General features: G+C 31.7%; 1 protein-coding gene and 1 long non-coding RNA gene across 5 annotated transcripts; both read left to right on the top strand.

The window, feature by feature from the left end:
• Positions 1–12,432: 12,432 nt before the first annotated feature.
• LOC139503254 (uncharacterized) lies at positions 12,433–57,530 on the top strand. Its single transcript, XR_011659073.1, has 3 exons — positions 12,433–12,553; positions 45,684–45,870; positions 57,347–57,530. It is a non-coding gene; the product is annotated as an uncharacterized lncRNA (long non-coding RNA).
• Positions 57,531–72,384: 14,854 nt separating this feature from the next.
• Positions 72,385–103,616, top strand: LOC139503253 (retinoic acid receptor alpha-like). Of its 4 annotated transcripts, none has more exons than XM_071293015.1 (10): positions 72,385–72,428; positions 73,891–74,012; positions 83,032–83,169; positions 83,549–83,721; positions 88,343–88,499; positions 94,990–95,198; positions 95,798–95,968; positions 97,659–97,863; positions 99,175–99,333; positions 100,739–103,616. In XM_071293015.1, exons 2-10 carry the CDS (start codon positions 73,922–73,924, stop codon positions 100,837–100,839), a joined length of 1,404 nt encoding a protein of 467 aa, XP_071149116.1. In that variant the 5' UTR covers positions 72,385–72,428; positions 73,891–73,921; the 3' UTR covers positions 100,840–103,616. The 4 variants fall into 4 exon arrangements, with proteins under 4 accessions (XP_071149116.1, XP_071149115.1, XP_071149118.1 ...); XM_071293014.1 differs by having other exon boundaries at positions 72,406–72,428; positions 88,343–88,484; XM_071293017.1 differs by lacking the exons at positions 72,385–72,428; positions 73,891–74,012 and adding an exon at positions 80,005–80,123 and having other exon boundaries at positions 88,343–88,484.
• The last annotated feature ends 3,943 nt before the right edge of the window (positions 103,617–107,559 follow it).

Genomic DNA, 107,559 nt, shown 5'->3' with positions numbered 1-107,559 from the left:
AAGTTTTATTTGACCATGCCTTCATTTTCACGGTTCAATGCTCAAGTTAAATTTCTGTGTTTTTGACTGTTTTTTCTAATATTGTTTGCAATAGGTCAACTTTGATATTTGGTGTATGAAAATATTTTACGAAGTATATGTATATGTCAGTCTGGCATGTTTTACTTAATCTTGACCTCATTTTGAAGGATCAATGTTACGTTTTAATGTTTTTGTATGTTTTTTCTTAGCCTTCAATCAGTAGGTCAACTATATTTAATGTATGGAATGATGAGGTGTAAACGTCTGTCTTGCAGGTATCATCTGATCTTCATCTAATTTTTTATGGTTCATTGGTCAATGTTCAATTTTCCTAGATAACTTGGTTTCATAGATACTATTAGCGAAAGGTCATCTATACCTGATGTGTGTATTGATTTTAAGCCCGGTGTCTCTCTGGCAGGGTTCATCTGATTTTGACTTCATTTTCATAGTTCAGTGGTCTATATAGAATTTGTATGGCTTGTTCTATATCTGTTACACTGTAAGCAATATGTCATATATATTCTGTGAATGCAATGATTGTATTAAAGGTTTACATGTATTTCCGGCTTGGTCTATCTGACCATGACGTCATTTTTGGGGGGATCATAAATGTTAGTGTAGTAAAACTTTATAAAATCGTTAGTTTATACTATTTCGACGGATTATCTTCTCTATGGAAGGACATTATGGTATTCGGTCACATAAGAGCAACTGGAATATGTTAAATTACAATCGGTGAAATTCTTGGAATATTGACAGTGTTAGGTTTTCTAAAGTCGACAACAAATATCAGAATGATTAACAAAGAATGCAAATCTTAATTGATAATTATTTTTTTAGCAGTGAAAAAAGAAGGAAGAGATGCCAATAAGAAACTAAAAGTCAACACAATTGCCAAAAAAGGAAACCGACAAAAAAACAAGCAAGTCCAAACCACAATACACAGAAAACTAAAGATTCACTCACACAAATGCGTTCATTTCTGGCAGTCACTGAGTCACAGCCGCATCCTCCTGTCTTTGTTGATCGTCTTGTCACACCATAAAAAAAATCGCTAAAGCAAGACAATATGGAGCAGGATCTAGTTATCTTTCAGGAGACACGAGATCACAGTTTTCATATGGGGTCGTGTTGCTCAGTTTTCTATGTCGTGTTTTGTAGATCGTTTTCCCAAGTTTGGATGGTTTTCATTTTTGTGTAAATAAAAATGAATGTGATTAGAAACAAAGATTACTTATTGCAAATTTCGATTTGAAGTTTTGTATCTCAATATTAATCACAACACATTTAAGATGTGTTTAAATTGAAGCGATATACACAAGAAGTTTAATGGGTACTACACGTCAGGAGCCCAGACCTTGAAAAACAATTAACATGTTTGATTTTGAATTACCCTCTGAATGCATGATTAAAATAAGTTCGCATGACCAGATAAACCATAGAACTTGGTTTGTCGGTACATCAGGTACATTCTAACGTGACCTCGTGGTTCATTCATTTGGTTACATTTTAAGTCTGTTCAAATAATGGGCAAGTTTATTTATCAAACACGTTGTTGCCTACACTCATGCATGTTATTTTGTGTGGGATTGGAAAGCCGCATCTTGAGGGGTCGAGTCATACAACATCCAACCTTATGATTATGTTGCTTTTGATTTTCATGGCAGGTTTTCTTGAACCTTGTCAAAGTTTATTTCATGGATACTATGTGACTTTCTACCGAGTGATATTTTCACAACAATACTGACCGATTGAGAAAAAAAAATATACGTAATATATGCGAAAAAAATTATAAAACGTGCACAGAAGACTAAGTTTATGATGTTTATATGCATCGGTTCAAGAATTGGAATAGCATTATTTTTCACCGGTCACTCGTTTATTATGACTTTAAATGGGCACTAGCTACGAGATATATATAAAAATAAAATGCATAATTAACCTCGACCAATTTTTAGTCTTTTAAAGGTTAAAATGATGACATGCATGACCTTCAAACACATTATAACTTTTTTTTTTATTCTGAATTACAAAAGGTCGTTTAATAAACAATTACGTTTGCATTTAAAGTCATGTGTTAAGTTCACATAGTAGACATTTGATATATAAGACAAGGAAATTGTACAAAGGTGAATAACTCTGACATTACAGAACTTGAATGCATTTAATCCGCAAAAGCCACGTTGTATAAAATTAGAAAAAAACAAAATTGCACAAGATTTTAGAATTCTTTTTTTTTCAAATGTATTTTATGTGTAGTGTTTAATGTGCAGTACAAGTCCCAAAATGTATAACAAAAACTTAATCGAAATTATGCCATACAGTAACTGTTCACAAATCTTAGGCATTCCAATAGAAATCGATCTAGCTTTTGTTAACAATCATGATGAACGTGGGTTTAGTATAATTTTTATAGTTTGCCTGTCTTATCATTCGGCATGAATGGTGTATAATGTTTTGACAGTCTTTCAAGTTTTGTAAGACATCAGTGTGGTTGTCAGGACGAAAATGAAAAATTGTGAGATTTTCAATCATTATATTCGCGTCGGACAAAGCGGCATAACTCAGATCTTTATTGCTAAGCATTTGTATATATAAAATAGAAGATGTGGTATGATTGTCAACGAGACAACTCTCCACAAGAGACCAAACGACACAAAAATTAACAACGATTGGTCACCGTACGGCCTTCAACAATAAGCAACATCAATACTGCCTAGTCAGCTATAAAAGGCCACAAAATATAGCAGTTTTACAAAATTGTTAAAATATAAACTTTTAGCTATTTATTGGAAAGTAGAATACTTCTTTTAAATAAATATGGGTTGCTTTGGACAATTCATTGCACATATATATCGGATACTAGCATCATAAAGTCATGCTAAATTACTGAAATCTTCACAATTTTGCCATTTGAGCTTAATTTTAGACGGTTTCGTGTTCATTCTGTTAGTTGTATTTGATTATAATACATAACATATATGAAGGTTGAGAGTGAATACATTGAGATGCGGCAACTTTCATTTTTGACAAAAACCATCTGAAAAGTGACATATTGTGGCATATATTTGATAGATTTGTCATGTTTAAGCTTGAATTTGAGCGTATTTAATGACTAACTTTGTTCAAATCGCTCACATAAAATAATTTAATCAACTAAAGTAGACATGTAAGTGTTTAAAAAGGATCAAAAATCTTTCATCAAATGAACCTGAAATTTGAGGCCAAAATCGGTCCTTACCGGCCCTACTCCTTTATACATGTACAAAAAATGACCGAAAAACAAATATGTAACACATCAACAAACGACAAACACTGCATTATAGGCTCCTGACTTAGAACAGGCTTATACATACATGTACCAGATGTATGTCTTTTACTGCTATAGGCTCCTGACTTAGAACAGGCTTATACATACATGTACCAGATGTATGTCTTTTGCTGCTATAGGCTCCTGACTTAGAACAGGCTTATACATACATGTACCAGATGTATGTCTTTTACTGCTATAGGCTCCTGACTTAGAACAGGCTTATACATACATGTACCAGATGTATGGCTTTTGCTGCTATAGGCTCCTGACTTAGAACAGGCTTATACATACATGTACCAGATGTATGTCTTTTACTGCTATAGGCTCCTGACTTAGAACAGACTTATACATACATGTACCAGATGTATGTCTTTTGCTGCTATAGGCTCCTGACTTAGAACAGGCTTATACATACATGTACCAGATGTATGTCTTTTGCTGCTATAGGCTCCTGACTTAGAACAGGCTTATCGAACATGTACCAGATGTATGGCTTTTGCTGCTATAGGCTCCTGACTTAGAACAGCCTTATACATACATGTACCAGATGTATGTCTTTTGCTGCTATAGGCTCCTGACTAAGAACAGGCTTATACATACATGTACCAAATGTATGTCATTTACTGCTATAGGCTCCTGACTTAGAACAGGCTTATACATACATGTACCAGATGTATGTCTTTTGCTGCTATAGGCTCCTGACTTAGAACAGGCTTATACATACATGTACCAGATGTATGTCTTTTACTGCTATAGGCTCCTGACTTAGAACAGGCTTATACATACATGTACCAAATGTATGTCTTTTACTGCTATAGGCTCCTGACTTAGAACAGGCTTATACATACATGTACCAGATGTATGTCTTTTACTGCTATTACTTATTTTCTCGTTGACGGAGTTTCGGTCCTCAATGCTCTTCAACTTCGATTTTCGTAGTTATATTGATGTTTTGAACTTTTGTGATCGAACGTTTCACTTGAGTCAGTCTTTTGTAGAGGAAACACACGATGGCGAACACAATTTTAAAAGGAACAAAATGAGAAAGGCTGAATAGACAATATGTTTTTTTATGCATAATGCAAGAGTAATTAGCAATATTTTTCTGTTTCCTTTCAGTTTGATCCTTTTAAAACTTGGAAAGAATTCCTACAAATCTAGCCTATGGCCACAGGCATTTGTCTCTGAAAAAAAATCCTATAAACCTTAATATAACACTTATATTAAGGTATATAGGAATATTTTTTTTCTGAGACAAGTGCCTGTGCTCATGGCATACGCATCCGTATCGTAATTGATCTTTTTACGTGATTCGAGTTTAAAACATCCTTATTTGTCGATGCCATGGACTTGTCAGTTTATGTTCGAGTTATGACTTTGAATTTCCCTTTCGCCTCTCTTTTACTGGTGGTCTAACTTTCACCACCTAGGTTCTATCAATCTAATTAGAATATTGATCTCTGATTACGTTATACTACTCATCTGTAATATAACGTAATCAGAGATCAATATTTAAATTAGATTGAGGTTCTATGTATATAATGCATATATCACCGATTATCTATCCTTAACTATGTTCATTAAAGCTATGGGTAATCTTACTGACTGTCTACCCATAACAATTAATCTTTATTACATTTTTGTTTATCTTACTAGCTGGTTGCTTACCTTTAACCGTCTTCATTCTACCTCTACAGCAGTCTTTCTGATTGTCTACCCTTCGCCATTTTCATTTCGTTTACGGTTATCTTATCGATGGTCTACTTTTTACTAACTTTATCATGTCTACGGCTATCTAACTTATTGTCTACTCTTAACCACATTTAATCCGTCTACGACTATCTATCTGATTGTCTACTCCTAACCAGCTTTATTCCGTCTATGGCTATCTAACTGATTGTCTACTGTTAATTAACCACATTTAATCCGTCTACGACTATCTAACTGATTGTCTACTCCTAACCAGTTAGCAGCTTTATTCCGTCTATGGCTATCTATAACTAATTGTCTACTCCTAACCAGCCTTATTCTGTCTATGGCTATCTAAATGATTGTCTACTCTTAACCACATTTAATTCGTCTACGACTATCTAACTGTTTGTCTACTGTTAACCACCTTCATTCTATATTTGGCAATCAAACTTATTGTTTACCAATTACAACCTTTAGTCCATCTACATGTATATGATTATCTGGCTTATTTTCTCGTCTTCAACCCCATTATTCTGTGTATGGCTATCTTACTTGGTTGTATACTCTTAACCAGCTTCATTGCATATATTTGTATTTTACTTAAATCAATCTGCTTTTTTTCTAATGAATTAATCATTAATTTTCATTCTCCTGTCCCAACGTTTCCAAATCCTCTATCCATTACTGCATTTTCAATCCTGAAGAGGTCAGTATCATTTGCGAACAAATACGCAGAATATAAATACGTATAGTTGATGAAAAATATAAGAACAAGAACAAGAGAAAGAGCATAAAATTAAGGGCCACATACAAACAGCAAACATTTGATACGGGTATAAGGAAAAAGAACATTCATTATCATAGATACATAGAATTTAAATACACAATCATAAAATTGTAATAAAGCTATTAGTTTATTGTAAATAATATAGCTATGATATTTCCCGGATAATGGCTAAAACTTATACTATTAATTAAGGTAACATCTGTATCAGCTAAATTGTAATTAAAAAGGATCATTGATTAACCTTGATTAAAATCTGCGTGTTTCCTTATCAACATCTCATTGTGAGCAATCATTTGAAATAGACGTTGTCCAGTAGCACATTGAACTCTCGGATTGATTTGTGTTTTGTTTAGTGTTAGAAAACTTCAGCAGATATTATAAAATAGCCAATACAATTTAGACAATCAGAGGAGCTTGAGTTGAATGACCAAGATGACCTACAAAATTTCATAAACGGGTGATTGGAATTACCAGGATATAGTATTCGTACGATCGTTCGACATAGAATTAACTCGTCATTCGGGTTAACGAGAACTGGTGCATTGACCTCGTTATTGAAATGGGAATGGCCGATGGATTGATTGCGTCTTTGCTAAATAGCCAGTGGAAAATATTTCATGAATATTGAGATAGACTTGTTGGGGAATGAGTCTGTTGGGAAATATACAATCAATATAATTGAAACATGAAATATATTACCTTGTTGCACTAGTGTGCACTTGTATATAAAATGTTTCATATGAACTTTGGTTATACAATTGCATGGTTAAGGAAAACTCAAAAGTAAAAGCGGGGAGTAGATGGTTTAGATAGAATACCGTATAGCGGGTTATTTTCGCGGATGCAAAATTTCGTGATTTTCGTTGAATAAGGTATACGAAATATTTTGGTTATTATCATTTTGGTTGGTTTAAAACTTTTATCACTACCTTTGCATGTGCACATTTAAATTGGCGATTTTGTTCTATCCACGAAAATAACCCGCTATATTGTATTTCTCATTCATTTTGTATTACTCTTCCCAAGATAGTGTAGTTTTAAGGATGGTAAAATATGTGTGGCAAAGATATATTTCAATAACATTTAACTAGAAGTACTTTTACATTGAATGGAAAACCACAAACGCTGCTTCCGTAGTTACCAAAAGCACTCCCTAATAATAATATGAACATATTTGTACTAAAATCTGTTAGCTTAAAATTGTACCATCAATCTAAGATAATGGTCCCTCCAAATCCTCCTTGATTTGATGTCGTTATATACGTAAACTCAACATATATATACTAGGATTGAAATTTTATATTTACTCCAGACGCGCGTTTCGTCTACGAAAGACTCATCAGTGACATTCAAATAAAAAAATGTTAAAAAGGGCAAATAAAGTACTAGGTTGAAGATCATTGAGGACCAAAAATCCCTAAAAGTTTTGCCCAGTGATCCTAATAAAACATTTGGACATCCAATTTAGCACACATCGATCAGTCTGAAGTAGAAGTACAGATAAAGCATATAATCTACTTATCAGAGATCAGTAGACTGTTTACTACGTCTATATAATGGTATGAAACCAAAGGGGTATTCAACACCGGTCAAACCAACAACGATATGGTGATAAATGAACACAAAGACAACAGTCTACAAAACACAACACAGAAACCCAAAGACTGAGCAACAGGAATCAAAGCAAAACACCTGCCGTGATTTCAAGTGCTCTCGATGGCTAAGCAGATCCTGTCCTCTATGTGTGCCACCCGTCGTGTAACTCGCATGAGTACAAATTAAGTGTGATGTCACATTCAAGGAAAAGAGGATGCTTGTGACAGAGTCGGTATCCATAACGCAGAGCATGCCGGTTTCGATAGATATGAATTTTTAATCAGATTGTCTCATTTGACTTCATAGACTGTCACTACATGTACCACATCTTCTTGTGTTTATCATAAAGCATAACCAAGTTGAAAATATATGCAGTATAAAAAATAACCCGAAACCTGCGAAGACTGAAATAAAAAAGAAACAAAGAATGTTTTATGATATTAACTCAGGGCAGCTACAAATAAAATATAACCTCAGAGTCATAACTTATTAATCATTATGTAAAAAAAGGGTCAATTGTCCAATCTCCAACTTTTTGGCTAACATATTTTTTTTTAAGAGCTTGGCCACTTTGGAGTGGTTTTTTTTTAAAGGTAGTATACTCAACAGACAACACCTATGGTACAGAGTTACTGGCATAAACTATTGCTCCCTTCTTCTCACTATTGTATAATAATTTAATTTTGGATGTAACACGTCTTCTGATTGGCTGACGTTATTTTGTTATCAGCCCATAGACATAATTTAGTCATGTGACCGTGACGTCATCAAAGTTTTTTTCATTGTTTTCTACGGTTTCAAATGGAATTTAGAATTAAATTATAAGAAATGACTGTAATATTTTTTCTGTCTATTCGAAATAAAATAAAAACTGTGGTGCACACTGTTAAATAACCCGCTACGCGCGTTATTCAGTGTGCACCAATTTTTTTTATGTTATTTCTTCATAGACAGAAAAAATATTACAATCATTCCTTAAATATAAAATTCGCCTTCTTAAAAAGGCAAAAGTAATACACAGAATCATGACACCATGAAAGTGAAATGTACGTGGGTTGGTTTTTTTTTTGGGGGGGGGAGGGATCAACACTTGCAGAGACAATTAATCGTCAATTAAAAAAAAATCAATGTATTATATTCTGAAATATATTTTATAACGAGACAAAATCCATTTTTTTATAACATTTCATTCACTAATGAAGTAGGAAATTCATTCTTTTGATACAATGATATTGTGATTGAATTGAAAAATTGAAAAAAAAACGGGGGTTCCTAACCCAGAGCAAAAAAGGGTTGAGGGTCCATCTTTATTCCCCATTCAAATGCATTGATCGTCCTAAAAAGGGGGTTCCGCCACGCACACACACCCTGGATATATATATTGAATATATGTATTTGGCAGCAAACGTGCGATTTTTACGATTTTTTTAAAGGGGGAATTGGGAGATGGAATGGCACATCCTGCATTTTTTCATCAAAATACCATAGCCCGTTTATTTTAAAAAAATAATTAAGCCCCCCCCCCTTTCCCCTTTTAAAATCAAACGTTAGCTTACTAAAATATTTCTTTATTATACTACTTTTTTACGAAGTTGCATTTTAAAAAGGTCTCAAATGTGTACGTTCAATATTAATCTGTTTCTTGAAACGGTTCTTTCATATCAAATTCATTTGATTCCTGTTTTTTTTTCCGTAGAATAAAAACTCTCGGTTGAAGGGAAATTAAACAAACAAGGTTTCTCAAATGTTCAGTATTGTAAAATGTACTACTACATAATCGAAACGTCGTACAAGTCAGATACAATGCACAGGTAACAAAATAAAAAAACCAGGCCGGAAACAACCTGCCGTATAGTTTGTCTGCACTTGTAGTCAGGTCAAGGTCATCGCCTAGCTCGGACCTTGACATGACTACTCTTGCAGAAAAAAACTATCCGGCAATGGTTATAACCGGCCTGTTTTTTTGTTACCTGGGTATTGTATCTAATACATCTTTGAAGATGGCAACGCACCATTGTTCAATGAACTATAACAATGCGGTCAAGGTCAGATACAAATGAGGTCAAGGTCAGTTGAAACATTTTATTCACGAGCATGCATACGTTACCGTCATCAGAGACATATTCTACAATATTATTGCATGTCTCCGTCCGTCATTCGGTACTCTAAAAATATAGTTGAATTGAGCAATGTTGAGGTACGGAACGTAAACTTTATACTCTAATTATTTTGAATGGTCGCTGGTCTATAAGATGAGGTCTAGGTCAGGTGAATCCACTATGACAGACGTGTTGACCTTGCAAGGAACCAAAATACTAAATAAAGTATGCCAAATAAATTAATATCCTAAATTATAATGTGATATTAAATTCATTTGATCATCATTTAAAAAACCATTATGGAGGGGGAGGACAGGGGGTACCCTTCTCCCACCCCTCTTCTCCTTTCTCCTACCCCCGTTCTCCTTTCTCCCATTAGAATAAAACATCTCCTTTTGAGATATTTTTTCTTGAAATATTAGATAATTTTTTAAAAGGAGATATATTTGATTTTTTCTCCTTTCTCCAACTTTTTCTCCTTTCTCCCAGCCTTCCTCTCCTTTCTCCTACCCCCTTTCTCCTTTCTCCTACCCCCTTTCTCCCTGTCTCCCTTACCCTTTCCTCCCCCTCATTATGAGTTATTTCCCCTTTTAATTATTTTCACTCAGTTTGTATACACATGCAAGAATCGTGCAAGTCGTATGACAAATCAGCATGGCCAATCTTGTGATTTTTATAAGCCAGTCTCATTTTTAAGAATGCAGCCGACTCATGATCTGACAGTGGTAAACTAAAAACAATAGTAAAGATATCATGGCAAATGCTTCATACTCATGCAAAATAGCGAATCCGGGTCCGTTCGCCCTGATTCACATTCGCCCTGATACATGTTCGCCCAGGGTCCATTCGCCCTGATTTTATTTTTTTTGTAATTGTTGTCCAGTCGCATAATTTTAAGTATTTGAACAAAAGGTGTTAAAGTTTGTTGAAAAATTGACAAAATAATTATATTGCCGCAATCAATTTATCATTTTCCCTTTGATTTACAGAGTAGAATTCTGGAATAAAATGTTTTTCTCTTTATTGATAATAATTGTATTCAGTAAATCATGAATGTATGCAGTATAATCATGATAACTGAGACTAGTCTCAGAGTATAATAATAAATTTACATTTCATACATCATTGTTTGTATTAATTTCAAGCTGAATATATATTTTATCAAAACAAAACGTTTGATTTTTATTAATAGTCCATCAAAAGACAAGTATCACAATAATCAGTTATCCGAATTATTTTGTCATTGAACAATTAATGACAAGCTATAAACTTTTAAAAATTTCCCTGTTTCTATAAATTTCAAGAATAGACATTAGACATTAGATATTATTTTATTAAACCTTGTCGGGCAAGATACAAAAAACATCATAATAAAATGATTATATAAACATTAGTGAAATACACAATAAGTAATACACAAATAATAAATTGATAATATGAGCAATGTAGGATATAATTAAGGTAAGAGGCACTGAGTGCAATGAGATCGATTTAATATTAAAAGAATATGATATAAAGTTTATTAATATGGGGAAAAAAAAAAGAAAAGTAAAAATAGAACCAGGAATATAGTATCAGAAATATCTGAATAAGTTTATTCAACTTCAATGCCCTGAATATTAATATGTTTTAGTCGAGGTTTTAGTAGGGTGAACGGACTCTATGGGCGATCGAACTCAGGGCGAACGTACCCAGGGCGAAAAGTCATAAGGGCGAACGGTCCCGATACCCAAAATAGCTATAAATAGACGTCGATCATAATATTATTTGGATTATATATAAATTCAGTTTATAGCTATGGTGTTTTTTTCTGGACAAATTTTTTTTTTCACCTGTGGCGAAAAACAATCTATTTTTTTCGCCACAAGTCGAAAACAATTTTTTTCTTTCAATTTTAGCATTACATATAGTGGCAGCTGAGGGTGAAACAAACATTTTTTTTTTCTCAGAATCAAAAACGAATTATTTTTTTTCTCCAAAAACTGGAAACAAACTTTTTTTTCCAAAAAAAAAACCATAGCCCCCCCCCCCCCCCCCCCCCCCAATCAAATGGTTGCTGCCTTACTATCGTATATAGACTCCCCCTATAAACTGATTTAAGAATAGATAAATGAAAACAGAGATGTCTTTTTATCACTGACTCTTAATGTATTAGAGACATATATACAAGACTGAAAAAGTTTATGAGAAATAAAAAAAAAAACCTGAAACTTGTAAAATCAAAATTGATCACCATCACCATCACCATTACCATCACCATCACCAGACCATTTTACAAGACATTTCCAATTCATTATAATAGTTATTGCCCTTTAAAGATTTTTTTTTTTATAAAAAAGAAGGCTTCTTTCTTGGTCCTTCAATTCTTTTAATAAAACAGGAAAAAATTGGAATATAAAGTGAGAAAAATAACAAAAAAATGGTTGGATTTGGAATATGTGTCATCCCTCTCAAAGATGAATTGACTAAGTTTTTTTTTGTTCTAAATTTTCTGTTAATAATCTGAGTTTGCTTTAGTCTAGAATTTGAGTTAATTGAAGAACCTTTTGTCTGATTTTAAAATATGCTTTAAATTGTAAAAATATTTGAATTAGCTCTCGCAGCGATATAGACTTTTTGTGCTAATGTGGCGTTAAGCAAACAACAATCAATCAATCAATATTTTCTTTGATACTTTTTTTAATACTTTAATTTTGAAAGCAGTACTTTGTATGACAAAACTTTAGACTGGTCTTTTTAACAATCCTCTATGATTATAATTTTTAATTACTAAGAATATACTGTGAAGTCCCAACCTATTTGGCATTCAATATTAATAAGAAACTGACCATTCCAGATAATGAACTTTTGTTACATTTTAGATAAAGAAATTATGATATTGTGCCATATATCCCTGTATTGAACCTCTTTCCTATTTATTGACATGTACTAGGTAACTGACCAATGCATTGACCACCAGACCAGTGATTGACCAGTCTGGCCAGAATCTCAAGTTGATCCAGATCAAGAAGTATTGGGGATTATCTCACCTATTAACAAGTGGTAAGTCTGTTTTATTAATTGTCAATATTTACTTTGAATGTATATATATACAGGTAGAAAAATACAACTATTTATGAAATTATCTATTGATTAGCTAGTGGTCAGTTGGGGTCAAGTTTAACACTATGCTTAGGTTATGATGACCTCTGAATTGAACAAAGAAATTGGTCAAATAGAGGTGGGGTACATGTGTTTGACCATATAAGATTTATCTAAGGTTTTATTTGCATTTTTTTTTTAAAAGGAACACATTTTTTAATATTATCTTTTTTTAAAGTTTTTTTTTAAACAAATTTAAAAAAAAAAAAAAAAAAAAAAGTGCTGGAAACATATACATATATATATCCGGTTTTAAAATTGATTTTGTTTCTAAATTCAAAATTTTTGAACAGCATGATCACAAAAGATTTTTTTCAGGCAACCAGCATATTAAAATTGATATACCGCAGAGTCAGTGCAAAATTTGCAAATAGACAGCAACATACCAACACAAAAAAGAAAAGATTTCTGATAAATACAATCTTTGATGAGGGTGGTAAAGGGTTATATTGTTGCAACATGTTTTGCTATTTTTGTTTCACAAGGTTCTTTATTCACTGTGTTTCGTGAAATTGGTTAAAAAAAATATCACAAGAAATTTTTAATCGATCGTTCATCGTGAAATGGCATTTTATTTTGTGTTCTTCCATGCAGATACCTCTTACACCAATCATAATATCATTACATTTAGTATTTTATTTTATCATTTTACAAATTCAATTATGCTCTTCAGCAAAATTGCATGTCTCCATCTTATGTGCTGAATTAAATTCTGATCGCAGTGTAGGGTTTATGAAACCAACCAGTTTTGTGATTATTTCTGTTAAAGACTATAGAATACATTATAGATTATCCCTTTATTTTATTTTTATGACTGTGACAAAAAGTGCAGTAGAAGAGCCATTTTTAATTGTTTAATTAAAAAGCCAGGGACCTCAAATTCTTCACACTGAGGCTTATACCCAATCTCTGACTTATTTAAGGGGTACTTTTTACCTAAAAAGTCAAATCTACTGGACCTGATTAAATTGTTTAACCCCTGTGCTACATATTGTAACTGCAAAACTAACTGGACTATTTTGAATAGTTGGCACTCGCAAAATACAGTCAATGCAGGATTTGATGGTCACAAATACAGTTTAAATGGTGAAACATTGAGCCTGTTGAGTCAGTAATATAGCAGTCCTAAATTCCCTGACTTTCATCCCAGACAGCTAAAATTGGGACCTTCCTATCGTACTATTTGTTCATTTGTTCTGAAGATGCATGAAATATAATTGCCATTGGACATTAAGCAACTATTAATTAATCAACCAATAAATGACCATCAACCATTCCTGAACTATGGTGTATTTTGTTAATTTACGTTTTATGATTGAGTTAAGTCTGCCAATTGATATTTTATCGTGTGTTTTTCTATGTTGTGATGTTATGCTATTGTTTCAGAAAAAGGGAAGAGGTTTGGTACCATTAAAACGTTTAATCCCGCTGCAAATGTTTGCACCTGTCCTAAGTCAGGAATCTGATGTACAGTAGTTGCATGTCGTTTGTTACTGTAATTTATATGTGTTTCTCGTTTTTTATATAGATTAGACCGCTTGTTTTCCCATTTGAATGGTTTTACACTAGTAATTTTGGGGCCACTTTATAGCTTGTTCGGTGTGAGCCAAGGCTCTGTGTTGAAGGCCGTACATGGACCTACAATGGTTTACTATTATAAATTGTTATTTGGATGAAGAGTTGTCTCATTGGCACTCACACCATATCTTCCTATATCTATATATAATCCAATGAAAACAAGTGTTACATTTCACATTGATTCATATGGATCAATTGACACAATTGCGGACCATCTGCCAAAAAGTTACTATAGGACAACATGAAAGAGAAATTTATTAAGGACCATTTGTATACTGCAGTCTGCCCTGAAATCTTTTGCACATTTCACTTCAAAAACTGAGACACTGTAATTCTCCTGTGATTTATGTACAACCAATTGTTTTTAATTTTTTCACTGGCTTATAAAAGTACAGAGATATACATGCATGTGGTATGATTGCCAATGAATAACTAGCTACCAAAGTTTTAATAAATGAAGTAGATATAAGAAAGTATACTGTACGGCCTTCAATTATGAGAAAAAACCCATACCATTATGACATAGACTTTCATAGAGACATTGGTTTTGGCACATACTGTATATGGACCTCCTTGTTCTTTAATACTGAATATAGTAACAATTGTATATTTAAGGTCATTATAACCTATAATTTGTTTGTGACGGGAGCACCTGAGATCAAGCCCTTTTTTGGTGGTGTTTGTGTTGCTCCGTTTTCCTTATTGTGTTTTGTGTATTGTGTATCTTTCATCTCTCTTTTATAAGTCCAAAAAATAAAATGAAAATGAAATGTTAGGAGAGTGTCAAACTCTGATTTTCTATTTCATATAAATATCTACAACTTAGAGGTAAAAGGTATATATATGTAATGCAAAAAATAAATGCTGGGTAGTTTGCTTAAAATTTAAAGCTTAAAAACGAAAAAGAAAAACTTTTGGAAAATAAACTTATTTTCAATATTTTTTATGAAAATTTCTATAATAGTTTTTAAATTAATACTAGGACATGTTAAAAGTAACAAAAATACTGAACTCAGAGTATTTTAAATAGTCAATGGATTTTGAGCATTTTCAACACATTTAAATAGAAATTAATTCTGTAAGCAAACTATATGTACTGGATCTTTCTCTTTAACCATGTCAATTGTCAGTTTAAAATACAGTAAAATCCACATTCCCAACAGTTAGTAGACTATAAGAAATCTTAGAGAGATAACGAAGCTGTCATTACAATAATTAGTTAAGTGGCCATTGCTGTCAGTTTAGGACATTCGTTTGTCTTCTCCTTGTCTAATTATAACTTCTGACAGACTTTATTTTATTCTTAGAGATGTTGACTACATTTATCATGTTTTTCAGTAAATACTTGATTTTCTTAATAAACTTCCCTAAAATTATCAATTTGAGGGATAACTTCTGACAGAATTTTATAATTTTCATCTTAAAGATGTTTAGGACACTTATCAGTACAATACTTACTTTTCTAAATAATATTCAAAAAAATATCAATTTGTGGGTGAATAATCTTTATATAAATAAAGATGCTTTTTATTTTTACAAGATAAAAAAAACGGTGGCTGGCATATGAAAAATATGGGATCAACATTAAAAAGATAAGATTGTTCAAGATTGATTTTGACATTATTAAATTTATCTTGAATTTCTGTTGTTTAAATGTTGTTAAAAAATGCAATCTTCAGATGAACTTTTGAAATATTACTCTCAAAAAAATCAAATAGCCTGTTATAGTTTTTTTGGACTAGAAACATATGTTTTATTTCACATCATAAACATGACACAATAATGTAATTATATCTTTTGTTTCATTCAAATGTCTTACTTGTGTATTCAAATATTTCATCATTATCAAACAGTAGCTAATCAGATATAGGCTTTGTCTGTCTGGCTTAAATTATCAATTAACATCACAATCTACTCATTTCCTCACAAAAGTAGTGAATTTATTTCTATTTTACTGCCAGATAAAACTGATTTTATCTTTATTTTATTGAAACAGCATGTTCTAATTTGACTGATATCTTCAACAATCAGTCAGTCACCTCTAATAAATGTGCAGATCTTCTGAGGTTAGCTGAATCAGACAGAATATTAACACCTGGTTTATTTCTGAGGTACAATATATGGGTTCTGTAGCATATATCTGCTTATTATATTGTTTGGTAAGAGTTATTGCCCTTATTTGTCGAATAAATGTGCAGATCCTCTGAGGTTAGCTGAATCAGACAGAATAACACCTGGTTTATTTCTGAGGTACAATGTATGGGTTCTGTAGTCTATATCTGTTTATTGTCTTGTTGGGCAAGAGTTATTGCCCTTATTTGTCTAATAAATGTGCAGATCCTCTGAGGTTAGCTGAATCAGACAGAATAACACCTGGTTTGTTTCCTGAGCCAGTGAGGTACAATATATGGGTTCGTAGTCTGAAACAGAATAATTTGCTTGTTGGGTAAGAGTTATTGCCCTTATTTGGTTTAGAAAATTTGTATAGTCTCATTGCAAAATCACACCTGGCTAAATTATTTCTGAGTTACATACATATACAATATAAGATTTCTGCTGTCTGAAAATTAGTTTTGTGTTTGTCAAGAGTTATTTCCCTTATTTGTGTTTTTCAAATTTTATATTTTTGTCACATCTAAGCTATGAAATGATCTGACTTATATCTTAGGTACAATATATGGATTCTGTAGTTTATATTTTAACAAGGCATACCAAAATGATAAATTTAAGCTCGTATGGGAAATGGTTTAGTTTGAGGTACAAAATATGGATTCTGTAATCTGTATCTGAAAGGCCAGTTGATTTGCTTATTTGGTAAGAGTTATTGCCCTTACTTGTGGTCAGAATATTTTCATATTCTCATATTCTCATTGAAAAATCGCACCTAGATTTTCTCTGGGGTACAATGAATATTGGAACAGGGCATGTACGTGAACCAATAATTTCTAGCTTAGCTTCTTGTCTTCTTTTTGGTAAGAGTCAATTCCATTCTTGGAGGTTTACCATATCTAACAAAATGTGACAACTGACTAATTTCTTGGGTACAATATGCAGGTCATGTAGTCTGTACATGAACAGGGCATGTCAGACAGATAAGTTTACTTGTCTGGTAAGAGTATATCCCTTGTGATAAACTATTTTTTCCAGTATGTTCATTTTCATCACATCACAGCTATGAAGTGACCTGGCTTTTCTCTGAGGTCCAATATATGGATTGTGTAGCCTGTATTTGAACAGTGCATAAAAATGAGCAAAGAATTTGACTCATAAGATTAATTTCTTGTCTCATTTTTAGGAAGAGTTATTTCCCTTATTGTGTTTGGCAAATTTTTAATAGAGCGGACAACCATATACATTTTGGGGGAGAGGGAGAAGGATTTTAATTTTTTTTAAAGACAAATGTTTCTTTTAACCTTTTGCTAGGTCAGCTTATTTATTTCAGTAGTAAAGTATAGTAGAGTAAATTTACATGACAAGTTAGGGAAACAAGGCAGTACCCCTGTCTCATAGCTTCGTTTAGTAATGGTAGAAACCACCGTTGCTATACATATAATGGTGGATAAAACCTTTGTTACAAAAGCAATGTTAACATATGTTCTTTATAATTGTTGACAGGCAAATAGGTAAGAACTGAACAAAAATAATCTTGTCCAATCAGTATGAAAACGAATATTCTGCTCCATAAAATATAGGAAATAATAGGGTTCAAAATTGAATATGACCAACTCTCTAATAGATCATAACCTTCAGCTAGCAAAATGTGTTGGATTATAAATTTTCAATGATATTTTAAAAACTCAATGTAGTATACATAATATTCTTGACCTTCAAATCATTGGACTTCATAACAGCAAGATTTATTTGATCAAGAAAACATAACCATAAGTTTGCAAAGATGTTGGAAATTATAAAATTTCAATGATATTTTTAAACTTGATGTAGTCTACAGAATGTCCCCGACCTGAGAGTCCTTGAACTCCATAAAAATATTATGTATTTGATTAAGAAATCATAACTGTCAGTTTGCAAAGACATGAAAGATGTTGGATGATAAAATTTCAATTACATTTTTAAAATCAGTGTAGTCTACAGAAAAATCCTGATTTGAAGTCTATAGACTGCACAACAAGAAGATTTATTTGACCATGAGTAATCATAACCATCAATTTGTAAAGACAAGAAATATGTAAAATTATAAAATTTCAATGATATTTTTAAACTCAGTGTAGTGTACAGAATATCCGTGACCTCTAAGTCCTTGAAACTTCATAACAACAAGCAGTAAATCAAAAGTGATGTATTTGATTAAGTTATGTTTTTCTAGTATAAACAATGTTGATAAAACAGTCAGATAAGATGCAATCAACACAACAGAGTTATCATGGTTATTGATGTTTAACTTTCTAAGACTTCTCAAGAAGGAAATTGGAAAAAAAGTTTGCATGATAATATTATTGTGCTGGTTGTATAATTTTATAATTCTATATAATTGCAACTGTGTTTTATACAACATTGAAACATTGAAATGATCAATAGATTTAAAGAGGAGTTTATAAAATTGCAAGAGTTGCATTTCTAGTTTAAAAATTAAAATCTATGAAAATGTGCAATTTGTTCAACTCGATGTGTTTCCGTTTGTTGAAAATCAGTGTACTCTGATACATGTATTCAAAATACAATAGAAAATAACTATCATAAAAAAATTCTCATAAAAGGTGAAAATAATATTCCATTGGAAAAACATTCTCCTCAGAGTGAAGTTGCCCCTAATATACCTTGAAATATCAAATGCTCATTTCTTTACACAATGTTAAGAAAAAAGAAGAGAACATCCCTTTCAAGCAGTACTGTATTTCAAAGCATGTTTGTTATAATAATGAGAAATACTTTTACAAATATGTCACATTCCAAATAGAATTATCAGGTTTTTCATTAATGAAGCTGTCATTAAACGGGGTTATTTTTAATAAAAACTTGGGATTCCAATAAATGGATTGACGTATCAGATAGAGACTTCATAATAAGAGTTGTCAGATGCAGATAGACTAAAACATGTAAAAGAAAGAAGATATTGGCAAATCTCTTTGAAGTGAAAATGGAACTATTAATGGAAAACATACATGGGAGGTTTGCACAAGGATATACAGATGTTGAAACTATGAAAAACGGTTGTCAGTAAATTCAGAAACTTTTGCATGTATTTATTATTGCAATTTTGGAAGAAAAGCCAAAAATAAGATATTTATTTATTGTGATTTTGGAAAAATCCAAATACATTTAAATCATTGTTGTACATTGTATATGTATAAATATCTGAATGCAAATTCTAAATATTGCAATACCCTCTCAGCAAGTTGCATTGTTCACATCTATAAGAACCTCACCATAATTTCTGAATTTACAGTAACAGAAAATCAGACCTGAAACATTGGTTAACATTTTATATTTATTTCAAAAGGAAAATAAAAAGGGACCTCAAAACTTATAAGATGAAGCCCAAAGAGATCGCCAAAATCATGGGCAAAAATTTACAAAAAGGACAAAAAAGAAAAATTACAATCTATAAAACCCTGCATAAAATTAACTCACTGTGCATACAGTTTTATTTAAATCAGGGGCAGATCCAGCCATTTTAAAAGGGGGGTCCCAACCCAGAGTAAAGGGGGAGGGTTCCAACTATATGCTCCCATTCAAATGTATTGACCAGCCAAATAAAGGGGGTTCCAACCCTCGGAACCCCCCTGGATCCGCCACTGTAAATGATAATGGTGAATAAGGTGAGGTACAAGTTTTCTTTCAGTTGACCAACTTTTGATCTAATTACTGTAAATTTAGTAGTGTATTTTCACTTAATTTTATTGCAACAAACTTGTTCCTTCTGTTTTATTTTTACATTTTCAGATATATATCCATTAGATTGAAAAGTTCTTTCTTTGACTGTGCATAATCCTAAAGGCTTTGCCTGTGCCTATCCTAAAACTTTCACTGCGCTTAGTAAAGACTTTAACTGTGCTTATCCTAAAGGCTTTGACTGTAAAATTGAGAATGAAAATGGGGAATGTGCCAAAGAGACAACAACCCGACCATAGAAAAAAACAACAGCAGAAGGTCACCAACAGGTCTTCAATGTAGTGAGAAATTCCCGCATCCGGAGGCGTCCAAATGTGCTTATCCAAAAGGCTTTGACTTTGCTTTATATCATAAAGGTTTTGCCTGTGCTTATTCTAAAAGATTTGACTACAACATGTACTTATCCTATTTTAAGGTTTTGACTGTGCTTATCCTAAAGGCTTTGACTGTGCTAATCCAAAAGTCTTTGACTGTGCTTTATATCATAAAGGTTTTGCCTGTGCATATTTTAAAAGATTTGACTACAACATGTGCTTATCCTATTTTAAGGCTTTGACTGTGCTTATCCTAAAGGCTTTGACTGTGCTTATCCAAAAGGCTTTGACTGTGCTTTATATCATAAAGGTTTTGCCTGTGCTTATTTTAAAAGATATTACTACAACATGTGCTTATCCTATTTTAAGGCTTTGACTGTGCTTATCCAAAAGGCTTTGACTATAGTGCTTTATATCATAAATGTTTTGCCTGTGCTTATTCTAAAAGAATTGACTACAACATGTGCTTATCCTATTTTAAGGCTTTTGCTGTGCTTGTCTTAAAGGCTTTGACTGTGCTTATCCTAAAGGCTGTGATGGTGCATATCAGAAAGGCTATGCCTGTGCATATCAGAAAGGCTTTGGCTGTGCTTGTCTTAAAGGCTTTGACTGTGCTTATCCTAAAGGCTTTGATGGTGCATATCAGAAAGGCTTTGCCTGTGCATATCAGAAAGGCTTTGACTGTGCTATTAGAAAGGCTTTGACTGTGCTATCCTAAAGGCTTTGACTGTGCTTATCCGAAAAGCTTTGCCTGTGCATATCCAAAAGGCTTTGCCTGTGCATATCCGAAAGGCTTTGCCTGTGATTATCCTAAAGGTACAGACTATATATGCTTGTCCTAAAGGCTTTGATAGTGCTTAGCCCAAAGGCTTTGACTGTGCATGTCCTAAAGGCTTTGACTGCTTATCCTTAAGGCTTTAACTTTGATTAATATCTTAAAGGCTTTACAACCTTTGACAATATCATTTAATTTTTTTTACCAAAATTGCAGATAAGCAGAGTTAAATATTCTCCTTATAAAGATAAATAGTTGATCTGGCATAAACAGGAATTATTTAGAAAACGATTCTTTAACTACAGATTTATCTGAAAAAGACACAGAAGGATTAATTGATGTTCTACTGACTTAAGTCATTGAACTGTTTTGACAATGTTTGTCTTTGAGACTACAATCTAATTAGTTCCTACACAAAGCGTCAATTAGAAATGTCAATCACTATCAGAGAAATCATTTACCGCTACAACATAATCTTCTTTGTGTACATACTGAAGTTGTATGTGCCTATTCTAAAGTCTTTGACTGTGCTATCCTAAAAGCTTAGACTGTACATGCTTATCTTAAAGGCTTTGATTGTGCTTATCCTAAAGACTTTGACTGTGCTTATCCTAAAGGCTTAATTTTTAGACATTACCAATTAAAAAATGTTTTACCAAAATTGCAGATAAGCAGAGTCCAATATACTCCTTTTAAAGATAAATAGTTGATCTATATAATAGTCAGATTCCATTTAAGGAATTATTCAGAATGATTCTTTAACTACAGAAAAAGACGCAGAACAAGCAGAACAATAATCGATGTTCTACTGACTTAAGTCATTGAACTGTTTTGACAATGTTTGTCTTTGAGACTACAATCTAATTAGTTCTTACACAAAGCGTCAATTAGAAATGTCAATCACTATCAGAGAAATCATTTACCACTACAAACATCAGCTTGTATTCAAATCAACTACTTTTTCATATTTATCAATAGCCACAATAGTCATATTTACTGCAGAGTCAATACCCAAGTATAATAGGAACAAATCTCTAGTGGAATCGACAATATTGAAATTCTAAATTGATATAAACTAGGAATGATGGGAATATGTCCCAATGGATTGTTTTTGTATTGTATTAATACAGACGTATACATTGGTTGTGGTTTTAGATGACCACTGGTCAGACTGCATTATAGACTTTGCTGAATTTGTAATTTACTTATGTACTTGAAAAATCAGAATGTTTGTGTTGAAAATGCAGTTTACATGTACTTGTAATATTTGAGTTATTCTAGTGCCTTTGACAGTTTTTCTAATTTGTGATTCATATTTTAAATTTTGGATACATTATTGCTACAGTTTTCTTAATCATTATACATGTAACATATTTGGCATCTAGATGGTAAAGTTTTGCCAATTTTTGCCATTTTTTTTTCTAAATTTACCCCCATTTCATGAATACATGTATTATAACATAGGCGGATCCAAGGGGGGGGGACCCTTTCATGGGAAAATTTGGTTGATTATATAGGGAATTATTGAAGCATGACTGGAGTGCCCCCCCCCTTAGGTCAGTCAGCGGGCCCCCCTTAGGAAAAATTCTGGATCCGCCACTGTTTAAATTAATGAAAAAGGCATATTCAGAACAGAATTAAACTGCAAAGGTTTATTAAAAATCATAAATTCAATATTTAATTCCGCAAATAAAAGACAATTTTGAATTTCTTTCAACATTTTAGAGTTCCCGAAATCTCCTGGGTAGGCCCTTCATAAAAATCTGATGATCCTTTCTCCTATTTCTATGCATGATACCAAAATTGTGTCGGTTGCCATTGTAAAGTTTTTAAGAACTCTGTATATATATGGCCCCAAATCATTCCTGCTCCTTCATATTTTGCAAGTTAATAAATTCATGTGTTAGATTAAAGTTTTTAAGAAATAAAGCCAAGCTTTTTTATTCACACATCTGTCTGAAATAAAAGTAATTTAAAAATGCTTCTGTTATTGTCTTGAATAACTAACCAGCCTAGGCTTGGGTCAATACTTTGGGAAATTATAGACAAACCTCATGTGGTATCCACTATATTGAAACTGTAAATTGAATATAGATATAGACACAGCTGGAAACATCCCTTTGTGGAAAATTCTAGTCACATATAAAACAAACATTGTATTAAAACCTCAAGTGAATTTGTTTATCATACACTGAGTTAAACCTTGAATAAACAGTGTGTTCTAGACTGCCAATATTTTTTTTTATTTTTTTCTAGGTAGATAATTCAGTGGGAAGAAAGGGTTATATTTTAATAAGGATGTGGATGTATGCTCAATTATATGCAACCTTACTGCATACCTTCAGCAATGATAAAAAAACCATATTGTATAGTCGCCCAAAGAGTTCTCAAAATATTGTTCACCGAGGTGGTCTTTTGAGGAAAATCTGCTGGTCCTCACTTATTATTTCTATAACAAAGTACAAAATTTGAATTGCTCCTATGCATATTTTAGTGGATAAAACCTTTTCTAGAGCTCTGTGGCTTAAGGCCCAGAGATGAAAAATATGAAATGATTCAATTGAGGAAACATTGAAACAGTCAACAGCATAGTTTCAAACAAAACAAAAAACAAATATATTGACAGAGAATTACAAACAAAAACCATAAATATATTTATTTTACTGAAACTCGAATATTGAATAATTAACTGTCTTTAGAAAGTTATAGTTATGGAACAAAAATTTTAGAAAAATCTGCTGCTTTGAGTCTAACTCAATGCCCTTAAATGTTTTTAATTACATTTCTCCTCCAGATTTGTGTAGAACAACGAGATGTCCGTTATTTTTTTGTAATTTATGTTATAGTGATAACAAAAATCACTTAAAAGTAACTAAAAGATTTGTATCAAATCATTATCTGACGAAAACTCAATTCCATTTCACAAATACAGTATTTAAACCAATATAAAGTCCATTTACCCATACCACATCATAAATATTTAAATATTTTAATCATGGTAACTGCCCCATTATAGTAATCGTCACAGACCACAAATCGTTGGAATTGTAAATATTTATTAAGTTTCCCCAGCCATGATGGTTATTATTCCGATGACCAATACATAAGCGATTGATTTTTCTACGAGTAGTTTTACAAGTGTTATAATGTAGTTTTCCATCAATCGTATTATACAAAGATTTATGGTAAGTATCATGTCTTGTTTTTATTTGTTAAGTTTTCTGAAGTTGATATATATTGTTTAATTTTCTATTGATACTGATGGAGTATCACAATTAAGATTTTTTAATTGGATTTATTTCAAGCTTACTGTAACATGCACTAAAACAATATATATTTGTGAAATAATTAAGTACAAAACTGATTTCAATTTTTGTTGTAATAAATTAATATTACATCTAGATGAAAGATTTTGGATATTGAGCTAAATGTAAAAAGATTCTGATTTTTTTTAACATGATAGAAATTATTTATAATTAGTGGAAATTATATTTAGGAAATATACTTAAGTGTTTATTTTCATATAAATGCCTTTTCATACTTGTAACTAATTTGCAAAACTTACTGAGCAAAAAGGGGAGTGTGGTACATGGAGTAATTACAATTAAACCATATTTAGAAAGAAAAAAATATATATCAACATGGCTTATAGAAAAATATTTGCAATTTCAGTCCACAATTTAAGTAAGTAAATAACTGTGGATTCATTTTTTTTTGTGCATGGTTATTAATTTGGTAGAACAAAATGTGTAAGGAAAAATTGTATTGTCATTGACAGTTAAATTGGATCTTTAAAAACATTATCCCCAGAATGCATTAGATTTTAAACAGCAAATTATAATTAACATGTATAAAAAATACAACTGACAAGATAGTTTTTATTTTGCCTTTGTTAATTCCTTTTGATAATGGCAATATTTCCTTTTTTATACAAGTTTGCAGCAGTCAGTACTTTTTTCATGATATGGTCAATGGTCTATGCATATATCCCTATAAAACCAGTAGTTTATTCAGGATTGAGGAGGAAGGGGGTTGTAAAAACTGTTCCCCTTTGCTCGGAAAGAATATAATTTATTGCATAGATATTATTATGATTATCATATATAGTCTCCTACCCATGCAGCCCCTTTTCTCAAACCCTGAATTTCCCCCTAACAATAGATAAAAGAAGATGTGGTATGAGTGCCAATGAAACAACTTTCTCATCCAAGTCACAATTTGTAAAAGATGTAGACTGTATTATAGATCAATGTACGGTCTTCAACACGGAGCCTTGGCTCACACCGAACAGCCAGCTATAAAGAGCCCCAAAAATGACATGTGTGAAAACCAACTGTTTTATCTATAAAAATAAACAAGTTGTGAGAAACACTAATGAACCACATCAACAAACGACAACTACTGAACATCAGATTCCTGACTTGGGATAGGTGCAAACAAATCCAGCAGATTTAAACATTTTCATAGGTACCAACCTTTACAAGGCCCCTTTCTGAAACAATAGTGTAACATCACAACATAAAAATTACATCCCAGCTCCTTTGTTCTAACAGGGGTGATCTGAGCCGGATCACCCCTACCAGATCACCCCAGTTTGAGTTTCTTTGTTATGCATGCTTTCCTTTGTTCTGTAACATTTTGGCGGGAATGTCAAATCAACTATAAAACTTATAATTAATCATACGGAAAAGACTTTCTATCAAAATTCACGTAGAAAAAATCCAGTGTATATGCTGGGATTCGAACTCAAGACCTTTAGCATATCAAGCCACGACACATACCACTACACAAGGACAACTGGATACGAATTAATAGTAATTTGACATACTTAAAGGAAGCAAGATTATTTTATAAGTGGGGCGAGTTGTCAAACCTTTATGCAATGGGGTTTAAACCTTTTTCGTTAATAACATGAATAAGTGAGTTTTCAGACAGATTGTTCAATTTGATTTTACACTTTTTAAAAAGTGGGACGAGTCTATAAACAAGAGTGGGGCGATTTTTTTTATAAAGTGGCGATATAGTGTGGGCTGATTGGCAAGTGGGGCGAGTTGACATTATTTGATATCTACTCATCGTGTTTGAGGGTCATTAAGGGTATACATCATATAGTAATATATAAAGTATATTATAATGGTTGTGTGGCATTCTAAACTAGATTTTATGAATTGTAAATGGTTTTCCGTCTAATCTAAAACAGCTGGGATGTAAAATAGTTATCCCATTCGGACTTAGTGTGTCAGTGTTAGATCACCCTCTGGCCTCCGGCCATCGGGGTGATCTTACACTGACACACCGCGTCCTTATGGGATAACTATTAAAGACACACTATAAAATATCAATTGAAATGGCTCGACTCAATCAAAGACATATAAAGCCTTGCAGCTATGGCATAATAGTGTTAGTCAAGAGTTGAACCAGGAAGTGTTAATTTTTTACCTGAGTACATTTGTAGTTAGAAGACATTAATTAGCCCCACAGGAGCTGGACACAGGATAATAACTAAACCAATTAAACCATAAAATGCCAACCTATAATCAATTTTCGTAAAATACAAAACCGTTAATTGTTTTTCACAATTTTGTAATGGACATAGATAGGTTTTTATTAAATTGATCAGGAAATATGACCACTTAAATGAAGAAATTTTATTGGTATTTTATTAATTAAGTGGAATTAAATTGAAATGGTAGCTAGCAGGATTAAATTTGAAATGGAAGCAGAATTAAAATTAAAAGTGGAAATCTGAAATATATGTTACAAGAAAAACCTGCATGAGGAAAAAAAGGCTTTCTATACTTGAAAGTTCCTATCAAGAATATTAAATTTATATTACATTAAATAGTTACTATTTAGAATTTCCAATAGGTGCTTATTTATTTTATATCACTGGTTAAAATTCATGGAAATATTATACAAAAACAAAGTTTTAGGGGTATCTTAAAATCACCAAGTATGTTTATTCCTCTGTTTGTCTACATTATTCATAGATAGTTTGTCCATTGGCACAACCCCTCCCCAAATTGGATATTTATGAAAACTTGTAATTAAGGGGAGGTAATAAAATGATCTGGTCTGAAATATCCTTTAGTGAGTTCATTAAATAAATTATCTCCCCTGAAATCAGTGTGTAGCTTCTTATATTGTAAAGACAAGAAGTCATCCAAAAAATATAAGCTATCCTGAACGTCCTGATTATAACTTATCTCCCTTAAACAGTATACAGAAATATATCAGCTGAAGTTATCTCCCCTGTGGTGTTACTAGAGTGCAACATGTAAGTGTCTGTGACCTTTTGCTTGATTCAAAGGGTCATATAGTTGTCTGACACAAGCTAGGTAATATATTCATCAACAAAATTTATGATTTTTTTCACAATAAAGAATGATAAAATTACATTTTCTGACCTATCAAATGCTAAAAGGCATTTTATTTTGACATTAGTTATGAAATGATTATTCACACTGTAATTAATGTGAAAATAATGATAATTTTAGTTTATTATTGTCCCATTTAGATTTGTTTTGTTTAAGGGTATATATATCTACAGTTGGTTTGTTTTTTGCATAATAAATAATGTAATTTTGACCTTTGAATTGTATCTGCAAGGTTTTCTTTCAGTTAAACTCAGCCACTTTGTGTCTAGAAGGGAACTAATTGCTTTCAACTTCTTATTTCAAATGGCTTTCATTTATCTCTTCAACATCTATTGTGTATATAGTCTTGTGAGTTAAGTTGTAAAACTAGTATAAAAATACAGGGACTTGGTTTCCTTTAATGTCTGAATTTTTTTAAGGAATGACTGGTGTTTTTTCTGTAAATCAGGAAATATTTTGAATAGACGTCACAGAAAAATATATTACAGTCAGTCCTTATAATTTAATTCTAACTTCCATTTTTAAGGAGTAAATCATAAAAATAAAACCGTCTCAGTCTCAGGACAAAATTATGTATATGAGCTGATAGACAAAAAACTTTCAGACAACCATAAGACTTTATGTTACATCCCAAATTAGATTATCTAATTGAAGAAAAGCCATATTCATTTTAAGGATTAGGGTTCAATTACCCAGGGTCAGTATACAGAGCAATCTGTTACTTTTATATTCAGAGTTTGAAGGTCAAGGTCAATACCTTATTAATTAATGGATACAGACTTATAATTTTTTTTTTATTAGATTTATAGAGGTCTTGAATTTTAAGGTCTAACATGTACAAATAAGGGGTCATTTAGGTTCATTCCATAGCCCAATTGCATCCTTCAATATTTTGAGGAACTAAAAAATATGTCAGATGGTTTTTAATATAGCGGGACAAAAAATCCTTTTGGGGCACACCAGGCACCCCACACAGTTCCATGTATACATGAAAAGAAAAAATGTATTAAAAAACTTTTAGAGACAATATTCTGTAAAAATACAGTCCTTATTTGAACATTTAAGAAAATGCCATTGAACTTTCATGTTTATCAAATAACTACTGGATTTTATTCACCTTTATATATATTAATACATTCATTACAAGACTGAGAGATAAAAAGTGTCACACATATAACATGGACAATCATAAAGTCATATATAATGTATAATAATGAATTGTCAAAGTATTCTTGGTCAGATCTACTGGACTTGTATATTGTAACGCTCCAGGTCAGATGGCAGACCTACGTGACCTGTCCCATGTCCAGACCAATGTTCTTGATATCTGTACAACATTTATCAATGTTTATGGCTAAAATTATAGCATGTATATTGTGTATATTGCTGGACTATTCAGTTGTATATCATTTATGGCTAGTATTCTATTATGTCGGAGGGTCTAAATGGAAGGGGTTGTGTTGTGTCTCTGTATTTTTCATTTTTTGTATGACCATATTGGCCCTTAAATTTCTTGTCTGTAAATCCAGTCCAGACCCCAAGTAATTTAGTAGTCCTTGGTCAGATCTACTGGACTTGTATATTGTAACGCTCCAGGTCAGATGGCAGACCTACATGACCTGTCCCATGTACAGACCATGTACCACCTATCTGTATAACATTTATGTATATTATTTCATCATTTAGGTTGTGTATATTGCTTGTAACATTTATGGATAGTTTTGTATCAAGAAGGAGGGTCTGAATGGAAGGGACTTCTCATTTCTGAATTCTTCATTTCGTATGACCATATTGGACCTTAAATCTCTTTTCTGTAAATCCAGTCCAGACCCCAAATATACTTGGTCAGATCTTCTGGACCTATGTGACCTGTCCTATGTACAGACCATGTACCTCCTATCTGTATAACATTTATGGATAAAAATTCTATCATGTAGATTGTGTATATAAGACTGTTAAGTTGTATAACATTTATGGCCTAGTTTTCTATCAAGGTCTTGATGGGATGGTCATTTTTTATGACCATTATAATAATTGTCCCACTTCTCTCTTTATCTGTAGACCCCTAATGTAGATTGTGTGTATTGCTGGACTGTTGAGTTGTTTAACATTTATCTATCTTCTCAGTCATGTACAGCATATAGTTGATCTTTCTTTTTCTTCCAAGTAAGAGACCAAATTACTTTGTGCAGTGTCAGGATGATAGTCCCAGCTTTGACTGATGATATATTTGTAGTCCTTTATATATTGGCAAACTCCAGTATAATACTGATAGACAGAGGCGGATAAATAGGGGGCCCAGGGGGTTCTGACCCCCTATTTTTTGGGGAAAAATTTGGTTGCTTATATAGGGAATTACTGAAGCATGACTCGAGCGTGCCCCTTCTTATATGGGTCATTTTCAAAAAATGTCGAATTTTCAGTACACCCATGCTAAAAGTTTTATTTCTAATGGAAATTTCAGTTGTAATGGTTTAAATGAAAGCTTGTCGGATTTGTGATTCAGAACATTAATAATAAACAAACCTTACATCTATTTTGATAAGATTAAACTGCATTTAAGGCCGATTTTGGGGGTATTTGTGTGCGTACATTGTCAGAAAAACACATTTCAAATGATTTTTTTTGATTTTCTGATCGCCTTGATATCTGCAAAAGAGACTTTTTAAGAACGTTAATTATAATTCTAACGAAAAATCGTAGCTTCTTTATCATTGTATGTAACAGATTATCTACAAACTAAATTCAATCAGCGTACAGGAGGTTCATGTCTATCCTGTTACCGCTACTTAAATCAGTCGTTAAATTATTCTCCCTATGAATATTGAATCAGTCAGCGTTGATTTCAAAAATGCAAAGTAATCTTTACATTTAAAACGCCTCGTTTCTTGAACGACAGTGTAGAGAAAAGAAATTTCAAGACATTTAGTGAAAAAAATAGAGCATACTTTTTTTCATGTCTATGCTGTTACCGACCATTTTGATTAATTACACTAACAGTATGGTTGTAAAAAGTGCAATAACGTGTTGGAAACCAAATTCACAATAGAAAACCATAATCACTTCACCAAAGGGAGTAGTTATTTCACAACAGAAATCAAAAACGAAGAAATTTGTCTATCCTGTATGTATGTATGTATGTACTGGTAAATGCCTCCGATATCCGAAGAACCCCTCGAAAGCTGCGAGGGTACAGTGGCATCCATGTACACTCCCTAACGGGATTAATGGAGATGTGTCACTAACGTATATTTATACGACAATTATTTTTACAAGGACAACCAATCCCCACCCAATTCAACACAAAGGGAGTGCTAGGACACCGGGAAGTCTGTTATTGTGGTGGAGGAAGCCGAAGTACTCGGAGAGAACCACCGGGCCACTCGGTGGAAACAGACAAACCAGAGAGATATCAGAAGATTGATCTCAAGGTCAAAGTAGGGACACTTTGACCAACCGAGGCCCCCAACGTACCCATTCTAGTTTAAACTCCGGTCTGGGTACCAGAGATGTGTGTGAGAGGGTGAAAATTACCCTTCTAATGTACTGAGATTTATGTCTATCCTGTTACTATGGTTGCTATGGTTACAGTAACAGGATAGACAATTATAGACAAACACGTCGTTAATTTTTTTATCTTAACATGTAGGTGGAAAACGAATGAAATATTTCATTGTTTGAACTCATCTTAAGGTTATAACGTCTTAATCTTCCCAATTAAACATTTGCAGGTGCAATACTGATATCGGTAACAGGATAGACAAAAAGGTAACAGGATAGACTTTTATATAGTGATATATCAGAAACGTACGTTCCTGTTACCAACGAAATAAAGAGAAAAGTAAATTAACTTATGAGGGATTTACTTGATGTTGGGTTTATTCGAAAGGGTGGAAAAAGGCCGAACAATATAAATTGCTATCTTAGACTTGCATTACTGGTGGTAATTTTTACAACCTTTGAAAACCAATTTTTAGAGCCATTTTTCAGTACAACCTAGAAAATTGGCAAATTAATCTATTATTTTACAGAATGAATATATATAGAAGTTTATTCTCTTGAAAACCATCTAATTGGTAACGTTAAACAAGCTTAACATTTTATCTAAACCTTTTCTTAATAACCCAAAATTTCTTTTGAAAATGGTAACAGGATAGACAAAATATTGTACCACCGATCAAAAAATGTTTCAAGATATTCTTGTATGACATCATTAAGATTGCATCTTTTAATATGTTGTTCTTAAAGTACTGTTTGTTTTGATTTGCTTATGTAGAGGGTTGTTTGAATAAGTAACTTTTAATAAATTTTTCAATTTCAAAATTCGACATTTTTTGAAAATGACCCATATAGGCAGTCTGAGTGAGCCCCCAATATGAAAATTTCTGGATCGCAGCCACTGATAGAGGGCATTACATGATGAATAGAGAAAAACATATAAATAAATTTGCATAAAATTGATCGAAAAAACTTTCCACTATTTTTACCATTATTGAGATTTGCATCCCTGGATCTGCATCTGCTCTTTACAACTATAGATGTAATGCTAACATGAATAGGACAAAAATTTCTGTGATCAGTATTTTTCCATTAAGTGTCAAACATTAATTTTCAAATACTAGCTTTAAATCTTATCTTTTTGGTTCATACCAATATTGACAAATATAGAAAAATATTTTAGACATTCATTGCTATTCGAGTCATGGTCAGTGATAGATCTAATGGTCAGTCTAATCCTCTGTGCTTGACCTTCAACGAGATTGTTGACCATTCTATATAATAGATTACCTTATGTCAAATAAATAACCTTAACCATATACTTTAAGATTAGAAGATTGACATATATACTTAGCAGTGTCAATGCTTTAAATGTTGTTAACCTCAATAAAAGACTCTTGAAAGGAAAGGGGCCTAATCAGGTGATTCCAACATAGTTTTAACGGATTTTGATTGGTTGCTATAAATTGATGCTTGATTAATATACTGTGTTATCACCAGATTGATTTAAATTTATCTTTATATTAGGCTTTGATCATTCTTCATGAAGGTAAATCCAGAAAAGTGATCACAAAAAACATGAAATTTATAAAGTGCTGTTTTCGTATCTTTTTATTATTTTGTGACAAAAAAGTTCAAAGTTTTCAGAAATTACAATTGCAATTCAACTCTGGCTATAGACTTGTATTTAAGGACATCTAATACATAATAGTTCCATAGCTTTGGTTAATGATATAAAAAATGTAACAGTTGCAATTAAACTTTGATCTTAGACTTATATGTGTAGTCATCTATTAGGTCATCATAAGTCCAAGCTTGGGATAATTTAAAATTTCTTAATGTCCAGTGGCAACCATTTCATGTAAAATACAAGGACACCTTTAGACTAAAACTTAAAAAAGAAAGTCATATACAAGGTAAAGCAATTGGTTGAAAGAAATATCTGTTTATTACTCATATTTGAATGCTGGGACAGTCGTATCGGCCTGTTATAGTATATTCCAGAATGGATCCATATGGTATCATGATCTTGCTGTTGAAAATCAGGCTTAGAATATATGAATAATATATGAAGCTGTTGACAGATAACCATTGCATGATGATTGACAACAAGTGCTGTTGATTCATCTGACTCCCACTCAAAACTATTTTTATATATTATAAACTGGAGGAATTACTACAGTGACTTGACTGTTAGTGTTGCTATCCACCAATTGCAACTCATTCAAAATTTTGACCAAATTGCAATTTGTTTTATAATATCAAATTGTTCAACTGGTCAGAATATTGAACAAATTGTTCAGTCAAAATGTGAAAGTGCAAGGTGATAAAATAAAATATACTTACAATCCTATAAGACTTTAACTCCACTTTAATGATGTTATTACTAATTTTTGTCTATCAATCTGTATAGTTATATTATAGCCATTACCATACTAAAGGTAAAATGTTTTATTTTGAATTGCTATAAAAATGTCCAAACTAAGCTTTTACATAGTTTTTCTTTCGAAAAGGATTTTATATTTATAAGAATCAGATATCATTTTAAATAATACATCATATATTCAGTAAAATACGTGTGAAATAACAATATGCTATTGATAAATTTCCTTGGGGAGATAACCTAAAATACTATTCTTTTGAATGAAGATTTTTTGAAACCAAAAAAAGATTATCTCCCCTTCCTACAAACATATTGCAATTTCACAAATATTTTACTGAATATGAAATGTTTTTATTCACATAATATAAGTCGTATAGGATTGTAAGTATGTTTTATTTTATCACCTTGCACTTTCACCACTTGACTGTGGTTTTCTACAGCAGTTGGTTCAAATTTCTGACCAGTTGAACTTGAACAATTTGGTTTAATAAAACAAATTGCAATTTGGTCAAAATTTTGCATAAATTGCAATTGGTGGATAGCAACACTTACAGTCAAGTCACTGTAACTGTTAAGGGTCTGGCATGATTCAGTGGATTCAATATTATTTGTGGAGTTACAATTTATTTTCTTGGAAGTTATTAGGTGAATGCATAAGACCTGCTTGCTGCATGAAATAAAGTCTTTGCAAACATGTCTTTTGGTCTCTGGTGGAATTTTGTTTCATTGCAGGCAATCATGCATACCACATTTCTTTATTTATTTTATGGTAATTTTTTTTATTTCAATATCTTTCTCAAAATGATTCAATTAATTACTTGTTGTCGAGCCTGCAACTTTTGTTGCAGAAAGCTCGACATAGGGATAGTGATCCGGCGGCGGCGGCGGCTACGGCGGCTACGGCGGCGGCGTTAGCTAACTTTTTAAAAGCTTTATATTTTAGAAGGTGGAAGACCTGGATGCTTCATACTTTGTATATAGATGCCTCATGTTACGAAGTTTCCGTCAGTCACATGTCCAATGTCCTTGACCTCATTTTCATGGTTCAGTGACCACTTGAAAAAAAAGTTCAAATTTTTTGTAATGTTGAATTCTCTCTTATTATTAGTAATAGGATAACTATATTTGATATGTGCGTACCTTGCAAGGTCCTCATGTCTGTCAGACAGTTCTCACTTGACCTTGACCTCATTTCATGGATCAGTGAACAAGGTTAAGTTTTGGTGGTCAAGTCCATATCTCAGATACTATAAGCAATAGGGCTAGTATATTCGGTGTATGGAAGGACTGTAAGGTGTACATGTCCAACTGGCAGATGTCATCTGACCTTGACCTCATTTTCATGGTTCAGTGGTTATAGTTGAATTTTTGTGTTTTGGTCTGTTGTTCTCATACTATATGCAATAGGTCTACTTTATTTGTTGTATGGAATGATTGTAAGGTGTACATGTCTAGCAGGCAGATGTCATGTGACCTTGATCTCATTTTCATGGTTCAGTGGTCAAACGACTCAAAGTTAAGTTTTTGAGTTTTGGTCTTTTTATCTAATACTATATGCCATAGGTCAACTATATTTGGTGTATGGAAATATTTAATGATCTTTATGTCAGTCGGGCAGGTTTTATTTGACCGTGACCTCATTTTCACGGTTCATTGCACAGTGTTAAGTTTTTGTGTTTTGGTCTATTTTTCTTAAACTATAAGTAATAGGTCAACTATATATGTTGGTTGTATAGAAGCATTGTTAGCTCTACATGTCTGTCTGGCATGGTTCATCTGACCTTGACCTCATTTTCAAGGTTCATTGGTCTTTGTTTAGTTATCGTGGTTAATGTTAAGTTTATGGTACAGTTGTTATAAAGCTTAGCTTTTTACATAGGACTATCAACATAATATCAATGATTAGTATAGAAGGCGAGACATTTCAGCATGTGCACTCTTGTTTTTATTTTTAATAAATTTTTCGAGACAAGTATTATAAACACCGGATTTCAAATGAAGTGAGAAGCCTAGTTGGCCTAGTGGACTAAGTAGTTACTACTTATAATCCCTAGCCTGGGTCAGCAAGGAGTCTAATGTGAGTTCAAACCCTGCTTGTGCTATACACTCTGCTCAATTGATTAAGATTTTCAGTTTTATTATTGAAGGTCAGTATTTTTTTCAGGCACTGCAGCTTCCTTCACTAATAAAATCTGGCCACTAGAAATAGCCCTAAAGTGGTGATTAATAGTGGCGTTAAAACACAGAAAAATTAAAATCAAATTCAAATAAAGTGAATAAACAATTATAGGCACTTTACATCCTTCAACTAGGAGAAAACCCTATACTGTACATGTATAAGTCAACTTAAAAAAAACCCTGAAATGAAAAGGTAAAACAATTCAATTGAGAAAACTAACAGCTGAATTAATATCAAAACAATAAAACATTCTTTCCTTTTCTGTATATAGTTACTAACAATAATTTTTTTTACTCTGATTGGATGCACATTGAATACCCTGACTAATTCTTCCTTTTTTTTTAGTTACTCACAAAACTATATTTTTTTTTACGTCCATCAGGTGCACAGTCAATGCCCCCAGCGTCCTTTGATGTTCATTTAAGTTAATGATCAGGGTCCAGATTCGTTCCAAGAAAAATTACAACATTATATGGTTTATGAGAAAAGTCTGTCATTTATAAAAAAATATATACAATTATTATGATAAATGATAACGTTGATGCCTATTTCTCAATATAATCACGGAGAATGATACACTGATTGAAGTATAACTTGATGTGGTGTAATTCTTTTTATGTTTTATTGGAACAGAGAATGATACTCTGATTGAAGTATAACTTGATGTGGTGTAATCCTAAGTTTTTATGTTTTATTGGAACGTACATCAAAGCAGCTCTCTAATATGATTGTTGTAATTGTCTTATGGTTATATTGGATTTTGTCTTACAAGAAACTTAATATTTTTCTTGATTGGGATTTGCATCCCGCTTATTGGCAAATTGATATAATGCTGTCAATGCTAAATGGAGAGATGTTAAGTTTATAATGAGATTTGATATAATATTTATTCTTAAAATAGATTTTCTTTGATTTTATTTTTCAAATTAAAAACAAAGAAGTCAGTATATAGTGCTGTTTAAAGAAACATAATATTTTTTATTGTGATTTGCATCACACGAATTGGCAAATTGACATAAAGCTGTCAATGCTAAAATGAGAGATGTTAAGTTTATAATGAGATTTGATATAACTTTTATTCTTTAAATAGATTTTCTTAGAATTTTTTTTTTCAACATCACAGAACTGACATCATGCTGTCAATGCTTGGAAATTGAGAGATGTTAAGTTTTTAATGAGATTTGATATAATATTTATTCTTTAAGGTGGTACCTAACACTACAGGGAGATAACTCTGTAAAGTCAACTAAACGTTTTAATTACGTTTTGTTGTAAAAGGAATATTAAGCTTCTCAATGATCAAAATTGGTGTTTGTCAAATTGCTATATAACCAGTGTATTTTTTCTGACAAAACGGTTGGTTCAAAAATTTTAAAATTTTTATATTTTTATTAAAGTCTCAAAGTAAATACTTTGACAAAATTTTATGAAAATTAAACGAGCCAAATTAATTTTAGTGAAAGTGTTGGGTACCACCTTAAATAGATTTTCTTGAGAAAAAAATCAAATTAAAAACAAAGAAGTCAGTATATATAATTAGAAGCTGTTAAAAGAAACATAATAATTTTTTTTATTGTGATTTGCATCACACGAATTGGCAAATTGACGTAATGCTGTTTAAATGCTAAAATGAGAGATGTTAAGTTTATAATGAGATTTGATATAATATTTATTCTTTAAAATAGATTTTCTTAGAATTTTTTATTTTCATCACGGAACTGACATTTTTATAATTGCTGTCAGTATATATTCTAAAAGGAGAGATGTTAAAAGTTATAATGAGAGTTCATATAATATCTATTCTTTAAATAAATCTTCTTGGAGAAATTTCTGAAAATAAACAAGTTTTGTACCTTTTATTTGTTATTGGATTGAGGGATGTTTCTAGTACAAAAAAAATGTACTAGCTCAAGTGTCATGTGGTAATTACACTGTATTGGCCAAATCTTTTGAGAATATTTATTATCTTTTATATATTATTTGCTGTCAATATAAAATAAGGACATGTGGACTGATTAACAATGTAAGACTGTTTTGGTTACTATGCTCTAAAAACTCCTCCATTTTTGGCTTTATGAGGGGGAGGACAGGGGTAAGGGAGACAGGGAGAAAGGGGGTAGGAGAAAGGAGAAAGGGGGTAGGAGAAAGGAGAGGAAGGCTGGGAGAAAGGAGAAAAAGTTGGAGAAAGGAGAAAAAAGAAAATAATCTCTCCTTTTAAAAAATTATCTAATATTTCAAGAAAAAATATCTCAAAAGGAGATGTTTTGATGTTTTATTCTAATGGGAGAAAGGAGAACGGGGGTAGGAGAAAGGAGAAGAGGGGTGGGAGAAGGGAGAAGGGTACCCCCCTGTCCTCCCCCTCCTTTATGCATAACCTTTCCGTATCAAGCCATTTTTCAAAAATGTTTCTCAAAAATAAGTTGTTGTTCATAAGATTGTTTGTCTAGTGTCTATAACATTAATGAATGAGTTAATGGACCCATGCAGGAAAAGGTCAATAACATCAACATATACCAGTATACTGAACTAAAAATCAAAGATTTTGAAATATTGATTATATTTCAGCTTATGTGGATTCACTTATTTTCGTGGATACCAGTTTTCATGGACTCAGGAAAAATTGTTTTGTGGATACATATAATTGTTTGGTTTTGTCTGACAATGTCCGCATACATTCCTGTAGAAAATTTGTAATTGTTATATATCTAAATTTGTGGTTCCCTTGTATCCTTGAATTCCATGAAAACTGGTATAAATGAAAAATTATGAATCCACAGTACTCACTCTGATCGAAATTACGGAATGGTTGATCAAGGTCCTAAGGATAAAATGTTATATCTATAATTTACACGACATACATGTAACATGACATCACAAAACATGCCATGAATATAAAATTCTAAGGTTTGGCAATAAATACAAAGACATTCCTGAAAATAATTTGATAAACATATAAAATAAGGATATCTAATGGTATGGATGCCAGATAAGACATGCAGCTACCCACCATAGACCAACAGGCATTGATGTAACAACTTTTATATGGCACGGACCATTGCCTTTAATAATGAGCTAAACCTGCACCATATTATGTGCTAAAAAAAAATAGCAAAAATAATTGACTACAAGGAAAATTTAAAACAGAAAGCCCAGCTTTAGCAAAAGGCAAAATCAAAAGATAAAAAAAATATAATGAATAATATAAGTCACTGTACAGCCATCAACAATGAGATGAGCCTATAATAGATCATAATACTGCATAACATGTTGTAGAAGTCCTTGAAATGACAAATGTAAAACAATTGAAACAAGAATTAATTAACGGCCCAATTATGTATAAAATATTAAACAAAAAAACAAATATGATAATGAAGTACAACAACAAACGACTAGACCAACTGAATTATAGGGGCACAAGAACCCTCCCCAGACTGTGGACAGTGGTGTAACGCCTTAAACAGCACATGAAATAGAATCAAACCATAAAAGTCAGTTGAAATTAGTTTTATATCAACCCAAGAAATATTACTATAGCTGTAGCGTTATAGGATCTAATTATATTTTAGTAAAGCCTTGTTTAATGGGATGTTTTTATGCCCCACCTACGATAGTAGAGGGGCATTATGTTTTCTGGTCTGTGCGTCCGTTCGTCCATCCGTTCGTTTGTCCGTTCCTTCGTCCGTCTGTCCCGCTTCAGGTTAAAGTTTTTGGTCAAGGTAGTTTTTGATGAAGTTGAAGTCCAATCGACTTCAAACTTAGTATACATGTTCCCTATGATATGATCTTTTTAATTTTAATACCAAATTAGAGGGTTTACCCTAATTTCACGGTCCACTGAACATAGAAAATGATAGTGCGAGTGGGGCATTCGTGTACTGGGGACACATTCTTGTTTTTTATTAAAACTATTGACTGACTGTAGTTTTCTGTTTTGTTCAATGCATGAGAGAAGTTTTGAAGTCTGGGATGATGGTACCGTATAGCAGGTGTAAAATTTCACAATTTTTATTGAGAAAGGTATACAAAATATTTGGGCGGTTATTATTTTCAAGGACAAATTCAAAACTTTTGTCAATACCTTTGCATGTACACTTTTAAATTGCAGAATTTTTTTGGGGCAATTTTGTTCTAAATGCTCGAGTCTAAATGCAAAAATAATCGAAAACTTACACCCCGCGAAAATAACCTATACAGTATTACTTTTGAATATTGGATTCCCAATTTTCACCTCAAATAAATTAATAAACAAGTAAATATAGTATTTTCGTGGAAACATAAATCTCTGTGTAGGAGTGAAATTAGTTCCTGTATGGGCAACTAGGGATTAATTGAGATTCAAAGCAAAGAAAAAAATGATGAAAATTGGTTTTGTTTATAGACTTCATATCCTATTATATAGTCTTGAAAGCTGCAGGTTAGAATTTCCATGCTTTTTAATGGCCTCCAGTTAAATGTGGATATAAATTGTGTACTATTGCGAAGAATAATTGTATTTTCTTTTATTAAATTTATAAACCGGATTAGTTTGACATTGAGAGAAGTCAACATAAACACACTCAAACCACAAGGCATTTATTTGAAAAATGAATTAAATAGAAAAGTAATTGAAAACAAAAAGAAATTACCCTTTCAATTGTTGTTTACTTTGAATCATTTAAATAAACAAAACAATAAAAGATATCAAAAATACAGTGCAAAATTTTCTATGTTTTATGATAGAGTTATTTTGATATTTGTGTCCAATAGAATTAATCAGTTTTATTGTATTTTATTAGTTTTTTTGATTGTTTTGATCAATGTAGCACATATCCTTCTATTTATTATACCCTGAAGGTTTTAACTGATGTTCATGATAGATTAAATAACATCCTTTAGGGTGCCCCAGTTTAGGAGTGTGATGTAATACATAGGGTCATCTAGCGGTTAACACAGGGCACCAGACCTTGGAGTTAGACTGACCAACTATTGAATGACTCAAGGCTATATTATTTTGTTCAGAATTCTATTTTTAGTTACATTATTACAATTCTGAAGTTATGTTGGACAGTTATGTGGATATAACTTGTCAGAGTTAGTTTCTTCAACTTTTTTCTACAAGTGGACATTGCATGGATGTTTATTGATTTTATATATCAATTAACTAATTAATCAATTAATCAATTAATTAATTAATTGAAGTGGGATATTGATTACCTTCTCCTTGGATATTAAATTGTAGTGAATGAACTTTTGAGATTGACCTAATTTGGTTTTATTGTCAAATACTAACTATATCATATGACATTTATTCAGAATTCTGAATTTATTCAAAATTAATAAAGTGTGGATGTAATGGACTGAATTCTACAAACATTTTCTGAAATTTGAGGTAATATTATCTTTTAGTTATATATACATCTTTTGCATATGATTTGATTGTTGGTTGCTTAACGTCCAGTGGCAAATATTTCATGCATATTCAGGACAATTTTGCATATGAAGATGGGGGTTTATTTGTACTTTTGATTTTTGCATATACGTGTATGTATAATGTTAATGAAACACATTCAGGTTGATTAATTAATTGATTAATCTAGTAATTAATTAATGCATTAATTTCTCTAATCATTTAGTAATTAGTAATGGGTATTTGAGATGAATCCTTTTCGGTCACAAAGTTGTAAGTATAAAAATAGTTTATAAATATATATATATATATATATATATATGTATACATAAACTTTCATGTTTTTCATGGGTTTGGTCAATAAAGAATATAAATGTTAAATGAACATAAATTTTATAGATTCTTGTTTGTAGAAGTTGGCAAATCCATGTTTGAAGTACTACACGAAAATAAACTAATTGTTTTCCTCAATCAACAAATATAAAAAAGAAGATGTGGTATGATTGCCAATGAGACAACTATCCACAAAAGACCAAAATGACACAGACATTAACAACTATAGGTCACCATATGGCCTTCAAGCCTTAAATTTATATATGCTATAATTGTTTGTAGATGTTGGCAAATCAATGTAACCAAATATCCATGAAAATACATTTGTTCCTCAATCCCTGAAAAACGAACATATACCCAAAAAATAAATGAATCCACACAGTAAGAGTTTCAAGCACGAAAAAATGTGAATAAAAATTTATAATCTATTTTAAATTAGAATTGATTCACTGATAAGAATGAACAATTTTTTAATTCAATTTAAATTTCTTAAAAATTATGGAAAAATACATGATTGGGAATTTGAATATGTTTTAACTTGCTCGGTGATTGAATTGTCAATGACCTCTACGTTTTTAAAATAATTACTTCACGCTTAATTTATTCATAGATAAAAGTGATTTGTTTAATTCTATATATGTTTTATAAATTATAAGTTTTCATTATATCAATTAGCTGTTTGTGGTTAGAAATACAGCTTCAAATGTAATTAAGCTTTACATTAATTGATTAATAATGTTGGTTAAACTAATGACAATAATACTTCAGAAACTGCTTGCTAAACAAATATGATAACAAGTTTTAATTTGTTCAACTTTGATATAATTATAACTTCTACATCTATAAAAGTCCTTGATTGTGATTAACTACAGACATCTGTTTGACTAAAAAAAAATATTATAATGACAATTAAATATCCAAGAAAAGAAACTTTGATCCAAAACAATGCAGAATGACAAATATGTATAGGAATCTCAAACTTTCTTCTTGCAACTTGGATGGACTTAAATTGGGCGTTAATTATCTATTCACGGAGCAGAATTTTTTTTTACCACGGAGTGACTTTAACCAAGTTTTTGATGAAAAACTTAGAGACTATATTGAGCTTGATCTCTAAATTACCTAGGATTAAGTTGAACAGGAGAGGGTTGGTAAGGTTTTCTCTGTGTATTTGCCGCTTCCTCAACCATAATATCAGACTTCCTGGTGTCCTAGCACTCCCTTTGTGTTGGCCTTGATTGTCCATGTAAAAAATTGTCGTAAATACACGTTAGTGACACATCTACATTAATCCTGATAGGGATCAGTGTATAATTTTTATTATTATTACAAAGTATTCTTAAAGTGCATTATATAACACTACCATGACTACAGTAACTCTAAGCTTTTTGAATTCCACTTTAGTCCCTCACAGCTTTTGAGGTGTGCTTTGGATAACGGAGGAATTTACCAGTACATAAATACATTAAAGAGAAGAATTTTTATTATAAAGATAATTTTTATTCCAAATTTGAGATCTGACATGACACCTTGTCAGGCGGATGTTGTAAGAGTGTTATTTTTAAATTTCTAAAAAATAGCGCCCCTGTTAATGTGCAGTTTCTAACCATGGTACAACCATGGAGGCTCCCATGTAAAATTTTGAGAGTTAATGCTTTTTGCTAAAGGTCATTCTTTAACTCATACTAAGGTCATTTTTCAACCTACATCTTAAAAGTACACATATGACATGTGATAATGTATATTCTATGTCCTGGGGTATATAGTAAGTCTAATGTGTTATTAAGCAGGCTATATAGTATATATACTGTACTTGGATTCATTTATTTCAGTTCTGGTGACATTTTTTATTTGTCATAGATTCGGTAGAAGAGGATTTTACAATTCATAGTCCATAAATGCTCATGTCTAGAAGTAAATTCAGATGAGTTCTTGCCCTTTAATTTGTTGTCTTGTAACTCAAGTTTGAGTTGATTAATTTTACGCCTAGAATAAGCATTAGTCAGAATACTTAGTTTGACTCATCCACATGATTAAGGAGATATGAACTGAATCAAGATGAAACATATGGAAATAGTAATAATAATGTTGGAATTAGGGTAATTCAGGAGCAGATCCAGCCATAGGATAAAAAGGGGGGTTTCCGTCCCAAACTAGGATAAAGGGTATTGGTTCCAACTATATGTCCCCATTCAAATGCATTGATTGTCAAAAAAGGGGGTTTCTAACCCTAGAACCCCCCCTTCTATGGATCCACCACTGTGGATACTGGCTCTTTAATCAAGGTGTTTGCCCTATATCTACTTTGCCTGATGAGTCAAGGGATATTAGAACACTGACCTAAGGAATATGAGCTTATATGCCATGTGAAGATCTAACTTATAATATATCTGTTTTCTGATTAATACCATGCAGTCACAATGATATTGATGATACTCAGGTGTTAGAACATACAGGTTAATTAGAAATAGTAGCAAGATATCTTATTTTGCTTACTGCAACAATGAGTAAGGATTCTATTTAAAGAAACTCTTATCAGTCAAGTTTTCTTAATCTAAATAGGCTTTTATTTATTTAAAGAAAACTCCTGACGGTCAATCTCTTCTTAATATGACCTTAATTTGTTTTTCATATTTTTTAGGTACATCATTGCTAAAGGGATGATGTAAGCTTTATATCCTTACTAAATGATCAATCCAGGTGTTAATTAAAAATAGTAGCAAGATATCTCAGGCCTCTACAATAACTTTTTTTTCAACTTGTCCAGTAGGACAAGTACATACCAAAACTTACTTGTCCGAATAAAATTGTAACTTGTCCAAAAAAAATCTTAATAATAACCTTTTTTGCATTTCAAGTTGATTCAAGGAACAAAATGAATTAAAAAAAAATTGAACAGAATTTGTTTTATATCCTTTGAAATACTTTTAAAAGATATGAGCCATGAACAACTGAATTTAGTTGTGTCACAGGACTTGGGTTCTAGTTTTTATCAATGCTAAAGTCTCATCATACTTTGCACATGAGGCACCATCGGATTGGCCTCTAAATGTACACTCATTTGATTTTTATCCTATTTTTTTAAAAGTTGAAAAAAAGTTTATTCAAATGCAATCAATAAAAAGAATATGAGGTATGATTGTCAATGAAACAAAAGACCAAATGACACAGAAATTAACAACTATAGGTCACTGCATTGCAAGTATTGTTTTTTCTACATAAGATCAAACATGATTTGATGATTTTTATGGTAAATAATTTCCTCATTCTTATTTAAAAAATACAGTATGGACATTGGTATTAATTATTATAAGGTAGGAAAAGAGGTTCTGATTTGTCTTGGTCCAGAAATGTCTATATATATATACTGCCTTGCCAAACTGTCTATTAATCATGTCTATGAAATATGTCTCCTACGGTGCCCAACTGTCTATTAAACTTGGAGCCGAATCATTTCTGGTGAGAACTGTCTTTTAAAGTTACCTTATCTAAAAAGCGCATGGTTGAATGGGATCGGTAAGACTGGTTTCCGAGAAAAGTGTGCTTTTTTACTGTTAAAAGTACTTGACAAAGAACCAGTTTTAAATTATTGATTGCAAGTCTGAGGGGTCTTGAGAAATAAAAAGTGTCAATTAGTTTCAGTTTAAAAAGGAAAGATGTCAAACAAATCTTCTTTTCCTCTTTTTTTGTTAATAATTATACTTTGTTCATCAAAGTTGGATTAAAATTTATTTTCTGCAGAATGATTCTACTTGTCCCATCGGACAAGCTTGGTATAGCTTTTACTTGTCCGACCTTTTTTACCTCTGGTACCGGACAATCGGACAAGCCTTATTGTCGAGGCCTGTATCTTGTTTTACTTACTGCAACAATGAGTAAGGATTCTATTTAAAGAAACTCCTATCAAGAAAACTCCTGACGGTCAATTTCTACTTGATATGACCTATATGTTGTCACCGTTTTGGTTTATCTGGCTAACATGGCTAAAGGCATGATGTAAGCTTTTCCCATCACCAAATGACATTCATCATCAATCCATTAGCTTTTACATTTAACTTGAATTTCTGCCCTTTTTGTACTTAAACCAAAAACCAAAGGTCAGAGCACTTTTATCATGTTTATTGTGGTTCTTGATCATAAAGACACAGTTATGCCTTCAACATGTTCAACACAAAGTAAAACCATTCACTACATTGCAAGATTAAGACAACCCTAGCATATAAGGTTTCAACTGAATTCTACATTTGCTATGATTGATAATTTGTTGTAAGAATATGAAGTTGGTTTTATGTGTTAAAGCATCAAACCTTATTTGTAGTTATATCAAATCATAATGCAGTATTTTTTTCTCTTTGTAGTCTGAGTAGAAGTGCAGAACAGTGATTTTGGATTATACTGGAATAAGTTACCTCCCCTGAAAATCAAAACTATCAAAGGATTCAAATCAAATCTCGGGTGATCAAGGGTTTGTTTTTCAGGACTCATTAAGTTGAAGATCACCAGTCACATTACAAGAAGGTGACTTATTCAAGGACACTTAGAAAGGTAAGAAGATAATTGTGATCATAATATCTGTCATAGCAATACGTCTGTCCTTAGTAATCAATCTGTCCTTGGCAATATATTTGACCATGACTACTGTAAACCAACTTATATTCGTTATTACTTTATTTCCTGCTTAGCCCTTTCTAGCGCACTTCGTAGCAATTTAATTTCACGATTTTCACTAGTTTCTTAAGTTCACTTGATGTAGTAAGAGAAGGGAAGAGCCAACTTTAAAAATGGTGTGATGATTTATATTTGCGTAAGTTGCAACAAAAAATTGCTCACGAAATTCGGATGGTTTACAATTATCATATCAGTCCTTAGGGGTGGCAGTACATTTGAGGTACCTGTGCAATACTTTTATCCTTGGCAACATATCTCTCCTTGGCAAAGCATATGTCATTCACAGTACATTTGACCTTGGCAAAGCATATGTCATTCGCAGTACATTTGACCTTGGCAAAGCATATGTCATTCACAGTACATTTGACCTTGGCAAAGCATTGTCATTCACAGTACATTTGACCTTGGCAAAGCATATGTCATTCACAGTACATTTGACTTTGGCAAAGCATATGTCATTCACAGTACATTTGACCTTGGCAAGGCATATGTCATTCAAAGTACATTTGACCTTGACAAAAAAAAGCATCTCATGATTGGTCGTTGCAGTACATGTAAACACCACAATGCATATGTCAATGACAATACATTTATCGTTGGTATTACATCTGTCTTGACAATGTACCTGACCTTGAAAAGTTGTCTAAATTTGGCAAACCATCTATCCATGTTAGTTTGTTTTTTTATTAAAGTTTAATAATTTAATCATAGATCAAGTTTGTGTTTTGGTAGAATTATTGCCTTTCTCAACATCTTTGCATGATATAAATTAAATTAATTTCTTATTTAGTTGTGGTCAAACTTGTATCTTTATTTTACTGATATATATGAAGACAAATCCTGATCATGCAGGAAGTTTATAAAGCTTTTGTTATGTAATTTTTATTCATATTTTTTTGTATATTTAATGCTTTTCTCTATGTCCTTGATGAGATTGTCTTCATCAAGTTATTGTTTTTAAAAGAGAAATATTAAGGTTCAAGTATGTCTGCAGAAAAAGAAAACACAATGGAGAGCACAAAATAAAATGACAGCTTAAATCTAGAATGTACTTAAAACCATATACACTCCTTCCTTATGATAAGCTACTCTGATCATATTTTGATTATTTAGATAAAAAATCTGAAAGAAGTTAATGTCCCAATATGTTTATTTGCATAATGTATAGATTTCTATCTGTGTGGTTCTTATTTCAATAATCATGGGAATAGAATTATAAGTTACATGGAGCTAAAGCTGATGTGTGGTCAAACTAGAACAGGGTACCAGTTTTTTTTTTTTATTTTTTAAAAGGTTAACAGTAGGGCAATTAAAGCAATATCTCTTCATACAATATACATGATATAAATCATTAAATGTTGAAATGTTGCCTTGGTCAGAATATGAAATATAACACTTCATGGGCATCTAAAACGCTGTTCTGGATTTTCACATGCAAATATCAGCTCTAGCTTTGCCCTTCTTATTCATCATTGTTGAGAACTGTCTTTGAGAATTTCTGATAGTCGGGTTACAATGGAAATAAAGAGCTGAGCTTTTTGAAAACTATTTTAATTTAATTATGAACATTCTGACTTTAAAATGAAATAGAAAGTTTGGTCGCATTTTGTTTTTTGTTAAGATCAAATTAAAAGTTATAGATCAGATTTTATTTTTAAAAAGTCACAGCCTATAAACTGGTTAAAAAGGGTCTCATATCCTTTTTGTGTATGTTGTGTCATGTGTACTATTTTTTGTCTGTTTGTCTTTTTCTTTTTTAGCCATAGCAGTAATTGTCAGTTTATTTTCGATTTATGAGTTTGACTGTCCCTTTGGTATCTTTCGTCCCTCTTTTAATCAGTCTTAATATATCATTGCAGTATTTAAATTGCAACAAGTTCTTATTGTAAATAATACTTGACGGAAAAAAATTTATGGACCAAGTTTAACAAAGATGTAACACTAATCTGTAGTAGGCTAACATTTACACGATATTTACTTCCCTTTGATTTTCCTGCCCGGATCAATATCCCTTTACAACATCACTCAAGTTGACAATTTATATTGTTATTTTGACCAACATTTGTGTCCACCTAGTTTATGTTGACCCTTGTGACATTGTTGTTGTTTCTGTCTAATTGAATATCCTGAGTTATTGTTCTTGAAGGAATGATTCAGTAACAGATAATATTGAGTTTTTTTTTTATAACAACGAGATACTGAATTAGGAGATGTGGCATGACTGCCATTATGTGGCAACTTATAATGCACCAGACATAGACTAAACGAAGCAAATGTAGGTTACGGTACGTACAGCCTTTGACATAATATTAGCAATTCCAATACCTTATAGCTGCATAGTTTTAAATTAGCCATAATTTCAAGTTTGGGCATAAGTATGATGACTAAATGTAAAACAATTCAAATATCAAAAGCCAGCAGCCTGATCAAATTTTTAACAAATTACAACAAACTAAATAAATGCATAAGTCCTCCAATTTAGCTAATTTTAAATGCAATTTTCATTTTTGCAATATTGAGAGAAATCCAAAAATTTAGAACTTGGAGTCTGAATTATTGCATTTTTCTCTATAATAAAAACATCTCATTTAATTTAAACTTCTGAATTTACTGCAGTTAATGTTTACCTATATTCATGCAAATTGGTTGCCCCCAAATAATAATAAAATGGACAAAAAAAAAACGTTTTGTACGGGTAATCAGACGTCTTTTATAAAGATGTAAATGTGTGTAAAATATTAATAGTTTTTGGTCATATCCATTTTGCCACAAACTATATGGGTCAGAAATGGTAATTTCAAATCAAACATGTCAATTTCATCATGTGTATGATGTCAAAGTGACTTTTCTGCACTTATACTTTAGAAATCATAACACCTGGTTCATCTATCTATAAAAGGAACATACATTGTTATCATGGTGGTTTATAAAGCTTTGAATATTTTATAGTTACAAAAGGTGCATTTTGGGGAAATAAATAAATGCATTGGATGATTTTGTCAAGTACAGAAAACATTAAACAGTTAATTTTCGTTGTTAGGTTGCATGATTTTGCTACTTTTAGACCCTGTTTACACTGACAAAAAGATCGATCTTTACTAAGATCTATCTTTTTAAGATCGATCTTTGGTCCAGTTCAAACGAGTAAGATTGATCTTCAATTTGACTTTAAAAAACCTACCTCCAGAGGCCGGTGTATGGTTTTTAAAAAAGATCGATTTTTTTTTTTATGTAAACGCTTAGATCGATCGTGATCAATCTTTTTTCAGGTGTTTGTTATATTTAGATAGGAAAATAAAGGTCAAACTGGTTCTTTTAATGTTGAAGTGTGAACACACTGAATTAAATAAGATCGATCTTGATCAATCTTGCTTGTGCAATGTAAACAAACTGGTCTTTTTAAGACCGATTCAAATAAAGATCTATCATCGATTCAATTTCGTTGCCAATGTAAACAGGGTCTTAGTTGCTCTTACTTGACAGCTAGAGTACCACAGAGTAGGAAACTTGTCTTGAAAAATTATAACTAAGGAGTCAAAAATTGGTTATATGAAAATAGTCTATTTCACTGGTGCCAAATAATTGCCTTTATAACCTTCATCCACCAGAGTTGAAATTGTACCAATAATTTCAGCAGAATCTGCTTACCCTTCCAGGGCACCTGAGATCATCCCAAGTTTTTGGTGGGGTTCGTGTTGCTTAGTCTTGTGTCTTCTGTTCTATTATTTTTCTGTAAGTCTTTTTATTTTTAGCCATGGCGTTGTCAGTTTATTTTCTATCTATGAGTTTCTCTGATATCCTTCATCCCTCTTTTTCGAAACCTATACAGATGATAATACATGTAAAACAATCTTTGTGAGATCAACTCTTATATATTTCAATTTCTTCATTATCAACACTCATATATAGTTAATACACTCATATATAGTTAATATAAATTATATTTCAATTTAAAAGGCTCAGAATAATAACCAATATCATAGAAAAAATAAGTCTCTTATGAATTCATTATATTATAAACTTATAACATATATTGGTATTTCCCAATAGGGGGAAAAATAATAAAATAACAAAATGACACTTTGAACTATCTGCACTTATATCACACTTTGAACAAGCGTTGAACTTCCTCCACTAAAGTACATTGATTTTAAATGTGATATTTTATCAATATTTGTCAGTGTAAAGTATTTTTATTTAAGTACAATAATATGATATTTTCATTTCATTTTTGTAAACAAACTCATATTCATGTGTGCTTTTTACTACTTAAATCCTCTTCAGTAGGATAATAATGATACAAATATGAATATTTAATGTTGTGATTGTTCTTTAATATACTATTATATGTGAGGTGTGGATTAAGTAAAACAATATTGTATTTAAGGAGCTCTTGAAATATTTTGGGACCTTCATAATTAAAATTCTGGATATCAATAAATAATTGAGGACCTCCTAGGCTAGTATATTTCAGGAACTACATGATTTCATTTCTTTTATTATTATAAAGCTCATTATCAATCAGTCTCAGCACCTAAGATCATCCCCAGTTTTTGGTGGAAATCTTTGGTTTTCTATGTTAATGTTAATGTGTTTTGTGTATTGTTATTTGTCTCCTTGTCTTTTTCTTTTTTAGCCATGCCATTGGCATTATATTGTCCTTATGGCTTTGATATCCATGGTCTCTCTTTCAGTGACTACAAGTATAGGATTTTAATGTCTGTTGTCTTATGTAAGTTAATTTTGTGTATCAAGCTAATCTGATGACTCAAACCATTTTCTGCTGATTTGTTCTTTTCGATGTTATGCTGTTACCTCAAACTGATGGCTAACCCTGCCGCATTCTATATGTGCCTGTCCTAAGTCTGGAGCCTGTAGGTTATGGGAGGGTTTAGCTCTCAGACAGATGGCTAACTCCTGCCACATTCTATATGTGTCTGTCTTAAGTGTGGAGCCTGTAGGTTATGGGAGGGTTTAGCTCTCAGACAGATGGTTGGTAACCCTGCCACATTCTATATGTGCCTGTCCTAAGTCTGGAGCCTGTAGGTTATGGTAGGGTTTAGCTCTCAGACAGATGGCTAAACCCTGCCATATTCTATATGTGCCTGTCCTAAGTCTGGAGCCTGTAATTTGTCCTATTTTTCAGTTGTTGTTGTTGACTCACAGTCTTTTATATTTTTAATTGTTTTGTAATAAATCAGCCTTTTACAGCTCACCATGTGGTATATATGATAGATTTTGCTCATTGTTAAATGCTGTACAGTGACATTATAGACAGGATTTTCTTGCTGTGTTGGAGACCCATTGGTGGCCTTCAGCGTTTTTTTACTCTTGTGTTGGGTTGTTGTCTCTTTGACACATTTGCCATTTCCATTCTCAATTTTATTCCTTTAATCCACATCATTTGGACTTTGTTGGATAGTTGTCTCTGATTTGCAATCAAACCACATCTTCTGATTCTTTGAGCAAAAATATAAGAAAGCATTCCACAGAAAGAAGTTGGAAATAAGTTGCTGTTATATTCTATATGGTCTTGTTTATTTTATCCCACCTTACATTTAATTAATAATGCATCCAATTTTGAGTCCATATCTGTTATAACAGACTTGAAAGGGGTTGACCCTTGTGGATGGTACTTAAAACAGACATAACCATCATCTAGTCATTAAGACATTATAGATATTCCCTTAGTATTACATCTCTGTGTTTATTGGTAATTAGTTTCACTTAAACAAGGTTAATGTTCTTTATAGTTATATTAATATTAAAACATTTCTTTGTCAATATTTGACATAAGGTTCATTCAAGTACAAAACACTGAAGAGTGAAAGTTCAAACCCTTGGACATCTTTCAATTTTTAAAAAAAATGCTGTTTTCATACAACATTTGTGAGTAGGATTACGTTAAGATGTTATAAAAAACTGCTGTTTTTTTTACAACAGCGATGAAAAAGGTTTTATTGAGTGATTCTGGTATACAAATGTTTACAGCTAAATTAGAATATTTCACTCCAGTATTTGGTCCCATGGTCATTTTACTAATACTTTCAGATCAATTTGTATAGGTCTGTATCTAATGTAATGGTTTACTTTTATAAATTGTTATTTGGATGGAGAGTTGTCTCATTGGCGTTCAGTCACCCCGCATCTTCCTATATCTAAGTTTGTTAGGAGGTGTCAATTAAAAGCCTATATACTTGCACTTAATAATAAAATGGCAAATAATTTCATATTTGTCAATTATATATTCACTATTACACCATCTGTCAGAAAAGAAGTGAATGTTGGAAATTGATTTCATTTTCTTTTTAAGGGGGCTTGCGGGTCTAAATCTATTTTTTTTCCTAATATAAGATTTAGCTATATTTTTTTGTTGCCGATCCATCATCCAAGATGGCCACCAGCAGGGGACTTAGTTTAAACATACCGGTAGGACCCTAATGGGAAATGCATACAAATGACTTCTTTTAGAGAACCGCTGAATGGGATGAAACCAAACATAGCATGAATGTTCCTTATGAGGTGCTGACCAAGTGTTGTTACTTTGTAGCCAATGCATCATCCAAGATGGCTGCCAGCAGGGGACTTAAATTAGTTCAATAGGACGTACCTATGGGAAATACATACAAATGACTTCTTTTAGAGAACCACTGAATGGAATGAAACCAAACATAGCATGAATGTTCCTTAAGAGGTGCTGACCAAGTGTTGTTGCTTTGTAGCCGATGCATCATCCAAGATGGCCGCCAGCGGGGGACTTAGTTTAACATAGGACCCTATGGGAAATACATGCAAATGTCTTCTTTTAGTGAACCACTGAATGGAATGAAACCAAACATAGCATGAATGTTCCTCATGAGATACTGACCAAGTGTTGTAACTTTGTTCTCCGATCCAAGATCCAAGATGGCCGCCAGTTGGGGGACTTATTAGTTTACATAGTCCCTATGTGAAATACATACAAATTTCTTCTTTTAAATAACCACTGAATGGAATGAAACCAAACATAGCATAAATGTTCCTTATGAGATGTTGAACAAGTGTCGATACTTTGTAGCAGATCCATCATCAAAGATGGCCGCCTGCAGCGGGGGGGGGGGGGGGGGGCTTAGTTTAATATAAGATACAAAGTCTCCTTCTACTCAGAGAACCACTGAATTGAATGAAATCAAACATATCATGAATGTTCCTTTCCTTATGAGGTGCTGGCCACGTGTTATTACTTTGTAGCCAAATTTTATCTTTTATTATATGATTTCAAAAAATGCTGAGTCAGAGTGAGCGATACAGGCTCTTGAGAGCCTCTTGTTTTCTGTTGAACTTATAGGAGAAATAGAGGTAATATCGAAATAAAAAAAGAACTAAATTACAGAAATTGCTTGAATTTTACAGTTATTTAGTTTATGTACAACTCATTTGAAAACAGTAATAAAAAGTATAGGTCACCGATGAGTTAAAAAATATAATTGAACTTTAAAGCCAAAAAATTGCATTTTTGCACCAAAGGGAGATAATTTAGAGCTTTTGCAATGATATAAAGATCTTAAAAGTCATCTGGGGCCAAACCGAATCGATTTTTCTGGTTGAATTTTGTACCTTATCATAAGGTAATAACTCATTGTGTAATAAATAAAATTTGTAATGAAAAAACACATGTTTAATTTTTTGCAGAATTTTTTGTACCCACGAGCCTCCCTAATATTTTAAATACAAGTCAGTTTCAAAGGTTCTTGACCTAAAATTTAGATTTGGTTTAAAAAAAAAATCATTACTAATTATAAAGGGTACTCACCCAAAAGTTGTCTATAAATTTGTTATGATATGCATAAATAGGGAGATATGATTATGAACTATATTTTTGAAGCTTAAAAGACTGAGGGCAAGTACATGAACCTAAAAAGTCTCAAAAGTTTAATTCCATTGAAATCGTAGTAAATATCAATCCATGGTAAAATATGCATGGTTACAGCTTGTTCATAAATCAGACATATTCTCAACATTATAGAACCAGTCATAATAGAAGACTCAAAAGTTAAAACATTAAAGACAAATTCTTAATTGGCTTAAAACAATTAATTAAACTTTAAATCACCCGAGTTGTATAGGAAGTTAAAAGACACAACAAAGAAAGATGTGATGATTAAAAAAACTCGGTGCAGTCTGTTTTGGCATCAGAAAATAACATGATGGTATAGCAACACAGAACATAACCTAATGCTTAAAGTCCAATACTCTGTGTTGAAGACTGAACTTAGACCTATAATGGTTTAATTACTTTTGCAAATTGTGACCTTGGATGAAGAATTGTTACATTCCAGGCACTCATACCACATCTTCTATCTAATAACATATCATAATGCACTTAAGTGCACAGAAAATCTTCAAATAAGTGAAATCAATCAATGAAAAAATATGTAATAAACAGTTTTTATTAAATCTTTACTATACAATAAAAGGATAATATTGGAAGCAAAATGGTGAAAATTATTCCTCCAAACAGTATTTATTGCACTTAATGTAACATGTGCAAAAATTAATTGCCATTAAATGTACTGAGTCAATATTCATCAATTTTAAAATATTCATATATTATCACCCTATATTACAGTACAAGTCAAGATCAGTTTTAGTGTCAAGGTCAGTTTAAGTGTCACATTAATATATTACCCTATATTACAGTACAAGTCAAGGTCAGCTTAAGTGTCACATTAACATATTACCAAAGAAATGGAAAACAATAATAATAAAAAAAAACCCATTAAAGTCATTGAATATTATCCCTCCAAAGTATATTTATTGCACTTGTAACATGTACAAAATTAAATGCAATATAAAAATGTACTGAGGCAGTATACACCTAATAATATTCATCCAATAACCCTATATTACAGTACAAGTCAAGGTCAGTTTAAGTGTCAAAATATTAATATTATAAAGGAAACAGAAGACAAAAAATAAACAAATACATTAAAGTCATTGCTTTCTAAAGAACAATTAATCAACTGGCTGAGCTATACAACTTGTTTATGAATGCCATGACCTAAGCGTTATAACCACTGTTTAATATATTTTACCAACATTTATCACAAGTGTTAGTGGGAACCCCCGTCTGGTACCCCATTGTGTGACTGACCAGAAATGACCAGGTCAGACCACTCTGAATGTGACTTACAACAAAATTCCTTAGTTAAATAAACAGATGGTACTATATAACAATAGGTTGTGTGGCTGGGAAACACATTATATTTCTTTATGTTTTGTGATTGTTATTGTGAAAGCCAATAACTAGAAAATAGCTTTTTGATGGCTTTATTGTAATGGGTTGCACAGTATAGCTATGATAGTGAAGTGAGGGGTTTTTTGTTCCTTCTTAAGAAAATGTGTTGCAAAATTAAATGCAGAATGCACTGTTTATTATAAAAGTTTGCCATATATATAAGAATATATCAGAAGAACTGCATTTCTACATGTTTTTGGATTGCAATATAGAGGTCCCTCATGGGGATGTTCATGAGGAGACTCAATATAAAAAAAAACACCTCACAAATAAGACCCTTGAAACACTTAAACTTAATAAAAATTAGACTTTGGATTTTTTTTCAACTGCTTATAAGCTTATATAATACATGATAAATATACATATTATATATTTGTCATATGAATGAATTAAAGATAGAAATGTAGTAACACCTGTGGAGCTATTTTAATATGTAATTGTTTATGAAAAAATTATATCATGTTTGAGTGCAGTATAGATTAGTTTGCCCTTTAAGGTGGTACATTACACTATAGGGAGATAACTCTTTAAAAATCAGCTTGATGTGCAAATGTTTGCCTTTGTTGAAGATCTCATTAACTTTTAGATGAAGAACAGCAATAAAAGCATGGATCCTTCCGTTTTGTTAGTTGACAGATGTTTTTAGCAGTGTCAGATCCAGAAATTTCCATAAAGCCCACTGACTACCAAAGAGGGGCCCTATTCAGTCAGGCTTCAGTAATTCCCTATAAAACCAACCAAATCTTCCCACTAAAGAGGACTCTGGGTTACACTTTTAGCCCATCCCCTAAATCTGCCTGTTTTAGGGAATTATAAGGTCCATGAATTTATATAAACCATATCTGACTTTCTTTTCCACTTCAACTTACAGTATTACAACTTGACCCTATTGTGCCCCTTAAATGATGGGGATATTTCTTCTCAATGAAAAAATATCTCACTATGATTGAAGTAGATTGTTTTCGATTACAAGAAGAATTGCAATACTACTCCAGGGAATCTAATTTAATCTAAGTGATGACCATCATGTTAAGATCAAAACAACATGGCATAAAACCCACTTGAATTCATCAGATGTCAAATCTATTAATATAAGATTATTAGGATGTTATGTATACCTATACTCATGTATATTTTGTAATTATTATATTCAACAGTGCTCTGTAGATTTACATTGAGTTTGAAACCAGCCTTGTGTAAATTTAAATTGGAGTTTAAAATTACCATTGAGTAAATTTAAATTGGGATTGTATTACCATAATTATGTAAATTTACTTTGATTTAAAGTTACCTATTAAGTAAATGGACAATGAGTTAGAAAAAAGCATAAATTCCATTGAGTTAAAAGTTATCATTGTGCAAATTTACCTTAAATGCACCGCGTACAAGTTGAGTTTGAATTTACCGTTGGCATTGAGTAAACTAATATTGAGTTTAAAAATTATCCTTGGGGATTAGGCAAAATCTGCAATCAAGCCTGCGTAAAAAATTCAGATCTTTTTAAACATTTAAATTCATGGATTATGTTTTCCAAAGAAACCTAAGTAAAATTTCATATCCCACATATAATAATTTACATCAGAAATACTGTTTGTTTTGTGTAAAGTTTGAAGGTGTTTCCAATGCATTAATAGTGTATTAGAGGGTCGTTTTTGCTGGATTCCAGTATGAATACATTTTGAAACATTTTACAAAATCTTCAAGTCACTAGCCTTGAGACTGCAAGTAAGAAAAAGTACAAAATATATTCATGACCATTTCAATTATAATCGTAAATGTCTAAAATAAAATGATCAACCAAAAAACATGAAAAACACGAACAATTTCCTGAATTCTGACACTCAGACCAGATGACATTTTCTGAGTCATTTATAAAGATTATCACAGTTTTAAACAGTGTTAAAGCATGATAATAAATATGACATATTCATGGCCTTAAAGTACAAATGGTCAGTGAACTCTTTAACAAAGTATTTGTAACAGTAGTACAATGTATTATCAATAATTAGTGGTAGGTTCAATATCCTGGCTTATTTAGTAGACTCTCTTCCATTACATAAATCTATATTTTTACAGGTAGCATATACCGGTATACTTATTTCAAGACAACAGACCTGTTACATGTAAGTAATATTATATATTATTCACTGTCGATAACAGATTATTATAAAAAGAGAAGATGTGGTATGATTGCCAATGAGACAACTCTTCACAAGAGACCAAAATGACTTACAGTGGATTCATTTATTTTCGTGGGTACCAATTTCGTGGTTAAAGGAAAAGTTGCATGTTCGTGGATATTCAATTTTGTGGTTTCACTGAAGTCTGCATACAATTAGCATATAGGAAGTTTGTGATTCTTTGAACATTTAATTTCATGGTTAATCTGTACCCACGAAATCCACAAAAATTGGTATCCAACAAATATTATTGATTCTACAGTAGATTTTAACAACTAATTAGGTCACCATATACTGCCTTCAACAATGAGCAAAGACCATTATAAGGGTGTGGTCTGAGCTATAAAAGGCCCCAAAATGACAATTATAATAAAACAATTCAAACGAGAAAACAAACAGCCTTATTTATGTATTAATGGTTCAAATGTCCTTGTTTTCAAAATTCAAATAGGGAACATACTTTTTATTGTATAAATAAACCAATTTTTCTGCTCTTTGGTTGGGTTGTTTTCTCTTTGGCACAAAAGTTCAAATATATATAAATAGCAAGAAAAAAGGACAAACAATTTAACAGACAGCACAGTTTGATCTTTTGCCGCAAATATAATACAAGAATGAGTTGAACTTTGTAACAGCAAACTTAAGTAATGATTAATATTGATATCATATGTATAGTAATAAATGTCTGTCCATCAATTTTGATCACCTATGTGATTATATACATTATAGGAAAAGTAGAATCAATAAAAGAATGTCACAAAGGACTATTTTTTACTGGACATGGTTACTTTTTTTCTTGAACTCTGACCAAACAGAAAAAAATGGGTAAAAAGATGTCATGAAAATCATATATTTTTATCAACAGGTCATCAAAAGTATTGTGTTAAAAGTTTACAGAAATTAAACAAGTCAAATCTATTTTAGTCAAAGTGTTTGGTACCCCAATAAGTAGAGTCGGATCTGTTTTACCCCTTAGCTGTTAGGAGTGTGAGTTTCCAATCTTCAGTGCCTGTGTAGTGTTTTATGGAATTTGAATTGACTATTTATCTTTTCTTAATTTAAGCCATGCATAGTATGAAATGATTTGACTAATGCATTTTATTGCCGAAATTCTACATCTTTATATGGTTTGTCAAATTGTGTTTTAGATATGCTGTATTATAAGGGGTGTGTCAAATTTACACAAATGAACATAACAATAAAATGTTCCTGGAAGCATATAAATACAGCTAAAGGACGCCTCCGGATGCGAGAATTTCTCGCTACATTGAAGACCTGTTGGTGACCTTCTGCTGTTGTTTTTTTCTATGGTCGGGTTGTTGTCTCTTTGGCACATTCCCCATTTCCATTCTCAATTTTATTATACTTATAAAAGCTAGTCTGCTTCAGTGCAGTATTTTCTTGATGTGTCGAAGACGTGGCATCAGTGGCAGAAGTTGTGTTGTTTTCTGCTCTTTGGTTGGGTTGTTGTCTCTTTGGCACAAAAGTTCAAATATATATAAATAGCAAGAAAAAAGGACAAATAATTTAACAGACAGCACAGTTTGATCTTTTGCCGCAAATATAATACAATAAAATTGAGAAAAATGGGGAATGTGTCAAAGCGACAACAACCCGACCATAGAGCAGACAACAGCCGAAGGCCACCAATGGGTCTTCAATGTAGCGAGAATTCCCGCACCCGTAGGTGTCCTTCAGCTGGCCCAAGAATGAGTTGAACTTTGTAACAGTAAACTTAAGTAATGATTAATATTGATATCATATGTATAGTAATAAATGTCTGTCCATCAATTTGATCACCCATGTGATTATATACATTATAGGAAAAGTAGAATCAATAAAAGAATGTCACAAAGGACTATTTTTTTACTGGACACGTTAACTTTTTTTCTTGAACTCTGACCAAACAGAAAAAAATCGGTAAAAAGATGTCACGAAGACATTTTTTGCGCTTAAAAGAAGATGGAAAAAATTTCATCAACTCACATAAACACGTCCAATGACAATATTTTTGTTCTGGACACCTAAACTTTTTTTCTTGAACTCAGATCAAACAGAAAAAATACTACACTGATGTTACATTAAGGACATTATTTTCACTGGAAATGTTCATTTTTATTCATGAACTTGAATCAAACAGAAAAACATTTTGTAAAGATGTTACATTATTATAAGGACATTTTTGTCCCTAACATTCTTATTTTTTTTTCTGAACTAGGATCAAACAGGAAAAAAGCTGTGAGGATGTCGCATGAAGGCCATTATTTTTCATAGACATCCTAATTTTTTTTCTTGACTGTTTAAAAAAATCAGTCAAACATCTGGCCAAGGGTATGTTAAGTTTATGTACTTCTTAGGGTTCATCAAATATCATGTATTTATTGATTCACAGTGTCAAGGCACATTGTATAGAAAGCTAAGGACTATTTTTAGAGCTAGACATTTTGTAAACAGTAAGTTGTTTTCTTTTAAACCACATCAACTTTACCATGGTTTGGGTATTTGATAAAGATATTGAAATTATATAAAGTACACATTCTGGTGTGCTAAAATAGTCATTTATGAGATTTTATAGAGAGTTGTGTTCATGTTTTGTTCATGTTTCTTAAGGTGGTACATGATAACTCTGTAAACATGTTGAAATTTTAATCAAGTTCTTAATTTTGTTAAGGAAATATCATTAGCTTTTTTAGGCTGAAGTAGACCTCATTTTTGCAATTCAAAGTACTGTTCTTTCAGTCACAAATGGCTTATAAAAGTTCCAGTTAAGAATTGTGTAATATAAATTAACATTTGTTGGATGGGGTTAATATTTTTAATTGTTTTTAAATTTTTAATTTATTTTAAAAGAGCTTTTTCATTATATAAGTGTGATAAAGAAACATTAAATTATATTCATTTAAAGCTCTTACGTATTAAGTATAACTATGGTTAGAAGTTGACACTGTTTTATTGTATGATGTCCACCGAATTGGAGAAGATCTAGTGGGCGCAGAACATTAGAAAAAGTAAAATATTTAAACGGTTGATTTAATGACAAAAGTTCTGTTCAATTTCTCCCAACGACCAGAGTTGGGTCATGGCTGTTTGGACAATACCTCTATTAAATGTCTAACACAATTTTCACAACTTATTGAAATGCGAGTCATTTATATGAATGCTCTTTAATGAGATAAATTTTTAAAATTCTTCGCTATTTACAATAGCACATCAAACAGTTGACCTAACTATATTGAATTTCAGTTTAATTAGAGACTTGAAAATCAAGTCCATTTAATTGTGTTTTCGTTGCTAAGGTTACACACTAATTATGGTCACATCCTATATAAAGCTAGTATGTCTCTATCAAGAATTATGTTAAGATTAAATATAAGTATTAATCAAACTAATATGGCCTTTGTTAGTCTTGTATAATTTTTAATTTTAGTTTCTTGTGTACAATTTGGAGTTTAAAATGGCGTTCATTATCACTGAACAAGTATATATATTTGTTTAGGGGCCAGCTGAAGGACGCCACCGGGTGTGGGAATTTCTCGCTACATTGAAGACCTGTTGGGGACCTTCTGCTCAGTTGTCTTTTCCATGGTCGGGTTGTTGTCTCTTTGACACATTCCCCATTTCCATTCTCAATTTTAATAATGCAAATTAGTTGTCGATTAAAATCCTGATCAGAAAGCTTTGTTCTTTATACTGAGAAATGTATCAAATAGTGGAAATCCTGAGGGGAATTGACCTTAGTGTACTGGTAATCATGAAATTGATTCAGAAATCAAAAAATATTCCATAGAAATTAAATTTTGCTTAAAAAAACTACATTACTAATTGATGCACCTATAAACATGTGTGATTTTTTTAAAGGATTATAGACTTATTAAGGTGGTACCCAACACCTTAACTAAAATTAATTTGGCTCGTTTAATTTTCTTAAAAATTTGACAAAGTAATTTACTTTGACCCTTTGACAAAAAATATAATTTTTTTTAAAAATTTGAACCAATCATTTAATCAGAAAAATTACGCTGGTAATATAGCAGTTTGACAAACACTTATTTTGATTATTGAAAAGCTTAATATTCCCTTAACAACACAACGTAATTAAAACATTTTGCTAATTTTACAGAGTTATCTCCCTGTATTGTTAGGTACCACCTTAAAGCTGAATTTTTTGTTTACCTCACATCTGTGATTTAATAATCTGAAGTCAATTGGATGGGGCAAAAGATAGAAATAAATGAAATTTAAAATCAAGTGATTTTGTGAGAATTTGAATACATTCAGAGAAAAAATATTTTTTGGGGAGGAATTTTTTTAAGCTGTAACACATCGGTTAACTCACATATGATTACTTGCACAAGAAAAGGCCTCCCTCCTCTTATGAATTGTTTAACTCTGATACAATCAATCAGTTTGCTATTCATAGTAAAATCTGATTGATTGGTTGTTGGTTGTTTAACATCCAGTGACAAATATTTCATGCAGGTTCTGGACGAAGAACAGGATTGTATGAACTATCAGAGTTGATAATTTCACCCAAATAATAAAATATGACGAGCATTATTAAGTCATGTTAATTATGTGGTATAGTTAGTTATCAAAGGTACCAGGATTATAATTTGATACGTCAGACACGCGTTTCGTCTACATAAGACTCATCAGTGACGCTCAGATGAAAATAGTGGTAAAGCCAAACAAGTTGAAGAGCATTGAGGACTGTAAATTTCTAAAGGTTGTGCCAAATACGGCTAAGGTAATCTATTCCTGGGATAAGAAAATCCTTAGTTTTTCAAAATAATATAAATTGGAATTTTTAGTGCAAACAATAATAAAAAAGTATCCAAATCTTGTATAAAAGTGGCTGTGATTGATTTTCCACATCACCACAGAGTATAAATAATCACACTTTTAAAAGTCATGAAAGTATCACACCACAGACCTTTAAAAGTCTTAAAAAAAACTTCTCGGTTTGGCGTTACCACAGAATAAGCTCACACTTTTAAAAGTCATGAAAATATGAATGCTGACCTAGAAAAGTCATGAAGTCGGTGTCAGACCACAGACCTTTAAAAGTCATAAAATATTACTCAAGAATAATTTCACACCTTGTTTTCCGGTCTGATGATGGCATAAGTTCACACCTTCAAAAGTCATCCTTAGAATAAGTGCACACCTTAAAAGTCATGAAAGTATAATAACTGCAGAGTTATATAAATATCACTCCTTTAAGTTGGTAATTGTATAGGTGGGTTGATATCCTGGGTTGATGTCCGTATCTGATGTGTCATCAATTCTTGACCTCAAAGATATAACTTGCTGCTTTTTGGTGCAGATATGTCATATGCTCAAGGCTATCTATGGTCAGGGGAGTGGTAAAAAAGGATGCACTTAGTAATGTAAAGGTTAGGGGGAAAACATATTTTAATTTGAAAAGGTATACAAATTATTGATTTTTGCCATGATGTCTTCAATGATAGGTTGCTGACTTATAAATGTGAAACCCATTAATTTTGCATTTTAAGCCCTACTCTACTTATTTTTGCATTAGTTCTTTATAGTTATTTATTCATGAGGGTATGTTTAGATGGGTTAACTTAAAATTGGCAGATTGAGTAATAATCAGATATAATGGGCTAATACTACAAAAAAATGGGCCAAAACAATAAAGCATATTATACTGTAGTGTAAAACAACTTTTTTTTAAAATCCAATGCTTCTTTTGCACATAGAAAAATAATAGCACAAATATGAAAAGCCTAGATCATCCATCATTTAACTACCTCAAGCAAATTTGAAAATAGGGAAACTTAAAATCGCTCTGAAAAAAGCTAGTAAGGGCTAAATGCCAAATTAATTATCCACGAAAATAAGTTGATTTACAGAACATAATAATAGCTAAAACATTATTAAAGAATATAGAATTTGGAGGACCCTTTCCCAGACCCTCATATCAAAGACAAGATTGTAAATTTTAGATATTTTCCAACATGAAATTCACATATTTTTCTTTCTCAAATTAAAGTTGTGAAATAATTCCTCGGAGAATAATTCCCTTACTGAAATTAGTTGACAGCCACATTGGTGAACCTAAAATTAATTAGACATTAACAAACTTACAGCAATACTTTCTTTGTTTATATATATGCCAACTTAAGATATTTTCATAGTGTTAAAACAATACATTAAGCTTCCTTTATAGCTATTTATAAAATAAAAATAGAATAGATCAATTGAGTAATACATTTTGCTTGGATTATATTTGTAAATTTTTTTAAAAATAGCCTGTCTAACTGATAATTAAGTACAAGAATCACAGTCTATTTATGTTAGATTCATAGATTCAATGTTATTTGAGGAATACTGACTTTTATGGATTTTGTAAGTTTACGTGAAACAGGAATTTCAATGTTCAAAGTAGTAAAAGTTTTCTGTCATCTTGTATGCAAATTAGGGTAAAACCAAAAATTAGAAATACATGAATTAAAGTTAAACTTTACCTCAATCCATGAAGATTGTCACCTGAATTTCCCAGTATATAAAAAAAGGAAAATGGCATCATTATTATTTGTGAGGATAAATAAAAAAATTTCCTAAAAAGCTTAAGAAAAATAACAACTTAATGGTCACTCATAGAAATTATAAAAATTCCTGCTTACTTTGACTGAAGGTCTTAAATGTGGTTAAAATTGAATTAAAGGGGAGGGGCTAGTAGAGGAGAGAATAAAATTATTTTAAGTAATAGTTTATTTCAATGACTAAAAACCTATCTCAGAAAAAACTAGAGGCTCTAAAGAGCCTGTGTCGCTCACCTTGGTCTATGTGAATATTAAACAATGGACACAGATGGATTCATGACAAAATTGTGTTTTGGTGATGGTGATGTGTTTGTAGATCTTACTTTACTAAACATTCTTGCTGCTTACAATTATCTCTATCTATAACAGTACTTTCTGTGGAAAATGTTATTGAAAATCTTCAAATTTTAAGAAAATTGTTAAAAATTGACTATGAAGGGCAATAACTCCTTAGGGGGTCAATTGACTATTTTGGTCATAGTGAATTATTTTTAGTTCTTACTTTGCTGTACATTATTGCTGTTTACAGTTTATCTCTATCTATAATAATATTCAAGATAACAAAAAAACAGCAAAATTTCCTCAAAATTACCAATTCAGGGGCAGCAACCTAACAACCGATTATCTGATTCATCTGAAAATTCCAGGGCAGATAGATCGTGACCTGATCAACAATTTTACTTCCTGTCAAATTTGCTCTTAAATGCTTTGGTTTTTGAGTTATAAGCCAAAAACTGCATTTTACCCCCATGTTCTATTTTTAGCCATGGCGGCCATCTTGGTTTGTTGGCCGAGTCACCGGACACATTTTTTTAACTAGATACCCCAATGATGATTATGGCTAAGTTTGGTTAAATTTGGCCCAGTAGTTTCAGAGGAGAAGATTTTTCTAAAAGATTACTAAGATTTACGAAAAATGGTTAAAAATTGACTATAAAGGGCAATAACTCCTAAAGGGGTCAACTGACCATTTTGGTCATGATGACTTATTTGTAGATCTTACTTTGCTGAACATTATTGCTGTTTACAGTTTATCTCTTTCTATAATAATATTCAAGATAATAACCAAAAACAGCAAAATTTCCTTAAAATTACCATTTCAGGGGCAGCAACCCAACAACGGAATGTCTGATTCATCTGAAAATTTCAGGGCAGATAGATCTTGACCTGATGAACAATTTTACCCCTGTAAGATTTGCTCTAAATGCTTTGGTTTTTGAGTTATAAGCAAAAAACTGCATTTTACCCCTATGTTCTATTTTAAGCCATGGCGGCCATCTTGGTTGGTTGGCCGGGTCACCGGACACATTTTTTAAACTAGATACCCCAATGATGATTATGGCAAAGTTTGGTTAAATTTGGCCCAGTAGTTTCAGAGGAGAAGATTTTTCTAAAAGATTACTAAGATTTACGAAAAATGGTTAAAAATTGACTATAAAGGGCAATAACTCCTAAAGTGGTCAACTGACCATTTTGGTCATGTTGACTTATTTGTAGATCTTACTTTGCTGAACATTATTGCTGTTTACAGTTTATCTCTATCTATAATAATATTCAAGATAATAACCAAAAACAGTAAAATTTCCTTAAAATTACCAATTCAGGGGCAGCAACCCAACAACGGGTTGTCCGATTCATCTGAAAATTTCAGGGCAGATAGATCTTGACCTGATGAACAATTTTACCCCATGTCAGATTTGCTCTAAATGCTTTGGTTTTTGAGTTATAAGCCAAAAACTGCATTTTACCCCTATGTTCTATTTTTAGCCATGGCGGCCATCTTGGTTGGTTGACCGGGTCACCGGACACATTTTTTAAACTAGATACCCCAATGATGATTGTGGCCAAGTTTGGTTAAATTTGGCCCAGTAGTTTCAGAGGAGAAGATTTTTGTAAAAGTTAACGACGCCAGACGACGGACGACAGACGACGGACGACGGACGCCGGACGCCAAGTGCTGAGAAAAGCTCACTTGGCCCTTTGGGCCAGGTGAGCTAAAAATGTGACCTTCAGCCTTGAGGCAATGACACATTATATACAAACATTATAAAACAAATTTTTCTTAAAAGTTTTTAACAGGTTTTAATGAAACTTGATAGGTGGTCCCTTCTTTTTGTGGTGTTTCTTTTCAAATTTTTTTCGATGGTCACGTAGGTATACCTTTTTTTTACCTAAAAATTAAAATGAAAATGGGAAAATCAAGAATTTCGATTGCAAAATTATTCGGTAAAATTGAATCTCAAGTCCAGCTGTCAGAAAAAGGGTCAAAAACCTGTCAGCTATGTAAGTGTTATAATTAAATCATTTGGTTCAATTCTATTGATTTGTTCTTCTTCTTTTCTCTATATGAGCTTCCTCAATAATGAACACCAATGAAAAATCTAATTAGAATGTTCAATGAAATTTAATTTATGCATGAACAAATAAGGAATTAGCAAAATTGTCAGTTTTAAAATTCAGGTGATATTATAATCCATTCCAACAGCTTATATAAATGATGTAAATAATGTCACATGTTAATTGTTGAAGCCAATAATGGGAAGAAAATAAGTACAAATAACTTATACAGTTAAAGGCTACCATTTGTAAGTAAAATCAATATTTAATTGGATTATTTAAACATTTACTTTAAGGATAAAATTGCCATTTGTTATTTTGTCTTCAAGATTATGATTGTGTTTTAATGTTTTTGTGTATGTGTATAACTTTTTGTACAAAGTAGTAAAGTTTTAAAAAACATAATAAAATACATTCTGATAGCTAGGGGTGTTTGGGGGTTCAGAAAAGCCTGCACCTGCCTTGAAAACAAATAATGCTTTGAAAGACTATTGACTGTTTATTCAGATTCAAGTTTTATGATAAATATTTGAGCGTCATACAGTCACCCCAAAAAAACACCTCTGTTGGAGGCATCTTGGATTTTAGCTTGGTATATATAATTATGTACTAATGAATTGTATGGTGTGTATAAATTTGTGGAACTAAATCTCCATAAAAATTAAAATCCATGACTTTGAAACTTTTGCATATTAGTTTTGTAGTCTATAAGTTGGCCACATATAAAAAGTCAATGGTAAATGTATTTGGTATGCAGTTTTGTAAGCCGATTAGCAATTTTCATTTCCATGACTAAAGCTGAGCCCTGCACCTTCAGACACATTCGTCAGTCATTGTTCATTGACTTTGAATGTCTGTATTTTTCTCACATGTTTAAATATTGCCATATTAATTAAAACATTTGTATAATTCTTTGTACTACTAAAATTTCCAAAAAAATCAACACATATCTGTGTGACAACAGTTTATTTTGAATAGATACTAAATGCTAATCCAAATAAGTAAAAAAAAAAAACTGAACTATGGTTGAAGATGCATGAGTTGTAGTATTTCACTGCTAAACAAGTAAATTTGATTTCAAATGAGGGGAAATAACTCCAAAAAAGCCATAGAATAATTGTATACCCTGATGAGCTAGTCAATCAGGTTTAAGATACAGACTTATTAATATATACAACATGCAAAATGATAGCTTTCAATGAATTCATAGCTGGTCACTTATTTCAGGAAATTATCCTTATTTTATAATTAAAAATTATAAATAATGGACATCTATTACAATAGTGACATTCATGGGGTTTATATTATATATGTCTAAATATGTGACATAAACCATACAACAGACTTTTTCGTTCCATGAGGAACATCTGCCATAAAGTAGTTGCATATTTAGATGTATATTATAAAATTAGAACTTAATGTGACAATAAGGTATTAGTGACTTGGATGGAGAGTTGTCTCACTGGGACTCATATACCCCATCTTCTTATATCTATTTAGTCAAATTTTCATTCTTTACCATAGACAAAAAACAGCTGATCTGCAAGGTATACCATCTACTTGCCATTATACATCATGTACTTTGGTTTTTTTTATTTGATAAAGCTGACAAGGATAGGTATTTCTCAACTAACGAAAAGTATATTTTATATAGCCATTTAGTTGAGGGGTGTAGGGGGCTGGAAAGAGTGCAGGCTATAATGCTGCCACCAGCTGAGGGAAAAACAAATATTGGCAGATCTAACTCAAACCTTTCAACAAAAAGGCAATAATTATGAATTCGCAAAAAAAAGTACAAGTACCGTAATAATTATTGTACATGTACTGATGTTGCAAATAATTTGGTCTCGATTGGAAATAAGATTCTTTATATGATATATGAAAATAACAAAATATAATGCCTCGTTCACACGTACATTTAATTCTAATTGAATGCAAATCGAATTCACAAATCGCGTTCACACACTCTTCTTTTTTAAATCGAATTGATTAATTCGAATTATCCAATTCGCATTAAAAATACGTTTTTTTTTTAATACGAACTTAAAGGTAACGTCGTTTGGACAGTAAAGTGAATTTGACGCGCATTGTAATTCGAATTAGAATGACGTTAGGAAGAAAAACGTTTTGAATGTGAATTAAACTAATTTGAATTAGTTAATGCGTGTGAACTCATCATAAGTTTTGTGCGTCCAAATACAAAACTTTTAGGAATAACATTTATCAGAAATGCATTTGACAGCCAGTGATATAAGTGAGCATAAGGGACATATAAATAGCCAATTCATTTAAGGTCAACTTTGCCTGATATATAATAGTATATATACTGTTATATTGTTATCAGATTCCTTGAACTTTGACTTTCCAACCAGGAAGTTGAGTGGACACTCATGATTGTCATTGAAACTGACCTAGTTTCATGATGGGGTCAATTGATATAGGTGTTTAAACTCAGTGGTCATTCCACTTCAGATAAAGGGGGGTTAACTCAGTTGGAAATTTGACAAACATGTCAATCAACTTATTGATAGAGTTAGTAATCTATTAGAATATTTATACCATCTGCCAAAACTGTTATTATCTAAAACAACATTGCCAAATAACAAACATTCTTGATAAATGGAGCCTGTTACTCAGGAATTTAAATTGAATTTTAAGTATACATAGTGCCTGGTAAAAAAAAAATCATGATGGAATACTATCTTAATTAAGGACCGGAATCAATGTATGTATGAAGATACATGGATAACTGTATATTTATTAGTTTTTGGTGGATTATACCACTTTTCATGTGATGACAAAAAATTATTTTTGTGGGGTGCATGTAAAAAAGAAAACAAAATGTATAATTCTTGTCTAGTGCATGAACTCAGAAGATGATGGATATCACATAATAGCCATTTATGAAATTCATGTCTCAATCTATAGATTCCAAGATGTCCCTAAAGCTTAAATAATGTGCTACAAAATCCATTTGAAACTTTTCCAAGATCAATTTAGCGATCACTTAAATGTGTTTTAGGCTTTTTTAAATAAAGCACATAATGAAATTTGTAGCTTCTTTTTAGAAACTGGCTACAAAACTGGTTTGTAGCCAATAAACGAAGTTTCGTTTTTTATTTAAAGTCATGAATTCTAATGATCGGGATAAATTTCTAGTTTTGTTGCTTTTTGTAATCTTTATATTCTTGATTTTCCAATAAGTACAGGTACAAGAATGTATTATATTCAGACATGGAAGCTAACTCCTGTTTGTTAGACTAATGAAAATGGGAGATAACTCTTTTTGTCAGACCAATAAAACTAGGAGATAACTTTTGTTTTTTAGACCAATAAAAATGGGAGATATTTTCAGTTTGTTAGACCATTAAAAATGGGAGATAACTTTTGTTTGTGAGGCCCAATAAAAATGGGAGATAACTCCTGTTTTTTCATCCCAATAGAAATGGGAGATAACTCCTGTTTGTTTGTCTTAATAAGTGAAATGATATTGAGTCTGTACTTCATTATACCCCCGCTTTAAAAAAAGGGGGGTATACTGTTTTACCTCTGTCTGTCCGTCCGTCAGTCCGTCCATCAGTCCGTCCGTCAGTCAGTCCGTCCCATGAAACTTTCTTCACATTTTTCTCAGGAACTACACATCCACCCTTTCTGTAATTTGGTATCAACATTTATATATTACAGCCATACTGTGTGATGCGTTTTCAGATTCATCACTTGACAACTTCCTGTTTACTGAACACTTGTCTGATTTTACACATGATAGCCAAGTTGAAAATTTTCGTCACATTTTTCTCAGGAACTAAAATACAAGGATTTCTGAAATTTGGTTTCAGGATTTATATAAGTCAGCTATACAGTGTGATGCGTTTTCAGATTCATCACTCGACAACTTCCTGTTTACCGAACACTTGTATGATTTTACACATGATAGCCAAGTTGAAAATTTTCGTCACATTTTTCTCAGGAACTACAATACAATGATTTCTGAAATTTGGTTTCAGGATTTATATAAGTCAGCTATACCGTGTGATGCGTTTTCAGATTCATCACTCGACAACTTCCTGTTTACCGAACACTTGCATATTTTTACACTATTAATATTATCCACTTGCGGCGGGGGTATCATCAGTGAGCAGTAGCTCGCAGTTTCACTTGTTTATATCTGTTCTCATAATAAGATAACTGTCATTAGTCAAGGTATACAAGCAATCATATCCTAATAGAAAACACTTTTTTCTTACACTTCATGAAAAATGAATACCTACTACTAATCTTTTATACCTCCTCTGTGGGGGAGATTATGCCAGATGCTTAGTTTTTCCAATCAAAGTTTTTTATCAAGTTTTACAGTATATATGTAGGACTCTAAAGTGCGATGGGGACGCTAAAGTGCGATGGGGACGCTAAAGTGCGATGGTCTACGCTAAAGTGCGATTCCTCCATACGCTAAAGTGCGATGGTCCGCGAAAGTATAGACGTAATAAACGTACTATGGATTATGACGTGAACAGTTATTTATATACAAACAAAAAATGAACATGCCGAAAGAAAAATGTAGAATATTTGATAAACTACTACCAATTGCGAAAAAAGATGAAAGCTCGGAGAACATTGCATTTCTCTCTCACTTAAATTAGGAATGTTTTAAACAAATAAATGTTTCAAAATGAAGGATTTGTATTTGTAATTTACAGTGACAACTTCAAGGGGAGATTTGACATTAGTGATATATATACTGTGTGAACGTCAAGTTACGCCAATTATCCAAATATTTGATATGCCCGAATTAAATTTTTGTTTATCATATACAGGATATATTGATTTTTGTCACACCTAAACTAGCATTTTAGCAATTATTATGTGGTCGTTCTTCTTAATTTAGAAACAATTAGTTATGCCTTCCGGTAATTATAAAGCCTAGCATGTATGTTATTAAACCTTATCATACTAGCTTTTCCTTAAAGGCTATTTATCATTACATCCGTGTTCTTTAAAGCTTTTAGCCCTTTAAACATTACCCTTTTGGTCCATCGCACTTTAGCGTGATAAATAATCGTTCTTTAGCGAACAAACAGCCGTCGCACTTTAGCGTGATACACCATCGTACTTTAGCGTAGACCATCGCACTTTAGCGTGACCATCGCACTTTAGAGTACCATCGCACTTTAGAGTCCTACATATATACCGGTATATATAGTTACATTTTTAGCTGAAAGAGATATAATTTCATAATGATGTACATGGATTTTATTTAAGTTAAAACAACTATCTTAATGGCCAGGTATGATGTCTTTTTCACTCTGTTAAAACAAGGATTTGTATAGTAAGATCTTGGTTAAAATTGCAATACTGATCGAGTGATTTTTTTAAAAAAATACTATCAAAACAATTCAAAGGTTGAAGTGAAGTAAAAAATTATTTATGAGGGTGGTTTTTTTTTTAGTGAAGAGGCAGATTTTGTTCCTTCCTCTCTTAGACTAGAAAAATGTTCAAATGAGGGTATTTCATCTTTTATTAAGGAAACAAAAGTCTTGATCCCTGCTTGTTCTGGTGCAATTTGGTTGGTATTTGAATTCAAGATGACATTTAGCCGACAATTATCAGAAAATTTACCCAGACATTTAAATATAAGTTGAAAAGTTGCAAAGTTGAAAAGTTTTGAGGATATATATGCGTCATATTGAAATACAGCAGTATAAAATATCAGTGGTTGTCGTTTGTTGATGTATATCACTTTTGTGTTCTTTCATTCTTTTTTTACATAAATCAGGTCTTAAGTTTTCTGCTTTTAATTGTTTACATTTGTTATTTTCGGGCCTTTGATATCTGAATATGTAGTCTTGGTGGAGAGTTGTCTCATTAGCATACCCCATTTTATTTTGATATTAACATAAAAATAAGTTTGTTGAAAAATTGAATTTTGATGTATATGTTTGTTCACACTAACAATACTACTGTTTTTTCGTTTTTTTTAAAGATTTATAAGAAGTAAAATTTTAAACAGTTTTGTATTTTTCACTTTCAGATTTCTAATAAAGATTTACGAAAATAAGAAGATTATATCCAAAGGTAAAAATATTGTAGAAGGGTTATTTATAGACAGGATTATTTCTTTAAAGATGTTATTCTAGTGTTGCGTTTATTGCAATTTGAAACGTTTTATTGCAATTTGAAACGTTCAGGAATATTTTCATCCAATAGAGCTATTTACTGTTGCTTGTGGTAATACAACAAATTGATACTGAATAAAAAATAACTGCTATTTTAAGATCATAGACTCAAAATCAGAATGCCGTTTACAGTTTTGGCAAAAGAGGATTAAATATATCCTTGCATGGTCTGATTAAAATTGATATTGAACGAATACAAAATAACTGCTATTTTAAGATCATAGACTCAAAAACGGAATGCCGTTTACAGTTTTGGCTTAAGAGGATTAAATATATCCTTGCATGGTCTGATTAATTACAAACTCAGACATATAGTAATATAGTTATACATATTATTATATAAGTATTTGGTAATATTACATATTAAAACGTAAGTAATTCTATATTATATCTCATGTATGATTGTAGTTATTTGGATAATAATACTTCAAAATTAATCTCGGATTATTAAATTTTTAAATTCAGAAAAATTGTGGCGAAAAATGCGACAGGGCAATAATTGCAATAATTAAAACTCACATTTTGGAACCTTTTATATGAATCAAACAGAATTTTTCTGAATATCACTAAAACTAAAATTTACAGTATTATAGTATCAGCTTTTAGTTACTATTTATGTTAAAATGCCTCTTTATAGATGTAACATATGGTAGTAGTTTATGTCAGACATCAAAATGGTTTTGTTCTGTGACTAATACAATCACAGGATTACAAGGACAGCAAAATGAGTACAAAAAACTAGTTTAACTATAGATAACATTTAATAAAAAAAATAAAGAGATGTTGTAAGATTGCTCATTAATACAACTATCCACCAAAGTTCAATATAGATGTAAGCAATTTTAGGCAACCTAAAGGCCTTCAACAATAAGAAAAACCCATTCCATATGGTCATTGGCTGGTCTAAGCTTAGACTAAGAGAACTCATTGATCATGCAGTGCATATCAGGCTTAAGATTTTGGTTAAAGTAGTTTACCAAGATTTTGTGGTCAGATTGACTTGCAATAAAGTACATGTACATAGAAAAAGAAAATGTGGTATGAGTGCCAATTGAGACAACTCTCCATCCAAGTAACAATGTGTAAAAAGTAACAATTACGGTAATTATAGGTCAAAGTACAGTCTTCAGTATGGCGCCTTGACTCACACCAAACAGCAAGCTATAAAGGACCCCAAAATGACTTATTTTAGATAAGTGGAAAGCAAATTCAAACAGGAAAACCAACTTTCTAATGAGGAAATTATATAAAAAAAGACAAAATAAGGCTTAGAGTTACTAAGACATTTTATCCCATCAACTTATTTGTGACATATAAATTTTACTTTCTTGAATGCTGAATATTCTTTTATTAATTTGCAGTAATATGGTGACAGTCCACTCATCTAGTTGAATGTTAGTGTTAAACATGAATCACAGTATGGGTCAGGATCAAAATATGACCCATGAGCAGACCCTGCTTCAGACCCTCAGCTTAGGTCATGGTAAGTATGGTCAAGAATCAAAATATGACCCATGAGTAGACCCTGAGCTTAAGTCATGGATATTATAGTCCAAGATCAAGATAGGTCCTATGAACAGACCCTGCTTCAGACCCTGAGCTTAAGTCATTGTAAGTATGGGGTAGGATAAATATACGACCCATGAGCAGATCCTGCTTCATACCCTGAGCTTCAGTCATGGTAAGTATGGGCCTGGATCAAAATATGACCAATGAGCAGACCCTGCTTCAGACCCAGGGCTTAAGTCTTTGGAAGTATGGGTCAGGATCAAAGTATGACCCATGAGCAGATCCAGACAGTGCTTCAGACCGCCAGGATCAAAATATGACTTCAGCTTAAGTCATGGTAAGTATGAGCCTGGATATCAAAACATGACACATGAGCAGATCATACATCAGACCTTGAGCTTAAGTCATGGTAAATATGTGCCAGGATTAAAATATGACCCGTGAGCAGACCCCATGCTTCAGACCCTGAGCTTAGGTCATGGTAAGAAGAAGCCAAGATCAAAATTGATTCACAAGCAGGCCAATGCTTCAGGTCTTCAGATTAAGTCATGGTAGTTAGAGGCGATAATCAAAATATAACCCATGAGCAGACTTGGGCTTAAGTCATGGTAGTTAGAGGCGATAATCAAAATATGATCCATGAGCAGACTTGAGCTTAAGTCATGGTAGTTAGAGGTGATAATCAAAATATGACCCATGAGCAGACTTGAGCTTAAGTCATTGTAAGTTTGTACCAATATCAAAATATGACCCATGAGCAGACTTGAGTCATTGTAAGTTTATTCAGATTAGTGAAATGGGGCAAAATATTGAAGGCTATAGAAAAGTGGCCATAAAAATACAGATCAGAGAATGCTTCAGGAAATGATGGACTAAACAATCTGGAAAAGAGAATTGTGGGGTGCTCAAATATATAAAATTATGAATAATAAGGGAAAAGAAAAGAAAAAAAATAGAATGAGCTAAAATAAACACAGAAAAATAGAACTCCTTAAATTAAAGTCAAGAGAAAAATCAACATGATCAACTAAAAGAATACACCTTAATGCTATTTGTCAGCTATTACTGGATATTACACAGGTTCCTGTAAAAATTTGACGTCACAAAACAAAATATCTGAAGCCACAATGGAAAAGTAATTGTTGTATGCGTCGAAAGTTCAAGCGGCCGGGTCAGCCAGGATTAGCCATAATAAATTTTTAAAAAGGGAGTGCTAAAATAAAAAGAAAGGCGAATAACGAATGGACAACACATACCGTATATAACAATGGTGGTAAATGATTGATAGAGAAATTTACCAAAGAAATACAGAAAAGTAGAACTCCTCCAATCAGACCCTCCTTTATGCAATGGTGATATGTAGAAATTGAAGAAACCAATTGTCCTTGAGTAGAGTTATATAAAATAAAATCCTTATTGATTTATAGCCATCAAAAGATTACCATTCTGTTGCATGTAGTAGTTTAAAGCCAATAGAATGAACAATTTCACAAGAAAATCAAATTATTGTGTAAAAGAAATGATGTTTCATTGGAAATTGATGTCAATATCCTTAGAATTTGATGTTTTTAATGAAATCTTTCACTTCTACATTTGATTGATGAAAAAGTATTTCCTTGAAAATTATTTAGTAGGATTGAAGTCAGAACTGATTGGCACAATTTAGAATGATCTGAAAACAAATGTTTAATAATTTTAATGTTTGCCTTCATATTGATGGATTCGTCAGCTTGAACTTAAGAATGAGAAGAAAGCTGTATCCATAATATTTGTTTCAATTTGTTTGACACAAATGAGAAAAAATTGTGTCATGTTTGACAACAAATGAGAGAATTGTTTTTTCATATTTTGATAGTTAAGGTAGTACCCAACACTTTCACTAAAATTAATTTGGCTCGTTTAATTTTCATAAAATTTTGACAAAGTATTTACTTTCAACCTTTAATAAAAATTCAAAAATTTCAAAAATTTTGAACCAACTATTTTGTCAGAAAAATTACACTGGTTATATAGCAGTTTGGCAAACACCAATTTTGGTCATTGGGAAGCTTAATATCCCCCTTACAACCCAATGTAATTAAAACGATTAGCTGACTTTACAGAGTTATCTCCCTGTAGTGTTAGGTACCACCTTAAGTGCCTAATGATTAACAATTAAAAGAAAAGAAAGGTTAATAATTACTTTGTTTATATGTTGGCATTTTAGAATTTGAAATAGTATGTGTTGGTGACTTTCTGCATGCTTTTAGATATAATCTGAAAATGGGATCAATTATATTGGAATTTAAGGATTTCAGAATAGAACCTATAAGGCAGTAACCATTTGATTTTCTAGAGGGGGGCCTGGGCTATGGATTTTTTTGGAAAAAAGGGGTTTGTTTCCAGTTTTTGGAGAAAAAAAATAATTTGTTAATGAAGCTGCCACATGATATTTAATGCTAACATTGAAAAAAAAATTGTTTTCGTTTCGACTTGTCGCCAAAAAGTTTGTCTGAAACAAAAATCCATAGCCCCCCAGAAAATCAAATGGTTGCTGCCTTATCGAGTTCTATTTTGAAACAAGATTTTATTCTTCCTCATACAGGATATTTTTTTATTATATATTATATACAAAAACAATGTAAAATTTTCATACTTAGATTTATATTTGGTTTGAGTTAGGGATAAATGGGGGATATTTTTTTTGGCAATTATGGTATTGATTAATGATACATTATAAGTAAAAAAAGGTCTAATTATATAATTATTTTTCAACCCAGACTGGATGTCCAGAAATATATCATGTTTTAGGACCCAGACATAGACAAATTTTAAATCATGTACATAATTTACTATATATAGAATTGTGTATTGACTTTGGCTTAAGTATTGTATAAAAACATGTAATATTATTTGTCATATTTACATGTATTTTCACACAGCAATAAAGGGAAACAACTTATAATATTAGTCAAGCGTGACCACTCAATTCCTGCCAATTACTTTGATTTGTGTAATAATTCTAAATGTTACATTATACCTAAAGGGCATAAATTACTTTTGGTCATTTTTGTATGGGGACAGAGTAAGGGGTATTTATAAAAATAAAATATTCATTGTATTATTTGGTTATCTAAATGATAATGAAATATCTTTTTTATAATAATTTTTAGAATGCAGTTATTGAATTTAGTATACTATTTTAATTTAATTGTGTGAATAAGTCACAATATTCTATTTGAAATAAGAAAATCTCCCTCCCCCACTATAAACTCAGTGCATAACAGTCATAAATATATATATTTATTTATGTATACTAGTAAAGGTCACTCTGACTTTTACCTAGTAGCTGACCAGTATGAGATTACAAAAAATAAAAGTGTTTCTCTACTGTTGTTTTTCATAAATGTAAATTTTTTGGGACTTTTAATTGTGCAGTGCAGTTTTTCAATATATTCAATATTATTTGGATTAAAATTAGAATACAGAAAGAAATTAGATGCCAGAATTCTATGTTAATTTTTTGTGAAGATATTTGTGAAAAAACCCCACCTATATTCATCATTTCAAAAATTCGGATTTGTTTTTACGTTATGTGTAAAATATAACATATGTTTCTATGACAGCTGATATCCAAGGAAAGTGACGAGTGTGCCTATGAAAAAATAATTGTTTAAAAAAAAAATATAGTTGAAAAAAAAGTGATCTGGAATTTTAATATCTTGATTAATGAGTTTGAGGGAAATGCCATGAAACTTTGGAAAATAATAAATGTCAAATTTTTCTTCCGTTGTCGGATTACAAATATTCTTATGTAATTATTCAAAGTGCTTGGATTTTATTGTTGCTATTGCATAATATGATTCAAATGTGAAGGCAAGCTGAATGTCAGTTGCACAAAAAATATAGCAAGACAGTTTAAAAAAAGTTTCAATAAATTAGTCCTGCATCATTATGGAGTTTGACGATTTGTTTTTGACAGCTGAACATTCCCAATGTTCCCAGCAGACATTAGAATCGTGTATCAGCAGTTTCCCATTTGAGGATTATACAAGTAAGAAATCAGATTTTAGTTCCAAGTTAAATGCAGGAACTATTGGCATTTAGGAGTGAGGTTTAGGGAGGGCTTTAAGGTGCATGAACAAAATTGAAATAAAAAGGCCAAGTTATGTTGAATGAAAAAATTTGAAAAACAAGCAGACTGGGTGAAATACATATGTACTACATTTCGTCCATTTGAACAAAACCAAGTGAATATTGAGCTTCAACCAAGAAAACATGTGAAATAAAATTGCAAAATAACCTTTAGCACTAAAATTATACTTACGCAACCATATTTAACATGTTTAAAGTACAAATTTAATTTGAAAGAGTGATGAAATAAGCCACACATGAATCCTTAGTGATCTGTACAGTGTATTTGCATGTGATCTATTCATTTTAATATTGCAAAACTTCACATTTTTAAAGAATTCAAACATAATTTTCTAGTTACATGCAATAAAATTGATATTTTTTGGTAATTTACCAATGTTTAAAACCTACAATAGTAACAGTCACCAACAAAGGTGATTGTATTAAAAATATCTTTTGAAGATAATATTACAATAATTCTGATATGATTGGCATATCTTCAAATGCTTGAATGTGATTGGTTACATTGTTCTAATTTTTTTTTGGTTTACACTTCTGTGAATCAATGTTATTGAATTATTATCCTAACCTTTATAAATTCTATATCAATTTGATTGGTACATTATCATGCCTAGTGATAGACATAAATGGAATACTGTCCCCCCCCCCCCCCCCCCCCCCCCCCCCCCCCCCCCCCCCCCCCCCCCGGTTCCAGTAGAAAGTTGTTACGTGTTAATTATAAGAATTAAAGACACTTTTTTCGTTGGTTTAACGATGTACAAACTGTGAGTCAGAGAGCCACTCACTTTTCACACATCAATTTATTGAATGATGATGGTTATGGGCAATTCACTATGTAATATCTCTCTTTAGTCTGTAAATGTACATGTATATTATTCTATAGAATATTATATGACTGGGTCACAACTCTTAAAAACTTGAGATGACTTGGGTATATACAAATAACTTTTCTTTACTAGATACCCGTTATACAGATTATCTTATACTACATGTAGTGCTGTGCTATTTGCATAGCCAGTTTTAAAGAAGAATCTATAGGAATTGCAACTTTTCAGTGTTTTATAAGGCACCTTTTATAAATAAAGTGGAAACCCATGGAAATTTTTGTAAATATTTTAATGAGAAATCATCAAAATAATTAACCAGCAAAGAAAAGTGTTGGAATGTTGTCATCAGCATTTTCTAAATCAATGAGATGATGAGGTTGTGCAATATAAAGTGCTAAACATAATTATTTTGACAGGAAAATAAACATTAGAATTGTTCTTGATAGATAGATAGATAGATATAAAAAAAAGTTGGGTTTTGTTAAATGTATTGTTAAAGATATTTTCTTAAGTAAATATCCAGTCTAAAAAAACAGTTCCTTGTTGCTTTTACTTTAATTTATTATTCTACCATTACCATAATTACTGTAAACTGGGAACAGTATACATAATATATCATTATATATGTTCCTGCTGTAAAAACATATTTTTTATACTGTACTGATAGTATTTTAAAGAATCTAAATTTTTATGTTATTTGTTGAAAACTTTTAGTATACAATATAAGTTTTAATTAACTCCCGTCTGGATAATATCCGTTGCAGAGGTGTTCCATAATTGGAAGTAAATACATATAGAAGAAGAAAAAGAATGATTACAGAAATTGATAAATTATCCAAAATTAAAATAAGTTTAAAATTATAACATAGTTTCATATTGAATATATGGTCAACTTAAGAGTATTGTGTATGACCTCCACGGAATAGTGTGTCTATTTATATATGTAGACAGTTACGTTAAGGTAATCCAGCATTACTTTCAGCGCTTTGATTTTCATAGATTTATAAAATTACCTCCCCTGTTACTGTTCCGAGATAAACAATGGCCGACACGAAGTGATGGTTGTGATACTTTCTGGACGCAAAAAAACATGGAAAAGCATGAAGAGAAGTCGAAAGAAAACTGTAAGAATCCACGGAGGCTGTGAAGGATTGTTATCAAATTATTTAATCCCAGTTTCTGTTGAAATAATCTTCATTTTCATGTATAGATGATGTCGATAAATGACATTTTGGAAAAATCTCTTATGTTTACAATATTCGCGAATTTTATTTTGATAGTGAAAAGAATATCCAAAGATCCTTTAACTGTTTTTTCAGTTGTTTTTACTGTTGATGTTATTTAAATTATGAAATATAATCGTAAAATTGATAGAAAGTACCAATTTCAGAAAAAAAACTATCAAATATATCCGATACTCGCAGGCAGAGGTAGGCCAAATAATTATGACTGCTTGAAAGGTTATTATACATTACAGTTGATGTAAGGCATCAAAGAAAAAAAGGAAAATAGCCTTTCAAGACGTCATAATTATTTGGACTAGGCAGAGGATGATTCCTGCTCATTAACAGGTCAGGAATAATCATTAATAAGTGGATTATACTTAATTCAAGTATTATCCACCATTTCAGATAAAATGAAACAAACAAATTGAGGTATAATCCGTTTTTATCTCAAAATTGTTGTAAGAAATATTGGAGCATTTTTAACATTTACCATAATAACCTATGATGACGAAGTGTGGGTTATTGGTCTAGTGATTAAGAATAATGGCTACAGTGCTGAGGTCCATGGTTGCATTTGCTTTGACCTGAAGATCCTGTTGAGTGTCACAGTGGTTCTCTCTGAGTACTTCAACCTGCCACTCAATAACAGTCTTCCTAGTGTCCTAGTACTCCCTTTGCGGTTGGGGTTGTCCTTGTAAATACGTTAGCAACTTATCTACATTAATCTCAATGGTGATTGCACATGGATTCCGCTGTATTCTCGCAGCTCTTGTGGGGTCCTTTGGACCAGTTCAAACATACTGAGTGGTGACATGTTTATATTGATTCTAACACTTCATGCTGCAACTTGTTAGAGAAACCTGAAAGTTAAAATGACCCTCCTTTTCCGTCTTTTAAATTTTGAGTTTTCAATTAATAAATCTCTTTTTTGTTCTGTAGTCTCTTCTTGTCCATTTTGACTAACAACTCATATAGTTGGAACTGATGCAGACTTCAGGAAACCAGTCATTAATATCTGTCAATCAGTTGAGGTATTATCCACATTTTCTCAAAAGGCAGGGCAGGAAATTCTAAGCAATATCTGGTATAAAAACAGGAGTTTTGTTTTAACTAGAAAGGCCACTTTGGAGGACTTGTAAGGACAAAGTAAACTCCAACTTTGATCATGAGATCAAGCTGCAGATATCTCTTTGGTTTGTCTATTTTACCAAGAAGATTGGTGGCTCTCTCGAAAGACTTGGACTTGTCATTAGTACATGTACATGTATACTCCCAAAACTATGTTTAAAGTTGTTAAGTTCATGTAGGGACACATCTCAATTAATCCTGATCTATAGGAAGTGTTCACCTTCATGTACATGTATTCCAAGAGCTTTCCTGAGGGAAGCTATGAATAATGAATAAATATATATATATATATAGACTACATGTATGATGGAACAAATTTTCAAAATATTTTCAAAAGATGCTATAGAGTATAGCCATATATTAATAGGTAGAATTTTTAAGATATTTTTATTGAAATGATATGATTTTGTGAAATTTTGCATAAAATACTGCTGAAAAATCTACTTTGAACATTTTTATTTGTGGTAAATTTATAACCACGAAATACACTATAAAGTTGGTACACTCGACATGTACATTAAGTTGAGTACAAATGTATGTTAATTTCAACATATATTTTTATGACCCCATAGTAATATTACACATGACCTTTCTACACTATTGTCAAGATAATATTAACCAGTCATTTATCAATAATATTAGCATAACTTTTTTTAAATGCTTGAATAATTTTACTATTTTTGAAACTTTATAACCAAATAATGGTATTTATATATTGGTTAATTCTTCATCCTTTGTCAACGATGTAACAACAAAAGTATGAATTTTTATTGGTACAGTGGAGTTTATGTTTACGGTGGTTAATTGGGTGTTCAGATCATTGACCTAAAGAATTTGCCCTCAATTTTTTAACCTTGAATCATACAAATATAAAAAACATTAATACATACAGGTACATTGTATGTATAGGATAATTATATCTATTCATAAATTTTGGGGTAATTTTATTCAGAATTGATACTGATTAAAAAAAATTAAATTAAACATGTGGCTTCCCCAGTGTTTAAGTGCTTGGAGTCAAGAAAAAGACTGCCATTTAAAGATATCATTTGAATTGTTAAAATTTTGTCATGTCTAAAACCCCTGTAGAAGAAAGAATCTGTCCTTTGTGCCTCTTAGAAGTTGAAGATGAATTTCATTTCACTTTAATATGTACAAAACTAAATATAATTAGAGACCAACTGTTTTCCAAAATTAGTGAAATAGTTCCCTCTTTTTTAAATATGACTAATGAAGCAAGATTTAAATTTTTATATACGTGTGTTGAGACTGATATAATTAGAATTATTGTTAAATTTATAAGCGACATGTACATTTCTAGAAATGCTTTATTAAGCACTAAATAACTTTGTGGTACCACCTCCTCATATAATGTTTATGAAATTGGTATGATATATATATGTTTGTATGTTTGTGTATAACAAATTTGTATTGTCTTGGTATCAATCCTGTAATTTTGGATTTTAAACCAATAAAAATTACTTACTTACTGTCTAGGTCTCTTTTATGGATTTGTATGTTTTATGGATTTTGCTTATTGTTGAAATTTGTATGGTGACCTATACATGTAGATACTGACATCTATGTGAATTGGAGTCTCTTGAATAGTTGTCTCACTGGCAGCCATACTAAATCATCGCCTTATTTTATATTGACCTCTTATACTTTTCAATTTCAGCACCCATCAATGCAGACCACTCACCATACAGCTTAGAACCTCAGAATGGCAGCTATGTCGGATCTCACTCAGCTTATGAACATTATTTATTTGCTCAAAAGTCTGGTTATATGTTGCCTAACAACCAGCAACTCAAAAGTGAGTACCAAAAACAATAGAAAACATAATATGTATTCAAGAACATTCATATGGTATCTATATAAATTCAGTGGCCAGTTTTCAATATAAACCACAAGCCTTATGGCCAATGCTGGTTAAAATGAAGTTAGGATCATTTGTTAAATTCAATTTTGATCTCAAATTCAATCAAATAGATTTAAAAAAAAATATGTGTACCAAATTGGTCACAATTGAAAAATGTGATATGTATAATTATTTTTGGCATTTGCATGAATTGTGTAAATTGAAGAAAAATGCTAAAGGTTCTTGCTTCCACAGCTTTTATATTTAAAAACTACAAAGGACAATATTTGCATAAATAAATGTGGTGTTGTTTCAATGTGAAGTATAATTTCAGGTCCAATGTTTGACACTCAGGGAATGTATGAGATGCAGAGTCCAGCGACCATGTCCGACCCAAGCATGTCCCCCTCACCACCACCCCCACCCAGAATCTACAAGCCATGTGTGGTATGCAGTGATAAGTCATCAGGCTATCATTATGGAGTTAGTTCCTGTGAAGGATGCAAGGTGGGTATACATACAATGTACAGGATATTTGTATAAATTTGATATGAGACCAAAGAAAACTGGCCTTACACACTTTTTTTTAGAGTTTTGACCTATGAATTGAGGTTTAAAGTTAATAAATAAGTATTAATGCAGAAACAGAAAACAGACAAGAAAAGAGTGACTTGAAAAGACAGATTTTCTCTATAAAAAAACTTTAAACAGGAGACATTTATAGCTGTTTTACTATTACTATGAAAATTATTTGCACAGTACATTGTAGTACAGCAAAATTATCCAATCCAAATACCATATTGATTATACGTGGGATACAATTTTTTGTGGAATTCATGGGTACACATGCATATATATATAGAAATGTTCATGCAGGTTAACCTCAAACTTAAATGTTCAATAGATTTGTAGACTTTCCCGAAACCTTGGAATCGAATATCCAAGAAAATAAAATATTTCCATGCACTAGAATAAATGAATCAACATTGCTGTAAATTCTGAAAGGTTTTTGTCCCCTTAGTATTACGATTGTTTGAAAATGGACACACATGCAAGATCAATAATTGTGATTTCAAAAAATCCTGCATACAAACAATGCTATCAAATTTTCAAATGAGATGTATTATTTTTACACTTATATACATGTATCCAGTGGCAATTATTGTATTGATAAAAACGGACTAAAAATTTCTGAATGTTCTTGTCATTTCTCCTCGACTAAAATCTGTAGTGAGTTGTATGGAGAGACCCATCACTTTTCATCCTACAAAAATACCTGAAATAAACACTAGTTTATATTCACACTTGTATATTCATATCCATATATATTGGGCACAGGACGTTTGCGCTTTTTTACCTGTAAAACGATAGGACATTTGCGCTTCAAATACTATGGACATTTGCGCTTTTAATTTTGATTCACCTGTATTAAATTGACCGGACATTTGCGCTTTTTACCTAAAGTGGTCTACCTGTAATCTTAATGAGAAGTAATCATTAAGTTAAAAAAAATAACTTATATTTGTCATTATAGTTAGTTCACATTTACACAGTCTTGAACATGGAGTTTAAAGTTATAGAGACTAGTAAATGAAAAAAATGTTTATGATTAGGTACATTAATGAACAGGCTCCCCAAACAAGAATTGAGAAGTAGAAACTCGATCATTTATTTAAGTACCAATCAGGACAGATAACAAGAGCAAGATTTGTTCACTCATTGGGCTTCGAATATCAAGCTATAACTGACCTGTAATTGTAATGACAGTACATGCATGGTTTTATTTCATAAGAATGTGTACTTTTAGCTGTACATAAACTTTTAAACAAATATCAACAATATGACATGTTTGTGCTATGAAATGATTTTTAAACTTTTAACCATAAAGAATGACTTTAACTCTGCCCGGTCAAACCTGCCGGTCCCAAGCCCGGATAAAAGAAAAGGGAAGTCATAGATATATATATAAAAAAAGCGCAAATGTCCTATGTGAAAAGCGCAAATGTCCATTTTTAAAAAGCGCAAATGTCCTATGTTTTGAAGCGCAAGTGTCCACAAAAAAAAGCGCAAATGTCCTATGAAAAAGCGCAAATGTCCTGTGCCGTATATATTGATATATACCACTCTTTAATTTATGACATGCTAGTGGCTTATATAGAGGTTATTAACCTGATGTGTTTACACAAATTTCTCATAGACTCTATCTGACATCCATTGAACCCTTTGACTAGGTATCCTGGGGCCAGTGGAGTTCATAAAAGTCTAGTTTTCCAAACTTTTACAAAGACCTGAATTAACCTATGGAATTTATGTAGGGGAAATGTCCCAGAGACTATTTCACCTTTTATTCTTGGATTTAATTTGGTCTCCTGTAAAAAAAAAAAATCAAATTATTATAATATAGCCAAGTCAACATACTTGATTCTGATATTAATTGAATAGGATTGCAAAAAGATCAGTGGCTATTTGCAGGTGGACTCTAGCTTCCTTAACCAATTAGAAACTGCATTATTGGATGCAATGATAAAGCTGACAGTTTGGAAAGTGACTTGAAACACTGAACTGTTTTGAAAAATTAGGAAATTGATGAAAGTAAGGCATCATAAAATTAATTTATCAGAAGTAAGGGGAGAAAAATATAGTACCAAAAGCAACCATGATTTGTTAGAGTATTCTTTTTTTGTTCACTGAAAATTGAGCAGATTTTATTTTCGCTGGTACTGTTCTTTACATTAATTTTTTTTTGTTCAACTGTTAACTATAACTTATACTGATATTCATTAACAAGTATTGTGTAAAACCAAATAAAAACATATTTGTTCGACAAAAACAAATTTGACAAATGGCAACGAACCTGCAATATACAATACATGTAGGATCCAATTTTTGAACTGAATAAGTCTAGGCTATTTCAGGATTAGCTGATACATTTTTTTTTAATTTAAAATTTTTGGCAACCTACTAAACCTTCTTTTTTCAGCAGGTGACTGAACATTGTTTTCTATTCTATTCCCTCAAAAAAAGGGGAAGATTTAGGTTCTTAGAAGACTCTTAGCCTTTTCATGGAACCTTTAATAATCATCTTGTGAGATCTCTACAAAATGCCAAAAAGGGCAGCCATAATGAAATACATGAACTGCCCAAAGGGTTCTTTCTGGTAGACATGGTAGACACAAGGCCATTGATCAGTTCAATGACCAAATATTTACCATAACTAGAATAAGTAAACATGTCTCAATAGCCTTATATATTATTACATGTTTTACAAGGTCTCATATTTTCTGGGAAATTGACCACTATTGGTCACTTGTTTTGTGAGTAGAGTTTGTTTAATTTATCAATGGTTTTCATTTGATTGAATTTTACATAATGGTCAGTAGGCCAGGTGATGACATGTACCAGGTATGTGCAAATTTAAAAAACATTTTTTAAATATTTTTCTGTAACTTGATTTATAATGACTTGTTTAGTCGAAAATTTCATTTAAAATTTAAGAGATATATATCTAGCCCTCCAAATACACAAGTATTCCATTCTCAATTTTACCCTTGTTGGGTTTATCTTTTTATTAATTACACCATAAATGTAAGAATCCTGGGTTTTGATTGGTTGATAGCCGGTGTATTTTTCACCAATTTACTGTTATCAAATGAATATCATTCATTTTTTAACGCCGCCGGGGTATATGCAAAAAGGATATATGCCTCTTTTACCCTCTCTGCTGTGGTATTTGCCAAAAAATACTCTATCCGACTGGACGCTTGTAACGTCACATCATCAATGCATTTTTGAAAGTTAACATTCGGTGTAATTAAACAGATATAGCATGTTCTTGAGGGGTATTCGTGAAAAATACCAGTCTTGAGAATGAATTACCCTCGCCTTAAGGCTCGTGAAATTTAACATTCTCTTTACTGGTATTTTTCGCAAATACCCCTCCTTAACATGATATATCTGTTTATTATTGATCGGTGTATAGGTCTTAAAGTTTCTGTGAATGTCCAAAAAGGACCAATATTTTCAATATTTTTCACCATCTAGTCAACTATGTGCACATGTTACCAGTGATATAATTTCTAAATATGTGTACATGTATGTTGTAAATATGTACAGATTTAATAGTTCAGAAGGTTGAGGTTGGTTAGAAAAAGGCTTTAACTGAAACAAATATTTTTTATTGAACACTGAGAAAAGTTACAAGTTATTTGTGGCTTCATATTACATGTATTAGTCTTGAGATGATTTGTGCATTTTTTGGATACCTGTGAACCATGAATTTGAATGTTAAATGAGTTACAAATATTCTCTTGTGTTGGATGCATACACTTTTGCGAAACCAGGAAATGAAACATCCACAAAAATGAAAGATTTCCCCAATCCACGAAAATTTGTAACAACGAAAATAAATGAATCCGCCAGACTTTTTTTTTTAAGAAATCTTTGATTTGATCCAGTTTGAGTACATGTACTTGGATTTTTTTAATTTACATGACATTTAGGCCTTTTACATTTGAGTACATGTACTGGCAATGGGAATTTTACATGACATTTAGGCCCTTAAAACATTGTATAACAATATATAAATTAGCTGTTCATTAGCCATTGTTAATGTTAGCACAGTCCTTTAGTAACCTGAAACAATTTATTAACACTGAATGTGTGGTTTTCGGGTGTGGATTTATATTGTTTAACACCTTTAGTTTCCTGGTTGACGTTCATTGTTATAATATTTCTATCTGGTCATTTTTGGTATGCACAGTCTGCGCCAAAAACTTTTTCATCTACTGGTCCGGACACTAAATATCAATTTGTCTCTATATCATGTATATGACTATATTAAATTTTTTAATATTTTCACTAGTCCGAATCAATATTGACTAGTCTGGGGTATAGGACTAGTGGCTAAAGGTGCAGACTGTATGCAGTTCTGCAACAACATGATCATGAACAATCCATACATAGTTAGTATAAGCATATCTTCCCTTTTGTTTATTTCTGTGAAAGGTTACAACTGAACATGTACAAATGTGTTAACTTGTTGTTTTTTTTTACATATTTGAAAGGGTCCAAATTTCCTATTTCATAAAGCTTTTTTGAATACTCAATAACATTATCTATATATTTTTAGGGCTTTTTTAGAAGAAGTGTTCAGAAAAATATGCAATATACCTGCCATAAAGACAAAAACTGTGTTATTAATAAAGTGACAAGAAATAGGTGCCAGTATTGTCGACTACAAAAATGTTTTGCCACAGGGATGTCGAAAGAAGGTATGGAAGAACGAGGTGAATTGAAACACAGGTAGAAAGGGGTTTGTACAGATGACATACACCAGTTTTATTTGTTCACAGGTTTACATATTCTCAGATAGGTAAACAGCTATTTTTCTGGCTTATATATATTTATGAAAATTTACACTTTTAAGATGAGTAAACACCAATTTTGCTGGTTCATAAAGGGATGGAAATTAGTCGAGACACAATAGCCCATTGCCACATTAAAGTGTCCTAGATTACTTATATTATATAGGAATGAAAACCAATAGGAGCACAAAAGGCTTCCTTAATGTGACATGGACTATAAAAAACAATTTACTAGTAACCCAGTCAAATTCTTAAGTTTGCACAAATTAAAATGTTGTAAATAAAACTTGGCTGATAAAATAACAGACTGAACTTCTAGAATTAATAAAGTAGGAGACAAGCTGTCATATATTTGGGAAGAGCTCTGTTACATCCCTGCTTATAAATTCTGTAGACATGGCTAGGCATGGGGTAATGCTAATATGCAATTGTAATGAATGCCCTTTAATGCGTTACAGTTTCCAAACTCCTTAGAAGTTTTTTGACAGCAATCACAAGACTGTTTTAAGGGCATACGATACAGTTTTGATCCCGTATTTACAAGTTGATGAAAATTTGCATATTGGCTATTTTTTTTACCTGATTAAATCAAATATGTAATAAAAAATATACCTTCATGTGCTACTTTTTGAGTTAAATGAGATCGAAATTTTGTATATTTGCTCAAAATTCGGATTTGTGGCCGTATTTTTCCTTTTGAAAGAAAGACATAACTTTTTTGTTTTAAAAGATAAACACAAATTGTTTTTTGTTTAATAATTTGTAATTTCTGTATTGTATAATAATTCTAAAAAATTTATGCATTTTTTGTTCAGAAATTACTCATATTTATCAAATGGTCAAGAATGAGAAAAAAACGTCATTTTTTGCTGTATATTTTTCAAAATAAAAAAATTGCACTATTTACAGTTTTATAAAATTTGGTCCACATAATCTCCCTGCAAAATTAAACAAAATGTCGTTTTAAAAAATGGGGGTCCATGCACTCGTTTTCAAATTAAATCAGTTTGAATGATAAAAATCAGTCGAAAAATGCATCTTTTCCTGATATGTCACAGTTTGACGTCGCGAAAATATCATTTTACGTTAGCAACGTAATTACCTCCGCTGTAACTGTATCGTATGCCCTTAATATGTCTTACAATGACTTAGAATGAGAATACAAAAGAAATTCTCATTTTTATCTTAAGGTAAAATTTTCTTAAATCATGCTCTAGGAGGGAGGGCCTGGGGGGATATTACTGAATACTGATTACTGATATTTATTGCCACAATATCTTTATTGCAAAAAATTTTAAAACATGTAAATGTACTTTATTGAATGGGTCCTATTTGGTAGTGTTACATCTTACAAAGTCTGTATTAACTGTCCAAATCATTTTGCATAGCTTACGTAAAAGTTTGTGATTGGGTCAGTTCAAGGGGATCCACTAATCAGTGATTTTGCTAGCGCTCGTCACTTTCGTATTTTACGAAAGGGTTTTCTCATTGACGAAAGTATTTCAAATCAATTTCGTCACTTTAATTTTGAAAGTGTACAAAAAAATTAGCAATAATTACTATAAATCTACCTGTCTTCATGTTTTTGACAAGTTTATGACCTCCAGGTAATTAACATTTTCAACAGGTGTTACAAGTTGTGATTACAACTAATCCGCTTATCGCCATCAGATGGGTCACTAATCCGTAATTTATTAATTAACCCCATAATTGAATGACCATCATAATTATTTCCCCAGGAAAATCAGTCAGTCGGCATTTCAACAACCAGGAGTATAATTTCGTCATTTAATCAAAAATGTAACAACCCAGACAGTTCGCATTTGAATTTCAATATTTTCCAAACGATCACAATCTGAAGTTAATTTGTCGTAGATTCGTCATTCGAAGGCATTTTCGTCATATTTGATTTAAATTTTTATCAAAAACTTTCGACAATTTCCATTTAAAATAAAGAACTTTCATGTGTTTATTCAAAAAGTTCACTAGAAATGTTTTAAACATGTGCTTCCTGTATTGTGTTCTACGCATGCGTGAAAGTATCCCTTTGACTATTTATAGACATTAAAAACGTAAAATACGAAATCAATTAGAATCAATTAAACGAGAGACAAATATATATCTCTTACTAAAGGAATTTAAATCGAAAAATGATAATTTCCTGATGAATCCGGACTCGTTTTGAATTTATTATCCACGTGTCACTTCCCGTTTTCGTTTCATTTTAAAACCGAAAGTAGTAAACGTGATCTATTGTTGATTTGTTTACAACCTCCTTTCAGTCATTATTATCGTTCCAAAAAGGATATTATACATTTCCAACTTGATAGAAATGATATCCAAATATCGACTCAGACGTTTTATAAGGATAATGATTATGCAGTGAAATAATCATTGCAAATTAATCTCTGCTGTGATTCCTTGTATAAAAAAAATAGAATCCAACTTTTGTTGGTCAGGAATGACCCCTGGAATAAACTGAAGAGAAATTGTGAACTAAATTTCTGGATTCCATGTCAGAACCTTTCATAATAATGGCCAATACAGTCAAATCATACAATAACTGCCAATCATGCTGGTGCCTCAATCCCTTAAAATCTGACTAAGTCAAAAGATGAAGCTAGTAATATACATCATTGGTTTATTGCTTATACACAAAATAAGGTTGATTTTAATAGAGCGCAAAAGTGACTAAAGCCCTCAAAATCCTAGCTTAAACCCTGCCACTAATGATAAGTCAATGATTTATATGGTATGCATTGGTAAATCTCATAGTTCATTGACTTAGGAAGTTTTGCTGTGGGGGATCTTTTATCTATATTGAGGTATACACAGATCAAAATGATCATGGGAGGTCAAATTTATTAAGTGAAACCTGTTTATACTCATTTCATTTGCCTAATTCCTATTTAATATTTAATAGATCTTGACTAGGCAGATGTATAGAAAATATCATGTGATAGGACTCTTAACCTCCACATTGAAAAACTCCCACTGTCTAGGAAAACCTGTATTGGAATTGTAGATATAAGCAATTACTATTATATGTATTGTAGTTGAGGGTGTTCCAGAAAATACTATGTCCCCCCAGGGACTGCAATTTTTTTTTAACCCCCATCACACACAGAAATAAAAATAAATTAAAACAAAACTTCCTTTGCATTTTGGTATTTCAAATACAGCCACCCACATGAAATTAAAAAAAATATCCTTCCCTGGTGGGGGGATATAGTATTTTATGGAACTGCCCTTAATACAATTAAATTTTGTTTGTGATAAGATCTATCTCATTCTTGCTGTATCAGCCATTCATGATGATATCGACAAGGTTTCAAATGCTTTATGCAAACCCTTTTCTGCATGACGTAACCTCATTAATATTAATCATAATTGCAAAGGCTTGAAAATCCCTATTACGTCATTTTGTGTGAAAAACTTCTTCCTAAGGTACATGTATAAAAGAAATGTACATATATGTTATAACTTTTTTAATATCACACAACCCTTTACCAATATATTGGTGTTTCCTTTTGATGCTGATATGATATTGAAATCACCTTATGATATTCCATTTTATGCAATGTAGTATACAATGATTTTATGTGCAATCAATTCAACTGCAATCCTAATGTATCGGTAATTCATGATGATATCAAACCCCTAATCTGTGTTGCATCATATTATGTGAAAAACATCTTTTTTATGCCCCACTTCGGGCAATATGTTTGATTCCCTCCTCCATCTTTTTCCTTCGTTCATCCATCTGTCCTGCTTCAAGGTTTAAGTTTTTGGTCAAGGTAGATTTGAGGAAGTTGAAGTCCAATCAACTTTAAACTTTGTAGTACACATGTTCCCTATGATATGATGTTTCTAATTTTAATGCCAAATTAGATTTTTGACCTCAATTTCACTTTACACTGAACATAGAATATTATAGCGTGAGTTTGGTATCCATGTACTATGGACATTCTTGTTAAGTATATGATATAAAAATTGTATATATGACATGGCTTTTTCAATATTACACCGTATCAACCCTCAACAAATATTATCCTTAGATATTAACAGAGCTGTTAAGATTATATTAGTGTTTAAGGTTTTATACAGATGTTATATTGAAAAAAGCCCAATACTATCCTCCATATATTCTGAAGTAAACCTGTGATTAAAACTGATATTGTCACCTTTACAAAGTTATCCTAATGTGCTAATTTAGTATTTATTGTGTGGTGTTTGTGTCAACAATTAACATCGTGTGATTGTCATTAACTAACAGCTGATAGCTATAGAAACACGGCAAAAGGTCAAAACTACAATGGGGGTGTTACACCCATGCAATACAGGAATAAGTTTATTTCTACGTACTGTAATATAAGATGTGAGACTCCTTTCTCACGAGTCACCATGCAGACTTCAACAACTGGCAAAAACTGTAATCTATAATATGTAAATAAACTCACTATTTATACCAGGTTTAAAAATTTGAAAGCCAGACCTGCTTCTCTTCTTAGGCTAATGATGACTTTTCAATACTGTAACAGTTTATATTTTACTGAAGTATACACATCAATTAACATGCTTTATAAAGTAAACCAAACTATCTTAAGTTGTTAACTATTCATAAGATAATAAGAATAACAAAAAGGATCATTTATTGACCATAAACACAGTTCAAGATTTTTTCCATTGTAATCAGAATGTAATAAAGTAATCAGGATTACAGGGCATTTTGAAAAGTAATTGATTAAATTAAATTACATGTAATCAGATTTTTGGCTGATTAATGATTACTTGATAAATTGTAATCAATTACAGCTGATTACAATTACAATTACAATTACCCCAAGTCTGCAAAAGACTCATCAGTGATGCTCAAATAAAAAAAATAAAAAAAGGCCAAATAAAGAGTGACTGTGAAAAGCATTGATGACAAGACATTCCTTAAGGTTTTGCCAAATAAAGCTTAGATAATCCCTTTGCTGGTTAGAACATCCCTAGTATTTCGAGGAGAAAAAAATGAATTCAATGCAATACACAAAGAGTTAATGACTACATAAGTAGGGCCACATTTAAAAATATTTTGGCACTTTTTTTTTTTTTTGTCAGAGAGAAATTTAAGTATCAGAAGTCTATTGGGTCATTCCAGTTAATATCTACTAAAGGGGGATGGATGATCCTCTCTGAGGGGTGTAAAATTTATACATCTTAGGGGTGAAATTTTGCGTTTTTTCATCTGTCACATACACTTATACGCAAAAAACTTCTGAAGGTCATGCAGCAGTAAATGATAATAATTACATCTAAGGGGTTACAAAAATGCCTATTTCAGATCTTAGGGGTGCTTTGGAATGTAGACAGTTTTGTATCATGCATTATCTAGCATTGGATATTATATAAAATTCTGATGGGTACAATCCTTGCAGTAAAACATTCTGAGAGGTAATTTTTTCCCATGAAAGCCCATCCACCCAATATGAACAGAAACTCTACATCTGATAGGTCTTAATTTTTAGATCTGATGGGTAGTTTTTCATGATGTTTTTTTCTGATACATATAAAAAAAAAATCCTCCCCATCCATCCCCACCTATCAGAAATTAACTGGAATGGTCCATTAGTCTTCATGCCTTTTTGAATTAAAAAAAAAATAACATCAGGTCAATAAAAGATTTTGAGTAGGCAGCTATTTTCTGGGTAGGTAGGGTGAGGGCAAACAAAACTATTCTTTTTTGTGGCCTAGCCCTACATAATTTCAACAACAAGCAAAACCCATGCTGTATAGTTAGCTAATATGGGCATCAACATGACATACAAAATGTAAAACAGTTCAAACATAAAAAGCTACAAGTTTATTTATGACAAAACAATAAACAATTTTCAGATATAACTGACAACTGTGAACGACAAAAACTAAATATCAGGATTCTGACTTGGTACTTAAAGCTGCTTCATATAATTAATGGCAGCTCTGTGGTTAAAAACTCTTTGGCCGAAAATAAACTGACATAGCAAAAAAGAAAGAAAAACAAACAAAAGACAAACAGCAGTACTGTGGATTCTTCATTATTGGGGGGATATCAATTTTCATGGATTTTGTGGATAAAGGTGAACCACAAATTCTTATGTTCAATGAAATGCAATTGTTCTATAGGCTTGTATGCAGACTTTTGAAATACACAAAATATTATGTCCATTAACATGATTAAGACGCGATGTTTACTGAATCTGCAAAAATTGATACCCACGAAAAATAAATGAATCTGCAGTATACAAAAGACACATGTAATGAATAACTATTACCATAATAACAGCATTACATCACAATATTTGGTGAAATTGAATTTCCTTTTTTGATATATAGATTTTAGCATATTGTCATTTTGATAATATTAATAATATTTTCTAATCAACAGCTGTAAGAAATGACAGGAATAAAAAGAAAGTGAAGCGACCAGAAGAATTTACCCAGTCTGAAGAGCTGACGGATGATGAACAACTGATGTTACAGGAGATACTGGATGCCCATAATGACACATTCCATAAACAGTCAGAGACTTCATTGTCTAGGGTACCAGTAATCAAAACAAATGGCGTGGATGCTGAAAAAGCTGAAGATAAAGAAGTAATTTGTTTTAAAAGAATTATTGTACATAAATTATTATGCGTAGGTTTACTAATTTTTGTCACTTTCAAAACCATAGACCACATTATTGCTGTTAAAAAAGAGCATGGATGTATTGAAATCAAAAAGGCCATGACACTTATTATTGAAAAAGACCAGGACACATTGTTATTAGAAAAGATCAGGACTCATCGCTTTATCTTAAGACCAGAACAGGTTAAATAAATATCAAAAAGACAAGGACAACAAGTAATACAACAAAAAATAAGTTTTCAAAGCTCAGCGTTCAAAACTAAAGACTGAGCAATACTTAAAGCCAACAAAAAAGGTGCTCCTAATAGATAAGCAGATACTGCTCGACATCTGACACCACTTAAAAATTCCATAAACATGAATTCGGGATTGTGAAAAGGGAAATTTTACTTTTGATTATTTGTGGTAGGTTATTAATTGTACCATGTTCTACTCTCCCAAGTCCATTCGATATGCATGTTGTATTTGATGATTGATGTAAAGTATCCATAAACAAAATTAGGCTCCTGCCAATCCTATGTTATCTTTTATTCTAACATCATATGATACAGATAATTTATTTTTAGGGAGAAGAGAAAGGGAAGATAGAAAAGATTATGTTATGGGAAAAAGTAACCGAGCTGTCTTCAAAAGGAATTATAAAAATCGTTGAATTTGCGAAAAGGATACCAGGTTTTGCAACGTTATCTACCTCAGATCAAATCACGTTACTTAAGGCAGCATGTTTGGAAATCATGGTAAGATATTATTTAAATAACACATAGCTGAAAGAGTGATAGAGCAGATTGTTACCCTGAGAAAACATTTGTCTGCAGCATAACCGAGATTGACAATGTCTTTTCCCTTGTATAAACCAATCAGAATCCTGCATTTTGACATAAAGTATCATAAATTCATCTATTGGTACTGTTTGACCATTCGATTATTTGATACAAGGGTCATAATTCAGATCATATGCTTCAAAACATATTTGAATTTAAAAAGCAATTTTGTGGACCTATGTTTCTCTCTTTTTGAAACCTGTTTTAGCTTGTATTCTGTTAAATATTGTGAGTATTTAAATGATTGTGATACATCAACATCCCCTTATTAAATGCATAAAAAAAAATTACATGCAAATTAAAATTTGAAATATGTGTGATGGATTTACCAGACTTTGTGACTTACCGGCTCATAGTTTCTATTTCATCAGTTCTGGAAAGTCAAGACTATATTTAAAGTGTACAAATAATACCAGCCAAATGAATTGCCACAAAAATAAAAATAAAATTTTAAAAAACGTTTCAACAACAGAGCCCTTATTTGACAAGCATGACCGTTAACAATTTTATAGACTTTTATTCTACTTTTAAGATTTATGCAAAAAAGTGCATTGAATAGCATATGCATGACATTATCAATGCACATATGAAAACAGATATATTCAACTCACTAAATGACAATTTGAAATTTCATAAAATTTATAACTTGGTGCATGAATCATTAAAGTACCTGATCTAATATTATCAATTTGTTTAGTAATATTTAAAATTTGAGTTATTTTTCTTTGTTTATAATTGTAGTTAAACCAACAACAAAAAATTATATCTTCAATTCATATTATTGCCTTCCAATTTAATGATTAATTTTAAAGTCATAAGAAACCTCAAATTTAAAAAAATAATGCATATGTTTTTTTATAACTCAATGGATAGTTTTCATTATAAAACTTATGTACATATACTTTTTTCTGAATAAAATTCTTTAATTTATTCATATTTAGAAGAAGTTTACTTTATTTTAATTGCTTCCTGCAATTCCCCAGACATATTTTCCGTATGCAAAGTGACCTCAGTGTGACCCATCTCGTAAAAATCCAGTGATCGCAATACACATGGATGTCCTTAAAATAAACTATTATCTGAATTTACATGTTAAACACGTGCTCAATTTCCATGTTGTTTTGTTGATTTTTTGTCGATTGTTGACAAACAGGTGACAATCGTTAAACTTCGGCTGCAAGAACTTTAATTACCTGCCATATTTTCACAACTACACTGAAAAAAAATGATAAATTCGTGCACAGAAGACTAAGTTTATGATGTTTGTATGCATTGGTTCAAAAATTGGAAGAACATTATTTTTCACCGGTCACTCGTTTCTTATGACTTTAAGTTCCATTTCAAAATCAATGCATCTTTACTCTTCAATGCTGACAAAATAATATATGATGTGATGTCCCAAAAATATGTAATATATTTGCTATTGGACATGAATCCATCAACAATCAAGCAGTCCTATTTTACAGTTTTCCTTATTTAACAAGACATTACTTACAAAATATTTGTACCCTTTTACAGACTTAGTTATGATGTTGACAAAGATATTTTTGATTTTAACGATGGTATATATTTTTAAGTACTTATGAAATATTTTTCACTCTTACAGATATTAAGGCTTAGTTCTAGATATGATGTTGACAAGGATGTTTTGTGTTTTAATGATGGAATAACATTAGATCGTCAACAGTTACGTAATGGCGGATTCGGTTCGCTCACTGACACTATATTTACATTTGCATCTTCCCTTAAATCCATGGAAACGGATAGTTTAGAATATGCAGCTCTGTCTGCCGTGTGTTTAGTTAGTAATGGTAAGTTTATTTTTATGCCCCACTTACGATAGTAGAGGGGCATTATGTTTTCTGGTCTGTACTTCCGTTCGTCCGTTCATTCGTCCCGCTTCAGGTTAAAGTTTTTGGTCGAGGTAGTTTTTGATGAAGTTGAAGTCCAATCAACTTGAAACTTAGTACACATGTTAACTATGATATGATCTTTCTAAATTTAATGCCAAATTAAAGTATTGACCCCAATTTCACAGTCCAGTGAACATGTAAAATGATAGTGCGAGTGGGGCATCCGTGTACTATGGACACATTCTTGTTTGGGTAAAGATTGCACAGATATCTTAATCTGCCTAGGCTTATCACTACCTTTTTGATACACAAAACATAGTGCATTGATCATAACATTCTATACATCCTATCCATGAACATTTACAGAAGTTTATAAACCTAAATATATGCTCAGATATTCAAGTCATTAAATGATACCCATGTCAAGAAAATAAAATTACTTATTGCAAGATGCAGGAATCTAATATCTGCTCTAAAAATCTAAATGAAGTCATCTATAAAGTAATCTTTAAAAATTGGAGTTATCTCCCATTGTCAAGAATAAGTTGAATCAACTACAACCAATGCTATATATATAGATCTTGAAATATTTTTTAATTTTACTTCCCACTGATAAATTGAGGTAATCTCTACCTTTTAGTGCTTATAAGCAATTTGATTAAAAAAATATTATGGATAAACCTTATTACTTTCTTGTTAAATTGCTGTCAAAGAATGTAGTGCCTTATGGGTAATTGGTTGACCATATGAATTTTCTTCAATTCCTTTTACCTAGATTTTAAAATTAAATATGTAGATATTAAGAAGATGTGATATGATTGTCAATGAGACAACTCTCCACCAGAGACCAACTGACAAAATTTAAATTAACAAAAATAGAAAAAAAATGTACAGCCTTCAACATTGAACAAAACCTATATTGTATAGCAAACTATTAAACTCCTCGAAAAGACAAATGTGAACAATACCAATGAGAAAACAAATGGCCTGATTAAAGTACAAAACAAGTGAAAAGCAAATATGATGACCAGCAACAAACCAAAACCATTGAATTACAGGTTCCTGAATTAGAACAATAGGACACCAGAAAAACAAACAATGAAAATCAGTTGAAAAAGGGGTGTCTCATCAGTTAGACACAAAGATTACAAAAAAAACCAATAAACAAAAAGGACCAATTTGAGAGTACTCAGTTACTGAAAGCCAGATCAGAAGCAACTAATGAAAAAAAAAATCTATTTCATGAACATTTACTTATCTTTATTTCAGATCGCTCAGGTTTAGAAGATCCAGTCAAAATAGAACATTTACAAGAACCTATATTAGAAGCATTAAAACATTATATCCGACAACGGCGGAAAGAATCACCTCATGTGTTTGCTAAAATGATAATGAAATTAACTGATCTCAGGTCTATAAGTGTGAAAGGTTGGTATAACTTCTAAATGATCTTCTGTCTACATCTTTTTAGCTCACCTGGCCTAAAAGTGAGCTTTTCTCATCACTTGGCGTCCGTCGTCGTTGTCGTTAACTTTTACAAAAATCTTCTCCTCTGAAACTACTGGGCCAAATTAAACCAAACTTGGCCACAATCATCATTGGGGTATCTAGTTTAAAAAATGTGTCCGGTGAACCGGCCAACCATCCAAGATGGCCGCCATGGCTAAAAATAGAACATAGGGGTAAAATGCAGTTTTTGGCTTATAACTCAAAAACCAAAGCATTTAGAGCAAATCTGACATGGGGTAGAATTGTTAAACAGGTGAAGATCTATCTGCTTTAAAATTTTCAGATGAATCAGATAACCCGTTGTTGGGTTGCTGCCCCTGAATTAGTAATTTTAAGGAAATTATGCTGTTTTTGGTTATTATCTTGAATATTATTATAGATAGAGATAAACAGTAAACAGCAATAATGTTCAGCAAAGTAAGATTTACAAATAAGTCAACATGACTGAAATGGTCAGTTGACCCCTTAAGCATGTTAAGGAGTTATTGTTCTTTATAGTCAATTTTTAAATTTTTACTAACATTTTCCACTGAAACTAATGGGCCAAGTTCATTATAGATAGAGATAATTTTAAGCAGCAAGAATGTTCAGTAAAGTAAGATGTACAAACACATCACCATCACCAAAACACAATTTTGTCATGAATCCATCTGCTTCCTTTAATATTCACATAGACCAAGGTGAGCGACACAGGCTCTTTAGAGCCTCTAGTTTTTTTTTATTTTGTGTTTATAGGTATTGGAAGTCAAATGGTTAATGATGTAGAAATTTTCAAAAGGCTTTTAAAGCAGACTTTGGTAAAACCATATATATCAAAAATATGAAATTGTAATTTTTCTTCATTCTATGAAAATTGGTACCCTCCAAAATAAATAGGTCTTCATGATCAGTTATGGAAGGTCCTGTATACATTTCAAATCCAATTTGGAAATCCTTGACATCAAATAACAAAGGGAGATAATTTGATATAATAAATGTATGAATAGAAAAATTTTGGATGTATCTCAATGTGACAAGTGCCAAGATATAATTGAGAAGTGAATACATTCTGGTACATGCAATATTATTCCTTATGCATTATGGGCACATATTTTAAAGGAATGTATTAATTCTAAATTGCATTAATTTAGATTCAAGAGAAATCAAGTTGTTAGTTTCAATTATTTTTTATACATATTTGAAACCTCTTGTGGTGACATGGAACTCATCTATATTTTTCATGAATAATTGTTTTGGCCTTTTGGAACCCAACTCTATTTTACCCGTAGAATGAAGTGCCTTTTGTATCTCTACCATAGATAATATTTCTGTCTTCTTTTTACAGGTGCTGAAAGAGTATTACATTTACGGCTGGAAATGCCCGATGAACTTCCGCCATTAATTATAGAAATGTTGGATAGAACTGAAAATGTTTGTATACCATGACGTAATCAAAATTCTGCTGTTTGTGTTAGAGCGTATCTTCCAAGGAATTCTGGGTAATCTTCCAGTTGTCTGATTTATTGTAACAGATATTGGTAAAAATCTTGTGAAGGATTTTGTTTTACTTCATGGTATACCTGAGCAAAGTGATAATTATGTACACAGATTATGTTTTACATCTGTGAATTGATGACTTGGGTAGAATTGACGATCGTTGTCGTCGTATATATTTGAATGACAGATTCTTCCCAACACCAGAATCGTAACATTTGAATCTGTTTCAGGAAAGGAAAAAATCTCCAGCTTTTTACTTTCCATTGCAGAGAGATTATTTATCCCAGATTACTATTACTATCATTATTATACATTCATCTTGACGTATGCTAGCATTTGGATGCAAATGATTTTTCATGTGTAAAATATGAACCATATTCATATTTGATTTTTTTTAAGATAAACAAAAGAATAAACTATTTGTCAGATTTACAGAATATGTGCTCACTCATAAGTAATTTGTAAAAGTTATCTATGAAAATCTCAGGTTTAGTTTTCATATCACAGACATTGCTGTATTCAGATTTTAAATTTAGGAATTTTTGTTTTTACATATTTTTTCGTGCAGAATTGAAAAGCAGTGGCGGATCCAGAACTTGTCCTAAGGGGGGCCCACTGACTGACCAAAGCGGGGGCTGCTCCAGGCATGCTTCAATGATTCCCTATATAATCAACCAAATTTTTGCCACTAAAGGGGGGCCCGGGTCCCCCAGGGCCCCCCGCCCCCCTGGATCCGCCTATGAAAAGGTAAAAATAATTTACAATTAGAACTTGGAACTTAATTAAAATTCAAAAACTTGTTTGCCTTTAATAAATTATTGACTTTTTTGGTATCGATTTTCTAGGATTTTGTGGATAAAAGGTTAATCGTGGATTTAGATGTTCAAGGAAATCACCATTTTCTAAAGGCCAGTATCGAGAATGTTTAAACCATGAAATCATGTTTCCACAAAAATATTTTTTTCCTCAATCAACAAAATGGGTACCCATGAAAGTAAATAAATAAAGTAAGAATTTATACTTGTAGAAACAGGCAGGTTCAATCACTGTATTTAATAACCTTGTGTCTTTTGATTGTATTATGTGCAAAAACTAAGAAATATCTGTGATACTTTATGATATTTAGAGAACAAGTTTTATTTGGTTGATTTATTAAGATTGAATTTTACCAACAAAGGGAGATAATGTATTCCAAGTCAACTAAATGTTTTTATAACAATTTAGTTAATGTTAAGCTTCCTATTGAATAAGACTGCTATTTTCTACAACAAAATCTTCCTTTTTAACTGATATATGTTTGTAATTTTGTGACTCAATTTTAAGAAGAGATGAAAATCTGTGCAATTGAATCGTAGATTTTACAATAGTAAATGTTAAAAAAAAAAAGCATTCTTACATTCAAACTGTTTGGCACCCCTTAAGATGTGTTATTTTGACTAATGTGCTATTAAAGTTTGTTTTTCTTCCAAACATTTAAAAATGTCTTATGTGAAATGTGGTTCATTTTTCAACAAGAACAGAAAATATTGTCAAAAAGTGGTATTTCATAGCAAAATTTTTCTTTAATTTATACTGAACTTCAGGGTACTATCTACACACTCAGAAAAATTAGTTATAATGTGAATATTTTTTTACTTAAATTCAAAGTACTATCTTTACAGTCAATTAATTTAGCTCTAATGTGTGATTTTTTTTGTGCTGTCAACTATGTACTAAAAGTTTTAAATGTGAAAGTTGGAGTTGTTGATATTATGAACTATGTACTAAAAGTATTAAAATGTGACAGTTTAGTTGGTGATATTAAGACTTTTGTCTTGTGGTAACTTTTGGTTTGAATGTAATTTTTATGACTTTATTTTATTACAGAATGGAAGCTCCTTGTTAAAAAGCTACAATTAGTTTTGAAAAGAAATATGTACACACTTATTTAGTTTTTCAGTGCCTGTGAAAAGTTTAATCACTACAAAAAGTTTTAAAATATTTATTATCAACTTTAAAGCTTCGATAAAATCATCCTGTAAAAGGGAAAAATATCAAACTTTTGCATTTTTATGTTTAATAAAAACATCAAAAATTTCTTATTTCCAGTTGCCTGTATTGCGCAATCACAATTTTTGGAGCATTCTTGTTTAGTCTGCATGTTGATAGTATCTATTATACTCTACCTTACAACAACAAAAATACTTATATTATCAGATAGCATTGACAAAATGTTTAAGGATCTATGTAAGAGCTTATTTAAGTGTTTCAAATTATGCTTTGAAAGTCTTCCTTTCAGATAAATGCTTTCTTCAATTTAAGTCATATCTATTAATCTTATTTATTGCATTTACAACATAAAACTCCATTTTGAAAAAGAAAACATTTTTGTTGCAAGATGAATACAAAATTTATTTAATGTGTATGCTAGATAAATAAATTTCTAGAACTTTTACATACTTGTTCATAATATAGATCAGTTTGAATCCAAGGCAATTTCATAAAAGAAAAAAAGATAGCATTTGATCATTGAATCTTTTTAAGAATATTGTTATATCTAATATACAATCTGTGAAATTCTTACAATGCATTCAATTATATTTTCCAGAATGAATTTATAGAATATTTGATCTATGGTTTTAAATACTCTATTGTATGAGCTAGTTTTATTTATGTCTGTTGGTTGTGTATATATATTATATATTAAGTCTACAACTACCTCATGGAATAAACTATAATCCTATGTATTTGAATTTATTTATTTTACCTATAAACATTAGAGGAATGACTTTAATATTTTTTCTGTCTATTCGAAATAACATAAAAAAATTGGTGCACACTGAATAACGCGCATAGCTGGTTATTTAACAGTGTGCACCACATTTTTATACGATCGTCGTATATTGCTATCACGTTGGCGTCGTCGTCCGTCGTCCGAATACTTTTAGTTTTCGCACTCTAACTTTAGTAAAAGTGAATGGAAATCTATGAAATTTTAACACAAGGTTTATGACCACAAAAGGAAGGTTGGTATTGATTTTGGGAGTTTTGGTCCCAACATTTTAGGAATTAGGGGCCAAAAAGGGCCCAAATAAGCATTTTCTTGGTTTTCGCACTATAACTTTAGTTTAAGTTAATAGAAATCTATGAAATTTTGACACAAGGTTTATGACCACAAAAGAACGGTTGGGATCGATTTTGGGAGTTTTGGTCTCAACAGTTTAGGAATTAGGGGCCAAAAAAGGGCCCAAATAAGCATTATTCTTGGTTTTCGCACAATAACATTAGTTTAAGTAAATAGAAATCAATGAAATTGAAACACAATGTTAATGACTACAAAAGGAAGGTTTGTATTGATTTTGGGAGTTTAGGTCCCAACAGTTTAGGAATTAGGGGCCAAAAAGGGACCCAATTAAGCATTTTTCTTGGTTTTCGCACCATAACGTTAGTATAAGTAAATAGAAATCTATGAAATTTAAACACAAGGTTTATGACCATAAAAGAAAGGTTGGGTTTGATTTTGGGAGTTTTGGTCCCAACATAATAAGGGGCCCAAAGGGTCCAAAATTAAACTTTTGTTTGATTTCATCAAAATTGAATAATTGGGGTTCTTTGATATGCTGAATCTAACTGTCATGACTGTGTATGTAGATTCTTAACTTTTGGTCCCGTTTTCAAATTGGTCTACATTAAGGTCCAAAGGGTCCAAAATTAAACTTAGTTTGATTTTGACAAAAAATGAATCAGTTAGGTTCTTTGATATGCTGAATCTAAAAATGTACTTAGATTCTTGATTATTGGCCCAGTTTTCAAGTTGGTCCAAATCGGGGTCCAAAATTAAACTTTGTATGATTTCATCAAAAATTGAATAAATGGGGTTCTTTGATATACCAAATCTAACTGTGTATGTAGATTCTTCATTTTTGGTCCTGTTTTCAAATTGGTCTACACTAAAGTCCAAAGGGTCCAAAATTAAACTTAGTCTGATTTTAACAAAAATTGAAATCTTGAAGTTCTTTGATATGCTGAATCCAAAAATGTACTTAGATTTTTTATTATGGGCCCAGTTTTCAAGTGGGTCCAAATCAGGATCTAAAATTATTATATTAAGTATTGTGCAATAGCAAGTCTTTTCAATTGCACAGTATTGCGCAATGGCAAGAAATATCTAATTGCACAATATTGTGAAATATCAAATTTTTTTTTAATTAGAGTTATCTTTCTTTGTCCAGAATAGTAAGCAAGAAATATCTAATTGCAAAATATTGTGCAATAGCAAGATTTTTTTTTAATTGGAGTTATCTTTCTTTGTCCAGAATCAACTTAAATCTTTGTTATATACAATATACAATGTATATTCACTTTTTACTACCAACTGATAAATTAAAATAATCTTTACCATTCAGTGATAACAAGCAGTTTTTTTACATCTTAATATTTTATGATGTATTTAAATGAGTAGTTATTGTTGCAAACTCCATTAGAAATTTTAATTGAGATTAGTTTTGGAATAAGGGAAAGGGGGATGTGATTAAAAAAATTGGGTTCAATTTTTCTCATTTGAAATTTCATAAATAAAAAAGAAAATTTCTTCAAACATTTTTTTGAGAGGATTAATATTCAACAGCATAGTGAATTGCTCTAAGAGAAACAAAAATTTTAAGTTCATTAGAACACATTCATTCTGTGTCAGAAACCTATGCTGTGTCAACTATTTAATCACAATCCAAATTTAGAGCTGAATCCAGCTTGAATGTTGTGTCCATACTTGCCCTAACCGTTCAGGGTTCAACCTCTGCGGTCGTTTAAAGCTACGCCCTGCGGAGCATCTGGTTTATGTTATTTAGAATAGACAGAGAAAATATTACAGTCACTTCTTATAATTTAATTCTAAATTCTATTTTAAACCATAGAAAACCATGAAAAAACGTTGATGACGTCACGGTCACATGACTTAATTATGTCTATGGGCTGATAACAAAATAACGTCAGCCAATCAGAAGACGTGTTACATCAAAAATTAAATTATATATAATTATAGAATTTGATTGATTGTTGGTGTTTTACACCACTTTTGGGGCTATAACATGACAGTCAGTCTTTATGGGTGAAGCAAGACGGAGTGTCCAGAGAAAACCACTGACCTTCAATGGAAAAACTGACAATCCTAGTGAATTAAGATTGGTGTTGAGAGCAACCACATGAGCTGGGTTTAAAGGTACAATTTCAGTGTTGAGGGGGGATAGGACCTTTATCGGGACTCCGGGATCGGGTGTTTTTAAGCTCGGGATTTCGGGATTGACCCCTTCGGGATCCGGGAATTCTTTTTTTCGAATTTCGGGACCTCGGGATTTTGTGTTTTTAAGCCCGGGATTTCGGGATCTGGTGTTTTTAAGTCCGGGAGTTCGGGATCAGGACCCCTCCTACCCTCCCTCAGTGTTGAATGGCTTGTGATCACATAACATAAGGTGTGGCTATTTACATGCACTGATTCCATCATCATTCTCCCAATGAGAAAAATTAAAAGTACACTACACCAAAATACAGGACATTAAAAGTCGTTCAAACATAATTTATAAAATCCTTATTGTTTGGTCTCAGGTGGATACTTATATATAGATTCTACCACTGCATTGATTATGATACGATACTTATCCACTCGAGACAGTTAAATTTAAAACATGAGGCTCGCCGAGCGTTTTAAATATTTAAAATTTAACCGTCGAGAGTGGATAAATATCGTATTACACGAGATTTGGTGGTAGAATCTGTTTCTCTATTGATTTTCAAACAATATGCAGGCAAACTTATTCCTACTTTGAGATTGATCTGCAAAAATATGTTCTTTTTATGTGACGTCATCAGGCATGGTCGCCTTTTTTCATGCCGTCACAATAGGAAATTCAGAGGAAAACAAGAAAAGTCGACGTCATAATCGTATTTTAACCAATGAAGAACTGAGATCAAACGAACCACACATTGATTAAATTTTTTTATACAATGGGTGCAGAAAGGGATAAATTGACGAAGAATTAGAGAAAGTAGGTTATCATACTTCATTGAATGATCTATAATCCTTTATTTTATCAACCTGTATGTATCACCTTACAAAAGATGAGGCTATTCACAAGCACTGATTCCATTGATTTCTCTCCAATGAGAAAAAATAGCAGTAGCAATAGACAGTACACCTCATCAATATATAGTACATAAAACCACTCATAAATAGTCTCGGGTGAACTAATGGCAATCATACCTCATGGAATAATATATAATCATTTATTTTATTTATTTTATTAACCTCTATATATCACTGCACAAAATTAGCAGTTTTTTTGGACAACAATTCCATCATTCTCTCCAATGAAAAAAAATAACTTGCAATTAACAGTGTACTACACCAATATGTAGTACACATTTGGACTTATGTGGATAGTTGTCTCATTGGCAATCATACCAGAACTCCTTAATCAGTTTTCATCACTTGGCACTCTCATTGTAGTTCAATAACTTTTACAAACAGGTTTTATCTCCAGAAGATGTGTACAATGATCCTGTCTGTAAATCAGCATGTAGGACATGACTTAAAATAGAACATTGAGGTAAAATGCAGTTTTTGTCTATATATATCTTAAAAACCTCGAAAAGGTAAAGGATTCTAGCAAGACAAAAATGATTACATAGTTGAGA

Source organism: Mytilus edulis, chromosome 14, assembly GCF_963676685.1.
Source record: "Mytilus edulis chromosome 14, xbMytEdul2.2, whole genome shotgun sequence".
NCBI classification, from domain to species: domain Eukaryota; kingdom Metazoa; phylum Mollusca; class Bivalvia; order Mytilida; family Mytilidae; genus Mytilus; species Mytilus edulis.
Note: the sequence above shows the minus strand (reverse complement) of the source record. Positions and strands in the feature narration are given on the sequence as shown.

Coding starts and splice junctions, on each gene's coding strand:
- LOC139503253 (XM_071293015.1), top strand. CDS start 73,922: ATGTTAGTGTTAAACATGAATCACAGTATGGGTCAGGATCAAAATATG. Junction 83,722..88,342: donor GTTCCTGTGAAGGATGCAAG/GTGGGTATACAT, acceptor ATATATTTTTAG/GGCTTTTTTAGAAGAAGTGT. Junction 88,500..94,989: donor AGAAGGTATGGAAGAACGAG/GTGAATTGAAAC, acceptor TCTAATCAACAG/CTGTAAGAAATGACAGGAAT.